Source organism: Struthio camelus, chromosome Z (assembly GCF_040807025.1).
Source record: "Struthio camelus isolate bStrCam1 chromosome Z, bStrCam1.hap1, whole genome shotgun sequence".
In the NCBI taxonomy this organism is placed as follows: domain Eukaryota; kingdom Metazoa; phylum Chordata; class Aves; order Struthioniformes; family Struthionidae; genus Struthio; species Struthio camelus.
In genome coordinates, this window is record NC_090982.1 from 3,457,552 (window position 1) to 3,601,730 (window position 144,179).

Below are 144,179 nucleotides of genomic sequence, written 5' to 3' on the forward strand. Positions count from 1 at the left end.
TTCTCTATGCAGTTTAAAAACATCAATTGGCTCATTTTTAAGCTGGAAAAATTTCATTACTAATAGTATCCTTTCAAAAAAATTTTTATATTATCCTTTAAATTTGCATCATCTGGGAGCCCTTTTACTTTTTATCTATTAATGTATACATTTAGCTCTCTCAAGTGCCTCTGTGCTAGAGAAGGAAATTGTGGCTGACTTAACTTAGCATAAATCGAAGTCTTGATTAGCATAAGTGTCTAAAGTAGATGAAGCCTGCAGGCCTTAAGGCTGAACTGTCCATGAACTTGGGAAGCATTGCTGGTAATGTAACCGAAAACAACGACTTAATGAGGGTATGGAACCAGTTAATGAGGATTCAGAACAGGATGCAGAAGACGAATGGGATGAACCTGGGTTGTGGATGACCCTTGAGAAGATAAGGTACTGTGGGAAACAAGGACATGACAACCAGCCTGGGACATGACAATCAGCCCGAAGGAGAGTGACGCCAGACCACTGACTCAGAGAAGAAGAGTGGAGGACGTCTTCACTGGCAGGTGGAGAAATAAGACTGTAAAGGGTATAATTATCCCAGAATTTCTTTGTTTGGTGTACCTCCCCAGAGGCACCCAGCTTGAGCTATTACGATGCTGCACTGTCTGTCATTTAAATAAATAATTCATTCTGCTGCTATGTGTGTGTGAGACTCTGCTCCTCGGAAACCTAGGGTCGAACTGTTCCCATAACACTCTGCCAGAACATTATCTATGCTCAGTGACACCAAAGCTCTTGTCTTTATGCTCTGCTCCAAGACACTGTTTGCCTAGATAATATATCACTTGCTTTGGCAAATCTGTGATGGATAGGACGTAATTCTCTGATAAGATAGGGGCTTTAAAGATTTACTTCAGTGATGTTCTTTTATTATCATACATATTCCAAAAAAATAAAAGAAGAAGAGTTAACATTTAATATCTGTCAAATACTTCTAGTATTGCTTATTAAACTTACTAACAATCTCTTGCTAGTGACAATGTGGCAATCTCTTCAGGGAGGAATTTAAATATGAGACATGGCTCCAAATTTGATATTTGTTTCTGTGGCTTTTTTCTTTTTGTTTTCAAATGTCTTGTTTTATTCGTTCTTCCTCCTCCTACTAGGGAACTAGGCACCCTACTAGGGTACTAGCAAAAAATCAGATGATAAGACAAAAACATTAGCATATCTTACCTTATAGGGTCTTATGTTGCTTATAGGCACTGTCTTCTCCCTATAAACCGAAGGCACAGGAACCTTCTTTCTCCTCAGAGTTTCCATAAGTTACTCCAAAACAGGCACTAAACAGCTAGGGCTTCATTTAAGTGAGTCTGATTAAGTTCTTACTGATTTTTCAGTAGAACTAAGCCTGGGACCTAGAAGTCATCAGAGCCCACCTGTGAAGCTGTACTAGGAACAGGCTTATTATTAACATTCTGTGCTCAATGTCCATGGGACTATAGGTAGCCCTCCATACCTATTTTCTATCTATCTGCTCTGCAAAAGGAGAACTTGAAGCTTTCAGCAGTGCTAAAACTTAATGAAAGTAAAGAGGGTGTGCTGCAGGGCTTTTTTCCCAACTCCATCTGATATGGCAGAGATTTTCTCTGCCTGCAAGGAACTTTTGAAAAAAGTTCCCATGGATATGTGCTTGCTCTTGCATTTTCTTGCTTCACCTGTCACAGGAGGTCTCATTGCTGCATTTTTTAATTTTCTTTCCATCAAAAATGCCAGAAAGGAATCCTGCTTTTAATCTGAGGGTTGGAGTAGGAATCACAGAGGGTCTTTAAATGAAAATGAAGTTTGACTTTAAAATGTCTTCATGCAATTCCATTAAATTCATGGCATGCAATGCCTAATAATTTTCCTTAAATTATTCTACTTCTATCTCAGTTCTGGAAGCAGTTTCTATTTGCAGTGGATAAAATATCACGCACTTTATATTGATCAGTAAGAGGCATGTACCACTTCTGCCTAAGCCCTGAAAATATAATTTAACTGGAATTTAATTTGGGATAGGGGAAGGGGACGACAACACAAAAACATTAGGATGAAGTTCATGCCTGGATAAAAAAGCTTATCTGAGGTTTCTGGGTGTACACTTTATTTATTTATTAATCATAACAGATTTTGCTATTCTTTTGATCAATAGCCATGGATGCTGGTTTGGGAAATGTATATATACAGTCTAATGAAATACAATAAAAGAATATAATTCATGCACTTACCATCATCTTCCATGACAGCTAAGGGACACAGTGCCTAACAGGTAGCTATCCACAAGCAGAAGCGTCAAATTGACCCATGACTGACATTCCACAATGTATCCAGACTATAATCAAAATACATTACTATGGTGACGTATTTATCACCTGTATATTGCAATCTTTGTTTATTCTCAGTCTGGCACATGCAAGAGGAGCAGAGAGAGTAGAGACCTCGTATATTAAACCAAAAAGAGCTGCATCTGGAAGTGCTGGCGGAAGGATGGGAATGATCCGAAACCTCTGTGGGCAGCTTAGAATCCTCACTTTATGTTTGACAGACTAGATCTGGTAATGACCTTATTGATTTTTTTTTCTAGTGTTGAATAACCAATTTGCAAAATATATGTAATGACATTTACATAAATACGAAAAAGTGATGTACCAAGCCAGAAAACAACGAAGGAATGTATATGATGCATATATAGGATGCATATATCCTCTCCCTAACTGTTTTTTTTTTTTTTTTGCTGGGGGAAGGCTCAATATTGTTATTTTTAATAGTAGATTTTTCCTACCTTGGAATTTTTGTTTCCTTAGAATATAATTTCTGCATTTCTTGTACTTTTTATTATGAATAAACTATAGGCCCTGGGGAACACACAAGAAGACACAATGTACATTTGGAGTGTTCAGTGGAAGCCAAGGAAATATGAGGGCACCAATAAGACCGAGGGCAACCCAGGATGTATCAAACATTACTATAGGGTTCTGGGGACAACATTCAGGGGCATGGGGGTCCAAATGTTTTTCTCCTTGATCCTACTGGTGAGGGGAAAGGACATGAAGAGAAGTGGACTGCTACTGCATATCAAACACTGGCTGCACAGCTGGTATTGGCTACAAGATTTTGGTTTCTATGACCATGGAACCCTGTTCAAAGACCTCAAGGATCCAACTCACTAAGTGGGGCAAAAGCATCCTTGTCAACAGGGTAGCCGACCTAGTAAGGAAGGCTGTAAACTAGGAACATGGGGGAGAGAGAGATTTAGGAGGAAAAGACAATCACCAGAACATAGCTAAGTGAAGGCACTTCAAGTACTTGCGTGCAGACAAGGAAGTTCCCACAGGACGACGCTATGGGGAACTTCTCGCATCCTTTATTGGAAATCAGCATGCTTGAGTGCCTATTTGAAGGGCCTGCACACTAATGCATGGAGTACTGGGAATAAACAGGAGGAACTGGAGATTTCTGCCTTTGCAAGGCTATGATCTAACTGAAATCACAGAAACTGGTGGAATAGCTCAGAAAGCTGGAATCTGTAATGGAAGGAAAGGCCAGGAAGGCAAGGAGGGGAAGTTGCCCATTGCGTGAGAGAGCAGCAGGAATGCATGCAGCTCTGCCTAGGGGTGGACGATGAGCTCACTGGGAGCTTATGGGTAAGTATCAGAGGGCAGACAGAGAGGACAGAGTGGGTGACACTGTTGTGGGTGTTTGCCACAGGCCACCTGATCAGAAAGAAGTAGCAGATGAGGCCTTCTACAGATAGCAGGGCACAAGCAACCCAGCAGGTTCTGGGAGACAAATTCCTGATAGAGGTGACAAAGGAGCCGATGAAGAGAGGTCCTTCATACTTACAAACAAGGGAGGGCTGGTGGAGGATGTGAAGGCTGGGGGGCAACTTTAGCTGAGGTGGTGGAGTTCAGGATTGTGAGAGGAAGGAGCAGGGCAAAAATCAGGATCGCAGCCCTGGACTGCAGGAGAACAGACTTTGGCTTCCTCGGGGACCTGCTTGAAAGAATGCCGCGGGATGGGGTTCTCAAGGGAAGAAGGGTCCAGGAGAGAGGGTTGATATTCAGGGATTGTCTCTTCCAGGCCCATGAATGGTCCATCCCAGTGAGCAAGAAGTCAAGCAAGTGGGGCAGGAGACCTGCATGGATGAACAAGGAACTCCTGGCAGTTCCTGGCAAAACTTAAACATAACAAGGAAGCATACAGAGTTGGAAGCAGAGACAGGCAGCCTGGCAGAAAGACAGAGATGTTGCCCGAGTATGCAGCGATGGGGCTAGGAAGGCCAAAGCCCATCTGGAATTTAGTCTGGTGAGAAAGGCCAAGGACAACAAGAGGGACTTCGACAAATACATCAGTAGCAAAAGAAAGACTATGGGAAATATAGGCCTGCTACTAATGGGCCAGAGGCCCTGGTGACAAAGGGCAAGGAAAAGGCAGAGTTAGTGAATGCCTTTGCCTCAGTCTTTACTGCTAAGGCTGGCCTTCAGAAACCTCAGGTCTTGGAGATCTGCAGGAGCATCTGGAGGAAGGAAGACTTTCCCTTGGTCTAGGAGGATCGGGTTAGGGATCACATACAAGACCATGAGCCCTGATGCGGTGCACCCATGAGTGCTGAGGGAGCTGGTGGATGTTATTGCTAGGCCACTCTCCATCATCTTGGAAAGGTCACAGAGCACAGAAGAGGTGCCTGAGGACTGGAAGAAAGCCAATATCACTTCCAGTCTTCCAAAAGGGCCAGAAGGAGAAGTCAGGAAACCGCAGGCATGTCAGCCTCACCTCCATGCCTGGAAAGGTGATGGAACAGCTCCTCCTGGAGGTCCTCACTAAGCATCTGGAGGACAAGAAGGTGTTCAGGAGTCATCAGCATGGATTCACCAAGGGGAAATCATACTTGACCAATCTAATAGCCTTCTCTGATGGAGTGACTGGCTGAGCAGATGAAGGGAGAGCAGTGGATGTTGTCTCCCTGGACTTCAGCAAGGCTTTTGACACTGTCTCCCATCACATCCTCATAGACCAGCTCAGGAAGTGTGGGTTAGATGAGTAGACAGTGAGAACTGGCTAGATGGCAGAGCTCCGAAGGTTGTGGTCAGTGGTGCAGAGTCTAGTTGGATGCCTGTGGCTAGTGGTGTCCTTCAAGATTTTAACTTGCTCACTTTTATATGCCTGGACTACCCTGGCCAATGGGAGTAGGGTAAGTAGGACTTAGTCCTTCCCCACTTGGCTGCGTCTGGAGGGACAGATCAAGAGAGTGCTTTACTTTCTCTTTCTGCGGTATATGTATTTGAAAGAATTAACAGGTTTACCATTCTTCACAGCTGAAGAAACGCTCTGAAAATGTAGCTCCAAGTGAAAATATACAAAGGAAGAGTGCATGCCACAATTTTAAAAGTCTAATACCTATCAAATCTGCTGTAAATTCCTCATGGGACCAACTGAGTTTTTTTAAACATGTTCTACTCATTTCTGTAGCAGCACCTATTCTCTCTCTTCCAGCTCATTTGAAAATCAATTGGAATATTGTCCATTTTTATTATGCAAAATGTCATTCTCTGCAAGAGTGAACAGGATAGAGTAGTCTAGACTGACATTGCGAAATTAAATTAAAACTTCACAAATCATTTGAGAAATTATCTTTTACTCTCTTGGAAGTTTATTTAATACTGCAAGCTTTATTCTGGAAACAACCTTGCTTTCATTCTACAGTCGTTATTCAGTACAGCTATACACAATCACATAGAGTTAATTTTAGGTGCATTTAGAAACAAACAGGCAATTAGCCTATATCCCTATAGTTCCAGGCCCCTGAATTGAATGTATATTATGTGCAATATTGAGGTGCAATATTATGTGCAATTTCTATTTTCTACCTGTTTAAATCAATGTTTATTGTACCTTGTTAGGAATATGATATTTATTACTATGTGCAAAGCGGTGAGGACCCCTTTCTGAAGACTGACCAAGTTTAACTGCTGGCTGGAGAAGCTGTATGGAAAGGAGGTGGTGACGACCGACAAGTGCAGGAATCGGGTCCTCAGCAGTATATGAGCACAGAGTGACAGCATGGATCAGTCCTAAGTATACATGTATTGTCATATATTGGAGAGAAATATTACAAAATGAGGAACATTCTTGGGTAGAAGTAGAGGTAGAGCACATAAGCAGCAAGAGGCTTTTTATTGGCACATGAAGTTTTCCTTTGGAACCGAGCAGCATGGCTGCAAGAGCAAGATCTGCTATCCTGAGACTAAATTACTGAAGAGTAGGAAAAAAACCAGCATAATTTAAAGACTAAAAGAAATATAACAGAACTGTGATTAAATGATGCTCTTAGGAAAAACTGAGAGGAGAAAAAGCACACAATTTAAATAATAGAAAACAAATTATTATTAGGTTAAATTGCCTGTTATCACAACACATTTGAACTTCCCATGCAGAATGAATTGGCTGTACTCTAGCTTCTAGCTGAGCCAACAGGAGGACAATATTTGCAGTACAAAGATCACAACATCATAGTACTAGAGGTAAACACCTTGACATTGCGATTCAAATTTCATACCACATAGAAATGATAAATTTTCCCTCTACTCTTTAAATATTTTTGGTCCTATACATTGCATGGGAAGGTGGGAGCTGTAACAGTAGCAATATTATTGCTTTTCCAATAAAGATGCACCAATATGATAACAGAAAATATTTAATTTCGGTGTTAGGTTTTTTTTAAAACGTTACACATAACTGAAGCAATCCGTGGTCTGGATGCTCTTGACATATATTCATAGCAGTAGACAAGCTTTTAAATAGAAATGGATTGCCAGTTCTACAAGTAAGACAGGCTAAAAGTAACAGTTTGAGGTGACTTAATTTAATGGGGGGGGGGGTCGTTTTCAGTAATATCATGAGTTTACTGAAGAGATTTGAGATGGGCCAGCATAGAATGTACAAAAAAAAATCCAGTTTTGATATCACCCATTCATATATCAAAACTGCAAAGATTCTTACATAAGAGGAACTGCTTTGGCTGTTACATATAGCTCCTACTTAAATCTTATAATCATAACAGAATCTAACGCAATTCATTTATTTCTACAAAATTCATGCAGGAAGTTCTCTGTCAGTTGACTAATATACTATTGCTTTTCTGTTTTAAGAGACTGTGGTGAATTTCTGCAACGCTGAACAAGCCACAGAAATATAAGCATTTTTCATACATGATCTGATTCGTCTGTTTGTGTCTTAACAAATAAGGTGTTTTTCACAAGGAACAGTGATGTTCCAGTAAATGCAAGACAAACGGGTAACATTACCTTTATTAGCTCTCTAACCGTATGTGACATCTCCAAGAGCTTTCTGAAAAACAAAAAGATTTTAAGGTGTTACAGGAGTATTTCACAAAATCAGCCGGTTTATGGTGGCAGAGAGAGTGAATACAGACCAACCACCTTTCAGCATTATGATAAGAAGGGACTACAAAAATGATCAGTTTTTATTCTTTTAATGTAAAATTTGCTATTTAAGCAAACTTTATGAAAGTTAAATAAATTTGAATCAGAAGATACTACTGTTTCAGAGATATCAATGTATTTACCAGAGAAGTGAAGAGAAATGTAATGGATTTTTTGAAAATAGGATTAAAAAAATAAAAACACTTCTATCAAATAGTTGGGTTGGTCTCCCTCCTCTCTTTTAAAGATTTACCTCCACCGTTTTAAAGGTTTTAATCTGAATTATGCAAAGAAAAGTTAACGGTATCTGCTGCTTGAAAGTTGAATGATATTTTTCTTTTATTACCAAGATCAGTAATTGTAACTGTTTTGCTCATTGAATAAGCTGGTCTGAGTTGTTTTATCAGTGGTTTCCCTAGAGTCAGACCTGCAGGGCTCATGTCCTAGTCCTGTACTGAACTGTGGATAAATGGACACCAGTGAGCCCTTCCTCCTCACCTCCACTATCAATTTAGAAAGAGGTTCATGTGCTGAACACATGGCAGAGCCAACCCATCACTTCTTAACCCAGTGTGTGATTCACCTTAGACTCACTCTGAGCACAGAGTTAAACACAATGCCTGTCCAGCTTTTACAGGCTACTTATGTGAAAGAGCTTGAATACAACTCGTAATACCCAGGCCTCTTTTTGACTTGGTAAAGGCATTGCATTCCTCCTGAATGAAGAACTTACTTAATCAAAACCTGTTGCATTCATTGCAGATCTGTACAGTAAGAAGATATTAAGAATATATATATTTTTTAAGTGTACAAAAGTAGGTATGTAAAGTCATCATGATCTTTCTGGTTTGCATTAGGAGTCTTGTAAGGAATTCTGCAAGAACCCATTTTCAAAATTCTAATCTACTACTGAGTGGTCCTAGTAAGTTATAGCCTTCTGTAGGAGAATGTTGTGGCCACAGGCCTACCAGTAGGCTTATTTACTCTTTGACTAGAGAGAGGAAGCACAAAGGTGCATTTGGTGCTGGGCTGGAATTGGCTTCCGAGGGCCAAGGGAACTAGCCTGTGAGCTCTTTTTAGGGGCCATGGGGAGCAAAGCACTTCTCCAGAAGAATGCTGTAGCTTCAAAGCTACTAGGAGCCTTACTTAAACTGTGGCTAGCAAGAGAAAGCACTGAGGTACACTTGGCGTGCAGTTGGTAGAAGCTTTGCGTGGCCAGTGAGTATATTGTGTTATGTGCATTTCCCTATACATCATTGCCACTGAAAAGTACAATACCATATATCACTATTGCTACATATTTCTGAGCAAATATAGTAGGTTTCTCCCAGTAATATTGAAACCATAGGTGGCATTCACTTCTGCTTCCAATGATATCTCTATTTTGATAGAGATGTCATCCTTTTCTATTCCCCTCTTCCCCCAACTTCTTATGCTGTTCTGCATCCTATGTTTGGTTTATATATAGCAATGACAACACAGTGAATGATCTAGTCTAGAATTTACAAGATCTGACTTTCAAGCTCTGTCAAACTCTTTGTGTGTTCTTGAGGAGGGAAGGAGGGAAGAGAGAATCCCCCCAAATAGGCCACAGTGACACTTGAACTCATACCGAAGACTGTGTGTTAGCTGTGATGAATTAGGATCTTACCCTCCGTATGCTTTCAACACTATAAACACCTTTTATCAAATGAGGATAATCTCTGCTTTTATTTTTCAGCATTTAGATTTTACAGAACTTCAGTGTCTTCCAAAATGCATTTTGGAAAGATTTTAGCAAAATGAGGTACTGACGCTTGTTGACTTTTCTATGTTCCTGTACACCAGCAAAACTTTATAGCAATATACGGTAGCCTATAGGACCCTGTAAGAAATACATGTTAGGAAGATTGAACAGGAACTGCTGGACGTCACCTAATAAGAGGAAGAAAAAAAGAAGAAAAATAAACCAAATCAATTCTGCAAGGGATGACACATGTGAAAAATGAAACTGATTCAGTTAATCATAAAGCTGATCAGATCAAGGATTAATTTAATTTAAAATGTTTCATATTACCTAGAAATATTGTCATGATGAGACCTGTAGAGAAAATCATCGAGACTTCTTAGGCCAATTTTATCCCTCCTATAATTCAGCTAATATTTGAAAAGTGAAAACAAATAAATTTGATCCTATACTTGCCAATAGATGAATATTCTTCCTCATATAAATGGGAGAGCAAGCTCTATTAAGGCATGATATGTTTTAAAAGAAAGTGATACAGCTCCTGCCACATGGTAGGTTGAACTGTACCAACCAGGTCACAGTCAAGAATCTAGGCTCTTTCAGTCTTGCCAGAAATAAATTCATGGACCAAGCCTCTCCCAGTGGAGTCAACAAACCGTCCTAACCAGAGCACTGTACAGACCTCCTGTTATGTCATAACACGCACTGCAAATCATGCTTTTCTTCTTCTTCTTCTCTCCCCTCCTCCTGCCTTTAAAAATTTTTTTTAAACTGCTATTATCACAGATTCACAGAGTGGATGAGGTCGGAAGGGACCTCTGGAGATCATCTAGTCCAACCTCCCTGCTCAAGCAGGGACCTCTAGAGCATATTGCCCAGGATCACATCCAGACGGCTTTTGAATATCTCCAGCAAAGGAGACTCCACTACCTTTCTGGGCAACCTCTTCCAGTGCTCTCTCACCCTCACAGTGAAGAAGTTTTTTCTCAGGTTCAGATGGAACTTCCTGTGGTTCAGTTTCTGCCCATTGCCTCTTGTCCTGTTGCTGGGCACCACGGAGAAGAGGCTGGCCCCATCCTCTTGACACTCCCCCTTCAGATACTTATACACGTTGATGAGATCGCCTCTCAGTCTTCCCTTCTCCAGGCTGAACAGGCCCAGCTCTTGCAGCCTTTCACTCAAGTGAGGAGCTACAAATTATAGCGTACTGTATACCTATAGTTTATGGAAGTTAAAATCAGAACCAAGCTTTTGAGCTACACTAAGGCTCTAGCTAACTGTGGAAAGGTGCTGTAGCCTAAGGCCACCTTTAAGCTGTGAGATTATTTCCTTAGGGCTACACAACATTTATGCATCAGTATGCAAACTGCTTAAAATCAGGTTTGACATTTAAATTTGCTGTGTAGTAGGATATTTGAATCCCAAAGACCATAAGGAAGAAAATAGGAATGAACAAACAAGTGGCTTTGATACTTATTTTCTGAAAAGTTGGATTCCTACATATTGAAGTCCTTGGGCATTGTACTGCAATATGTATGCAGCTGACTTTTACTGAGCTTTTGGAAAACTTGCACCCACAACTTGCCTCAGGGCAAACAAAAACTCTTGGACCTATTTGGGAAGGCTGGAAAGCTGGAAACTATTTTTAACCATTATTTATTTTCATCTGTCCTAAAAACCTGAATCTTTTATATCTTGGCCTTCTTGGAGCCTATTATTTCTTTCAGCAAATAAATGAATTCCTGCATGGCGTAGCAACATTTTCTTTAAACTAACTCTAATTATTTTTCACAGAAATGGGTGAAACCCTCACTTGTCATTGGTAAGAATCCTGCCAAAGGAAGTGTAACAGGACTGGTTAGCGCTTGGTGGGCAGCTGGCCCATAACTATCTTCCATGCCGCAAAGATCTGTCAAACTGAATCAGAGACCAGCTGATTTTATTCAAAGACCAAGGAGAAAACAGCAGTAACATCTTCATCAGTACAAAGACTGTCCTTGGGGAAAGAGTTTAGGTCATTTCTAATTCATCTTTGGGGTGTCTCAGCCAGACCAAATGCTCGTAATTAATTAATTAATTAAAATACCTGCACTGACTTAAGTAGAGTTAGGATGATTTATGCTAGCTAAAAATACAGCCCTCTTGATATCTTCATCATCAAATATTTGCCTAAGAGCTATCTTGGAAACAAGAAGCCAGTTGTTACCCATGGTAACAACTTTTACCGTGACTGACATGGCCTTCCACAAAAGTTCAGTGGTGAAAAATATAAATAACACAACAGTATCCTCACACATGTTTCCTGAGCTTTAGTGTAGTTTTGCTGGATCAAAGGTATTTTTAAAATAAGTCAAAATAAATCACATTTCAGAGTTTTCTGACTTAACATAAACAAACAAACAAACAAATTAATTAATTAATTAATAAACTACAATGCAATGCATCCTGAGGGGAGCTAACAAAAAATGAGAAGAATGATTACAGTCAAGCTAACTACCAAAATGACTGGCATATCTCCTTCATGTGTCTGTACTAGCAAAGTGAATATAACATCTAATACTTTCAACTGCAATGGATGGGCTTTGCATGTCGCTCTATAGTTAGTAGTGACAAAAATCAGCAATAGCAATCTCTCTCAGCTTCTTTACTTTCAAGGACTACTTGGACATACCAAACCTACCACTACTGTCACCTGTTAAATGAGGTAATCTTCATGTCTTGCATACGATTAAATGAAAAACGTGAGCTTCTGCAAGGATAGTGCTGTTCACCTACAGTGCAGTTCTTTGAATGCTGGATGTGCTGGTCATTCAGAATATTTGGGTAAAGGTATCTCTGGAGAAAGAGCATAGGCAGATAATAAGTTGAGCCAGGTCCTCAGTTTCTGCATGTTTTTGTATATTTATTTCCAATAGCTGGTCACCTGGAACAGTTTAAGAATTTTAAATTTTTCCTTTGTGTCAAGCATGTAAGAAATCATTTTTTTACGTTAGTGCAGAATATGACTTATGCAAAGATGGAAGACAATGTATGTTGCTTTGCATTATTTTGTTCCTTCTCATCTTTTCTCCCTCCGTTTTATTTTCTATTTTCTCTCTGTATGCAAATATAATAGAGTAATTAATAATATGATATTCCAGGTTTGACAGCTTTAGACTGCTGAATACATTTATATCATCAGGCAGAGCTTCTTTTGCCACATCCTTTGGCTTGCTAATAGTTTACCTGCTAATTCTTAGTGCCATCTACTATTCATCTCAGACACTTAGGTATGACTTTCTATCCAGGAAATCAATAAACTGAACCTCTACTAATAACACAAATTATAAGGGATATGCAAAAATGACTGTCATGTTCTCTTGTGTGAGAGCTGTCTTAACACAGAGAAAGCTGTTAGAAACCCATTAGAAGCAAATCATCGTGATAACATCATTCTACTCTTTTAATAGCACCTCAATATTTCCTTGTGCTAATAGATTTCTGGGGGACTTAAAGTTCACTGGCACCAGGAAGACACTTTCAAAGCTTAAGTTTTGGTGTGACATGAAATGAAAGCAACAGAATGACTTCATTTTGTGTACAATTCGCTAGCTTTAATATTTCACAAAGTAGAGCAGAAATGACAGTTTCAGCTGTTACTTGCTGTAAAATGGAGGAGCTGTTGAAACCAAAGACCCACAAGCCAGTTGAAGCAAAGGAGAAAACAATGCATCCAGTGCCTGTGCAATCAGCAAATACAGATGCTAGTAAAATAATAGCTGCAATAGTAGAAGTGAAGCTCAGATTCAGAAAAAAGCTTTTAATAGATATCTTCATGAGTGTGGACTTACAGGGAGCTTTGCATGCTCTTGCCCTGCAGCCAATTAGATGTTTTCTGTCTCTCTGTCATGGCATAGATGAGAAATGCTTTCCCATTGGGCTGCTGTAGCTCCTCTCCAGTTTTTGAAGCGGACGTGTTAGACATAGTCTACCGGTTTGCAAGCTAGGCATGTGTGTTTTCTCGGTCCCCAAGGCAGGAAAAAACTGGCACAAAGACAGGACAAATACGCCTCTTGCGGAAATAGGAAGTGGGAGTGGTTAATGATAATCAGACTTAATTTTGCATTCATATCTATGCTCCTCTGACTTTATAAATATTCTTCTGCCTTCCCTTGATAGCAATTAATAATGCATTCTGGGATATCACAAAAGAGCTGATGTTAACCTTGGTTGGTTTCCTCTTTGTACTTTATAAATACTAGTTTAAACAGATGCCTTTAATTTATGTATTTTATAGTTTTCACTTATGAATTTGGGGACCATCAGTCTTACTTCATAAATAAGTTAGTATTTGTTAACATTTTTAATTCATCTTTAACTGTATGGGGATTTTGGTCATCTATGCTGCTCACAGGTTTGCTTTCTATGCTTTCGAACATTTGAAAGAGCACTAATATTCCCTGTAGGCAATAGCAAGTTCCGAAATACTATGTTGTATTTTTAATGCCACCTATAATGGGTGGCAATATGTGGTAGATAGGAAGAAAGGCCTTTTATCTTTTTTTTTTTGATAATTATTGCATCTCATTAGTACTCCTTGTACAAGAAGACTTAATCGCATGACTGATATGGCAGATTAAAAACCTATACGAGCTATTTTTTTTTCTCCCGGTTAACACTGAACAATAATGTAAAAACTTTTAGAAGCTTGACCGGTTCAGAACTTGCTTGAGATTATTATTTGCATTGGCTGCTCATTAAAAAAAAAAAAAATTCCTTTTTCTGTGTACTAGAAGGTATAGTGGCGGAAAAGGAATTCTTTTTCTCAGAATGAGGATTTCCCCACAGTGCAACTGAGCACTCCAGAGCATAGTTAGGAATCGCAGCAGAAGAGCTAGTATGACGGACTCTAGGCAGAAGAAAGATGTAGCTTCAGAGTTACAGATTTACAGAATAGGAAAGCATGTCAAGGGTTAGATAACAGTATTTTCCAACAGGAAATAGATTTTGCTATTTTGCTGAGAAGGAGATCTTACTTTGCAAAGAACTCCTTTAGAGATGAATGGGATTGCTCAAAGTAAAGTATTACTTAGGTAAAGCAAGAGAATACATTTTGTTTTATGTGGCTCGGAACCTTGAAAAAAATTGTTTTGTTTGTCCCATGGTTGTTTCTGTTAGTTAAGAAATTTAGTAGGATCTCTACTCTTTAAAGCATTGCTATAGAGAATAAAACCAGGATCTACGCATTACATAAGAATATTAAGAACCTGCTGTATTCCTAGGAAGATGGTGTTTGTAACATTTATCCTGTAGTCTCTAAGTGAAAAATCAGTTTGTGCTGAATTTGAAAGCAAAATTGCTTGAAATAAGAATAAATTAAAAAGAAAGAATATTAGCATCCTCATAGAAGATATCAGTAGAAAGAAAAGGATGGACATGGGGAGTGAAAGGCAAGCTACTGCTGGACATTAATTGGTAGGATGACAAGTAGGCCGCGTTTGGAAAGTGGATTTTATTTGCTGGGATCTTGCCTGTGATGACATTATTCTTATTTTAGTTTAGTTTGGCCTTAATTAACTGCCACAAATTTGGAGGAAGAAAATGAAGGAAGAAATCCTTTAGTTGTTCTGTCTTTCAGCATGTATATCTGTCTTTCAGCATGTATATCTGTCTTTCAGCATGTTACATCTTCAACAATAAACTAATTTTGCAGTGCACCACAGTTTGCAGAGAATGGTAGCAAGTTTTGCTAGCCCAACTGAGGTAGCTGGGAAAATAAACAAGTCTTTAGGCACTCAAGTCTTTGAAGTCTTTCATAAGCAATATGTGTACAGCATGTTAGTCTGTTTAATTTTAGAATGCTTGAACACAGAAATGAGACTTACCAACTATTATTTAAAATAGAACATTTGCAACGTGTATATGCATGTTTGAAACAAACTACTCAGAGTCAATATGCAGTATTTTGCTTAAATTTATTTAAAAAAGGAAGAGAACAAAAAGTATTTAAAAGAAATACCTCAAATAATGCTACTATAAAACAGGTAGATACCCTAGAAAATGATTGTGCAGCTCTTTGCGGGAAATGCTCTCTTTTCAATTCTCCTCCTGCTGCCGTTAGTGTAAACACTATCAGTTTCGTTAAAACTCTTTTTTTTTAATTAAGAAGAAAAAGAATGTAAAGAACTATTTTTGGATGATAATGGCTATTAAGGACTCAGTGCTAGGTGATATAAAAAAGTTATGTTAACTGCTAAAAAGGTTGTATCGAAAGTTACTGTATAGGTGCAGTTCAATAAATAAGACTGAGATCTCAGGCAGCACAGCTCTGCACCTCTGTGAGGCTGACTGAACAAGAGGAACTTTCTGGTAGAATTTCCCCGACATCTACTCGCACTACTGCACAGTTCAGTAATGGAATGATTTCGCTCTTAGACAGTAAAATTACAGCTGTGGATCTTAAATATCATTAAAAGCATGGAAAGGATCATTGAATTTATGGAAAAAGTGAAGTACTTAGATAGAGACTTATCTGAGGTCAGCACAAGCACTTAAAAATCATCTATTTCCCACCAGTATTTGTAACCTCTTCATTTTCTAAATTGAGGAGATGAGTTCCTTTTCACAGAACACAGATCCTGACAATCAGCGAATCACTTTTGTTGAATTATTAATACAGAATAATAAAGTTGCTTTGTTCCACTGCACCATTGTTTTAAATGTGTTTTCCCTCCTATATAGATTTTATATTTCAAGTAATTCTTTATTTCGAGTATTAGTACGTCAAAAAAAAAATGGAACAGACGATCTAAAAAAAAAAAGTGTCAACAGATTTGATTTATTCAGACTGGCTGAAATGTAGGAGCAAGAGAGCTTGCTGAGAGCTAAAGAGGGATTTGGAGTAATTCCATTGAATCTGCCAGATTCTTTTCTGCTGCAAATTGATGTGTTATCAAGTCCAATCAAGCTTTTGGTTCTTCCTTAGAATTAGAGTCACATCCTTCACAGTTATGCATCAATGAGGCTCCACTGATGTTGATGGGGTAAGATGATTCTAATATTGCCTAAGAGTCTGGAACAGCAAATGTCATTACAGAAGTAAACTATATTTCACACCCTGAAAGGTGGCAGGATATAGCCTTATAAATAGCACGCCTAAGAAAACAGTGAAAACCTCAACATATGTACACGCTAAAATGGAAATCTGGAAGCCAAATCTAATTCAAAAATTGTGAATATTATGAATGAAGGCTGCCTGAACAACATTAATATGACCTCCTTTGCATATGCATAAAAACTGAAAAATGATATTACCCCACCTACTTGTTGACTGCTTCAGAACAAATGGTGATAAAAAGCCTGAGATCCTATGCAGCATTTTATTCTTTTCCTAATCAGTCGTGTAGTGTGGGGTCCAAGTCTTCTCTTCTGCCAATTATTCAAACACTCACTTGATGAGAGATTTATTCATTTACTGATAGCAGATGACTGCTTCAATCTATTTATTTCCGCAGTGCCTGTGGGAGGTGAGATAGTGTTACAGCCACTTTAGGAACTCCATTTGAGAGCATAAACCTTTTTTATTCCTACAGAACTTCCATATTGTTTAACCTTTTTTTACATCTAACTTCAGTTCAGAAGTGGGTGATCAGCTCACTATCAAAATAGGACCCTGCTAATTCATACTGAGTACAGTGAAAACAGGGAAACCAGAAGCAGTGATTGCTGTGAAACATTGGTTGAAATCACTTGTTCGTCTTCTTTGAAGAAATCTGAGGGAGAGGGGGAGTGAAAGCCAGTTTTACACAGCAGCATCCAGCTGGCTTCACCATGAAATAGCTGAGTTTACTTTTTACTAGCTGTGTACTGCTTTCTAAAATAAGAATAATTAATAATAATAATAATAATCATAACGTAAAAGTGCTAATTGTATCCATGGCAGAAGTTAGTATTTTATATAAGTAATATCAAATACCTGGTATGGGTAAAAACTGGCAGTTATTTTTGTCATAGGGTTGAATTATTTAAAACAAGTATACAACATAGAAAGGCACTCATTAATATCCCCATATTAGATTCTGATACCTTTTTTTTTATGAGCAGTAGCTAGACTGATTTCATTTTGCAGCAAAATATGAGCTCCACAATGTTCCGAATAACTGCACAGAGGAGAGAACTGTTAGAGTGGGATGTTCTCCCTTGCATACTGTGCCTGCAAGAGAAGGCAGCAGTACTGGCTGAAGCAGTGTTTGTCATCACCCACATGTGTTTCCAGAAACTACATCAGCAGGTGTGAGGGGAGGGTTCTGCAGATCCACACCGTTTCTGGCACTGGATATCCACACTAATGAGTGTGAATGAGCTAGCACTGCCAAAAAATCTGCCATGTCCTGGGCTCAAGATCAGGCATGATTTTCACTGTGAGGGGCAGCCATTAACATTTGGCTGAGACTTTCCACAAATCTTGGACCACGTTCCTCCCCCAGACATATATATTTCTGTTCCAGTCAAATTAACAGGCTACTATTAGAAAAGGCAGGAAAAAAAAGTGTAGTCCAGCACTTAATAAACACCTTATTATCTTAAAACAGGGGATTAAGAACCGTTTCTCTAGAGCAATATTATTCAACTTTTTTATTCCTGGAGAATCACTTCACCTTTAGAAAACATAATCCCTTGATCTTCTCTCCGGTACTGTTTGGTAGCTGGAAGGGAAGGTAGGTAATAGACTATTTAGAATTAGATACTATGACATTCTGTTTTACAGAACTGTAATTTCCTGTTATAGTTGAGAATGTTGCAGATAAAAATCCTGATGATCCAAAAAAATCAAACCAAACCAAAAAACAAACAAATCCAAAGGAAGGGATCATATATCCATCTGTAGGCAGTGATATGTATTGTCAGCTTTCCATATGTATGTTTTTTTCTGCTATTTATATTTTTCCAAGTTGATCCACGAGCTACTTTTGGGGAACTAATTGATTCATGAGACCCTTTGGGTGATCACTACAAAACTGAATAGTCTGTTTTAGAGAGCTGATCTCTGCTTATTAAATTCGTATGTGTATATGAATTCAAACATTGAATTTCTGGTCTAGTACTCTACTGGAAAGAAAAAAATGTGTGTAAATCTTGCATCCAAAATCAGCCCAGATATTTAGATTCAGGTCTTCAATTAATAAAGTGATTAAATACTTTAGTTCAGTTTAAATACTATATATGAAGTATATCTGGGCCATCAGGTTATTTTTCTTTGGAAGGCTGCTAATTATGCTTACTGCATGGGCAAAGTGTTTTGTTTTGCATCCTGTCCTTGCTTTATCCAAAATAATGAACCTATTGGATGTTGTGAGGCTTTTTCTTTGCTAGTGTTCTTAATTTCCTTCCAAGGAAAATAGTGTACATAGAGAATGATGTGTACAAGGGCGTCATCCTGTGTAATCAAGACATTGCCATAGTGTCTGTGTTGGGAATACATTTTAAGGGCGCACAAGGAAACACACCTGTCCTACAGTGTGCACCCACCAGGACATAGACTGCCAAAATAATGGAGTAGTTCTGGAAATGTCAGCTCTGACTTAATCTATTGTGGAATGTTTTGCTTTAGATATAGCTGGATAGCAATGGAAAATTATATTCTTAGATGATAATAAATTAAAATAAATTAGAATATTCTTAGTATGCTGCATGGGAGAAATATGCACAGGAGAGTTATGAGTTCATTCACTAAAAAATTCATATTGTTCTTAAGGGTGCATCCCCATGAGTAGAAAGTCCAGCAAAGCGGGCAGGAGACCTGCATGGATGAGCAAGGAACTCCTGGCAAAACTCCAACAGAAGAAGGAAGCACACAGAACGTGGGAAAGGGGACAGGCCACTTGGGAGGAATACAGGGACGTTGTCAGAGCGTGCAGGGATGCGAGGAGGAAGGCTAAGGCCCATTTGGAATTAAATCTGGCAAGGGATGTCAAGGACAACAAGAAGGGCCTCTTCAAATACATCAAGAGCAAAAGGAAGACTAGGGAAAACGTGGGCCCACTGCTGAATGGGGCGGGTGCCCTGGTGACGAAGGATACAGAGAAGGCAGAGTTATTGAATGCCGCCTTTGCTTCCGTCTTGGCTGCTAAGGCCAGTCCTGAGGAATTCCAGACCCTGGGGACAAGAGAGGAAGTCTGGAGAAAGGAAGACTCTCCCTTGGTGGAGGAGGATCAGGTTAGAGATCATTTGTGCAAACTTGACATCCATAAATCCATGGGCCCCGACAGGGTGAACCCACGAGTGCAGAGGGAGCTGGTGGATGTTATCGCTAGGTGACTCTCCACCATCTTGGAAAGGTCACGGAGGACAGGAGAGGTGCCTGAGGACTGGAAGAAAGCCAATGTCACGCCAGTCTTCCAAAAGGGCAAGAAGGAGGAGCCAGGAAACTCCAGGCCTGTCAGCCTCCCCTCCCTGCCTGGCAAGGCGATGGAACAGCTCCTGCTGGAGGTCCTCACTAAGCATGTGGAGGACAAGAAGGTGATCAGGAGTAGTCAGCGTGGATTCACCAAAGGGAAATCATGCTTGACCAACCTGATAGCCTTCTAGGATGGAATGACTGGCTGGGTAGATGAGGGGAGCGCAGTGGATGTTGTCTCCCTGGACTTGAGCAAGGCTTTGGACACTGTCTCCCATCACATCCTCCTAGGTAAGCTCAGGAAGTGCGGGCTGGATATATGGACAGTGAGGTGGATTGAGAGCTGGCTGGATGGCCGAGCTCCGAGGGTTGTGGTCAGTGGTGCAGAGCCTAGTTGGAGGCCTGTAGCTAGCGGTGTCCCGCAGGAGTCAGTCCTGGCTCTAGTCTTGTTCAATAGACTCAGTGATGACCCAGCTGAAGGCACCATGTGCACCCTCAGCAAGTGTGCTGGTGATACAAAACAGGGAGTACTGGCTGATACACCAGAAAAGCTGTGCTGCCATGGAGAGGGACCTGGACAGGCTGGAGAGCTGGGCGGAGGAGAACCTCCTGAAGTTCAACAAAGAGAAATGCACCTCGGAAGAAATAACCCCATGCGCCAGTTCAGGCTGGGGGTTGACCTGCTGGAAAGGAACTGCTCTGCAGAGGAGGACCTGGGTGTGCTGGTGGACAACAAGTCAAGCAAGAGGCAGCAATGTGCCCTTGCGGCCAGGAAGGCCAATGGCCTAGGCTAGGCCCTAGGCTGCATTAGGTAGAGTGTTGCCAGCAGGTGGAGGGAGGTGATCCTGCCCCTCTCCTCAGCCCTGGGGAGGCCTCATCTGGAGTCCTGTGTCCAGTTCTGGGCTGCCCAGTACAAGAGAGACGTGGCACTCCTGGAGAGAGTCCAGCAGAGGGCTACCAAGATGATGAGGGTATTGGAGCATCTCTCCTCTCAGCCTCTCTGAAGAAAGGCTGCGAGAGCTGGGCCTTTTTAGCCTGGAGAAGAGAAGACTGAGGGGGGGATCTGCTCTCTGTGTCCAAGTATCTGAAGAGAGGGTGTCAAGAGGATGGGGCCAGCCTCTTCTCTGTGGTGCCCAACAACAGGACAAGAGGCAATGGGCAGAAACTGAACCACAGGAAGTTCCATCTGAACCTGAGAAAAAACTTCTTGACTGTGAGGGTGACAGAGCACCGGAAGAGGTTGCCCAGAGAGGTAGTGGAGTCTCCTTCGCTGGAGATATTCAAAAGCCGCCTGGATGTGATCCTGGGCAATGTGCTCTAGAGGTCCCTGCTTGAGCAGGGAGGTTGGACTAGATGATCTTCAGAGGTCCTTTCCAACCACAGGCCATTCTATGACTCTGTGATTATGGAAAAAGGCTTCTGCCTTTCAGAATCAGTATTTTAATGGTTTAATGGTGTATTAGGAAACTAAATTTAAAACAGATTGAAATTTATATTAATTTCACCTCCTAAGAACCTGTAGTTAGAGTTAGCTGGATAGCAGAAGACTACTAGTCCAGTTATTAAAAAATAAAATAAAATATTTTATTTTGAAATTGTTTAATTTATATTATCTAATTAAAGAGAAAAAAATGACTTTGTTATTTTCTTTATGTTTTTCTCCAGTTTCTGGAAATAATTTTTATTTAGTTTTTTTTTTCATCTTTTCCTTTTTAACCTGAAAGTAGAAATCTTCTAAGCCTTATCTGGCATCATCATATCACTACTGAACAAGAAGTCAGCATGTTGCATGATCCTTTTCCCCCAAATCATGATTCAGTAACCTTTCCTTAAGGTCCAGGGCTCAGATAGCAAAGTGTATCTTTTTACATCTACATCTATCTATCTATCTATCTATATATGTGTGTGTGTATATATATATATGTGTATATATATATATATATATATATGTATGTATGCATGTGTATATACATAAATAAATATATATATATATACACACACAGTTTTTTTTTCCATGTAATGGTTGTTTAATGAAAGAAATATGAACTACCAGAGCAATAGGGACCAGAAACTAAGATTTTTCCCTTCCAAACTCCCGAGTCATACTAACGTTGGCTTTTCTCTCCTTTTCCACCTTAAAACCAATATTCTTTACTGACCCAGTGAAACTCATTCAATGGGATATAGACAGATAGATAATATAAGTTTATATATAAATATAAATATATATTTTATATATAAATATATATATAGGGATAGGATAAGCAGAGCAGTAAATCATTTCTTTTCAGGGATGAAGAGAAGGAATATTATCTAACAATGAAGAAAAGACCATGGAAAATGAAGAAAGAAGATCAATAAAACAGAGAATGTGTCATCTCCTACAAAGAATGTGCTAATCTCAGGAGGAGATATTTTGTATTTCCCTTTCTCTTACAAATCAGTGACTGGGAAGCTTACATCAACTTCTTTGCTTCTTTTGGAGAAGCAACATTCCGTTTCAGTCATTCTTCAAGGAAAAGAAGCAAGCAAACACAAAAACCTAGCTCTTAATTTAAACAATGCTTTTTCTTAATTTAAAAAGACCTATTTGTTATGTGGCAATTACCAATCTTCCTTTCTGTCAGTATGGGGGACAAAGGCTTGAGGAAGTCTGTCCTCTATAAGCAAAGCTGAAGATCAAAGCAGGCCTTTTAAAAGGCATAGATATGATTTAGAACCCCCTATTTCATGTAAAAAATAATCTTGGAAAATTTTCAAAAAAATATTTTGGCTCTCAGTATCTTGTTGATTTGTCAGACTTGAGTCTAAATATTTAACAGGATATATCTTAGTATTTAAGCTCCTACAAGTTACCTATACAAAGGCATTTTAGGTGCAGAGGGGAACCTGAGATGATTTCTAAAGTACCTTAAGCAAATATAGCTAGACGGCAGAGTTTGTTTCTGTGCATATTTTAGGGTCCCAGTTCCACCTTCAGATGCATGTCTTTAAAAAAAAAAAAAAGAAAAAAAGAAACGTGGTACAGAAATACCTAGGTATTAAAAAAACAGAAACAGAACAAACAAACAAACAAGAAGACCTTCTAAATGGTATTTTAATGGTTGATAATTGCTTAGGTATGCATTTAGCTGGTTCATGTTTTTCTGGATAGATGTTCTTTCAAATCAGGCCCTTGCTTTACTGCATATCAGGACAAATCTGCCAATGAGCTGTACGTGGCAGGTTGTAGCCTCCTTAGCTAGCACCAGTCAGTAAGCTGTGCCCTTCTGTTTGTCTCAACAGAGGTGCAGCTAAAAGTCTGCATAGTGAGTGCCTTGGTCATCCGTGCAGATGCAGACACTCCCGCTTATCACTCCTGTGTCTGTTACAGGGTGGCCCTCTGCTGGAGGGCAACCCTGCCCAGTAAACATTGACTTTACTCAGCTTAGCTTGTGGGTTGGTAACCAATATGTGAAAGGATTTTTCCTGTTGTCGTTTTCCTTAGTCATCTGCTTCTATCTTGGTAACAATTTATTTAAGATGTTTAGATTCTTCATATTCTTTTCTCGCTTTCTGTGACTGAGCAACTTGTGTAACGGTAAAAACAAAAGAAACTATCCTCTTTGGTACTGCATTGTGCAATGGTTTGTAGCACGCCTTGAGGCTAAACATGGCTTTTGTTCAGTTGCTTTAGTCAGGAAAATTTCTTTCTAATATTTCTATTCTGACTATATTTTGGATTGAGAGGAAAATGTTTATGCTGTGTGGTGGATGAGTTTGCATATATGCATGTGTCAGTATGTGTAAGTGAGAGAAAAGGGAGAGAATTCACTACTGAAAGGAATGAAACAGAAGAGTACTAAATGTAAAGAGTACATGATTTACAAGAGAAAGCACATCTGTATTTTAACCATTGTACCCAAGAGACCTTTAATTATTAGGCAACGCTTAGAATATTAAGCAACGTAATTGGTTGCCAGTTAATTACCATAATGACTGAAGGTATACTTTAATCTTGGTAAAAGAATATCAGTACATTTATTACTTTTCATGGTATTTGGGGTGGGAAAATTGGATATGAAGCATGTAAGGGTCAAGAGTCCCCAGGAAGGAAAACAGCTCACAGGTTTACTGAAGACTCCATTAAATACAATGGTGAATACAAAGGTAGATGCTCTATTAAATATGCATGAACTTTGTTATTTATTGAAGAAATCATTTCCCAAGGTTATGGCATAGAAAACTATTATCTAAATTAATCCTAGAAGCAGAATCAACTACTTATGGTGCATTTGGGTGCATTTCAGAGCTTTCAGCTGACACTTTAAGGTAAACACTTTTTAAACATACAACAGTGGTCACCATTTGATAAGCTTGGTAGTAAATGAAAAAACGACGATAAAAACCCAAACATGCCAATGCCTACTCTCTTTGTGTAATGCACCAAGGATGATGATCTTTTCAGGACTAGTATTTTAGAGAATTTGTGATTACTGATCACCTAGGTCCTGAGTCTTTACTGTTGTTTGTTTTATGAAGTTTTTTATGCTCACAGGAGGTATGGGCCATCTGTGGTCATGTTTGTCAGCGGTATATGATTTTCCAAGGCATTGCCTTGGACTATGTTGGTTGACACCACCAGCCCCTGACAGCATGGGACCAAATGCTACATTTACAACCTGTTCTCTTATATATTCCATTTCCTACTCTTTGGGAATTGAGTGAAGTGCAGGAATAAAATATATGCTTCTTGGCCATTTGAGTGGCGAAAATGTATTTTCTATTTATTTTATTGGGATAAGATATTGGCCCCTTCTACAGTTTTGGAGCTTTTAGGTATCCCCAGCTTCTTTTACAGAAACTTGTTGAAGTCTGCCAGGGTGAAAAGGTATATACATGGATGAACTGTATGTATTTATGCATATTAGTGCATGTGGCTGTTTGCCACAACACCTGTGCCATGCTGTCAATGTTATGGGGAAAGAAAAAACTGGTACAGTACTATGTGGCTGTCACAGCTCTTCGAAAGAAGAAGTGACTTAATAGGATTCTATTAATCAGGAGTTACATATTTCAGATGTTCTTAAATTTTAATCCTGACTCTGCATGCCACTTCCTCTTGTGACATTCTATAAAATTCTCTGTTTCCATATCTTCAGTTGTACAACCAAATGAAAAAGCAGTAGGAAGATGAATTACCTGGTATTTTAAAAATGTTTTGCAGAGCAATATACTCACATATGGTTTATCTTTCACAGCTGCAAAATATTCAGCATATGTCTGCATTGTTATGGCAACAGGCTTATAGGTTTCTGGTCAACAGCAGTGTAGGGTAGACATAGGTTAGCAGAGGTCTCCAAATAGAAATGAATGGCATTCCACTACATTGCGCAATAATTGAATAAAATAGCAGTAGTCAATTTTTGTGCTGACTGCCATTCTAGCTTTTAGGATACGGGCCAGATCCTTGGCTTCTCATCAGTGAAACAATTTCCCTTGTTCTGAACCTATACATTTTGGCCCTATGAAAAGCATCTTACTACTTACTGAAACTAAAGTAGAGCTAAATCTACTTTAGTAGTTTAACACAAGCATTTGTGTTTCTCACTAACAGGACATATACCAGTGCACTGAGAGATGAATATTCCCTAAATATTACCATAGTAGGAACAGGAGATTATTTTAGTATGATTCCATTCTCCTATTAAGCACAATAACTAAAAAGCACCTAGACTAACATAACAATTTTCAACACCTGTGGTCTAATCTCTATTGAGCAGTAAAACATATACTACATTACAGCTTGGCAGCATGATCAATGCTTGCAGTTCTCTATGCTTTTTAATATAAAAAGTAAATAAGTAAAAAACCATTAGAAATGGGAATGGAAATGAGTGAGTGAAATCCTGTTGGCAGATGAGTAATACAAGCCAAACTGTCAACAGAGCAGTGCTTGGGACGAATGCTACACATACGTATGTGTGTGTATTTGTGCATATGTATATGCACATGTGTATGTGCATATGTATGTATACATGTGTACACATTCATATGTATATGTATGTGTACATGCATGTATCTGTATGCAAATGTATATACTTCTAAGTATAATGATCTGTGGTATAAGCTAATACAGGTCCTTCAAAATCGGAGTAACTGTGGCATCTGAGAGATTAACAGGAGTGTTTGCTTGGGTCTCTGAAGAAATGACAAGTTTTTAGGGGGTTTAGATTCCCCCCCTTTTTTTTTTTTTTTTTTAATTTCTGTAAGAAGTATCAGAAATTGTCTTTACTAGAGCTGGATGTTACCTATGGTAGACCAAGGGTCTCTGAAATGATGGTCTGGACGGGGTGCTCGTGTACTGTATGTGTTTATGTGTTCACTAACAAAGTGATTGCCAGAGCCATCAGGAAATTTTTGGATTGGTAGAGGTTTTATTAATTTAGTTTTTTTTCCTGTTGTTTTATTTCATATTTGTTTATTTAGTTCTTTTGCAACATTAATTTCTACAATAAGAACAGATATAGAAAAAGCCTATACCTCTGTGTAAAAAAGCTTAGGAAATGACCCTAATGTTTGTTGTTGTTGTTCAATTGAATACAAAGAAGACAAATTATGTTACATTTCATATTGTATTCACAGTATTTTGTATTAGCTGAGACTGAATGGTACTTTCTTGTACCATTGACTAATTACCACATCTCATATTTTAAGTGAAACCAGGCCCCAAGCCCAGTACAGTTATTTTAAGATCTTAGTCTTGTGTCCAGTTGCCTCTGAGCTGGGCCCAAATAGCACTTTTACGATCAACGCTATTGTATCAGACTTGCAGTCACGGACATTTCTAAGTTCTAAAAAAAGGATGTTTTGAATTCAGTCTAATCACTATCTAAATTTATTTCTTTCACCCCTGTTAGCTAGATCATCCTTCTACATAATCTTGCTGTTTTATTCCATATTTAGTGAACTTTATTGCAGTCACAATTGATTCCTCATTCTGCTGTCTATTAGGAGTGCTTTTAATAAATGAAATCTCTTTCCATTTACTAAACTATCTGATTTTTTATAGATATTACACAGTTCAGCAGTTTTGGTAGGCCAATGCTTCTACTCCTTAACCATCTCCTTCTCTCTTTACGTCTTAACTTTAATGTTCAGATTTTCTATCAACATCTAAATAGACTTTCTCATTTTGTAGCACTTTCCTATGGTGAAAACAAGTATCCCACTCTAGCTCCAAATGTATAGCACATTCAAAAATTCCCTTGCTATGCAAAGGAGGTTGCGTGTTTAAATTTTCAAAGAAATTAGAAATATTATGTATAAAGTAATATCTAGAAACAACTAAGAAAATAGAGTAAAAGAAAATTAGATTCCAGAAACACTACTAATAAAGTGCTCTATTGATTCCAATGCCCCATAAAAATAAAAATTAAACCAAAGAAAAGAAAAACTAAAACATTCACCTGAGACAGTATGTGATTCTCAAGATCACTTTAATTGTTCTGTGAATTAAAAGAATTAGAACTACTTTGATTTTCACGTTATGCAGGCTGTTTTAACTTTGTCTTACATTGTTTAAAACATACTTTTCCTATGTGAGTTCCTTGATACAGCTGTGCTCAGGTGCGAGTCACCAGTAGCCTTTCAAAAGTTACCCAGGTTATAGCTTCCTACCATTAAAGCACCCCTGGATTTACTTATTTCAGATTGTGATTCTTCTGGGCTGAAATTTTATAAAAACTACATAATATTCTACAATTAATTCTGTTGTGTGGAATTCTGTGACAATTTTGAAATTAATATTGAGAAGTTGACCTGTTTTTACACTTTTGTACATGCCAAAGGTTAGTTTCTGAATGGACTTTTCAGCCCTGAGTTTAATCATGAACCTATGTATGCATCATTATTGATTAAATCATTGATTGGCTCAATTTGTTGTGTTTATCCAGCTCCAAGCATTTGCCATAACAAACAGCCTGTAAGGATAAGAATGTAAGCGCCAGCTAAACTAGAATACCTCAGAATAGGACTATTTTCAGTATTCTAATTCTTAATTCCACAGGGATGTTTCCCAGCTGGTTCTATCAAGAGCAACTTGATAGAAGATTAGTGCTGCAAAGCTACTGAATGTGCTTGTAATAGTTACCTTTTTAATCACATACCCCTCCCCCCCATACTAATTATAATAGCACCAGGTATTTTTTATTCATCTTACACTTCATGACTCAAAATACTTGTTCTAATCAGCGTAATACCTATTTAAAGGACTGAGGCAGTTGTTTCCCAACAGGAAGCGAGATCTTTGCATAATATAAGAGATATATTACAGCTGAGACTGAAGGAAAGAGATAATATGCTTTTCCCAATTTTTAGTGAACTCTTTATTCAGGATTGAAGCTTTTTCTGCTACCAAACGCCACATTTATTAAGTATTGCGAGCCATGTTAGTATAGAACAGTACTGTAGAAAGAAAGTCATTGAAGTGGTGTAACTTTAATGACCATCCTTCTTTTTCATAAGCGTTCCTTCCCTGCAGCCATGGCTTTGTTATATCTGTTTTTATCTCTTCTACCATCTCTCTTTATACTCCACTGTGGAGAAGACCTACAGGACAGATGATTGCTAAGAGCAACTCACTACAATAATATTTATAGCAGACGTAATAAATTTAACTCCTATTTCGGAGTATTTAAATGTCACTAGCATCTTGGTATGGTTGTGCAGTGTCAGGTACATTATAGTGTCAAAAAATAATGTGGGGCTTTCATTCTAACCTTTTTATTTTTCATTTAGCACCAAAAATGAAAACATCTACATTTGAAGAGATTGTCCTAATTTTGTGTTCAGTATGGCTGACATTTAGTTGTAATGTAAAATGACTTTTAACAAGCCACAAAAAAGGATACATCCTATGTGTGTTCATAAGTTTAAGTCTAATTCCCTACTTTGACAACTAAAGTATTATCATTAGCTTTTGGAATACCTTTTTTTTGGACTCTATTCCAAATTTCAAAAGTGTATGTAAGGCTCATCAGTAAGGAAAAGAATGTGTTTTCAGTAGATGGCTTCACTTTGTACAGTATACTATTTTGCTATTGTTGTTTTTTTAAATCAACTGTAAATTTGCACATAGTGTTATCATTTATCCTCCTACCAGAAAACCTTTCTCCAAAATCTAAGACCTGATAGAGAAATGAATATCTTAATATTTAGTTATAACGGTTATACAGACAATAGGAAAACAAAATGAGTAATTCATCATGATTCCAGAATTTTTCCCTTCAGGACCAGAGTGTTTTAAACAGGCATGTTATTGACAAAGCTTAAAAAAACAACAAAAAAAAGTCCCTACCCACTCACATTATTTCTTTCTTAATTGCTGCTGGTTAATAATTTGCGTAAAAAAAAAACAATCGTATTTTTGTCTTTTTTTAAGGTTTAACTAGAATAGCTGTACACATGACTGTTGCATGAGTTGGCCCAGTTTTATAGATGAAGCAAAGTGCAAAGTGGATGAATCCATTTTTCATTTCAAATTTTGTACATTTTGTTATGAAGTGGTTATTCAAACGCTCAACTGCTTGGACTATTGGCTTGTGTTCAGACTTTCTCTTTCAACAGGATTAAAATGTATATGCAAGGGTAAAGCAGGGGCAACACCTGAACTCCCAGCAGGGATGGATACACAAGCACAAGGCACAGTATGGTCAATATTGAGGTATATTACCTTTGCATCTGAATGGGGGCTCCCCAGCGATTTCCTGATCGAAGCAACAAAGGAGTGGCAGAGTCCTTGGCACTGCTGAGTGCCTGTCCACAGCAAGGAACACTGAGAGGCGGGGATGACTATGGGAGGTTCTTATGGAGTACACACAAGCGCAGGAAGCGTATTGAGCTCATCGCTAATCTCAATTAAAAGCCCAGGTGTAGCACCACACCAGCACAGGCTCAGCTGCATGACTATGGGTCAGCACGCCCTGTTGTTGCTCCTTTTCCCACAGAATGGTCTGGCTAGCTTCCATTGCCTATCTCCTTGATGTTCTTCTGCATCTTCCCATAGACTATGTATTCAGAGAAGCCTAACTTCTACCTGCCAAAACATACCATTACTTTCCTAGAACTTTGAGTAATTGACAGAGGTGTTTCTGCCTCATTCATTTAAATTGCTTAACTATCAAAAAGCATTATGCTTTGAAATAGGAAACTGTGTTATGCGGTTTCTGCACCATGTCCCAGAGAATCTTACTGCTGAATAACTGCCACTGGTGGAAAAAACAAAGGTGAAGTATTACCATTCTTATGCGAAACAGAAGCCATGTAAGTATATACACAAAAACATTGGAAGTTAAAAATTTTTTCTTTAAATAATTCATCAGAGAATGTGATGTCTTGCTGAAATCAAAATGCTACATGAGACTGGGCTGAATTTGATACATTTTTTACAAGGCAGATATATTTCTCAGATCACACAGACTTTTTCCATGTGACGTCAGGGACTGATCACAGTCTTGCCCAAAATGTAAGTGCCAGGCAGGTTTGTGGACTAGAAAAAGCAAATAAACAAACAAACAAATAAATAGGATAAATGGGACATTTATCACATAAGGCATTGATAGCATAAGAATATTTTATCATAAGTGATTTTGGCTACATTTTAAATGAGACCTCTAGGACCTCATTACCACCTGCAGTGTCATGAACTTGTGTCGTCCTGTCTTTGGAATATTGTCATAGAAGTTACTAAATTCTCCTTCATGACCACAATTCTTTCCTGGTATTAAAGGAGTAGAATGCAATAGAACTGCATCCTAGGAGAAACAAGTGCAAGACAGAGAGAAAAAAAAGTGCATCGAAAGCCCAACAAATAAGGAAGGATGAAGTCTCAGGTACCATTATGATTCTGATCCTTCCTATTTCTCTCTCACACTTTTTAAATGTCTTATCAGTTTTCAGTAGTAGCTATTAGCACTTAAGCACGTTGAACGGAAAGAGCTGAGGGAAAATTGGCAATATCTAACACCCCAGTAAGCTTTAGCCTTTGATTTGCTATGCTTATCAGGATGACAGTGTTTCTCTGTTCTAGTACAGGACATATGAAACCGCAGAAGTACAGCAGCCACAGAAAGCTTTTGAAATACCACAGCTACCATGCAGCCTGTGTATGCCATACTTCTTGCATTGTTTTAGCTTTTCTTATTGCTTTTCTGTTGTGCCCCTTAGTACTGCTGAGAGAATTAGGTTTCTGTTGTTGTTTTGTTATTGATTCCTTCATGGAAACAGGAAAGCTGCCATGATTGCACTTGTGATGGAACAGTTTTTGTGCTTGTTCTTTGTGTTTCTTTACTCCCACACTTACTCGTTAGTAAGTAATAGCTACTGAGCTGTTTTTATTTACTGCCTGCATGGTCTGGACCCAAAAAAACTGCTCTGTGAGGAAAGCCTCACATCTCTGTATGTACTATACAGATCATAATTCTAAGAATATTTCTGTGAAGGACTTGCTGCTTTATTTGGAACAACAAGCTCCCATATCAAGTAATCTTTCCATTTCAAAGTGCTTGCTTCTCTTCTACCATCTCATGCCTTTTGCTTCCATTTGCGTCTCTCACCTGAAGAGAACTTCAGTCTTTTTAAACATTCCTTTCTTATAGATCTTGTATATTATAAGCTAAAGCATTACAAACTCTCTTTTACTGACATGAAATTGTTACAGCTTACAAGGCAACCTGTAAAGTAGATCTATGATGGAACATTTTGCTGCCTTTTGCTGTCCTGCCAGGTATCTGTCACACAGTCTACAATTACAAGGTCCTTGTCCTGCACGGCTGCTGAATCGAGATCATCTCATTTTCATTTATGAAGACATAGTGCTTTTTCTATAAGCTGTGAACAGCACGGCCTCTGCACTGGTAACTTTTAATCCATGGGTACTATATTAGCATAGGGTCTATATGTGATGATTTCTAGTTAAGACCTAGAAGTCATTCACCTAGGGAGATCAGAATCACCCTTAGACTGTTAATAGTAACTTCTCAAGGAAAAGAATTTCAGAGAGATGTGAAAAGACCCAGAATAAAACAAAACAAAGGCTTTATTCTGTTCAAAATAAATGCTATCTGGAGAGAGGTTATCTTTAGAGAATGTGTGGCTATGGTTTGGAAGCACAGACCCAGCATTTCACATTCCTGAAACCCTAGAGACCGTACATTGTGAGTATCCGCTTAACTTCTGGCAACCAAAAATTTTCCTCAGTATATTCAGAAAATGGGCCTTGATTGTCTCTCTTTTTCTATGCTTTTCACCTCTTAGTATGCATTTATATCATTCAGATGTTTCAGATTCATTTTTTTCTTATGTATTTCACAGAATCAGAGAATGGCTGAGGTTGGAAGGGACCTCTGGAGATCATCTAGTCCAAACACTCTGCTCAAGCAGGCTCACCTTGAGCACATTCCCCAGGACCCTGTCCAGGCACCTCTTGACTATCTCCAAGGATGGAGACTCCACCACCTCTCTGGGCAACCTCTTCCAGTGCTCAGTTATCCTCACAGTAAAAAAGTTTTTCCTCACGTTCAGACAGCACTTCCTACGTTTCACTTTGTGCCTGCTGCCTCTTGTCCTACCACTGGCACCACTGAAAAGAGTTGGGCCACATCCTCCTTGTACTCTCCTTTCAGGTATTTAAATGCATTGATCAGATCCCTCTTGAGCCTTCCCTTCTCCAGGCTGAACAGTCCCAGCTCTCTCAGCCTTTCCTCACAGCAGAGATGCTCCAGTCCCTTCATCATCTTTGTAGCCCTTTGCTAGACTCACCCCAGGAGCTCCATGTCTCTCTTGTGCTGGGGAGCCCGGAACTGGACCCAGCACTCCAGGTGCGGCCTCCCCAAGGCTGAGTAGAGAGGGAGGATCACCTCCCTCCACCTGCCGGCAACGCTCTTCCTAATGCAGCCCATGGGATACCATTGGCCTTCTTGGCCACAAGGCCACATTGCTGCCTCATGTTCAACTTGTTGTCTACCAGGACTCTCAGATCCTTCTCCACAGAGCTGCTCTCCAGCAGGTCAACCCCTATGTCATAGTCAGCTAACACTTGAAGCTGAATTCCTCCCACATGGGGAATGCCACCTGGGTATAGATAGAGATTTTCTCTTAAAGAAAACTAATTTCAGAAACATACCTTTTTTTTTTTTAAGAATTGGTACAGTTCCTTTTTTACTTCTAGAAATCTGCATTGCTACCTCCTCTCTCCTGCTTATTTTTCTTTCTTGTTGAACTTTACTTCCTGCAAATGTAGCATCCTACATTATTATGGTGTAGTGCCTGTAGCATTTTTCACAGAATCACAGAATCACAGAATCGTTTAGGTTGGAAGGGACCTCTGGAGATCATCTAGTCCAACCTCCCTGCTCAAGCAGGGTCACCTAGAGCATATTGCCCAGGATCACATGCAGGCGGGTTTTGAATATCTCCAGCGAAGGAGACTCCACTACCTCTCTGGGCAACCTGTTCCAATGCTCTGTCACCCTCACAGTGAAGAAGTTTTTCCTCAGGTTCAGATGGAACTTCCTGTGGTTCAGTTTCTGCCCATTGCCTCTTGTCCTGTTGCTGGGCACCACGGAGAAGAGGCTGGCCTCATCCTCTTGACACTCCCCCTTCAGATACTTGTACACGTTGATGAGATCCCCTCTCAATCTTCTCTTCTCCAGGCTGAACAGGCCCAGCGCTTGCAGTCTTTCTTCATAGGAGAGATGCTCCAGCCCTCCAATCATCTTGGTAGCCCTCCGCTGGACTCTCTCCAGGAGTGCCATGTCTCTCTTGTACTGGGGAGCCCAGAACTTTTACTACAAGTTGTATGAGCTCTTATATTAGTGTAAAATTGCTTATTTAGCTGAACGCGGTACAAGCTTTCCTACCCACACATATGTGAAACAAGTTACAGCGTAACTGAGAGTTTAATACCAAGTCTGCTTGTTTTTCTTTTTTGTCCTGGAGATAAGAGACCCAGAACTCATAATCTCTACAACTTCAACAAACACTTTGTAAGTGTTTGTACGGATCAGTTTTCAAAAGCTCTAAAACTTACTCAACTACAGATAAAAGCGTGGGTGTTCACATACTTACCATTTTATATCATTAAAGAGAACAACATATTGGCCACACTGCTGAGCAGTTTCGTGGATGTCTCAGGAGGTGGGGTAGGGTTCCATTTTACTGGGTAATGGAATTCTGTACAAGCTTCTATTAAAGTTTGTAGGCTCCAAAGAAAGATAACAAACTGTGAGATATCAAAGTAAAAATATTAGCAAAGCTGTTAAATTCATGAACATAGCTTTTAGCATAAAATGTTGTGGGTTTAAATAACTGATAGGAATCATGGAAATAGGAGGTTTATTTCAGCTTTGAAATAAAGAGGTCTGCCTTGGAGCACTGATTCTGACAGTGAAAGCTACACATCATTCCATAAGTCCCAAGGACAAATAGTCACTTAATTCTTGCTGAATGTCATGGAAAGGTTTGATTTAGGGTAAAAGTTAGGGAGATGGGTTTTACTGAACCTGTCCTTTCTGTGACCCGAGTTAGCCCACAGAAACCTCCCACTGTCAGAGTTTAAAATCACTGACGGAGGGCTAACGTGTGCCCTAGAAGCCTGTACCTGTCAATCACGGAGAATAACTCAGAAGGAAGGTGAGTCTATGTGGTAGTCTGCAAACAGGTCTGTACTATAATTAGGGATCGAAAATGGACCACTAAGAGTGGGATGGGTATAAAAGGGGCGCATGTGAGCCCAGCAGTGGCTTTTACGATGGCAGCGGAGAGAAGAAAAGAGCTGAATTCACTGAAGTGGTGGGGAAGAAGATGCCTCGGTGGCCTTTTTCAAGGCTCCCCCCGCCCCACCGAGGGAAGCTCTCTGCCCCGGCAGGCTACAGGCAGCCAGCGCCGCCGTGTGCCCCGATCCGGGACGCGGGGTCAGGCAGCTGGGGATCCCCCACCGCCACCGGCACCGGCGGGCCCGTGAGTATATCTAGATACATATATACTTGCTTATGCAAGTAAAAATTCGTGGAATCAAATTTTAGGTGCAAGTTTACAACTTAGAACAAACATAGAAACTGTAAATAACCAGCATCCCCATATGTTTTATGGGGCCACAGATTCCAATTAATGAATATAAGTCCAGATGATAACAACACTCTTTCTTTGACGGTCACCAAATTCAAGGTCCTGAAATGGAATTTATGTCTGTGCATGCTGAGAGAATTGAAACAAAGCTAAAGCAAAGAACAATAGCAGGCACAAATTTTTATAGCAGTGGGCCATTTTAAGGTTATCTTAAATCTACTTCATTAAGAGATCAGAAACTGGTACTGATTACCATACTAATACACTATGTTGATACACATACAATTTGTAAATATTTAACAGCATTTGAAAGGTAGTCATTATTGCTTGGTATTATGAGGGTTCCAGTTTCTCAGCTAGAACTGTTCGGTAAAATGGACAATTTTTAAAGACGTAGCGTTCATCTGTTTTGCAGCAAATCTAATGTATTATCAGTTCAACCAATAGACACCAGGTGAAGTGTTTTCCAGCAAACCTTGGGTAGTCTGCTAAGCCACCTGTGTTCCGTTAGCTTATACAATTAACCATTAAAAATATTAGCAATAGAGCTTTGAACATACTTTGTGCTTTACATTTACAGATGCTTTGTGGAAGTTCTGTACATAATGTAACATAAAATACATTGACTAGTGCATTTAAATCCCTTGTCTGTCATGGGAAAATCAGCATTAACGTCTTTGGATAGATAGAATTCTCCTTATTACAGTTCATGGAGTTATTATTATTTAATTATTTCTCAAGAATAAAACAAAATAATTTCTCAGAGTAGTGTTATTTATGCTGTTGTACCAAAAGGACTTGTACTTGTGAGTAAGTATTTGTATTCTGTAGTTTAGATATACAATTTTTTTTTGTCAAGTTTTTCTTGGATTGAGACTGATTTGACCATATTCCTTTTCTCCTGCTGAAGCAATATTACCTTACTCTCTCTCACAAGTTGAGAAAAACATACTGCTCAGTGTAAACTCTTTCAGAGCTTGCTGGCTTCAAAATTAACTTACATGTTCTACATGGCAGTGAAGCATATACAAATATTACGGAGAAATTTAGAGAGCGTCTAAGATACTTCTAATTTAAACTATGAATTTGCAAATCTATTTCTACCATTGTCATGGTTACTGAAAGTGTGGCCAGCTGGAGCTTTGCTGTACATCTCCTTTCTCATTTTCCTCAGAGAGCCAGTTCTAGAGTCATGGCATTAAACGAATATATTAATTATGAGTATATATTTTGAAAAAAAAATCTAGATCTCATAGTATGGTAATAAAGAAAGAAAATTTTGAAAAGCAATTTCCAATGATAGGAAAAAAACAATATGGATCTTTAAAATACTATTAATTTTAAAGCAATCTTACAATAGTGAGTCTCTCGATTCAACTTTTTTGTGCTTGAAACTGACAATACTAACTATTTAGCAGCAACAATTGTAAAATTCTATTTCTGTTGTGCTGTTTTTTCACTGATCAAGCTGTCCTATGGTAGAGATTAAAAAAAAGGGGTGGGAGAGGTGAGTTTTAAATAACTGTGTCCTCATATCTGACATAAATATTCAGAAAAGCCTTGTGGAGTTAGGACTTCAATTTCTTCTATTTCTTTCATGGTGCTTTTAGATTTTTCTGGGAATATTTTTCAAAAGCTTCTGTGATAAAGTGATGTAGTAAACAACTTTTTATCCACTGTTACTCTCTGGTCATCCTCTATTATAAGTAAGCATGACAAATTCCTTCAGTATGGATTTATGAAAGTGGACCTTGGCTATTTAATGTCGTAAATTTGTTTTGTCAGCTGATCTAGTCAAATTCAAAACTGGGTGGCAAAGCCTGGGTTCTCTGTTCTGTTGCATGTAGTAAAAATGACCACATTCTATCTGGCATTGACAACCTTGAACCTAGACCTAGAAGTGATAAGGTTTAATTTTAAAAAGCAGTAGTTTTTAAACATTTCTGGCTCTTAATATTATTTAAGGGACTAGCACCTCGTGAAATAGATGGAAATATTCCCACGATGATGGATTTTAGATTTATCACTCAAATAGAGCGCAGCAGGTGTTCAGGAATGGCTAGCTGACGATATTCTGGGATGTATGAGCTGCTTTGTCTTCTTGCAGAAATAAATCAACAATCATTTAATGATTGGTCCTGACTCTACCAAGGTTAATAGAACAGTGATCTTGACTTAATATTCTTTGAACGAGAGCCTGGAGCACTAAATTAATCATACAACAACACAGAGTGGCTGTGAATCCACCTTAAATTGCAGTCCAATCTTTAGTGGCTAGAAACATTGATAACACTGTTTTGGGCAAAGCAGTAGTTTTACCTTTTAAGGTGCCAAGCATGAGGGACAACTCAGCGATAACTAGCTTTTCTTTTTAAGTGATTACAAAAAATGAATATTTCTTTAAAAAGATAATATTTTTAGTCCTAAGAAGGAGTCCTATTATGCAACAACGCCTTGCTATGTTTTTCTTTTCTTTCTCCTCATGCTATTTTCAAAAGCCTTTCTTGTAGTTGAAGGCTAAACCTGTTTACTGGACTGGTAATGATCTCACACAGTGAAAGTAAGTTTCATTTTCAGTGCAGTAAGTGAATAACATGAAGGGTATGTGTATTTTCCTCCTAAGGTGAGGGAGATCTGGCTACCCATTTAGTCAGTTTTAGCTCTCTTTTGCCCCTGGCTCTGTGGAACCTCATGGAGTAATAGAACATGAAAGGCAGGAGGTGACATACCGGAAAATGTCAAAAAACCACATTATTTCCCACGTCCTACCACCTGGCAAATGTCTATTAATATAAGTAAATATGTGCACCTCTTACCAGCCAGTATAGCGTTCCACTGGCAAAGTTTAAAATCTCTAAATCAGCATAGTCTGTGTTTCCTATCTTAAAGGTAACAAAAAATTCCCTCTAAAAACCGGATCAAAAGCTGGAAACTTAGGACCCTGCTGAGCATGCTGCAGGCTTTCAAGTTTCAGCCAGAAAATTCACTGCCAGCACTGCCATCTGGCTCCTGAGGAAGTATGAGCGTTTATACGAGCATGTACCTGACAAACATATACCATAAATAAATATATAAATAAATAAAATCTAAAATGCATACCAAAAGTTGAGTCCTGGGTTAATTAGAAGTACAAATCTCTCCACCTTTATGTGAGTTCTGTGAGGGCAGATGGACTAACTGTTTTGTGAAAGGAAATTCTCTCTGTTTACAGGTTAGAGCAAGAGGTGATGATACAAGCTTTTCTCATGTCATTTTGCCATGGCACCTCAAATAAACTCATGAAAGCCTGTTTGGAAAGAAAAGTTCATTAATATACTATACGCTCACACTGAATCTGTATCATTAAGACTGACAAACCAGCTCTTACTAAACAGAAAACTGAAACTGCTTTTGTTATGGCAGTTGTATTTATATAAACATATTTTAAAAATCATTTTTCTAGTCTTGAAGATAAGTGTCTACAAACTGAATGCTTTTTCTCTTAAAAGTCCCCTTCTGGTTTTCCCCAAAGTCATATGCTACATGAGCACTTTATACTGGCTTGAATATTTACATTTCACATTTATTCTGTACTTCTAACTCTTTCCACATTGTCGGCATGTGCTTTAAAATACATTTGCCTTCATGTCCTTCTGAAACTAGGCTGATGCATCTTAGAAACACTAACGGTTCTTAAGAAAAAGGTTAAAAAAAGAAAAACAAGAAAGCTTAAAATCAAGGCAATGTCAGTATAGCAGAGTTTTAGTCTGCACTACCTTCATGGAATTTCTTCTTGTACTACTCGTACATATCTTCCAAACTTGATGGCTCAAAATAGGATTGTTTCGCAATGTGTATGTGAGAGAAGATAGATTAGAGAGGAGTGTGTATTAGAGATGGATATGTAAAGTCTGCTTGATTCAACACAGAGAGCAACTCAATTTGTCAAAATCCAAATCTCAAAGCAGGCATACAATGGATGAAGGCAAATAGCTGTTCATTAACCACTTTATTTTTATTTACTATAATTCAAACGTTAATTAATTTAATTTTTAATTAAATGAAACTTTGGGTAGGTGGAAGGTAATCACAGAATCACACAGAATCGTTTAGGTTGGAAGGGACCTCTGGAGATCATCTAGTCCAACCTCCCTGCTCAAGCAGGGACCTCTAGAGCACATTGCCCAGGATCACATCCAGGCGGGTTTTGAATATCTCCAGCGAAGGAGACTCCACTACCTCTCTGGGCAACCTCTTCCGGTGCTCTGTCACCCTCACAGTGAAGAAGTTTTTTCTCAGGTTCAGAAGGAACTTCCTGTGGTTCAGTTTCTGCCCATTGCCTCTTGTCCTGTTGCTGGGCACCACGGAGAAGAGGCTGGCCCCATCCTCTTGACACCCTCTCTTCAGATACTTGGACACAGAGAGCAGATCCCCCCCTCAGTCTTCTCTTCTCCAGGCTAAAAAGGCCCAGCTCTCGCAGCCTTTCTTCAGAGAGGCTGAGAGGAGAGATGCTCCAATACCCTCATCATCTTGGTAGCCCTCTGCTGGACTCTCTCCAGGAGTGCCACGTCTCTCTTGTACTGGGCAGCCCAGAACTGGACACAGGACTCCAGGTGAGGCCTCCCCAGGGCTGAGGAGAGGGGCAGGATCACCTCCCTCCACCTGCTGGCAACACTCTGCCTAATGCAGCCTAGGGCCTAGCCTAGGCCATTGGCCTTCCTGGCCGCAAGGGCACATTGCTGCCTCTTGCTTGACTTGTTGTCCACCAGCACACCCAGGTCCTCCTCTGCAGAGCAGTTCCTTTCCAGCAGGTCAACCCCCAGCCTGAACTGGCGCATGGGGTTATTTCTTCCGAGGTGCATTTCTCTTTGTTGAACTTCAGGAGGTTCTTCTCCGCCCAGCTCTCCAGCCTCTCCAGGTCCCTCTCCATGGCAGCACAGCTTTTCTGGTGTATCAGCCAGTACTCCCTGTTTTGTATCACCAGCACACTTGCTGAGGGTGCACATGGTGCCTTCAGCTGGGTCATCACTGAGTCTATTGAACAAGACTAGAGCCAGGACTGACTCCTGCGGGACACCGCTAGCTACAGGCCTCCAACTAGGCTCTGCACCACTGACCACAACCCTCGGAGCTCGGCCATCCAGCCAGCTCTCAATCCACCTCACTGTCCATATATCCAGCCCGCACTTCCTGAGCTTACCTAGGAGGATGTGATGGGAGACAGTGTCCAAAGCCTTGCTCAAGTCCAGGGAGACAACATCCACTGCGCTCCCCTCATCTACCCAGCCAGTCATTCCATCCTAGAAGGCTATCAGGTTGGTCAAGCATGATTTCCCTTTGGTGAATCCACGCTGACTACTCCTGATCACCTTCTTGTCCTCCACATGCTTAGTGAGGACCTCCAGCATGAGCTGTTCCATCGCCTTGCCAGGGATGGAGGGGAGGCTGACAGGCCTGGAGTTTCCTGGCTCCTCCTTCTTGCCCTTTTGGCAAGACTGGCGTGACACTGGCTTTCTTCCAGTCCTCAGGCACCTCTCCTGTTCTCCAGGACCTTGCCAAGATGGTGGAGAGTCACCTAGCGATAACATCCACCAGCTCCCTCTGCACTCGTGGGTTCACCCTGTCGGGGCCCATGGATTTGTGGATGTCAAGTTTGCACAAATGATCTCTAACCTGATCCTCCTCAACCAAGGGAGAGTTTTCCTTTCTCCAGACTTCCTCTCTTGTCCCCAGGGTCTGGAATTCCTGAGGACTGGCCTTAGCAGCCAAGACTGAAGCAAAGGCAGTATTCAATAACTCTGCCTTCTCTGTATCCTTCGTCACCAGGGCACCCTCCCCATTCAGCAGTGGGCCCACGTTTTCCCTAGTCTTCCTTTTGCTCTTGATGTACTTGAAGAAGCCCTTCTTGTTGTCCTTGACATCCCTTGCCAGATTTAATTCCAAATGGGCCTTAGCCTTCCTCCTCGCATCCCTGCACACTCTGACAACGTCCCTGTATTCCTCCCAAGTGGCCTGTCCCCTTTCCCACATTCTGTACACTTCCTTCTTCTGTTGGAGTTTTGCCAGGAGTTCCTTGCTCATCCATGCAGGTCTCCTGCCCGCTTTGCTCGACTTCTTCCTCAGAGGGATGCACTGCTCTTGAGCCTGGAGGAGGTGATGCTTGAGTATTAACCAGCTTTCTTGGACCCCTCTTCCTTCTAGGGCCCTACCCCAGGAGATTCCCCTAAGTAGGTCCCTGAAGAGGCCAAAGTTAGCTCTCCTGAAGTCCAGGGCTGTGATCCTACTTCTTGCCCTGCTCCCTCCTCGCAGGATCCTGAACTCCACCATCTCATGGTCACTACAGACAAGGCTGACCCAACCTTCACCTCTCCAACTAGACCTTCTTTGCTCGTTAGTACAAGGTCTAGCAATGCACCTCTCCTCCTTGGCGTCTCCACCACCTGAGTCAAAAAATTAGCATCAATCCTCTGCAGGAACCTCCTGGACTGTTTGTGCTGAGCTGTGCTCTCTTCCCAGCAGATGTCAGGGTGCTTGAAGTCTCCCATGAGAACCAGGGCCTGTGAGCGTGAGGCTACTTCCAGCTGTCTGTAGAAGGCCTCATCGATGACTTCCTCCTGGTCAGGTGGCCTCTAGTAAACCCCCACAACAGTGACATCCATGTTAGCCTGCCCTTTAATCCTTACCCCTAGGCTCTCAACTTGCTCTTCATCCACCCCTCTAGGCAGAGCTCCATACATTCTAGTTGCTGCCTCACAGAAAGAGCAACTCCACCACCTCGCCTTCCTGGCCTGTCTTGCCTAAACAGCACATAGCCATCCACGACAGCATCCCAGTCATGTGAACTATCCCACCATGTCTCTGGAACCGCAACAAGATCATGGCCCTGCAACCGCACACAGAGCTCTAACTCTTCCTGTTTATTCCCCATACTGCGCACATTGGTATACAGGCATTTCAGAGAGCCAGTCAAGCACGCAAGCTTCCCAGGAGAGGTGCAAGAGGAGCCTCCATAGCCATGTCCCATGCTGTCTCCCCTGGCTGCCCTATGCAGCCGCTGGAGGCATCCTGACTTGAGTGGTGTTTTACTGACTCCCCTGCCACTATACCACTCCCCTTCCCGCATCTTGCCTAGTTTAAAGCCCTCCTTACCAGGCCGGCCAACCTGTTGGCAAATACACACGTGCCCCGCTTGGTAAGGTGGATCCCATCTCTCCCCATCAGCTGCTGATCTTCAAACAGCGTTCCATGGTCATAGACACCAAAGCCCTGTTGCCAACACCAGCGGTGCAGCCAGCTGTTAACTTGGAAAACTCGTCTACTCCTCCTCCCGTCCTTCTCCCTCACACACAGGACCGAGGAGAAAACGACCTGGGCTCCCAGACCCTTCACCACCATTCCCAGAGCTCTGAAGTCCTGTTGGATGGTTTCCAGTTTGCCTTTTGTGTCGTTAGCACCCACCTGGAAGAGCAGCAGAGGGTAGTAGTCCGATGCATGGACAAGCCTTGGCAGTCTTTCCAGGACATCTGTTCTTGGAGCCGCTGGCAGGCAGCAAACCTCTCTGGACAGGAAGTCAGGTCGGCAGACAGGTGCCTCTGTCCCCTGCAGCAGGGAGTCACCCACAACAATCACTCGCCGCTTCTTCCGGCTGTTCCTGCACGGCACACGGTCTGCCCAGCCAGTTGCCTCTCTTGGAGCCATGTCCAGCTCCTCCTCAGCCTAGAGGGTGCTACACCTGCTCCTCAAAGGCAACTCTTGAGGAGGAGCAAGAGCCTTTCTCCTTCTACGAGAGGTGACCAGTTTCCAGCCCTCTTCAACAGTGTTATGATGTACCTTTACGCACGGTGGTGAGCCCTCTGACAACTCCGCTGCAGTGGGGGCAGGAGACTCCTGGGGCCGCACTGTCTCCGAGAATACCCTGTCAGTCTCCTGCTCATCCTCTCGGATGTAACTGTGGTATCTATATTACAGTGATACTGACCTGCAGAAAATACAGGAACTGTTTACAAAATAACCTCAAAAGTTACTGAACTGAACTCTTAACATCAACAGCTGCCTGATTTCAGAATTAGAAAGGAAAAGAAGAAGAAATCTGAAAAAAAGGACCCACTGTGCTAACAAATATTAATTGATATGCAGTAAGCACCTTAAAACATTTTACATTCATCTAAGTCTAGAAGCTAACAAGCTTGCTGTATTATGACAAAAAAGGATATTTTTTACTTCAATCTGTAATAATATAACTATTTGCTGTAAATGGAAAGTCTTCTGAAGAGAGAAATGGCGGGCATACGAATCAGAGAAGGCTCTATGGAAGATCGGTAATGCTGTAGCATATACCCCATGAGTTTTATTGATTGCATTGCCCATTGAGACGAAATTTTCACCGATTTCATATTTCTTTGAAATTAAATTATATTTGTATACTTTTACAACAACATAAATGTCAGGGTATAAGCTCTCCTACTTCTAAATTTGAGATAATTCTTCATATTTGATTAAGAAATGAAAGGATTACCCTGAAAATGGACCACTGTTAACATGTCATGGTCTCATACCTTTCTTTGATAGAATATTAACTGAACTCTGGATCACATGGACTATTTATCAGACTCATTATCAAAGTCCTTTTCTTTTCTTACCCCTGTGCTTTCTTAACATTTATTACACAAAGACAATTTAGATATCCACTACGATCCACCAGACTGGTGTGCACAAATGTTTCTCTTTTTGCATGGCAGCATCTGGGAGAAGAGTATCGATGCTGGGCCTATCATTGCTGAGCCTTCCTTAGAAGGGAAAGACAGTTTTGATGAATTTTATTCATCTCGTTCATACAAGAGTCTAGAGTTTTTCAGAGTAAGATCTTACTGTACTACTTATACTTCAATGTTAAGCAAGCCCAGTGCATTCTATATAGACTGGCACTGAATTCAGCTCAGCACATGAAATGGTTATAAAGCATTCTTTGTTAAGCATCTGTGTCTATGAACTGCAAATCCAGAAAGTTACAGACCAAAAGGTGAAAGCTAGGATAGTAGCCTATCCAGGGAATTCAACAATTCACAGTTCTCTCTTAAATCTTAGCTTAAAATTCCTATGTGCAATATTGGCTGTGAAATGTGATTTTTTTCATTTAAAAATATATTTCAACTCCACAAAACTTATTATTTTCAATTAAGAAATAACCCTACAAGTCTGACATTAATTTCCTGAGTATAATGATGTATTTAAAGTCTCAGAAATGCTTTTCAGTATGGTAAAGCTATCAGGAGAGATAGAATGCATTTCCCTAATTTCTTAAAAGAGGTGGTACATCGGCCATTCACAGTTAAAAAGAAATTCTGACCTGAAATGATTTAAAATATGCTGGATTCAGAAAAATAAATTAACTACTTTTTGTGTGAAGCTTAGAATAGCAATAGATTACTGTCATTGGCAGGATTACAAACCACAATAGGAGCATGTAATGTTGAAGAGGTAGAAGTTACTCCCTTTGCAAAGCACCTCTCCTGGAAAGAGGGTCTGCTAATCAATGCAGTAGTTCCCCAGAAACACAGAGCATTGACCCAAAACACTGAGCAAGTTCAGTTACACATAAACATTGGTTTCTTATTGGCCCTGGCTGTCCGCTGGGGGTACATCTCTAAGGTCACATCCCACTCAGACCAAAATTACAGAACTACCTTAATTTTTCTGATGTAAAACAATCTTTAACTCCTTCAGTATCCTTACTATTCCTGATTTATACTACAGTATTCTCAGAACAGCTGGAAAGATCTTCATAAACACTGGCATCCTCAGTTCAGTTAAGGTGAAGACATTAGTGTATTAGCCTTTTTTTTCCTCCAAAAAACCTTTACCTGAGTAAACCTCAGGTGAACCTCACTACACTCACGTGAACCTCATTACAACAGTATCTGGGTTTCTCTATATTCTCAACAGCTGCAGTTTTCACATCATTTCTACACATTAAGGGAGATCAGGGTGCATAAAGACTCAATATAACATATCTCTTGCATGTTATCTGCTTTAGGTACAACAGGGCATATTTCCATTGACCTATTTTTTATTTCCTCCAGGGATTAATGTGAGCAGAGGGCATCACTTCTAATATCTTTGAAGACTTCATTATTTATACTGCTTTATACAAGGGGTAGTTTTGGAGATCACCTGGCACCATTTTGCTTGTGCTTTTTAGACTTGAAAGCCAGCAACTACTGTGCTATTCCTCCCATCCTTCTCTTCCACTTAAGGTAAACAGTTGTATGATTGGACTGTGAGTTCCCCAAAAATATATGGGGTCATTGCTTATACCTTCTCTCTATAGTAAAAACTCAAAGATACTGAGATCTGAATCTCAGAGTGCAGCCAACAGAGGCAGCGAACAGACGCAGCAGTTTGCACAGCAGTGTCTGGGCTCTGCTTCGGCCTTTTGTGGGCCTTGTTGGAAGTCGTGGAGGCTTTCTGGGGACCCCCGAGGAACTAGACGGCACTTGCTGCTAGCAGGAAGGGAGAGCGAGGCAAGGACTACTGCAGGAGGCCTTGACTTAACTTCTCCTGGGAAGTTCTAGCCAGGTGTGGCTGGGCTAACGAGCTCTCTGGGCTGCCCTGGTCAGGAGGAGTTGGGGGCTTTGGAGTCAGGTGGCTCCTGATTGGGTGGGTCGAGCGACCTGTGACTCACTGCTAGGCAGAGGCCTATATAAGAGCCAGGGCTAGAGCACGGCTCCCAGAGTGCAGCGAACAGATGCAGTTTGCAGCAGTTTGCACAGAAGAGCGCCAGGAGGCACCTCTATTTTCCACAGTGGTGTCTCCTTCCCCAGGCATGGTCATGACACGCCGCAGAGCACGTGCCCCAGTGGCTGTTGGAGGTGCTGCATCGGCTGTGTCTGAGGCTTCAACCCAGACGGACCCTCTGGCAGCAGCTGCAGCTCTACAGGTGTCAGGCTGCAGGGAGTGCCTGGGGCCTCTCCGTGGGGCCTGGCTGGAGCGCTCTCCTGCCGAAGGTGTGCTGGGCTTGATCAGATGTATCGCCAGGTAAAGGAGCTAGGCGAGGAAGTCGGGAGGCTGCGTAGCATCTGAGAAGATGAGCAGGAGATTGACAGGGTATTCCCGGAGACTGCGCAGCTCCGGGAGTCCCCACCGCCCCACTGCAGCGGAGTTGTCAGAGGGCTGGAAGCTGGTGACCTCTCGTAGAAGGAGAAAGGCTCTTGCTCCTCCTCAAGAGTTGCCTTTGAGGAGCAGGTGTAGCACCCTCTAGGCTGAGGAGGAGCTGGACATGGCTCCAAGAGAGGCAACTGGCTGGGCAGACCGTGTGCCGTGCAGGAACAGCCGGAAGAAGCGGCGAGTGATTGTTGTGGGTGACGGCCTGCGGCAGGGGACAAAGGCACCTGTCTGCCGACCTGACTTCCTGTCCAGAGAGGTTTGCTGCCTGCCAGCGGCTCCAAGAACAGATGTCCTGGAAAGACTGCCAAGGCTTGTCCATGCATCGGACTACTACCCTCTGCTGCTCTTCCAGGTGGGTGCTAACGACACAAAAGGCAAACTGGAAACCATCCAACAGGACTTCAGAGCTCTGGGAATGGTGGTCAAGGGTCTGGGAGCCCAGGTCGTTTTCTCCTCGGTCCTGCGTGTGAGGGAGAAGGACGGGAGGAGGAGTAGACGAGTTTTCCAAGTTAACAGCTGGCTGCACCACTGGTGTTGGCAACAGGGCTTTGGTGTCTATGACCATGGAACGCTGTTTGAAGATCAGCAGCTGATGGGGAGAGATGGGATCCACCTTACCAAGCGGGGCACGTGTGTATTTGCCAACAGGTTGGCCGGCCTGGTAAGGAGGGCTTTAAACTAGGCAAGATGCGGGAAGGGGAGTGGTATAGTGGCAGGGGAGTCAGTAAAACACCACTCAAGTCAGGATGCCTCCAGCGGCTGCATAGGGCAGCCAGGGGAGACAGCATGGGACATGGCTATGGAGGCTCCTCTTGCACCTCTCCTGGGAAGCTTGCATGCTTGACTGGCTCTCTGAAATGCCTGTATACCAATGCATGCAGCATGGGGAATAAACAGGAAGAGTTAGAGCTCTGTGTGCGGTTGCAGGGCCATGATCTCGTTGCGGTTCCAGAGACATGGTGGGATAGTTCACATGACTGGGATGCTGTCGTGGATGGCTATGTGCTGTTTAGGCAAGACAGGCCAGGAAGGCGAGGTGGTGGAGTTGCTCTTTCTATGAGGCAGCAACTAGAATGTATGGAGCTCTGCCTAGAGGGGTGGATGAAGAGCAAGTTGAGAGCCTAGGGGTAAGGATTAAAGGGCAGGCTAACATGGATGTCACTGTTGTGGGGGTTTACTAGAGGCCACCTGACCAGGAGGAAGTCATCGATGAGGCCTTCTACAGACAGCTGGAAGTAGCCTCACGCTCACAGGCCCTGGTTCTCATGGGAGACTTCAAGCACCCTGACATCTGCTGGGAAGAGAGCACAGCTCAGCACAAACAGTCCAGGAGGTTCCTGCAGAGGATTGATGCTAATTTTTTGACCCAGGTGGTGGAGACGCCAAGGAGGAGAGGTGCATTGCTAGACCTTGTACTAACGAGCAAAGAAGGTCTAGTTGGAGAGGTGAAGGTTGGGTCAGCCTTGTCTGTAGTGACCATGAGATGGTGGAGTTCAGGATCCTGCGAGGAGGGAGCAGGGCAAGAAGTAGGATCACAGCCCTGGACTTCAGGAGAGCTAACTTTGGCCTCTTCAGGGACCTACTTAGGGGAATCTCCTGGGGTAGGGCCCTAGAAGGAAGAGGGGTCCAAGAAAGCTGGTTAATACTCAAGCATCACCTCCTCCAGGCTCAAGAGCAGTGCATCCCTCTGAGGAAGAAGTCGAGCAAAGCGGGCAGGAGACCTGCATGGATGAGCAAGGAACTCCTGGCAAAACTCCAACAGAAGAAGGAAGTGTACAGAATGTGGGAAAGGGGACAGGCCACTTGGGAGGAATACAGGGACGTTGTCAGAGTGTGCAGGGATGCGAGGAGGAAGGCTAAGGCCCATTTGGAATTAAATCTGGCAAGGGATGTCAAGGACAACAAGAAGGGCTTCTTCAAGTACATCAAGAGCAAAAGGAAGACTAGGGAAAACGTGGGCCCACTGCTGAATGGGGAGGGTGCCCTGGTGACGAAGGATACAGAGAAGGCAGAGTTATTGAATGCTGCCTTTGCTTCAGTCTTGGCTGCTAAGGCCAGTCCTCAGGAATTCCAGACCCTGGGGACAAGAGAGGAAGTCTGGAGAAAGGAAGACTCTCCCTTGGTGGAGGAGGATCAGGTTAGAGATCATTTGTGCAAACTTGACATCCACAAATCCACGGGCCCTGACGGGATACACCCACGAGTGCTGAGGGAGCTGGTGGACGTTATCACTAGGTGACTCTCCGTCCTCTTGGAAAGGTCCTGGAGATCAGGAGAGGTGCCTGAGGACTGGAAGAAAGCCAGTGTCACGCCAGTCTTCCAAAAGGGCAAGAAGGAGGAGCCAGGAAACTCCAGGCCTGTCAGCCTCCCCTCCCTGCCTGGCAAGGCGATGGAACAGCTCCTGCTGGAGGTCCTCACTAAGCATGTGGAGGACAAGAAGGTGATCAGGAGTAGTCAGCGTGGATTCACCAAAGGGAAATCATGCTTGACCAACCTGATAGCCTTCTAGGATGGAATGACTGGCTGGGTAGATGAGGGGAGCGCAGTGGATGTTGTCTCCCTGGACTTGAGCAAGGCTTTGGACACTGTCTCCCATCACATCCTCCTAGGTAAGCTCAGGAAGTGTGGGCTAGATGAGTGGACGGAGAGGTGGATTGAGAGCTGGCTGGATGGCCGAGCTCCGAGGGTTGTGGTCAGTGGTGCAGAGCCTAGTTGGAGGCCTGTAGCTAGCGGTGTCCCGCAGGGGTCAATCCTGGCTCCAGTCTTGTTCAATATATTCATCCATGACCTGGAGGAAGGCACAGAGTGCACCCTCAGCAGGTTTGCTGGTGATACTAAACTGGGGGGAGAGGCTAACACAGCAGAAGACTGTGCTGCCATGGAGAGGGACCTGGACAGGCTGGAGAGGTGGGCGGAGAGGAACCTCCTCAAGTTCAACAAAGGCAAGTGCAGGGTCCTGCACCTAGGCAGGAATAATCCCATGCAGCAGGACAGGCTGGGGACTGACCTGCTGGAAAGTAGCTCTGCCGAGAAGGACCTGGGAGTGCTGGTGGACAATAAGTTAAGCAAGAGGCAGCAGTGTGGCCGTGTGGCCAAGAAGGCCAATGGGATGCCCTAGGCTGCATTAGGCAGAGTGTTGCCATCAGGTGGAGGGAGGTGATCCTGCCCCTCTCCTCAGCCCTGGGGAGGCCTCACCTGGAGTCCTGTGTCCAGTTCTGGGCTGCCCAGTACAAGAGAGACATGGCACTCCTGGAGAGAGTCCAGCGGAGGGCTACCAAGATGATTGGAGGGCTGGAGCATCTCTCCTATGAAGAAAGACTGCAAGCGCTGGGCCTGTTCAGCCTGGAGAAGAGAAGATTGAGAAGGGATCTCATAAACGTGTACAAGTATCTGAAGGGGGAGTGTCAAGAGGATGAGGCCAGCCTCTTCTCCGTGGTGCCCAGCAACAGGACAAGAGGCAATGGGCAGAAACTGAACCACAGGAAGTTCCATCTGAACCTGAGGAAAAACTTCTTCACTGTGAGGGTGACAGAGCATTGGAACAGGTTGCCCAGAGAGGTGGTGGAGTCTCCTTCGCTGGAGATATTCAAAACCCGTCTGGATGTGATCCTGGGCAATGTGCTCTAGGTGACCCTGCTTGAGCAGGGAGGTTGGACTAGATGATCTCCAGAGGTCCCTTCCAACCTAAACGATTCTGTGATTCTGTGATTTGAAGCAAGCAGATTTTCCCTTCCTAAATAAGCTGACATTGAAATAAGGTTTATCGGTTCTTTACATCTACAGATAGAGTAAAAGACATTTGAGTGACACATTCTGAAAGAGAAATAACTTATTCTGCATGTTAGTCGTTATGTTGACAATGCTAGCTGAGTGGAGAAGGTTGATGATGCATGCAAGTGCTTTTGTACACACACACCCTATCTGTATAGTGCACTTATACGCACACATTGCGAGAGTCCTAAATGAAAGACTTCATACTTAGGACACTAGAATAAAATTTCAGGAAAATAGCTGAAATTTATCAGTTCGGCTATTCGTTCTATCAAAACAACCCTGTGCGAAAGATTGCTTGATTTGGGATTTTTAGTCTAGCCTGAAGACACAAATCTCCAAACTCTCTGCAACATGATTTTTGTTGCTAGAATTCTTCAATTTGCTTTTAAATCTCTCAGATTTCACCTCACTTGTTTTTCTGTTGCTCTCTGCCACTTTTGGCCTCCATTTTCTCACTAGTTACAGCCCAATAGGCAATACACATCTCAAATATAATAAATCTGTGATCTTGACGGGTTAGTCTGTGTGCTACAGAGATGTAAGTGTACTTTGTCTTTTATTTGCTTTTTCAAACGATGTATAACTCTGAACACACCACAGCTACTGAAAATGAGGTCAGCACTTTAAAAATAAGTCACCTTCACGTGGCATGGTTTCCTTTAATCTTATTTGGAACAGGTTGTATAACTCACTGTTTTTGTGTAATGTACACCTTAGAGAACACCTGTCAATAAATGTATAGACAGCACCTTCCATGCAGTGTTCTGAGTGGAATGAAGGCATGATGGTCCTGGTGACTGTTCATGGTGATTATCATTCTGCATGTGTGACATGTGTCATTCTGTATTGTCAAGGATTTTGGGAGTAATCAATTGATTTTCAGTTTTCTACCTGAAAGGTTTAATAATTGAAAAAAATAAACAAACAAACAAAAAAGGAAAACCCTTTCCATTCCTTCATCTCTTTTCAGTGGTCTGAAAAGTGGCATTTCCAGCAGAGCTCTTGTGGTTGCCATAAAAGCCTTATTCGATTTATGATAAATGTTAATTGCTTTCATATAGCTGCCAGGCTATGCAAGTAAGTGCTCTAGAGTAGTAAATTCTATGCTCATTCAAGCACACTGTTTTCAGAATATTATCTATTAAAGCAACTGTGGATTAAATGAAGCAGATAATATGTGATGAAATGTTTATTCTTTTCTTTTGGCTCACTAGAAAAGTATACGTTATTGCATTTCTAGATGTCTTACCTGAAGGAAGAGAGAGTTCCTTTTCAATTGTGTGGGTCCATGGCCCTACTATGTTTCTTTAAACTGTATGTATGTTACTTTTTTGCTGGTAGAAGAGGAAGACATACTTAGCTCAAGAAGAAGCACATTTTCTCAGGGGCAAAGATTTATTGCAACTTCAGATAAAAGAAAATGGGAAAGCATTACATTCAAATAAAGAATGCACTCTTAAAAGCAACAGCAGTCCCTCTAAAACAGAGAAAGGGGTAGCGTATTATCAGTATTGTTTGACTGAGTGCAGAGGAATGAGAATCTTTTACTGCACTTAACTATGTGCACCTAACATTCTTTTAGAGGTAGGAAATTCATAATGTACTCTTTCCATGCCTTTTTTTTTTTTTTAATTCTGCCTCAAGAGCCTTGGCTTCAAGTAAATCCATCATAGAAAAGTGTCAGCAGTGACATATCAGCTGCTGCACTACATGATGAAAGATTACACACTACGGTCATTGCAGCTTCCTCACAGTGTCATTTCTAACTCCACCAGCCTCAGGAAAACTTGGAGAAACCCTTAATCTTATGATTCCCAATAAGATTTTCTTATAAGATTTTCATTGTCATCATTATGAGGCAGGGAGAGAAGTCTGTATCTGTATCTTTGCCTCTATTTCACTCATCTCCCTACATTTATATTTAATACGTATATCTGTGCATATAGTCTTTCATGTTATTTTTCTGTCCTGGACCATGTTCACTGGTTAAGTAAAGTGGCAAAAACTGCTTTGACTTCAGTGAGACACTGAAGAACTGATTGTATTAGTATTTGAAGTGATTATATCAAGACAACTATTATAATTCAAATTTGCCCCTGATCTTTTCTTTTAGTGTATGTTCTACTTTGTGTAGGTAAAAGTGTTTCTCAATTTACATGTTGTGGGAATTTTTACAAGAAAAATGAAGGTTTAGCTTTTTCAATAGGTGTTTTGCCGTAAGTTAACCTTTCTCCTGTGTGAAGTGAACACTGCAGTCAGTCTGTGATTAGAGGTGCAAAATATGATGGGAAGGGTTATAATGATAGGTCTAAGCCTTTGCTGTAGTCATTACAAGATGTGCTTGAGTAACTTGTCTACGTATTTAGTAGCAGTTGTCTGACAAGCAAATAAGAATTTATTGCAAACCTCCTCTTTGATCTATGAAGATTTCTAAAATCAAAGATGTAGTAAATCAGTTTAGAAAATACAGTATTGTTCTTGAGCTGTGGACCCTGTTCTTCCTACACCTAATTATCACAGAACCACAGAATCACAGAATTATGTAGCAAATACTCTTCCTATACATTAAGCTTTCTCTTTGTGTCTCCAGCACACACATGTTTAGCTTTTGCTAAAACATGCTAGTTATTGTGTAGGACTAAAAGTCTTGTCCCAGGACCTTTTGTGTATATTTGCAGTGTTTACACAGTAAGGTGCAGTTAAATTACGGTCTTGGCTCTCTATCTTCTAATCAGGTTCTATCAAAAACTTACTTTCTTATTAAACTCAACTGTAGTCGTACTGTGCCAGACATGCTTGGAGATGACCTCACATTTGGTGTTTGAATGCTTTCTAGCAGGTAGAATGTAGAATAAAAGGCAGAACATTTTTTTCCATTTTGAATATTAACTTGAAAGGTTTATATATGATCTGGTTGCATGAACTTACTGCTTCGTTGTCGCTTTGGTTCATGTACTTAACAGGAGGAACTTGTACGTAGGTGTTTTACAATATTTCATTTTGAAGGTTGTAGGAATTTTACTGTTTTAATTTTTTTGTGTGTTGGAATAGATTCTACATATATTTTTTATTTCTTATGGGAAGACGATGAAGGAATGTGACCTCTGCCCCTGTTAACAGCTTGATTTACTGTGCTTATTACGTAATTGCTGCGTTGATCCAGATTTGAGTTTTTAGCTTAAATCAGACGGTATGAGAATTCACAAACCCTTCTAGTCTCTTTACCAGCTAGGAAATCTTTTTGTACTAATTTTAATGGAATTCACGTTTAGTCTTGTGGAAAAAGACTTAATTTTAAGAATGAAGGGGAAAAAAAAGATGTTGTGAAAAGTTCCCAGTAACTGTAACAGTGTACTGGTTCTTAGAGCAAATGATTTTGATTGCTTTATGTACTTGGGTTTAGGAATAAATTTAATAAATGATTTTGATTACTTTATGCACTTGGGTTTAAGAATAAATTTAATACTTTTAAATAGTAACAGCTAAACAGAAGCATGGTCTAGAATTTAGGTGGCTGTTGTAGGAGGTTTTAAAAGTGGACTGAATACATTCTGGAACATTTTGCTACAGATTTATGTTGAATTTTATACAACTGAATTAACTTCTTTCTGAGTTTTAATTCAACAGGTGTAATATTTATAAGATTATCTTACTCTTCGTATATATAGTGTGGGATCAAAGCTACACATGACTGTGAGGTCTTTGCATTGTATGGGAAGGAATAAGAGATCTGTGGTACAAAGCATTACTACGTAGAACAAAGAAATGGAAGAAATTTCTTATCTATCATGAGCTCTGGAATGTAGAGGAACTCTATAAAAGAACATCTTAAAGTTTTTCCCTCCATCTCACAGCCAAATTTATCTAAAATAATCTCTCTTCCTTCAGTGTATCCACACAAAGCCCAGAGGGCACCTGTGACCAGAAATCAGTGAGAAGAAATTGTCATGTGTTCATTACAGCTAGAGAGCTTTTCTTTCCTAGAGAGCTATTGTTTCAGTTCCAGTGGAAGGTGACCAGTATTGAGCATGTGGAGGGATCTAACCAGCTAGCTGCTGTTCATGAATAAGCAGTTTGGATGTCTAGCTTTTAGACAGGTGGCAGCTAGACTTATTTATGCAAAAAGGATAAGTTCAAGAAGGAGGTCCATTGATCTCAGGCACTTAGGGACTTTGCTGGATCTGGGTTTTACTGAACTTGGTTTTTACAATACAATTTACAATGTGTTAATTTCACAATTTTAATGTTAATATCATTCTTACACTATACTGTAAAACTCCTGAGAATGAAATCATGAAATCTTATGTTTCCAGAATTTTCTCCTTCCTAGTTAGATTGTGCAATGGCATAACACCATAAGACGCAAAATATCATAACATAATTAGGAAGCATTTACATCTATTTTATAGGCACTGTGAGTGTAAATGTCCATTTATGTCCATGGTTACACCTGTTAGGATGTGCTTGTTTTCTTATACATGTTTAGGTATATCCTAGTTGTATGTGACTGGGGTTTGCCAAATGCATTAGGTACGTACTTACAATTAAAAGATACAATCTGAGAGATTATTTTGAGAACTGAAATTCAGTTACTGAAATTGTATGTGTATTTCATGAGTTCTTTTTCTTTAAGTTTCTAAGTTATCTAAAGTGAATCAGAGATAAAATTCTATGAAATTTAATGAATGGAAAGGTAACTTAAAATTGGATGGTAAATTAGAAATATTTTAAGTCTTCAGTTTTAATAATCTATATTTTCTATAAATTACTTTTCAGCAGTTAAAAAATGTCTTATTTTTATTACCACGCTACTATAGCCACAAGTTTGAATGATTAATCAGATCATCACATTTTATCCAGTGGCAATGGATACTAAGTGATAGCTCTCCATTTCCTATGCTGTACTATGCTGAGAGTTTCGTTATTAAAAGGCTTCAAAAAACAGGTACTACAGTCCATAAAAACAAACAGAAATTCTGATTTTTGGCAAATATTTTATTCCTAAATTTGTGAGAAAGGAAGGAGGTGGAAGAGAACAAAATCCATCCCAAAAGGGCTACCTGTGCAGTGGCTAGAAAGTCTGCTCTGACTGTTTGGAAACAGCCTAATTGCAAAGCTATAGTCAATTTTCTTTTTTGAAATTCTGTCAAATTTATCTAAATAGTTGTTAAATGAGAGAGAATGAATCAAGGCAGGAAATGAAAGTCTTTCACATATCAGGTGAGGTAACCCAACATATCATCAGCAAAATTAATATGTTGCCAAGAAAAGTTTCTGTTATAGCAAATTTGCATTTATTTATATTCCTTCTCCAATATATTTTCTTAAAACTTTTTACTTTTCCAATTACTGTTATGTCAAACATACATATGAGTGATTACTTCCACAAGCCAGAGACTTTTTGTTACTCAAACAAATAAATATTTAAAACCAAATGATCTCTTAAATTCCTGGATGTAACCACAGCTGGAAAGATTTAACACTTGAAGTGCTATTTGGTAGCGCTAGATAGAGGTAGCTGTATAGTGCTTGAGGCTGTGTGGCGTATTTGCACTGTACTATGCATCTATGAATTTTTTCCCTGCTGTTTACTTGGTATTTTCACTGACTGTTATCTTTAAAAGCATTCAGCGAGCTAATTTTTCTTTTTTTTGCTGGAACAAATATTTTTGCTCTATGCTATTTTTAGATGCAAAGTGATTTATTGTGGCAAAGGATGTTTTAAGCCTGACATTAGGCAAAAAAAGAAGCAACAGGAGACTGACAGTTTCTTTTTCAAAGGTCGTGGTAAACAAGGTGGGAAGTAATACTGCTTTTGCAAAGTAACATAAATACATCTTAGAGAACGATGAAGTCACAAAATGGCAAGCTGTGAGAGTCTGGTACTCTCTGACCAGGTTCTTTTAGAAATTTTGTGCATGAAATTTGTAATGTTTAATATAAAAACTTATTTTGAAGGTATTTGATGTTACATGGGATTTTTGATTTAGTAGAGTGATATAGCAATATCCTGAAATCACAATTACAAGCTTAAGTTACACTTAGCACAATACAGCAATTACAATATACAGTTCGATTACAATACCAGTGTGATTCCCATTACCGGTCTCTATAATATGCTTACCATCATGACACTTGGTGTCCCCCGTCGCTGGGAAGGAATACATGGGTTGAAGCCAGCTCAAGTCCATTGCTCTCTTCAAAATTATTTTGTTAATTCTTTAGGTTTTATACTACTGTTGCTGAGCTGAGCCAAATATACGCTTCCCCTTCCATGTTGGTCTGGCTATTTCAGGGAGTAACATTTGCACCAGTTGATCCACTTAATGGATATAGCTGCTTGTCTAAAACAAAGATCACCTTCTGGTCCCCTTTGTGTTGCAATAGTCAGCTTTCCGAGCAACAGCTGTGGTTAATGTGTCACATCCTACATTATCCCTTAGCTTCATGGGCACCTCACCCTTGCCTATCTCCTCAGAGCCTTCTTCCATTGTAGGGGTTTAGTGGTTGGTCACAAAAAGTCCTATTATTCTTTTTTGGGGGTGGAGAGAGTGGAAGTCGTTAAACAGCTTTTTTTTTTTAATGTATCATAGGTCTGTGCAGATGCTCTGCAATTTTTTAAGAGAACATCTTAAAACACAAGGTTTCCTTGTGAAGCACAATTTCTTGTTTTTTGCCTTTTAGAGAGTGGGAGAAGTGAGAAGGGAGTAGAAATGTGGAGCAAGAAAGGAGCCAGCATAGCAACAGAAATCAATGAAATAAAATTTGATTTGGTAGTTTACGTATTTAGCTAAATGTCAGCTTGCTAAAAATTTAGCACAATTTTTTAGGGCATCACCAGTGAATGAAAAGCGTATTTACAAAAGAATGAAACCAGCTCTGTAGATAATATTTTTTGTCACTGCATGAACATCAAAGCATCCTGCCCCAGCACTTCTGTTTTTATATATAATCATGAGAGTTCTATTACTCTACAAAAACATATTCCTGTGATAATGCATGCATCTGTAGTCTCAAAGGTTAAAACTAAGATTCTTTTTAACTACTCCCCCTAAAATTATTTATTAATCAATAGCAACATGGTCACTCAGACTGTACTTTAGATTTTTGATTATGAATTTAGGAGCCCAGTTCTGATCAACTTTAACTTTGGTTGACATTTTTTCTTAATGCTTAGTTAAGTTAGAAGAACACAATTCTTAGCAGTATAAGAGACTGAACAAAACCAAGTCAAATAAAAATGCCATAGAGAATGTATAGATAACATAAGATACATATGCAGTCTGCAGACTGCATATGCTGCAGTCACAGCATAAAGCTTCACCGTTATCTTCACAAGACATAAATACCTACTGTTGCTATGAATACAAGATTTTGGAGTGATAAATTTATAGCAGTTTTCTGCAGCCTCATGTAGTTAACCACTATTCATCAGAATAAACTTTTCCCAGTACTACCATATTTGTAAGAGAAAAAGCTGCCTAGCATGGACAATTAGCACAATGCAGCTTTCTCAAATATGTTCTTTCAAAATCTGCTGACCAAAGTGTTCATAGAGTGAGAGATCTTGTGTAGGATCCTAAATACATTATCAGATTTTTGTATATGTGCTCCACAAATAAGAGCAACTTTAATCATGGAAGTACTCAAGTCCAGAAAAGCCATATTTTATCAAATTCTACTGAAGACAAAAGCACCATCCTTTAAAGTAAATGTTTTTGTAGCTGTACTTTTTCCTGAATTCATACAGAACTCCAAATACAGAAAACTGATTAGCTTGGAAGGCTCATTTCAGTGGCATTGTGTGTGGAATGTTCCTGACAGAAAATAAATACATCAAAAATAACAAGACGTGCTAAGGTTGCACCCTGCACAGTTTTTAAGAGATCTTGAAGTGCTAAAGGGCCGTAAGAAGCATTTCAGGAACATGCGTGAAGTTTAGCTTTCAGTTCTAGCATTAAGCCATCTGTTTTATGTGTTTGCGTATCTATAACCCTTTTCACTTCATACTGACTTTCATTACTTTGAGACTTAAAGCTCTTTCCTGTCCCTGCAATCCAAACCAAATTGTAATTGAAAGCTTTCACCTCAGTCTTCACCAGTAAGGTCTCCAAGGCATTTTACCTAGAGATATGGTTCAAGAACAAGAAGATTGGCGCAGGTGGAAGAAGATTGAATTGGGGCATCCTGACACTGTATTCTGGGTTGCTTCTGTGCTGTTTTTAACATTCTTATAGGCACCAGTGCAGAACAGATAGGCTTCCTCAAATGTGATTTGAGCACTCTTTTGGTCCCATCAAATTTCCTGTACACGTCCTATTCTATTTCTTTCCTTCTCAGCAGCTCTTTTTTTTCTCCCAGCTGAACAGGTTTCAGTTGTGAAGAAGAGTTACTGATACCTAAAACAGATGGGCTGTATCTGCCTCGCCTGGTGCATAACATTTTATGGAAAAGGTATTTTCTGTAAATGTCCTTAGCAGTGGTCTCAGGAGAGATAAAGTAAAGAATGGAACTTTAGTGTGTAAAGACTATTTTTTCCCCCTAAATTTAGAACTTTTTGGATTTTAGTTTCTTATTGTAAGGAGGACAAAATATGAGTTCCAAAAAAAAACTGTAATAAAAAATATCACAATTTTAAATGATATCTCATGTGAAAGGTACCCTCTTTTATATCTTTGGGTGATCTGGGGGAAAAAAAAGAACATGGCAATCAACAGTGGCAACAATTGTAGTGTTTGGCATCTTTTTGTCTCCGTCATAAAGGTGATGTGAAGCTGTTTGAAGGACTGGTTCAGATTTTTTTGTTTCTATTAGATTTTGAACACATCTACCTGTACTGGCATTTCTGGTACAGTTTCCTGTGAAAGGAATATAAAAAACCAAATCCACCTTGTGAACCAAACCAGTGTGGGTTAAGTGGGGACAACTGGCAAATTGTTTTCAAAACCACATCTTTGCAAACACATCCACTGTGTAAACCAAATCATTATGTAGACACAGCCAAAAAAGGAGGCGCAAATTCATGTACATCAGCCACTTTGTATTCCGTTTCAGCAGTGGTAACAGCAGCTAGATTATTCATCAGCCTGAATGGAAGCTGTTCCATAGCTTTATTCACTCTTTTTTTTTTTTTTTTTGTTTATTTCTGGTGTGTTTGTAGTTCTTTTATGTCCTTTCTAAAGGAGAAGCCAGTGGGAAAAAGATTTAAGGGTTGCACCTGCTATTCCAACAGTTAATGTTGCAAGTATTTAAACAGAAGCATGATGAGGTTTTGAGGTTTGTTTTCATTCCTTCCTAATAGTTCTTGATATTTGATTTTTCTCTTTGGCTGCTGCTTAGCACTGAGGTGGTGTTTCCATTGAACTATCCAAAAGGACGCCAAGATCTTTTCCTAGAGCAGTGACAGCTTAGCATTGTATATACACAGCTGACTTGTTTTTTATCTTCCCTCTGTGCATTACTTTGCATGTGAAAGCATTGAAATTTCATCTCTTTTTCTTTTTTGGCCAGTCTGTCATGCAACGGGAGTCTTCAGCAATGGTTCACAGTTAGTTCTCTTTTTTTCCTGTCTTGAATATGTTGGTATCACCTTACCACATTACACTTTGTCTCTCCTCTTCAAGACTTTTACAGTATGCTAGCATTGCAAGGGGGAGGGGACAAAAAACCCACCCTCTTTATTGCAGTAAGTAACTATCTATTACTGCACAGTAATAGTAATAGTAGTTTTATTATAATGTAACTTAACCTACTGTGGTTACTCTAGCTGAGATTAATCCCATACCAGCTTTTTCTTCATACTCTTTTCAAGATCTCTCCTTACCAAAGCTTTTTAAAAATTCAGGTATATTCTGTCATGCAGATCCCTGCGATCTATAAGCTTTCTAACTCCTGCAAAGTACTCTAATAGATTTGTAAATTATGACTTCCTTCTCAAAATAAAAATCATGTTGACTTTTTCCCCATATAATATATTCGTGCATGTACTGCAACTTTAAAGTAATGGCTGCAATAATTTTCTAATTGAAGCAAATGTTTTTTTCCCCTTACTGTTTCACTCTAACAAATGTCTGAATCTTTTCTCATGCCATGTTAATGGCGGTAACTGACACTTGGAATATGCAGAAGTAGAAGACACCGCTCTGCAGTTAAAGTAATTAGATGTTTAGTATCTTGAAATCCCTGAACTGCAAGGAGAACCCCAAGAACCTCATGGGAAGTGATCAGGCTGTCCCAGGCACCATAGAGCCTCAGCCCATGGCGAGATTAGGGGAGGATGTGGGTTTAAAGTGAATTAATAGGCTACAGTACGGATACTGCACATGCACTACAGATAACAGAGGAAGAATAGTTCCTTAGGAGTACAGAAGTCCATATGGAAACTTATGCGGTGCAAGCCGAAGGGTTGTAGCCTGCTGTTCCTCATGGATTCTGCACACCATGTGCTCCTATCTCCTGGCTGATTATCTGTTGTTTACTCACTACAGGCTAAAATTCCCAGACCTGGCAAAATGATGAAATTCATTTGTTTAAAAACTACCATTTTAAAATGTGTGAAAGTTTAAAAGTGATTGGAAGCAGGATAGGAGAATAAAGATACCAATAAACATTGCCAGTGATCGTCTCAGGGACACAGACGGAGAAAAGAGTCTTACTCCAAAGAGAAAGCAAATCTGTTTCTAACAGGTTTGCTGAATTGTCCTAAAGAATTTCAGGACTGGAGGTACAGAAAACTGAAGTTTTGAGGAAATTCAGTTTTGAGTTTTAGCTGTTTCCACTGTGCATTGATTATGGCTCAAATGCAGAATTGTGACACAGAAAACACAAGTTCTGTATATGCCAAGGAACCATGAAACATCTCTGCAGGTGCTAAAATTTTGCCCTTCCTTACTTTTCCATTACCCTGCAGTATTTGATATTCATGCAGACAATTTGAGTGGATTATGTCTCTTTGAACAGAAGGTACAAGACTTGGTCAACAGTAAATATTTAATGTGATATTACCAAACATCTTCTAATGGATAGAAATATTTAGGGCTGCATACTTTGTTTTCCTTTTTATTTTTTTACAGAATGCAAAATGAAAAAAAAAAGACTGAATAGACTTTTTGACTGTGTTGTTTTGTAGTTTGCCTCCTTGTGGAGGGTAATTTTTTAAAGATTGGAAGACTATTTTACCTTTTTTCTTAATTAGTGGAGATAGATTTAATCCGCCTTTTCATGCTCAGTTTATTGTTCTTGTGTCCAACAACATATAAATTCAAAAAAAGAGTCTTCCAAAGGTTCTACATAAGTATTTATATATGTTATATATTTATAAAATGGTGTGTATAATACAGTGTCTCCTTCTTTTCCTAGATAAATCCAATTGAAGTAGCCAATAGAAACCACTGATAGATGTGTCAGATTATGCAGTTTAAACAGGAAGATGTCTGCCTTTAAAACAAATCTGACTGATTGGTCTAGGAAGCCATTCTAGCCAAAGGACAGCTACTTGAGAAGCCCCTTTTATTGCAGATTTCATATTATAGTGTTTTTAATTTTCCCCAATGACTGTTTCTTACTCAAAGATTCATAGATGCAATGGCTTCCTCTGCCTAAGTGCTGACATGGACATATATCTTTGACAAATGCAAAACCCAGTCCCCATTTTCTCTCTGGGTAAGTCCATCATGGTTGTTTGTTGTTAGCTTATACTGGTATTAAGTTACCTTGCAGCTACAGCTATAGCTCTACATAGCTCTACAGCTCATCTCAGCAGGCTTCCCAGGCTTCTTCAGTGGAAGATGAATAGCAAGTGATTGTTGCTCATCTTGTTCCCAGGAATCAGTAAACAGGTACAAAATGCTCATAAAATCTTGAAGATCTGATTTCATAACATATATAACCATCTGTAAAAAGCACCTTTCTTTAAAGTGAGGTCGTCCATGTTTCTAGAAATAGTTTTGTTGTTACTACTGGATCACTATGAGTAGTTAATCTAGTAGAATCAGTCTGAAGACAAACCATTTCGTTTAAACAATTTTTGAGCGCTACATTTTATTCATTTGTGACGGAGAAAATTGGTGACGTCAGGTACATGTGCATGTCTACCTGGCTGTATGCTTGCATATGACTGAAGCGTAGTCATTCACATGCTCACAAAGGGAATAAGGAAGAGAAGTTGTAGAAATATGAGCTTGTGGATACACTTCATAATTTACTTTTTTCTAAGCAAATAGGAGAAGTGTATGCAAATAAACTGCATGTGTTACAGAAGTGAAGTCTAGCTGGTGCAGGCATTGTATTTTATTTTACTAGGATAAAAAACTTTTCAGAGCTGTTTGTGAGGCCCTAAAGAGCAACAATACTTTTTTCTCTTTAATGAACTAAGTTGAAGAATAAGAACATTACATGAACTTTCCTGGATCATCAAACACAATCCTCCACTGTCACAGTTAACTTACTTTAGAATGCCTCTTATAACTTGACTGAGCGCTGTATCAATTTGCTCACTCTGAGTCTGAGTTGCTTTTAATTTCGTTATTCTAACTAGAAAGCTTTTACGTAACTCCATTCTTCTTACATGTGGGAAAATTATTTTAATTTTTTAAATGTCTTAAACATGATTTGTTGTTAATTTTGTTCACCAGATGAATATATGTTAAGGTAAAACTTAAATATATGCGTGGACAGATATTTTGTTTTAGTTTTCCTTTCCTTATGTCCAAATTAAAATTTACAGGCACACAGTCCATTACACTGATCAGACTGTTCATGTTAGTCCTTTTAGGTTGATATGAGAACGTTTAAAGAAATATGGATTTTTTGACACAAATAGCAGAAGGTTTTGTGGTCCAAAGGGTGATCTAGTTGGCAATTAAGATTCTGAGTCTGCAAGCTGTGCCTCTTTACAAGAGCTGAGTTATCAATATATTTTGTGCTGTTGCTTATTCTTGTTAAAATGTTATCCTCATATGTGGGTGTTGCCTGCTGTCTAACAGTTTCATTTAAAATGAAATTTCAAAAATGAGACTATATCACTTGGTTGACTGCATCATTCAGTAGGCTTCATACTCAGCTAGTGAAAATCAGTGTAGTCTTGGCTGAAGTCAAGATTAAGGATATCTCTCTTGCATTCAGGGAAACTTAACAGATATACTGATGTAGTGTCTGTAAAAACGTGTATCAGAATCCTCAGATGTGTATAGATGTATTTAGATGTGAGAGAGCTGTATAGAAAAATATCTATATCTACCTATATATTTGAGACCTTACAGAACAATCAGAATGAGATCTTTCAGTCTCATGAAAAATGATAAGCATGCATGATAAGTCATTAGTAGTTCAAGGGCCAAATGACATACAACTTTCCCAGGGTCCTGCACAGCAAAGGCCAAGTAACACACACTACACATATCAATGCACTTCATAAGGGCACAGCTGCCATCCCATTCTAAGTAGTACTAGGAGTATCCTAATCTGCATTGCGCATATCCAAAAATGTAATTTGATTATTATAGCTCAAAAATCTAATAGAATATCAAAGGTTCCTTATTTATCTGTAATACTAGTGTAGGTCTGTTTCACATAGGCTGCCTTTCCAAAAGTGCACGAGTTCAGAAGGACAGCAGCACTGGGAAAGAAGCTCTAATCCAGAAACAGCCTAAGGTTTAGCTTGCCACTCATTGTAGCAAAGATGTTTTTGCCTCATAAATATGTCAGCAAAACTTGTGATATAAGTCCTTTCTTTTTCTATCATAAAGTACCAATCAGGGATTAAATGCATTGTAGAAAATCATTTACTTTTGCAGAGAATTGGTTCCTGAAGTACAGGTGTTTGTAGGTGTGAATATTTTCTCCTTGCATTTGTTAGAAAATTTTAGTTCTATTGCTATAGCAACAGAAGAGTTAAGTGTACAAACTCGATTAGCACAAACATTTTGTAACAATAAGGGATAAATCAGTTCTGTATCTAGAAAGTTCAATATGGACAGTTCCCCCAAGGACTCCTTAGAAGTTTTATAACTGTGTAACTGTTGTTCCAATAGACTACTTTCTCTTAATCCTGAAACTCCCAAGAGTAGAGGCTGACCATTACAAGTTGAATTTTGACATATACTGAGGGAGATGGTGTCAAAAACTGCCAGTTAAAGCTCCTCTAGAGACTATGAAATTCTGGTGATAATTTCAGCAGGCCTAGGAGTCAATCTGTTCATTTTCTTTCACTTCATATCAGTCAGTTGTGCATCAGCTTTACCTATACCAAAGTCAATTACAGACACTTTATCACAAAGTCAAAATTAATTATGTAGCTCTTGCTTTTAAGCAGTGGTGTTAATTTTGCTTACCTATGCCAGGAAAAAGTTATGCTTTGCAGTTGGTGATCAGCAAAATGTGTTGCTACATCAGTGCAAACCATCAGACATAACTAAGCATACTGCTGGTTGAAAATAGAGAGAGGCCAAATTTCAGCTTTCATCTTCTCAGTTAGTGATTTTTGTAAATAATAATGCTTTAGATTTTGTTCCAGTCGTTGACATTAGTGTTGGTTGTTGTTAATATTGTTATTACTACTGTTGTCATTATTATTGATATACCTAAATTACTTGGCTAAATTTTAGAACTTCACTTGTATCAAATTCTGGTTCTAAGTTGTCTGGGACTGGGAAATGTAGGTAGGATTTTGTCACTTTTCTCAGACTTATCTTAAAATGAGTCCTGTAGATTTTAATCTGCAATACTCAGTACTGTAAAATCAACTAATTTCTTTGTGTTCTCTCCACATTTTATTTTTCTGCGTATTCCTTCCCTTATGTGAGTTTTATTTTCTCATGGAAAGTTAATTGCAGCAACCATTATGGGGAGATGTTTGAAGTACATACGTGACCTAAATAAACGCAAAAAGACTCCAACTGAGGAAGTAATATGTTAAGGGGAAGCCTCAGCTTCTCAGTCCTTGAGGTCCTTGGCCTGTTACAAGGCAAATCAAAGAACTAGTATTAGTAAGATTGCATCTGCTAACTGAAACAGGCATTGGAAAAGGTTTAAATAAAGCAAAAGCCCAACTAGAGTTTTAGATGTTTGTTACCAAAGAAGTAAGAAAAGAATGACAGTCCCTTAACCATAGATAGTTTATGTGGGTAACATAACTCAGGAGTGGAAGACCTGCATTCAATTATTTTAGATTGTAGTGTTCCTGTAGCAGCACATTGTGGTAGCAAAACTAACTCAAATAATATCTGTCAGTATTTTCTTACTTACAGTGGTCTAAGAAGAACTTCTTCCAGCTTTTATTGGTGAAACTCAGAATTCCTCCATCCGTGTAATCCCACCTTCTCATGTTCGTTCCCTTGTACTTTGCCTGTATGCGTAAAACATAGTTAACATGCTTCTACACCTTTGTACAAAAAACCAATACCTTACCGAAAATTACCTTTCAAATGACATCTGGCAAGGATGTAAATTCCCAACAACCTAGGAAGAGATAATGTTGAATGGTTCATTCATTTCAAATATCTAAATTCTTTTTAAAATTATAATTAGGAATATGAATAGAGTCAATTATTCCACTCCTATACGATTGCATTCATTTTTCTGAGAACTAGTGAAGGAAAAAGCTGGCAGTACTAATCAAAAATTCTTTCCATCAGCATTTTCTATTATTGTATTCTAATATTATTTAATTTAATCTCTTATTTAATGTAAAATTAAACTAAATACTAATTATGAGAAACAACTTACAGACTATATCTGTTAATATATGTCTTCACTGGGAGAAGGTTTTTTTTTATTAGATTTAACTCAAAGATATTTGGAACTAAATCAATACTCCTTATCTACCAAAACCAATCATGAAACTTTGAGAGGTCAATACTGACCTGATTTACGCAAAAAGCAAGATCATTTCATGGCACACATAATAAAAGTTTTTCCTTTAATCTAATTATAGCCCTCAGGTCTATTAAATCTTCACTATTAAAGATATGGTCTGTGACAGTGGTTTTTGGTTTTAAGAAGCATCAAGGATAGACTGAATCCTTTATCAGCTGAAGCGTTGGTCTTACATACTAAAAAAGCGTCCAGCCCAGACCATACAAACCTGCCAGGGATATTAGGTACTATCAGTCAATAGGACTAACCTGATGAGAAATTATCTGCACAGAAACGAAATGTGGCTGCAGTCCAGTCTCTTCAATATGTCCATTTTCTCTAAGAAAAGCTAGTTAGAGACTGAATATTCAGAATTGTCATCTACTTGATTCAGAATTATTTCCATCTACTCAAAATGGAATTCTTTATTTTTTGCCTCCATTTTTGTTTGTATACAAGCGTTTCTGTCTAAAGATTGAAATAAATGTGGAGTATGCACACACTGCTGGTTTAAATTATTCCTGCTGACATCTTCATCTGAGTTAAAATATTGATTTCTTGTTGTCCTTTGCAGTTTTGTTGAGATTCATTGCTTTCATACAAACTGAATATCTCATTAAGTGTGCAATATTGCATTCCTAAAAAGAAGAAAATGTTGGAAAAAGTAAACTATTCTCAAAATCAGAACTGAAAATAAGAAGCAACTAAGGGGAAGAAAAGAAAGATGAATTTGCTCTTTGCCGGAGAGTATATAATGTATGCTGTGACTGACTTTATTAGTGTGCTGAAAATCAAAATGCTGTGCAATATTAAAGGCTAAAGAAATTTTGCATGCTTTACTATTAAGAACACACAGTGGCACATAAATATAAACATGGTTGCATTATAATAAAAGAATCTGAAGTTTGATTTAAACACTTATGGGAATGGAAAGCCATCACTGAATTATCATTTTGCCTTTTGTTTTTTTGATTTTGGTTTCATTTTGTTTTTTATTTTGCTTTCAATGACTGCATGGAATTCAGTTTCTTCAACAAACTACATTTTAGGGTCTGCTCTGAAGCAGATGGATTCAGTTAGATAGTGGCAACCTTAAAGAAATCTGGGGTTACTGTCATTTCAGGAAACATTTTTCCTTACATGAAAAATGCATGATAGTAAACATTACCTTTCTTTTGCAACTTGAGGAGGTACGCACCATGATGTCAAATGACCATGAAGGTAAAATCGTTATAAAATCCATTTGGCTCTTTAGGAAAACTAAATAATAATATATTTTCTATCCAACAGGAGCTGAATATTGCATTCCTACTTTTTTTTTTTTTTCATGATAGTGCTTCTATACAGAGTGGATTTTCTTCTCAAAATAAGCTCCTGTGTACCACTTTTTTTTAAGTGTTGTTCTATTAAACTATTCATAAATAAATAGACAAGATAATTGACAATCCCTGGTCAGTAATAAGTCAAAGTTTTCTCCTCTGTTATTTTGTTTTCTTAATATATTTCTTTTAAAAATTTGATGGTTCTTTTCAAATAATTCACTCTTCTTCCAGGGAAATAATAAATGACTAGGAAATCTGTTTCTTAGAAGGAACAGATGGTTATGAAATTTTAAAGTTGGAGGAGACAAGATTTCTGATTACTTAAATACTTACCTTCAGACGATCAGGTAAAAATAAATGTTAATACACAGACTCATTAAATATTGCTTTCTTCTGTAAGTATTTTGACTTTTTAGAAGATTTTGACTTTTTAGAAGTGAAAAGAGCCATTTACAAGGGGAGAGCTATAGATTTAAAAAAATAAAACAAATCAAAAAACTGTCCCCAGATTTGCTGTATTTATTTTTTATTTATTTTTAGAGAGGTGATTAGGACACCTACCCAATGAAACAGGCTTCGTATCATATAATTATAAATAAATAGAATGTCACTAGATCATTTTCTGCTGCAATGTGGAATCCTCTTAGTGGAATGGAAAAGCATCTGGCAATGTTTTCACCGGGCAATGGGTCCAGCAAATGATTATTTACACATGTGGGAGAAGAAGCATAGTAAGACCAGGCTCCACTGAAGTGTGTACATAACATGATGAAAAATTTAAGAAGAACCAAGGTTCGGTCATTCTATTCCAAAATATGACTTCTGCTTCTACAGAGGTTCTCACTTACATGTGTATTCTGAATATATTTTCTTTCTTTATGACAGAAATAATGTTTAATTTTTAGTTTTGTGTAACTCTTTAGCATTAGCACTGTCCTGAGCAAGATAAATAGATTCATTAACAATTTCATTAACTTGATTAAGGATACACTGTCTTCCTAATCTACTTACTTGTGGTTGGTCTGCCTTGTCTTTAAATATTTAATTACCTGAGCAATTCCCAAGGGAGTATTTCTTCTCTTTTACCCCTAAATAATTTAGTGATAATACTAAACTTAATGAGGGAAGAACACATTCTTATTTTTGCATTCCTACTTGACGTGACATATCTGACTTTCTTATCTTCCTGACTTAATCTACTTCCTAGATGAGAAAATTTTATTTTTAAAAATTAGATGTAGAGAGCATAGGCACTTCATAATGTCATTTTTTGCATAGTCAAGTTGTCCAAAGGGAGGTGTATCTTAAAATTGCAGGCTTAATAATTTTTTTTAATGGCAGGTGTCTGTTTTTCACAAGGAGAATTAGATATTTCAACATTCTCTCAAGGAAAAAAAAAAGTTAATGGATATTATTTTCAAGATAAGAAAACTATTAGTTTTGTTGATGGAACAGGTGTGCAGAAAACAACAGACAAATACTGGATTGCGTTGTCGCATTTAAACACTTTCATAAGATCATCAAAGGTTTGTCTTACTCTGCTTAGTCTAGGGACTAAGGGACTATATGTCTACAAGGCAGCTCTTAGCATTAAGCATTCTTTGTGACATATTTGGGCTACTTGTCCAATAGCAGATGCACAGAAATTAAGGTTAGGAGAATGGGGTACCAATCCTAGCTCTCCCATCTCTCTGCTGGTTTTATGACCTTCATGACCTATTTTTCTCTTCTGTAAAGCAAAAATAGAATAGTTGTTTACTTTCAGTTACCTCTGTGATTCTTGAAACCTTCAGAGTCTTGATCAAATCCCAGAAAGGAACAACAGTATCACTGCATTACTAAGTGTTCTTCCAACCATTTTTCCCTAGAAAATCTGACATCTCTAGCTTTCTGAAAATAACCTGGATATATTTTTACTCGATCTAGCATTGTCTGCTGTATCAAAGCTTTCAGGTAAACTATTCAGTGAACTGGTATTTTTTACTGAAGATATTTTTTGGACCGCTTCCCAGCTGGTCTACCCATGTAACTTTCCAGGTCTTTTTTCTGTTAATAACAACAGACAAAAGACTTAATGGCCAGGTTGCTCGTACAATTTAAAAGTTATCCAGATCTGACCCTTTATAACTCTCATGAGGGTGAGGACTGGGATATGTATGCATGTAAGTATTGCTTAGCATGAAAGTGAGAAAGACAAAGGGGCCTTAAGGTAAAAACTCTCCTGCTGCCTCAGTTCTGTTTCAGAAAATAGGAAGATGAATTTGTCAGTTTTAAAATGTGCTGTTTTGCACTTGATATTTTAAAAAAATGAAATCTTGTTGCATTATTAGTTGATATATTAATTGTATTGCCCCTTTTTTTTAAGTTGTAAAAGTAGAGAGAATATCAGGTCTCTGGTACTAGATGTTATCCAAGACATCATACTTTAGTTTCCTCTGACCTAGCAGCTTGTCTGATTATATTGCTGTGCAAGGAATGGTAACTCTTTTATACATAGTAGAACTATGATTTGAAGAGAACTGTACCCTTTAAATAGTGGATTGACAGGAGTTTATTCGATAAAGAGAGTGATTCAAAACACTTTTCAGCTATAATCTTATTTTTCATTCCTCCTTGTATTGGATACAGCTCCTTTCTATAGTACTTGACATGATATAACCTTTGTCACTAATTTTGTCAAAACAGTGAGCTCAGTTTTCTGTCAGCTTTCAGAATTCTGACCCTAATGCAGTGCAATTAAAGTCTAAATTAAGATACTTTATTTAAAAGACTGATGGGAGTGGGGCTAAGTTGTGAGAAAGAGCTGTGGGAGAGCCTGCAGAAAGATACGAAAGGTACAACTGCAAACAGAGTTAGGGCTGTTGAAATGGGATTGAGAGCAGCCCAAAGGCTCAAGAGGAGGAACAGCAGCACTGAAAGGTTTTAAATCCTACATCAAAAGAAATGGGAGGCCAGTCAGGAGCCACGAGGTCATGGACTGAAGTGGAGGTGTCAGAGCCATTGGCAGATGGCAACCCCGCGACGTGGAAGACCTGTCTGAGGAAGCCCTGGAGGGTGGCCTGTCCCACCAGCTGCTTCTGCCTGGCCAGCCCCTGCTGTTGGGGTGCCATCCTGGTGAATGATGGCACCAAGACTTAGACAAATCTTGTAAAAACCTAGCTGCTCTCCATTTGCTTTATACTTTTAACTTTTGTATAACCAACTTGCAGAGTCTCTTACGTATGGCTAAAGACATCCAAATGAACACAGATTCTGCTCTTAGAAACTTTCTATTTTTCAAATTGTATCTCTTTTTTACATTTCTGCATAAAAATGGACCAGCATTATATGATCCAGTGCAAACTGCTACAGAACCAGCCTGTTGCCAGTTACATACAGTAAACACTCAAATCACATACCAGAATTATCATATCACCAAAATCATTTAGTGGTGAATGGCTGCTGTTTGTCTACTGTTTTTCTCAGTCTCAGGCTATTGTTACAATATAATTTACTAATACATCTCTCGACATTCATCTGTGCTGCTGAAAACCTCAATATATTTTCTTGAATCAGGCATTTTTAAATTACTGTATTTGTCCTGAGTCTGCTAGGCTTGTTGGCAATGTTGTTAGTACTTCTTCATCTCTGCTAGACCACAGCTTGAGAATGACAGTGCAGTACACAATTTTTGCAAGGGGTATTTCTTACAAAAAGCAGTATTTGTGACTGCAATCATATTTCCTGTGTTGTGACTACCTTAACGATTTCTCACTTAGTTGCAGTCTATTTAAAATCATAAAACCCTACTCTACTGCATTATTTTTCATGGAATTACTGTTCCTCTCATTTAACATTTTTGTAGTGAACACATTTTGGATTAATTCTTTAGTGATAAAATTTTAGAGATATGGAGCTCCTACCTAGGTCTTGGCCAGAGGGATGATTTTTGAAACGTAACAACTCTCAGCCAATGTCAGCTAATCTCATGACACTGCAGATTCCTTGTCCTAGATTAAACAGTTGGGTGAAAGTAATTTAACAAGAGAGCTGATGGAGACAAGCAAAGTGCCACATACAAGACTATTGTAAGATTTTACACACAAACCAACATTGTTCATTTATGTCCAGAAACGATGGGCAATGGTAACATGTTTTAAGCTTTATTTTGGCACAGTCCTTCCCTTTTCTGTTGATATTCTGCATCCTTATCCCCAAACATCTCCCCTGTGGAGACAAGAGAAGGAAAAGGAAAAGCATGTTCTTTCCTACAGGGGTACCGCTCTCCTATACTGCCAGTAAAAAAATCTTTCAGCTCACACAGTGAATGTCCACATACTCCCCAAAAGCAGAATGTCAACAAATAAAAACCCCTTTTGCTGAACACAGCACTTTTCATTAAAGATGTTCTGATCTAAGGGGAAAATGAATATACCAGCTAGAACTTCTCTTAAATTTAGATTTGATTCTTGTGTGCAGATAGCTTAATTATAGGTGGTATGATAAAAAGAAATTAAGATTATATAAAAAGGAAAGTCAAGCAACACAAGTCTTTAGTCTGGAATTTACTCTTCGTACTGGATGTCCTCCTGCATACCAGTATGTTGGACTTTCGCTTTTTCATCAAACTATGATGACCAGGTAACCTTTGCTAAACAGACATGCATTTGCTTTAATTTACCCAAGACTAAAATGAAATCAGAAGGCCAATATTAATGTGCCAATTAAATACACACAGTGTTCATCCATAAACTATTTCTTTTGAAGAATTTTTTTTTTGCTTTTTTTGAGGGGGGGGGGATCGGTTAAGCAGATGCAGGCCTTTCTAGTTGTATTTCTGTGTAGCAAGGTCGATGTTTGGCAGCCAATTAATCGGAACTGACTGTTCCTATATTCCTTCTTATCATGTACTAGCTACCTTTCCTCTTCAAAGGAAGTGATCTGAATCATAACTGGGTATTGTATCTGCTGCCATAAGTATCTTCAAGCTGCACCATAACAGTTTTTAGTTTAGAATAACCTTCCAGTTATTCTGAAATTATTCAGTAATGTTGGGTTAAATTTACTGATGTATGTTTTCATCTGAAAGATAAAATTCTAAGCTGGATGTATGATCTGAGGAAGTACACAAGGAAGTTTTCCAGTAAGTTACGTGTTAGTCCTTTCTTCACACGTTTTGGGAGCTCAGATTCTGTTCATTTCCTTGGATGGGGAAGGGTTGTGAATTCCCCGGAAAGATGTTGCTTAGTAGGTTAATGAGCATCTTCTGATAGGTAATGTACTATGCTTTCTAATATTAATGTTTCCACCAAAGAAAATCAATTTAAGCAGTAAAGGAAAGCATCAAACTGTGTGACTGTGGAAGTCATCTTTTTCAGTACGCTCCCTCATCTAGTAACTGAGGTTAGTTACTAGAGATATGAAAATATGCAGGAATGGTTTCCCATACCATCTGAGAGAAGTTGAGTGAAGGTCTTCACCAATCATGGAGGATGTATTCCCCAGCACTGAGCATTTTGTAAATCAAACCCTTCCTTTTTTTGTTCCTTTAAAAAACTATCTAAAGCAAAAAAAAAAAAAAGAAAAAAGAGGGAGTAGATTTAGTTTCATGATAATCCTCTCTTCTCAGCTAAACACTTTAGATACATATTTGTTTCCTTTGGGATTATTTTGATGGTGATATCAACTGACTTTCATGCTAGCCTGATAACACATTTTAGAAGTTTTGAGCAGCTCTTGTTTTCAACCTGTATACACTTTAAAGTTCAGATAGTGTTGAACTTCTTTTTTCTAATATGCATGAAGTATGTCTCTTTCAAGATTTTTTTAGCTTTTTGTTTGTTTTTGTTTTTCAGTAAGATAGACTGACCTACACCAGAAGGCTTCTGTTCAGTCAGAATCACTTTTTTTTTTTCTTTTTCCATTCTTCCTGGTTTAGCACCTAAGCTGGAACACTGATTATTTCCTTGGCCTTATTCACACATTCACACATGCCTTTAACTTTAAAATCCTAGCATGGCAGAAACAATCACATAATTGAATCTAGAGTTATGGTTGTAATTGATTCTCATGAGAAGCATGTGACATATATGTATGTAACAGATATATATGCGGAAAATCTTTTTGAAGCTGGAGAATTTGCTCCATCCATCAGTTACACCAAGCCATTTTGTTACAGTGGAACATCCTGCTCGTTCTGTTTAGGTGAGGTACGGGATTACATTTTACATTAGAACAACAAACTCTGCTTTGTTATTATAATTGAAGTCCCAGAGTTGGAAATTATTATTCTTTCACTCACTCCAAGCATGAATTGTACTTTCTTGTTTATATCTGGTAGAATGTTTAAAGTCACTCACTTCTATTGTATGCATTAACTTGTTTATCTAGAAACAGCAAGCCATTCTACCTAAAAATGAATTGCCGTTACTCTGAAACACAAAAAATACAAATAAAAAACTAACACAGTTCCAAGTTATTGAGGCTTCAAAGTGTTAAGTTAAGACGAAATTCCTAGGAAGGTTGCCCGGTTCTTTCTTTTCTCTGCTCATTCCCAGTATGGTTCTTCTGCACAGAGTAGATGAGAATTCCTCTGGGTGAACTTGATACATAGCCAATGGTTGATTCTCCTGTCTCAGATGTATGCTTTGTACTTGCAAATGGGATATACTATCTCTTTGATTTGTGAAAGCTTGAAAGACCAGCATATAAAAGACCCGTGGGCTTTTTACTCTTCCCATCGCCAAGGTCCAAGGAACTTTGAAAAAGTGGAAGAAGCAAGAGGCACCTGTCACTGAAAATTCGTCCCAGTGGGTTGTGAATCACCTGCTTTCAGACACTACCACACCAGAGGAGAATGAATGACCTCACTGTTAATGCTCTGCATTTGTGTTTCGGAAGTCTGGATACAATTCCATTCTCTGCATCTTATTTCTCCTCCCTCAGCCTAATTATTTAATTTCTTTCTGTCTCATCAACCAGTTTATAAAATAGCAATAATATTGCTGTATATAGTTAGACTGAGGGGAAATTTATAGTTGTGTGGGGCTCAGATGTTGTAGTGATTGGACAGGAAATGTTACATAACCTGATACAAAGATAGCTCAAGAAGGTTTCAGGTGAAGAGAAATGCAGTGTGAAGCATATGCCTCAGGACAGCATAAGGACATATGCCTCAGGACAATACAAAAGTTACCTTTCCCTTGGAGGAGTTCACATGTATATATATTTCACATTTTTCCATCTTCATTTCACTTATTTCCACCTTTATTGCTTTTATTCTCCAACTCACCTTTGTGGGGTTTTTTTATGTATTTTTCCATTTCACTGCTTACATTCTCTGCTCAGTTCTCTTGTCTTATAATCAGCTGTCATCTCTACATTTGCCTCCTTCCTTCTGTATATGTTCTTTTTCTTTTTTTATACCACTCTAAACTTCCTGCTTGGCTCCATGCCCATATTCATTTATCCTGCTATTGTCTGTACCTTGGAAAAGCCACCCTGAGCAAGTTGCATGCTATGTGCCCATTGGCCTCCTTTGTGATTTAGAAAGAACAATAAGATCCCTGCTAATATGTGTACTTTTCTTAATTAAATTTTTACGTTTTGTAGCACTCTATAACCAAGGGAAAAATGAGACTTTTTTTCTCTCTTTTTTTAAACTTCAGAGGCTGCAAACAGAAATGTGTTTTCAAAGCACCAGTGGCTTTGGAGTTCATTTATGCAACACAATTTTTACAAGCCAGCAAAACTGGAGAAATACAGTAATCTGAGAATTTGGACTTTTGATTCTCACAATAAGTGTAAAAGAACCTACCCAAAATGTTTTTGTTCAGCTACAGTCTTCTCCATTCCTGCTTTCCTCAAACAGAGCATGGCTATCCCATGCTATCTATGTGGTCCCCATGTGAAACCAAATGGTCAGATATGGTTTGTGAGCTCTACCTGGAGTGAGCTGTTTGAATGTAGCTTTGTCAGAGGAGGCCTGGCTGACTTGGTCTAGTGTGAAAGAAATTTTATGTGGGAAAGAAACAATTTTCACATGATAGTTCCAGTAGTGCATTGCTGTGAGTTAAGTTTTGTCAGAAAGGCTTGTGCAGTTTGGCCATTCTGGTTTGGGGGCAATAGTAGCCAAGTTAATTCCTCTCAGCAAAGGCAGTTCACCTTTTCTTTCTGTTTTATAGCTCTCCTCGTCTGTGAACAAAGCCAAACAAAATTATCTTTATTTTATGGACTCTGTGCTCTTTCCATAGTGCATCCCCCCTGCAACAAAAAAAGTAAAAAAAAAAAAAAACACTGGCTCTTGAAAGTGAAAAGAAAAATATTTAGGAACCGATGTTCCTTACATGTTAAACTTTCATGCACTGCAATTACATTTTTTGCTGAATTCTAATTCACTGCATGTTCCACCTATGTAACCAATGTTCTGATGTTGAATTGACCTACTTGTTTTAGTATATTTGAAGCTGGAACTAACAGATGGAAAATGGGATGAATGGCCGAGCTCCGAGGGCTGTGATCAGCGGCACAGTGTAGTCGGAGGCCTGTAGCTAGTAGTGTCCGCCAGGGGTCAGTCCTGGGTCCAGACTTATTCAATGTATTCATCAATGACCTGGATGAAGGCACAGAGTGCGCTCTCAGCAAGTTTGCTGATGATAAATAACTGGGGGGAGTGGCTGACACACTAGAAGACTGTGCTGCTGCCTTTTAGAGGGACCTGGACAGGCTGGAGAGGTGGGCGGAGAAGAACCTCCTGAAGTTCCACAAAGGCAAGTGCAGGGAGGAATAACCCCATGCACCAGTACAGGCTGGGGGTTGACCTGCTGGCAAGCAGCTCTGCAGAGAAGGAGACCTGGGAGGCGTGGTGGACAGCAAGTCAAGCAAGAGGCAGCAATGTGCCCTTGTGGCCAAGAAGGCCAATGGGATCCTAGGGTGCATTAGGCAGAGTGTTGCCAGCAGGTGGAGGGAGGTGATCCTGCCCCTCTCCTCAGCCCTGGGGAGGCCTCACCTGGAGTATTGTGTCCAATCCTGGGCTGCCCAGTACAAGAGAGACGTGGCACTCCTGGAGAGAGTCCAGCAGAGGGCTACAAAGATGATGAGGAGCACCTCTCCTCTGAAGAAAGGCTGCGAGAGCTGGGCCTTTTTAGCCTGGAGAAGAGAAGGCTGAGGGGGGGATCTGATCAATGTGTAAAAGTATCTGAAGGGAGGGTGTTGAGAGGACTTTTCTCCGTGGTGCCCAGCAACAGGACAAGAGGCAATGGGCAGAAACTGAACCACAGGAAGTTCCACCTAAACCTGAGGAAAAACTTCTTCGCTGTGAGAGTGACAGAGCACTGGAAGAGGTTGCCCAGAGAGGTAGTGGAGTCTCCTTCGCTGGAGATATTCAAAACCTGCCTGGACATAGTCCTGTGCAATATTCTCTAGAGGACCCTGCTTGAGCAGGGAGGTTTGACTAGATGTTCTCCAGAGGTCCCTTCCAACCTAAACCATTCTGTGATTCTATGATAAGTTCCTCTTGCTAATCTGTGTAAAATCTCACGTTTCTTGCAAGATATTCCTTTCAACAAACTCTTTGTAATTTGGCACTTTAGAGTTAACTGTGTCAGGAAAAACACCCTATTCCCAGCTGTCTAACACCTGCTCTGTTGTACATTTTTCCAGTGAAAAGGACAGCTTAAGTAATTTGGGGTTTCTTTTTCCCCCGACTGTTCGTTTTCCATAAGCCTGAACAAGGGGATTTTTGGTTATGGAGAGCATCAGATATGGCATGATCTAACTGAAAAATAATTATAATAAATAACAATAAGAAACCTGTTCAGTAGCATGCCCCACTTTCTCTGAGAAAGCTGCTTGGTTTGGGTCTGAGGAGAAAAATGGAAATGAAGGGTACATACATAAATATAAGTAAAAGTCATATATGATGGTGGGATCAGGCAACTGAAGAGCAGTAGGAAGAAAGTTAAAAGGATAATGTGGAAACACCCATGAACAGCAATGAAAATGTTGCAGATAGAGTGCTAATAGTAGGTATAATTAACGTGTTTAAAGGGCTGTGATTACAAGACTTTTAAGTACATACTGAGGTCCCATTTCTAACAAACACCGCTGACAAGCATGCTACTTTGCTGTTGCGCTAAATGTTATACTAATACAGGAATATTGTTAAGAAAAGGACCCCAGGTCTTGCTCAGAGCATAACCTGGAGAGTGTAAAAAACTTTTAAAAGATCTTGAAGGGCAAAGCTTTATATTAACTAGCTCCAAGCAAGGCTGGCTCTTCTCTCTTACCACTTTTGGTAAAAATTTGGTAAAGCCATATCCAGCTAATTGGGGATTTTGATCTACAAAAAGATCTTTTCAGAAGTATCCTTGAAGCTATATAAAAAAGCCAAATCCATAGAAAGAAAGAAACTTTTGTTAATGCTGAATTACTGTCTAATTACATGGTTTTAAACATTACTTTGAAGCTTGAAAAAAACAACTGAAGGTCTTTAAATAGCTTTCTCTTTGTAAGTGACAGTTTTTCAGAGGCCCAGCCTATGAACCATAGTTCCTCTCTCCTTTTTTGTTGTACTGAATACTGAGAAAATTGCTTCCCAATAGCATCAGGTTCCCAGGTCGGGTTGTTAACCTCTAAGTTTTTATTTACCACCCACCACCTGTGTGCAGCTACAAGGCATTTACTTTTTCATGAGCCTGTATTTTACTAACCCTATATATTTTTTTCTGCAGAAAATACTTTTTTTTTGTTTACATTAAATTGACTACATATTATAGAAAAATGTTACAATTTTTACACAGTGTTCCCACATGGATCTATTGAATGAGAAGGCTTGCTACATTCACTACAGACAAGAGTAACAAAAGCAAGTACAACATAGTAGATTATACTTTTTCAGGCTGCATCATGGAGCTTTAGTGTTCTTGCTTCTCATCCCAAACTCTGTTTTCTAATATCATTCACCATAAGAAGAAACAACTTGTCCTTAGGAGCAGGAATGACAGCTAATAAGCTATAAATCAGTTCTAATCATTAGCAAACATTTAGAGTACTCTCATTTTATGGAGAATAATCATGATGAAGCAACTACTCTTCTCATAGAATTTAATTTCACTTACAGAAGCTAGTATGGATGATATGCTGGATAAGACCATGAGAGTCAACCACATCAAATGCTAGAAAATTTTTACTCCTTTTAAGAGTTTAAGGTCTGATTGCCTGAGATGCCTATCTAGAGATAATTCAGGATTTGTGATTTTTCAGAAAGAGCTTATTTCTGAAAGGTCAGTGTATCTCACACCATATGTTCAGATTGCAGACATACCATAAGAAGTCAGTTCTAAATACTTTGTTTTGATTGACTCTATTTAACATTCTGAATAAGAATTCATGAAGGTTTGTAGAGTTCTTGTAAAATAGATCTGGGTACTTCCTATAAAAATGGATTCCATCTGCTTCCTTGACCCAGAACAGAAAATTCTATTGGATTTCCAAGATTTTACTGATCATTTTTAACAGTGCTTCCAAGCTCTATCTCTAAGGAAATAATCAAAGAAATCTGCTTTTAACTTTAATTAAATATACTTTTAATAACTAAAGCAGTTATTTTAGAACTTTTGGTACCCTTCTAATAGTTTATATTTTTACTTTAGAGCTTTATTATTTATATATCTAAAAAGTATACAGAATTTCAAATTACAAGCATTCATCTTTTCCAGAATTGAACTAGAACAGTAGTTTTTAATACTCAGCATTGTGGAAAATCAAGACATTTTAGTTAAATATGTGACAGAGGCACATGCTTGAAAGTACTGGTTTTTATATGTATCACTGTTAAGCAGCCAGAATTTTTCAGTGTTAACTTAGAGTCATGTGAATGTATCTGTTTATAAATGGTGCATTATAGTTTTATACAAAGACTGCCATTTAACAGACCGTATCTGGAATACAATGTCCAATTTGGAGGTCGGCAGTACAGAAAAGGTATTGTCATAACAGAGGAAGTCATCTGAGGACCACCAACATTGTTGAGCGCTGGAGCACTGAACGTACAAGTAGAGGCAGAGAGAGTGGGGCTTCTTTAATTCTCTTGGAGAAGAGAAGATGAAAGGGAGATTTTATTGTTTTATAAAACCACCTAACAGGAGGATATAGGAAGAATCGAGCCAGACTGTTCTTGGAGAAACACAGTAAGAGGACAAGAGGCAACAAACAAAATCACAAGAACAGAAATTCAAATTGTACAGTGGATTCCCCACCACCACCAATGAACATAATCCAACACCAGAACAGGCTGCCACCAAGTTGGTGGAATCTCCTTGGAGACATTCCAGCCTCAACTGGACACGATGTTTAGGAATAGGATCTCACTGGACTTGCACTGTGCAAGAGGCTGGAGTAGATGACATCTAGATGTCCCCTTGAACATTAATTATATTGTAATTCTATGATTCTTCTTAATGAAGGTTGCTGCAGGGTTTTACATGCATTTGTAAACCTTTCTAGTGTATAAGTGGGATAATAAGATGAAATTAAGAATGTAAAAACAAAAAATGAAGAACAGAGTTCCTTATTATGGAACACTTTTTTTCTGAGAGGATAACTTTATACATGTCCCAACTCTAAAACAGAGGTTACCTAGGCAGTACGAGAGTCAGAGCTCTTTGGGATTTCCGTGCTCTCTTTGAGTAAACTGATTTCTGCATCTTCATCTCTTCCATTCCTCCTCTGCTTCGTAGGCGTAGTGATAAAGGACAGCAGAATCTGAACAGTACAGACTTTAATGTCGTACAGGTCATATACTTACATATCTGTACATCTGCCTTTCTTCGAATATTCCTTGACTGGAAAACGGACATGACCAAGCAGGTCACTTCCCCTTCTACCTTTTCTGATTTTTATTACAGTCAAACATCTTGATCTTATTTCACACTTTACAAGATGTAGTCTTTTGATTTATTTCTTCGTCTAGCACGGAAGAAGCTGTCGTGTTGATAAAGGAGAGGGAAAGTATGACTGAGGAATAGAAAAAAATTCTCCTATTAAGTAGAAGCATTTTGAAAATGTTATACTTTGAATGCAATTTTTTCAAGTTCTCCTTTGTGGCTTGGATCCTCCTTCCAATGAAGGCAAAGATATTTCTTCTGTTCCTTTCCTACAATAACTACTTTTGCTACTTTAAAATCTTTTTATTCATGAGCGTCACCGTGATTCAAATTAGTCTTTCCAGACATAGGAATAAAATGAAATTTATTTTATTTTATTTTAGTTTGTTTTAGTTTAGTTGTAAGAAAGAGCTTGCCTATCATTTGGCATTTCCTCATTCAAAGTTTCTTTCGGTACAGTCTCTGTGACCATTCTTGCTGTCTATCGTATCTTATCAAATAAAAGAACTGCAGCTTCCGTCCTGAGGTCTTTGGATTTCAGCAGACCAGATGCTACAGCCTGATTAGTTACAAAGACATCTTAATCACCAGCCTATGCTTTTCGGTACCTTGCCATAAATCATCCTGCATATGTTCTTTCCTCTCCCCGGTGCTTACAGAGCAGACGTTTAAATAGTAATTGTTGTGTGACGTAGATACATCGTTGGTATTATATGTGCAAAAGTGTAGTGTAACATGCACTTTGCAACATCCACCCAGGTCTGCCCATCCAACACACCCTTCTTTTGCTGACAGGAATTTAAAAATAAAGCCAGTGTCTGGTAACTCCTTTTTCTTGGCCTTGAGGACTGAAGGGAATGTGCTTCCCTGCCAGGCACTGAAGACGTTTATCTGAACTAGTTGTTTTAGTGATGTTACAACTGGAAGGGAAGCAGAGAGTCCCCTGTTAGAAAATACATGTGTTTCTGTAGTAGGTCATGCTCAGTCACATAGGAACATTTTCTGTGGATTTCCCATGCTGAGGTGAAAGACGAAACTTACCCAGCTCATCGCTTATCCTTCCAAATGCAAAAACTCTCAAAAGGAAAATCTATAAAATGACTTTTTTGAATTATAACTGGTAGCCACTAATCAGATGAGCTTAAGCTGATCTGTTAAATGAAGGATGAGCTGCTGATTCTTGAAAAGAAATCTTGCAGGCTAGACCGGGCATGTTTTTGACATTTATGGCCCACAGAGTTGGAAAAGAAGCCATGCAGCTGACTTCATGGTCCTTGGAGTTAGGGAATGACAGTGAGTCTGTTATCTTCCAACAGAACACAAATTTCAATTTCACTAGAGATGTTCATGCATTAGTGTGACAGCGTAGAGGTTTTTGTGCCTTGTCACTTCAAAAGTAGCATCTAATTCACAGAGAACAAGGGATTGTTTACTCAGTTAACAATAGACTGATTATAGGAGCTGAAGTATAGGCAATAACTTGGAACACAAGACGTAAGAGGAAAGGTCCAGCTAACCAATCTCTCTATCAGAATAAACTATTAGTGGCGATGTGAAAAGATGACTTGAAAAAGCAGACCAAAAACATACTTTCGGGATGAGGAATAATAGCAACAACTTTTCTCCAGAAGATATATCACACTGGCAGAGTCTAATCATTTCAGAACATGGGGTCAAGGTTTTGCTGAATAAAATACTTTATTAATGTATAAATTATTAGACTGACTATAATATTCATTTATACTGAAGGCCGATTTAGATATTTTTAATGCTTTTATCTACACCACACTTCCAAGTTAGTGAAAATGAGAATTAGACCTAGGATGTTTGTCTACATAAATCTTAGGCTTTGGGACACACACTTGTCTCTAAGTGCTATATGTAGTAGTGAATTCATAACGTAAGACAAACACAAGAAAGTTTTGTACAGAATCACAGACCGAATCGTTTAGGTTGGAAGGGACCTCTGGAGATCATCTAGTCCAACCTCCCTGCTCAAGCAGGGACCTCTAGAGCATATTGCCCAGGATCACATCCAGATGGGTTTTGAATATCTCCAGCGAAGGAGACTCCACCACCTCTCTGGGCAACCTGTTCCAACGCTCTGTCACCCTCACAGTGAATACCAGTATCGTATTCTTTTTTTTCCACTGGAGAAAAAGGCTGCTTCTGACCCCAAAGTACAGACTCTGGAGGAAGTGATCGCTTTACTCCATCTTAATCCACAACTTATATATTAAATATAAGAACTGGTAATGCTATTACAGCTTTCAGATAGCTTTATACATTGTTATTATATACATTAATGTCAACAGGAATATGTTATCCTGGAGTTTTCTAGCAGAAATATCCCCTTACTGTTTTAGTAAAATGGAATTACTTCAAACCAAATCTATCACAGTTCTTTTTTTCTATTTAGAAGAAACAAGAAGGTTGGGTGTATTCCAGATGGTTTCTTTTGGTGGAGGAGGTAGGATGTTTTGGAGTTTTGCCCTTTCTCTGGAAATATATAATTTCCTTAGAAGGACATTTTCATCTGTAAGCTCAGGCAGCTTGTTTTTTCATGCAACTCAGTATCCATTTAAATTCTGATAGACTGGTATCATTATACAGGAAAAAAAGCCTACCCCTCTTGCATTCCAGAGGATATGCTGCAGCAAGCTCTGCTTTAATGAAATATGGGAGAAGTGTAGAATTATTATTTGCCTTCCAAGCTGTAAATACCTGAACTACGTAAAAAGATGATAGAAAGCAACATGTCATCCGTTCTCGCTTAATAATGTTCTTCCTGCTATATACCTATACACTGTTGAGGATCAGCAGACAGAGCTGAACTGCATAAAAAGATGATAGAAAGCAACATATCATCCGTTCTCGCTTAATAATGTTCTTCCTGCTATGTACCTATACACTGTTGAGGATCAGCAGACAGAGGTTAAATATAATAAACTATTCATAACTATTCAAAAATTGATCTTTTTTCATGGTAAAAATGTAAAACTGAACAAAACTGAAAGCGCACAACTCTTGAAGGAAGTAAAGCAGGGAAGATGCCATTCATACCACCAGTCATTGAGCTACAGAAGACTGTCATCAGAAAGGAAGCAGCAAAAAACTTATTCACCTAGAATATCAATGACTTTTGAGAGCACTTTTGTGTCTCCTTTTGCAAGCAGTGACAGCCCCTTCTGAGCCCGTGTAGATGAACTATAGGTTTTAGGAAAAAGTTCTGTGCATAAAGAAAATAGAGGCTAGTCTTCTGTTAGTGTATAGACTGTAAAAATTGATTGACCCTGGAATGCCAGGGAAAGAGTGTCAAATGAGAACTGTGCACAAAATATTTTTTTCCCAGACCTGTACCTTTTTTGGCATTCATGTTATACTTTAAATTAAGATGTGTATCTGTATTCTCCTAGAGTGAATTTCCGCAGAGCCAGTCAGCCTAAACTCGGACTAGACAAAACTAAACTAATGCCTGAAACATCAAGTAAAAAATGGTCTACTTAGTTTTCATTAGCTACTGATGTTCTCTTATTGCTGCTAAGGAATCAATCTGAAAATATGCTGTAGTATTCTCCAGGATTGACTCCACATGTGTCACACGTTTGCTGAAAGTAATATCAATCAATAAGTGATATTCAAATACAATGAGAAAAAAATTCAAGGCACTTTTTTTTTAATTTTAATTCAATATGGCAGGTGTATTGTAGATTTCAGTCTTTGCGGAAGAGTTCAATGCTGGCGGATTGCTGCCAATGCAGCATGTGTCTTGGTGGACTATTCTCAGGTACAAATGGACATACATGCTTTGACTAACGAGTAAGGGTTGCACTGCAACCACTGAGAGAGAGAAAGAGGAAGAAAGGAACAAATAGAAAGAAAGGGAAAAAGAAAGAAACAGAAAGCAAGTAAAAAAGAAAAGGAAGGAAGAAAACAAAGGAAGAAAAGAAAAAAGAGACAGAAAGAATAAACAAATGAAAGAAAACCACAAACAGTGTACAGCTTCTTTATTTCATGCTACTAGATATTTTAAACACTAAACTTTGACTGATGGTTTCCAGTAGCAAAAAGGATAGAAAACAGCTGTCACTGATACAGAAGTGATTTTTTTTTTGTTTTTGTTTTTCTTTTTAAGCAAGAGATAGAAAAGTTGTCTAGAATATATTTCTGAAGGTAGTAGGTTGATCATTTATCCTCAAGATGGAGTTATGTCACATGTTCCTCTTTCTGTAATGGTGAGCATTTGTGAGATATGAGGAAGAAAAATTAAGAGAGAGCTGCCCATTACAGCCTTCAAATAGTGTTGCTAAGACCTCAGAGGATGTTTAAAAGTATCTGCAAAGTGCTATGTCCACGTTTTTAGCTGTCACCCCCCACTTTTTTTTCTGGATATTCCACTACCATTAGTCCCAAATTGTGAAAGTTATGTGTCTATTATTCCAGCTTTATCATAATGCATTTTCTCAGGCACCATTCTTATTTATTTCTATTTTTCCACCTTATGAGGGAAAAATAGGACAACTGGATTAAAGTCAGAAAGGATAGATGTTCCAAAGAGATAATACACCAGTACTATTATTATTATTACTACTCTAGTATATTCAAAATCTATGTTAGGACCATGAGCCAAAATGAACCATAAGGACTGAAATGAAAATAATATGTAGATAAAAGAATCATACAGATCTTTTCTGTTCTGTTCACAAATTTAGATAGTGTCGTGTGATGCTACTCACATTAAATATTAAATGTTAAATGTTTTCTAGAGCCAAAAAAATTGGGAGTAGGACTAACACAAACATTTTGTAAATTATTTGCAAGTGTCACAATAAATTCAGGTACTACCCCAAAATACAAATATATGACAGCAATATTAAAAACAAAGTTATTTAGTTTTGTTCTTAGTTATTTATTAAGTATCTTCTTGACAGATAACCCGTGAAGGAAAAGGTATTATTGTATACATTATTTACATGTTTGATTATATTTCAGTACTTTCTTGCTAATAGGGACTATAAGGATGTTTACATGCTTAACAATGCAGTTACCTACTGGGATTTTGAAAAAGGAACTGGTCAACTACCTGTTTTAGATTACATGTACTTGTTTTGATATTTGAATACCCTAAAAATCTGATCCTCACTTCAAGGTTTTTTGTAAGCCTGGTTGTGTAAACACATTTTACCCAATCATCAAAGAGAAACATATTTCTCTAACTAGTGATTCTGAATGAATTTGAACATGAATCTGAAAGCTAAACACTACATTCCCTTTCTGTCTACTGGCTTTACCCAGATCATTTTTGACAGATTTTTAATGTTCTTTTTCTTTCAGTCTTTGCAGAACATAGTAGCAGAAAAAAATAGTGCAGCAGGTGCACAAAAATGCAAGTAAAAGCTGCAGTGTTGCAAAAGTGAAATATTGACATGTTGTTTACCACTAAATTCTGTAGCTCATTTTTGCCAGTGGAATTACGACAGCAGTAATGTATGAACTGCACTTAGGTTATAAAGCAGTTACATCATGCTCTGAACTTTACTTAAATGTATCTGTTAGTAACTTTATCTGAAAATTACAGTACTAAAAACCAACCTAGAGAATAAAAAAACTTAACAAAATATGCTGCAACAATAACGATAGAATAGAGTATCACTAGTAAAACATGATGTGTTCCGAAAGTAGCAACTTAAGGAAATGGTTTACCCCTGGGATGTGGTAAATAGAGACCTCTGTGAGCAAACACAGTGAATGAGAAAACCTCTATGAGAAAACACAATGAATTTTTATTTCTACACTTTGAGTACTATTTTATTTAGAAATGCTCTTGCAACTCCCCAGAAACCAGTGGATAGCACAAAAAATCAACAAGTCAAAAAGAAAAACATAAGTCATCTAACGAGCTGAAGTGATTTCAGCAAGGGATGATTTGACTTAAAATCTTTATCAGGCCAGAATTTCAACCTAAGTAATTAGATGGCCGCAGTAATCATTTGTCATGTTTTATCTATGTTCTGCTATTAACAGTGAACACATATCTTGAGAATCTAATAACTAATTCAGTTAAATTTATGATGTTGATTTGAAATCAAAATGTGCTGAGGAGCATATGCTCAAAATAAGTTGTTAGAAAAGGGATTTAATTTAGCTTTTGCCCAGCTTGCCCAGCTTTGGTGCCTAAAGTAGATGAAGCCTGCAGGCCGCAGGACTGAACTGTAAATGAGCTCGAGGGACATTGCTGAGGATGTGACTGCAAACCCAGCTAGAACCAGCCCTCAAAGATACACCACACAATGGACAGAGGTAACGGTTAACCTTCAGATAAGATGAGGCACTTTGAAGCGAGAACGTAGCAATCGTCCCTGGATGTAGACATGAACCAATCAAAAAGAAAGAGACCACCAGCTCAGTAAAGAAGATTGGAAGAGACTGTCACTAGCAGGCGGGGAAATTTGACTGTAAGGAGAAAATTACTCCAAAATTTCTTTATTCAGGGTCCCTCCCTGGAGGCACCCAGCTCAAGCTGTTACTTTGCTGTACCGTCATTTAAATGAATAAATTCACTGCTAGATGTACGTGAGAATCTGCTTCTCAGAAACCTAGGGTCGAACTATTTCCATAACACAAGTACTGAGAAAAATTACTGGCAGCAACATAACTATGTTCCCAGTTTTTAAAAAAGATTAACTTAAAAATATAATTCTTACAAAGGGCTAAAAATGTAAATTAAAGAAGTGTAAGAAAAGAAGGACTTCTAACAGTTATTTGAAAAAGGAAAAAAAAATCAGGAAAACGAAAAGTACTTTTGCTTAGTTACTCAGGTGACTAATTCTCTTGTATAGACTGAGTTCCTATACTGTGTTAGAGATCTTCAAAGGAAGAAACTGTAAAAGTGTATCTTATAATGTTGTGAGAGGATTTAGTTCAACCAAAAAGATTTGGCTTATGATGAATATTGAAACCAGGAAGACGTATCATAAGGTATAACAACACATTTCTAAATAGAGTATTTGGAGGTTTAGTGATGCAACTGTTGATCAAGAAATTACATTCTTGCATAAAACAGTTGATTTTCATGTATGAAGAAATGAAATTGTACCGTTAGCCAACTTACATAGCATCAAAGACAGTCTTTTCAAAGGAGTGGTGGAAAAATTCCACTTCAGGAAAAAATAAAGTTTCCCTCTGGGGTTTTCAGCTTTTCAAAGATTTGAGGCACTTACTTACATTTTCATTTGTGAAACACCTCCTGATTCCCTCAGAACTAAAATACTTCCTGAAACACCTATGTACTTGTAACTCTTATGAAGATACTTGTCAATACCAGTTCTTGCCTTAATATTTCAAAAGTTATTCAAAACAATTAAGCTTTATGTACCACCCTGTTGCACACCAGGAGAAGAAATCCCCTCACAGAGGGGATTAACTGCACAACTTAAATGCCATTATTGTCGATATACTTACGTATATATCAGGTATAGTGCCTATATATATATATTCACTCCCTTGAAGGGTTCCTACAGCTGGCATTTCATAGGTGGTAGGTGGGATCATAGCTAACTAGAAAGGATTCACATATCCTGTTAAATTTAAATGGTTTAATAACAACTAAACAGCATAACAACAATGCAAATACTATTATATCTTATTATCCAATATAACAACAACGCATTTTCTTATCCTGTCATATACAACACATTATATTATACTGTAAGGAAAGGAAAAAATATTCCACAATAACAAAGTAGTCACAGAAATACACAGCAAGCTATGATAGTACCCCGCTGTTATAATGTGTATGCAAACAATTCCAGTAAAAGTTATTACTCTCTGCCTGGAAGGGAGGTGACCCACGTGCTTTGAAAGGGAGGAGGGAAACAGCAGGGGTGAGACACTGCCTACTGCCACAAGGCAGAGGTCAGCGCCTCCAGGATAGCTACCTCATGCTTCCTGAGGGAGAGAAGAAGAGCTGCCGGGCCCAGCTGCAAAACGGCTGTCAGGGCAAGGTAAAGCTAGGTGATCAGGAGTAGTCAGCATGGATTCACCAAAGGGAAATCATACTTGACCAATCTGATAGCCTTCTAGGATGGAATGACTGGCTGGGTAGAAGAGGGCAGAGCAGTGGATGTTGTCTCCCTGGACTTGAGCAAGGCTTTGGACACTGTCTCCCATCACATCCTCCTAGGTAAGCTCAGGAAGTGCGGGCTGGATATATGGACAGTGAGGTGGATTGAGAGCTGGCTGGATGGCCGAGCTCCGAGGGTTGTGGTGAATGGCGCAGAGTCAAGTTGGAGGCCTGTAGCTAGTAGTGTCCGCCAGGGGTCAGTCCTGTCTCTAGTCTTGTTTAATATATTCATCCATGACCTGGAGGAAGGCACAGAGTGCACCCTCAGCAAGTTTGCTGATGATACTAAACTGGGGGGAGAGGCTGACACACCAGAAGACTGTGCTGCCATGGAGAGGGACCTGGAGAGGCTGGAGAGCTGGGCGGAGAGGAACCTCCTCAAGTTCAACAAAGGCAAGTGCAGGACCTCAGGAGAAATAATCCCATGCAGCAGGAGAGGCTGGGGGTTGACCTGCAGGAAAGTAGCTCTGCCGAGGAGGACCTGGGTGTGCTGGTGGACAGCAAGTCAAGCAAGAGGCAGCAGTGTGGCCAAGAAGGCCAAGAAGGCCAATGGGATGCCCTGGGGTGCATTAGGCAGAGTGTTGCCAGCAGGTGGAGGGAGGTGATCCTGCCCCTCTCCTCAGCCCTGGGGAGGCCTCACCTGGAGTCCTGTGTCCAGTTCTGGGCTGCCCAGTACAAGAGAGACATGGCACTCCTGGAGAGAGTCCAGCGGAGGGCTACAAAGATGATGAAGGGACTGGAGCATTTCTGCTGTGAGGAAAGGCTGCGAGAGCTGGGCCTGTTCAGCCTGGAGAAGAGAAGACTGAGAGGTGATTTGATCAATGTGTACAAGTATCTGAAGGGGGAGTGTCGAGAGGATGGGGCCAGCCTCTTCTCCGTGGTGCCCAGCAACAGGACAAGAGGCAATGGGCAAAAACTGAACCACAGGAAGTTCCATCTGAACCTGAGGAAAAACTTCTTGACTGTGAGGGTGACAGAGCACCGGAAGAGGTTGCCCAGAGAGGTAGTGGAGTCTCCTTCGCTGGAGATATTCAAAAGCCGTCTGGATGTGATCCTGGGCAATATGCTCTAGAGGTCCCTGCTTGAGCAGGGAGGTTGGACTAGATGATCTCCAGAGGTCCCTTCCAACCTAAACCATCCTGTGATTCTGTGATTATGTAATTATTTTCTGATTGCCTCCGAATGGAATTATAATCTATTTTTTTAATTAAATCAACAGTTCATGATAAATATAACTTCTTAAGCATGATTTCCCTTTGGTGAATCCATGCTGACCACTCCTGATCACCTTCTTGTCCTCCACATGCTTAGTGAGGACCTCCAGCAGGACCTGTTCTCTCACCTTTCCAGGGATGGAGGGGAGGCCGACAGGCCTGGAGTTTCCTGGCTCCTCCTTCTTGCCCTTTTGGAAGGCTGGAAGTGACACTGGCTTTCTTCCAGTCCTCAGGCACCTCTCCTGATCTCCAGGACCTTTCCAAGATGGTGGAGAGTCACCTAGCGATAACATCCACCAGCTCCCTCTGCACTCGTGGGTTCACCCTGTCGGGGCCCATGGATTTATGGATGTCAAGTTTGCACAAATGATCTCTAACCTGATCCTCCTCCACCAAGGGAGAGTCTTCCTTTCTCCAGACTTCCTCTCTTGTCCCCAGGGTCTGGAATTCCTCAGGACTGGCCTTAGCAGCCAAGACTGAAGCAAAGGCGGCATTCAATAACTCTGCCTTCTCTGTATCCTTCGTCACCAGGACACCCTCCCCATTCAGCAGCGGGCCCACGTTTTCCCTAGTCTTCCTTTTGCTCTTGATGTACTTGAAGAAGCCCTTCTTGTTGTCCTTGACATCCCTTGCCAGATTTCATTCCAAATGGGCCTTAGCCTTCCTCCTCGCATCCCTGCACACTCTGACAACGTCCCTGTATTCCTCCCAAGTGGCCTGTCCCCTTTCCCACATTCTGTACACTTCCTTCTTCTGTTGGAGTTTTGCCAGGAGTTCCTTGCTCATCCATGCAGGTCTCCCGCCAGCTTTGCTCGACTTCTTCCTCAGAGGGATGCACTGCTCTTGAGCCTGGAGGAGGTGACGCTTGAATATTAACCAGCTTTCTTGGACCCCTCTTCCTTCTAGGGCCCTGTCCCATGAGATTTCTCCAAGTAGGTCCCTGAAGAGGCCAAAGTTAGCTCTCCTGAAGTCCAGGGCTGTGATCCTACTTCTTGCCCTGCTCCCTCCTCGCAGGATCCTGAACTCCACCATCTCATGGTCACTGCAGCCAAGGCTGACCCCAGCCTTCACAATAATTACACATCTAGAGCATAAAGCGTAGTAAAACGGAAATCATAGAGAAAATTCCCATCAGTGTAAGTAACATTCAGGTTTTCAAGCTTTTCACCCTAATCTACACGTTTTACTTTTAAAATCAGTAGAGGTACTCAACTAGATTAAAGGAATCACTCGGCTCTGAGTAATATTTTGAGCTTTGGGCCAATCTTTTGAAATAAAAATGCAGGAACAATTCTTACTGGTACAAAAAATACACAATTTTATCCTCCCAAGTCAATTTAATTTTTTGAAAATACAAAAGTGGAATAGTTGTTTCTGGCACGAATACAGCCTTCAAATGTATGCACTTTCAGTTAAATAGTTTTTTTTTGGAAAAGAAACAAACAAACCTTGCAAGCATAGAAAAAAGGTTAATATAGATACTGGTATGTGTGGTGAACTCTTAACTTCTTAAAGACAAGTAAGTTATTAATAAAATAAATTTTAAGATATCTAACGGTGAGACTTCCAAAAATATGCAACACAAGCTATAGCTAGATTTTAACAATACTGAAAAATCAAAATGGGTGTTTTCTATTGTACTTGCATATTCTGGTATTTTGAACTGCCTGTGATGCAAGCTGCGCATATGTTCAGCCTAGATGGCCAGAAGAGGAAAACAAAAGCAAAACCCCAAAACCTTACAGATGCTTTGAACTGTTAAGGACTACAATTTGCCAGAACACACTGTATAATATAACTTTCAGTGGCTAAATAAGGAAAGATATCACTTTTATATTGAAATAACATATAGAATTCCTCAGACTCCTCGTGCTGTGAATACAAATTCTGATTGAATTGCCATATTCAGATAATTTAGTCTAAAATGTAAGGATAAAAATATGCAAGAACAGGAGAAAATAATATAAATACTGGTGACATTTGTATCTGAAAACTAAAATCTGACTTACAACCTCAAGGAAGAGAACAGTGGTGTCAGTGAGAAATGTAAAGGTTCTGGTTGGTAAAAGGTTTACTGTATAAATTGGAATTAACATTAATCTATAACTTTAGATATTAGACATTATGTTAATGACACAAATGTACTTTGGATTAACTTCCTTGATTTGTGCTGACAGAACACAGATGCAAAGAACTGTCCTTACAGGAGTTATTTTTATTTTCTCAGCCCGAACTTGGAGTGGTGTAGGCTGCACAGGAAGGGGAGAAGTTAACCAGAATGAAAGGTTCCTTAAAAATGGAAATTGTTCCTAAATTTTTTTAATGGCTTACTCATTCATCTATATTCAGAAAGATTTCCAGAATTTCCCTTTCCTCTCCTCTGAGTAATACAGTTTTATTCAAGGGTTCTGATCATGAACACCCTCTCTAGAACACCTGTTTTTCTGTGATGCTTTTGGATTATAACTGTGTATTTTATCCCTATTTCTAGGTAAAACGTAAATCTTTGTACCTGACTTCCACAAGTTGTTATCATCTCTCTGGACTCTGGTATCTTCTGCTGTTTGTTTGGCAAATACACAACTCTCCACCTATGCTGTACTTACCATGGTGATAAATTGTCATTTGCTAGCCAAAGGGACAAGATAAATGCATGTGGATCCCTGTCAATCTACCTTTGCACTTTTCCCTGTTTCTACAGAAGGCTAGAGAAATGTGGACACTCTTTATTTCATCTGTAGAGGTTTTGGTTTATCTGGAGAGGATTTCTTTATCTTTTCTATTGGCTTCATTAGAATTGTTATTTTGACACCACTCTAAAAAGAACAGTCCCACCCACAGCTGAAAGCTGCCCTGATTAACCTCTCAGTCATTGCAGAACATCCTGGGTCCAAATAACAGCTGAGTTGTATTAAAAAACACTTTCAGATATGCTAAAGCAGTACACTTTACAGTTTTCCTTTTTTATTGTTTTATTTTTTGCTGGTACAGCTAATCTTAAGTGAGTAGATTTTGGAATGGTTCTTGTTTTGTTTTGTTTTGTTTTGTTTTGTTTTGTTTTGTTTTCTCATTTGCAAGTTTCTGGGACCTCTGTTGTGACTTCAAAGTTTTAAGAATGTTGTAACTGCTGCTGCTTAGCACCAAATTCAATTAAACAGCTGTTCATCAATTCATGTTCTCTATTTTGAAAGTTCTCAGTTGTCAAACTAGCCTACAGATAAGTTTAAGTTGTCTTTAATGAAAACTGTTAAAAAGTACAGTTCAGTTTATGTATACAAGTGTCTACAGGGCAGAACAAGGAATTTAAGATAAGCTCTTGAAAGTGTTTTTGGCAAACTGTCATGTATCAAAGAAATAAAACATTTTTCTTCTTTCCACCTTTCGCCTAGACAGAGTTTTAGGGAGATTCAAATAGTATCTAGGCCCATAATGGTGGATCCTTGACAAGGAGAGTGAGGACATTCATGTACCTCAGTAGTTTGCACCACCTTTTGATCGAGCAGAGCAGTCCTGCCAGTACGTGCAACTAAGAACTTCCAGAGAACTGGAATTAACTTAGCAGAAATATAACTATATTCACCAACTGCCTTATTAAATGATGTAAAATACCTTTGTTTTTTGGATTTGGTATATTTTGATGGTATTATGATGATCCTGAAGCATTCAGAGCCACTTTTTAAGGCATTCTCAAATGTTACAACAACTTTCAAAGGAGCACATACATAGCAGGATGAAAATAAAATCTTAATATCTTATTTGCCAAATAGTTGTGCTAGTATTTCTGCCTTAAATAGGTGAAAAAGGGGGATATGTATGTTTAAACTAAAAAGTAAAAGTAACATAGTGTTACCAGATTTTTAGTTTAGACCTGATGCTATACTGAGAGAGCTATTCAATGAATTTCAAATGAATTGGCTTTATCAGCGTTCTCTAAGGGTGAATTTATATCCTTGCAGCATAGAGTGATGCTCGTCTTTGAATTTCAGCTGGTAAAACAATAAATTTATAGAGACTGATTTTTCAGTTAAAAGATAGCTTTTTTCATTTTTAGAAGAAGAAATAGCATGAATCAATTCACTGATGTGTGAATGTAACTCATACATAACACAGATTCAACCTCAGATTGTGATAAGGTGAAGTGGCCAGCCCAACCAGAAAACTCTGCTACGCCACTCTTTTCTGTTAAAATCCTCCCTGATCCAGAAGTCAATACTTTCTGTGGAAAGATAGTGGTGCACACAGTGTTCTTGATATTACATCTGAATCTTTATTTCTTTAACTTAAATTATATTTCCTTTTAAAATTGATTTTTTTCTGCATGAAAATCCTCTAATAGAAGGCAAAGCCTACACAGAGATGTAGACCTAGCCAGAAAGGAAGAAAAGATCTCAAGACCAGTTCAGTCCTCACAGAATGAAATACTGCCATTGCAGATCATTACTGAAGAGCCACAGTCATTAGCTCCGAACTTATTCATGTAGAAGAATAGTCCCATAATTTCAGTATGATTGCCTTTAGATAAAGTCACTTAATACCTAAAAATATCCTTAAGATATTATTCTACTGAGCAATGGTATTTCTCCAAAATCTATTTTAAGTCCTATCAGATTGTCCATTTCTAGGTGTACTCAGCTATTCACCAGTTACCAGTAGCCCTTTGTTCATTCCACTAACAATTAAAATTGTAAGCAACTTATTGAAAACACTTCTAACAGATTTCAGGGAGGAGGAGGAGGTGGGAAAGGTAGTTTGAAAGCTATCTTGATTTGTTTTTTTGTTACGTACTTCAGGATTTCACTTTTTTCTAAAATATTTTCAGTTCCGTTTATATATGTAGATGTGGGGCCATTACTTTCACTTGAATTAGTTCACTGTATTAGTCTCATGTGCATATTTAGTGGCTTTGTTGTCCATCTTTTCTTTTTTCGTTTGTATGGAATGACATCTCCAGAAAGACTGAGTTCTTTTTAATCGTTGTTTGGAAGATGAAATCATATTAGATACTCATAAAGAACTTCTTTCATCTAAGAAATCCCAGCTATAGGTTTTTCAAAAAAACAAGCACAGTTTTTTCAGTTGCTTTTGGCCTAATCTGAATTAAGTGAATTATGGTTGGCCTGCACTAGATGTTTTTAGGAAATTTAGAATACTAATCTTGGAGAATGAAATAGGGTAGTTATTCAAGCACATCCTCCATTAATGTTGAGATAGGAATATTAAATGCTGTGGTATTATTTACTTTCTCCAGTATTTCTATAGCTTTTTACTTCTGAAATAATTTACAACAACAAAAGTGATGGTGATACAATTTTTTAAGAAAGTGGGTAACATTCATATAAGGAAAATATATTTAAGGTTCTAAAGTTGTTCTTATATTTTAATCAATTTTATGTACATGAACAGCGTTGTTCACTTGGAATTACTCATATAACTGGATGAAAGAGCACAGTTTGCAATTGCAAAGATAATCCTGCTTTACTTGAAAATAAAATCACACCATTACTATTAATGCAATTTTAAATTTTTTAGTTGGTTTGCAACTTTTTTTAAAAGAGAGGGCAAACCACTATTGGAAGTTCCTGCTAACTCCTTTTTTTAATATATCTCTGAAGAGACAAGCGAGAATAAACTAAGCTTTCAGATAACAGCTAGGTCTGCTTTGCTGATAGTTTAAGGTGGAAAGAAAAGACTTTGTGAGGAAAGTCAAAATTATAGAATAATAAAAAATGGAAAATTAAGGTTTATCTTTTTTTTTAATGCAGGACCACTGTTGAGATCATAACTGCCCTGTAAAACATATAACTGATGCACAACTCAGGGAAGGTGTTGTTCACTGTTTGTGGATAGTCTCTAACAAAAAACCCTTCCACTTTCAGTGGTCAGTGCAATTATCCAATAAAATTATTATTGTGGAATATGTTAGGAAGGGTTCCTTTCAATTTGAGGTACATAATATTGACCTGGTAGTAATAACTATGTGTGACCTGCTGGAAAAGAGAGATGGATGAAATCTATAGCAACAGAAAATGCAGAAATCGTGAGAGTTGATGGTGATAATCTCTCCGTCCTAAGGAATTTAATTAATATTGACTGTTAGTGCAATTAAAAAGGAAAAAGAAAAAAGAAGGAAAAAAAAATTTTGATATGCTTCTCATTTTATCTTTTTGTCCTATGCATATTCCCAGAATTTAAATAACCCTCTCTTTCTCTTTCTCTTTCTTTTGCAATTAGGGGAAGATACACTTGCACATATGCAGCTGAATATCTTAAATTTGTAGACCTGGGGGAATGCTTCATCAGCAGCACTCCTGGAAGATAAAAGTGTAGTTTTTCAGTGACTACAATAATTTTCTTGAAATTGGAAATGTGACTGTCATAGATGAAAAGTCCTAAAATTTCCATGGGATATTAATTCTTCATTTGTGGCAGTAGAGATAGAACGGAAGAAATGGGTGTTTCATATGCATATCTATAAAAAGCATCTACTTTTAATTCCATTGAAGCCTTCATTCATGAAGATACTTAATCACATAGTTTTCAAAAAAAGTGAAATTTTACCATATCTAGAATATTAAGTACATTCTTAAATCTTTTACTTTGTCATATTTTGGAATAATTTGCAGAACTATTGACCTCCCAGGTCCTTGATCCGCTTCCTGTAAGTCCTGGGGACTGCTGTGAGGTGCTCAGAAGCCATCTCTATTTCAGACTGAACCACACTGAGCCTGCAACCTCCCCTCGCAGAGGCAACTCTAACATCTGGGTGGACACCTCTGCTCTAGTTGATGTCTTTCCTGTCCTGAGGGCCCAAACTAGAGGCAGTATGCAGATGAGGTGTGATGCGTGCTGGGAAGAGATGATCATCTCTGTCTTTGCTCTCAAGGCTACGTCCCTGCTCACACTGTGCAGGATGCTGTTGACCATTGTTGCTAGCTGGGCACATGGTTGGCAAGTGCTCAGCTTGCTACCTGCCTGGGCTCCATGACTTCTCTGCAGAGCTGCTCCTTGCTCTGCTGGTCCAGATGGTATCATGGCTGGGGCCTTGCCTTCCACAAGTATGGTGGATATTGGTCCGTACTGAATGCCATGGGGTTCCAGTCTCTGAGCACAGAGGCCTGGGAGACCTTAGTGAAAACCAAGGCAAAGAAGTCATTATGTACCTTAGATTTAGCTATGTCTTGTGTCACTAAATCACCTGCTCCATTCAACAGTGATCCCGTGATTTCCTTCTTCAGGTTTTCACTTTTAATGCAGCTGTTAAAGCTCTTATTGTTACCATTGATGTCCTCTTCCAGTCCCAATTCTAGCTGGGCTTTGGCTTTCTTAACACCACCCTTGCAACCCAAGGCAGTATTTCTAAATTTCTGCTTTATAGCCTGTCCCTGCTTTCACCTGCTATATACTTCATTTTTGTATTGAACCACTGTGATGAAATCTCATGCAAGCCAGTCACCTGACACATCTGCTTGTCTACCTGCGAGTCAAGATGGGCCATTCTTTTACTCAGAGAATGCTACCTCTAAGGCCCTGCTAGCTCCCCTGAGCTCCTCGTCCCTTCAGAGCTGCCTCCGGTGGTATCCCACCTACCTGCTCCCTGAATAAACTGAAGTCTACTTGCCTAATATCCCGTGTCTGTGCTTTGCTACTCACCTTCCTCACTCCTCACAGGATCTTGAACTCCTCTATTTCAAGATCACTAAGATCAAGGCTATTAGTGATTATCGTCTCCCTAGCCAGTTCCTCCTCCTTAGTGAGTAGCAGATCTAGCTGTGTGTCACCCCAGGTTAGTCCATCCAACACCTGTCTACCAATAAATTAACCCCAGCAGCCTCCAGAAACCTTGACTGCTCACCACATTGCCCTCCCAGATGTCAGGGAGGTTAAATCTCCCATGAGAGTGAGGGTCAGTGACCCAGAGACTTTCTTAAGTAGTTTTAAAGGACTCACTTCCTCACCCTTACTGGGAGTTAGTAACACACTTCCACTGTGTTATCACCTATACCAAGGCCCCTTCTCTGGCCTTGATCCACCTGCTTTCATCCCATCTGTTGCCTGTTCCATAAATAAGCCCCACACATCTGAGCTGCTTCTTCACACAGAGGCCATCTCCTCCTTATCTTCCTTGCATCTCCTCCAAAGGGCTTGTTCTCATGCATCGGTCACTCCAGTAATGGGAGCTGTCCCACCACATGTCATTGCAACAGTTCTTCAATACCAGTCCTTATTCGTACTTAAACTGAAAGTCAAGACATGTACCTTTCCATTTGCTTTGAAAAGAAAAGAGAGAATCCAGCTTGGATGCAAAAAAAAAAAAAAAAGAAAAAAAGAAAAAAGAAAAAAGAAAAAAGAAAGAAGTTGTCCTTTGTTGTAAGAGCAAGATGTTATTTCCTCTCCAGGTTAAAGAAGCAACTGTTTTTGTCATATTTGATTTACCTGGGTTATGTGACTGTATTCCCAGGGCCTTCAGAGGACATGAAGACAGTTTTAATGCTCTTAGAATTGCAAATGCTGTGAGAATGTTCCCCAGTGCCTCCTGCTCAAAGAAAGAACAGAGCTAATGTTTTTCACGGCTAAGTACACAGGTTAAAAACTTTAAGCGCATATCATTTTTAAGAAGATTATGTTGTTTCTTATAGAAGATATTGAAGATTTTAAGCAAGCAGAAGCATCCAGATGATAAATAATACAGCATGGAAGGTATCCAGAACATTTCATGAGCATCATCTTTTTCTGTCTCTGAGAGTACTTCTTTTACATATAATTTTCTGCATTGTCACTTTCAAATGACAGTAGTTGCGGGAAGTAACATTAAAGTACTGAAAACAGTTACAATGAAAGTCATATGCTGCTGAATGGCTGTTTTGTGCACATTTTTCATGATCTGAGGATGTCACTTACAACTGATAAATATCCATCCTATCTCTCTTCCCACGACCATAATTTTTTACCTCAGTGTTTTTGGATCTTAAAAGCCACTAATTAGCATCATTTATGCTTCTGGGGCCAATGGGTTGATATGCAGAGTTTTGTAAATGAGAGTCAGGATGCCTGGGATTTATTACTTTACCACTTACCTGGTATTTCATTTTGATCAGGTCATTGAAACTCTGACTATCTCTCTGCGCCTACCTATCAGTTCAAGGAAGGAAGTAATTTTTTTGAAGTTAAGTGACTTAAGTCACTTAAGTTTTAAGTTAAGTTAAGTTAAGCTTTTCAGAAACATGGTAGGCTCCCACAGCCTAGCTGTCACTGAAAGTGACAGGGGATTGCTCTTCTGAGTTGTCTAATGCTTATGATAACCTCTTATGTATATATTTGGATTTTGCTGCAATCAGTAAGCCCAAGGAAGCAGTAGCTTTTGCCACTGCTGTCAACTTCTGAAAAGAATTAAATTAGTGTGTGTCCTTTCAAAAGTGCTCTCATTTCTAAGAGGGTTAATGGAATTTGCAGGGAAAAACTGTCAACATGCAGAAGAGGCTGCACCAGTTCAAAATGTGGTTTACCTAGCTCAGTATCTAAAAACAACTAGCATTAGATGCTTTATAAAAAACAAATAATTGAAAATCTTGGGAATTAGCTACCTAGCTTATTTAGAGTTTTGTTTTGTTTCGTTTTGTCTTGATAAGTTCCACCTACATCTTCCAGGCATGAAAATGTTTGACAATTCTGTCTTATTTTGTATAAAACAAGGCCAACATTCAGGATTTGGGGAGAGTAAATATTCTCCAGATAGGACTGTATGTCTGTATGTTTGTACACCTCAGTAATCTGGAAAAGGGCTGTAATTATCCAAATGACCTCAGTAATTAAAGAACTTTAGTAATGACAGTCTACTCGTGCTCCAGGCAGTTATATTGTCAAACAATCTGGATAGTGATTATGGGCCGGTTATTGTCATTGCATTCTGTGTAGTGTTTGCAAATACATTAGGGTTGCCCAAGAAGTACAGGAACTTTCACGTTTAGGCATTGACTAGACTTGAGACATACCTGGGTATCTTACATATATTTCTGTGTGAAAGTAATCTTTGTGTGACCATACAAAGATTGGTCTATGGTGTGTGTTAATATTTGACCTGAGTGAGTTACAAGTTCAGCTTCCCTTAGGCATTTCTGAGTTGCTACTTCAATCAAAGAAATATCACTACATAACTAAACATTCAGGTATACATTTTCTCATCCGTTTGGGCACATAAAATAAATAGGTAGAAGTTGATTTGTTTAACCAATCCTGCACTTAAATTAGAGAGATGGGCTAAATGTCAGAATATTTGTATTTCTGTTGGAAAAAGAAATTTGTCAGAGTACATCTCTTGACATGTGCCACAAACACACGTTATATGTTTTAGATGCCTCAGATTCAAAATACATGTCATAAATTAACTGTTGAAACTAGGAAAAGAAACAGATAGTCCTTTTGAGGGTCTTAGCTGAATTTCAAAACAAAGAAGAAAGTTAGCACTGATTTCTTGGACAGATTTCAGGCTTTTGCTTCTACAGTTTTTAGGTCCAATCCACCAGTAGAATATTAAATAACTTGGCAATATTATGACTTGGAAGAACATGGGCATGCTGTACTCAGTAGCAATGTGTGGACTGTGCCCACCTAACTGAAGGTTCTTTCCTATGAATATTTGCTGCAGGCTTGTGATCTCTTCCTCCCTTCCATTCCTGCTCCCACCTGCCAAAGGAACATCCTTATGAGCAAATAAAGAGATACGATTTTTTAGTTCTTCCAGAAAATTTCCATGGAGACCAGCAGGTTATAAAATACAATACAAAAAATATGTGTATAGCCCAAAGAAGATGAACATAAGCTTTTAAGCTACAAAAACAAAACAAAACCAAAAACAAACAAGCAAGCCAGCAAAAAAGAAAACACCCTACAGAAACTGCAGAAGTATTTTAAAGTTAATGAAATTAGAAAATATCATTTACTAGAAAAGAATGTTTCTGCTTTGCATGGGGCAACTTATGGAAGGGGAAAAAAAATCCTGGTATCTGAGAAGCTATCGTCTAGCTTCTTAATGGAATCCAAAATGAAGTGCAATCTACACCAGAAATCTCAGTCTAGAAAAGGTAACAGATGCGGGGAATAGTAAGGAAGTATTAACTCTCTCACATCTATCAAGCAAAATCATAACCATTATAATGTTGTGCAATAATTTCTGTGTTTTTCCATTTTCTGTCTAACTTCTTCAATTTCATTTCTAACTAATGTCGTAACCTACATGAAACATGAAGGGGTGATTGTAGTTTACAGGAAGGAAGAAGTTTGCAAGTACCCCAGCTCTCACTTGGGTACATGTTGCTCTTGAACCTCTTGCATGAGTAGTTCATTTGCTAAAGATTACATTTCTGGTTTATACCCTTCTGTACCCCCACAGAAATGGAATACCAAAGTCAACCTGGAAGTTGGAAGGTGAAAAGGAACTTTGGATACTGATCTACACAGAGTTTATGAATGGTCCCTCTGATACATGTGCACGTTCATGCTCACCAGATATCCATGTACTCGACTGGGCTCCGTTTTTGATTAAATCCAAGAGAGTAAAAGTTAAACCCTTACAAATGCAGAAGGCAGTTGAGATGCTTCCAAAGAAGGATGTGATATTCAGAATGAGAACTCAAGGTTGTTATGTCAATTTGAGCATGGTTTTTCTTTGCATTTGCCTATGCACATTTCTCTGAGAGACCAGTTCAAGCAGTGGTTTGCTCCATCTCTGTAAGATTTCCTTAGCTTACCTTCAAGTTTCAGCTGTCTAGGCATCACTGCCTAAAACAGACAGTATATACAGAAGCCAAGAAAAAAGATTTTGAGTCAACAATGGACACTCCTTATGCTGGTGCTTTTATTACAATTCTTTTGCTCAAAGGGAGAAATGAAAATGAATGATTCAGATCCTTCAGGCACCAAAGAAGCCTGAACTTTACGTGAAGCTGAATACACATATGTGTACATATTTCCATCATTCGTGTGAGAATAAAAGCATAGCCACCCTGGTTCAGGTCAATTGTCTGTCTAGAGAGTGGCCATCTTCAACAATGGTCATATGCGTTTAGGAAAAATAAGATCAACGCATGCATATCTCTCCAAAACATTTTGCTAGCTCTGCCCGTTTTCAGTTTAGAGATTTTCTGAATTAGATCTGGTTTCTGTAGTGCTCAGTAGGTTTCTCTTCTACTTTCCTCGTTTCCCATTGAAAGCATGTAATTTTTTTCACATATATGGCATCTTCTGGCAAAGAATTCCATAGCTGTTACTATTCCTGTTGGTGGTTCCTGATTCATGTACTGGAAGAATCCATGAACAGTTGCTTAGCTACCATCTCCATACAACTTTTGGTTTTGTAGACATCAGATTGTGAAAGAACAAGCTGGCTACACTTCCCTCCCTGCCCCCAATCATTTCTTCGGTTTAAGTGATTCTAGAATTCCACAGGATGGACAGGTGTACACAGACACACACATGCCCTGCCTCAGTTGTTGTTGAATAAAGTATCCAAGACTGTTTTAGTTCCTTTAGTGCTTTAACTGAGCAGAAGATTACCACAAGGAAATAATCTTTCACAGAATCACAGAATCACAGAATGGTTGAGGTTGGAAGGGACCTCTGGAGATCAGTCTAGCCCAAACACCCTGCTCAAGCAGGGACCTCTAGAGCGCATTGCCCAGGATTGTGTCCAGATGGGTTTTAAATATTTCCAGGGAAGGAGACTTCACCACCTCTCTAGGTAACCTGTTCCAGTGCTCTGTCACCCCTCACTGTAAACAAGCTTTTTCTCAGGTTCAGAGGGACCTTCCTGTGTTCCAGTTTCTGCCCGTTGCCGCTTGTCCTGTTGCTGGGCACCACGGAGAACAGTCTGGCCTCATCCTCTTGATGCCCCCACCTTCAGATACTTGTACACGTTGATGAGATCACCTCTCAGTCTTCTCTTCTCTAGGCTGAACAGGCCCAGCTCTCGCAGCCTTTCTTTCAGAGGAGAGATCCTCCAGTCCTCTCATCATCTTTGTAGCCCTCCACTGGACTCTCCCCAGGAGTGTCCAGTTCTCCAGTGTCATGTCTCTCTTGTATTGGGGAGACCAGAATTGGACACAACACTCCAGAAGTGGCCTCAGCAGGACTTGAGTAGAGGGCATCCCTCGGCGTGCTGGCAATGCTCCTCCTAATGCAGCCCAGGGCATCCCATTGGCCACAAGGGCACGTTGCTGCCTCCTGCTTAACTTGTTGTCCACCAGCACACCCAGGTCCTTCTCTGCAGAGATGCTAACATTATTTTCTAGAGTAGGACATTTAAAGTCATGTGGGAGCCCCTGGAGTTAAATTAGCTACCTTGTTAATCTTACAGTTCAAAGAAAATGTTGCGATTGGGGATATAGAGTAAAAGTGGTCAACAGGCAGATCAAGCAAATCTATAGTTGTTTACCTAGTTAACATCACATGAAGTTTCCCTTACTAATATCTGAATCAATAACATATATAAAGAAAGATTAGCATCACAGTTTGTGTATCAGACAGAAATTAGTTCTACATGAGCAAATACTAACGGTACTGGACTTAATAAGTACATTTCTCAGTTTGATTAACTGACGACAGAAACAGGGTTTTGCAGTCAGTTTTTTTAGCCTTAGATTCTGCAGGCTTTCTGTTGAATAAGCGATAGTTTTGTACTGTTTTCCTTTTGCTGACTTGTTCTTTTGTGTCCTGATTTTTGTCAAAATGTATAAGGGTTTATAAACCAAGAATCATTCACCATTATTGCAATTGACTTTGTTCCAGCTATGCCAAAATCTCCAGATTCTGTCTAGTTCTGGAAAGACATACCGTACTAGAAAATGTATTTAAAAGCTTCACCCCTGGTATATTAGTTGATGACTATTGTTGCGGGTTGTGTGATGGTTACCAGACCCAGCTGTAGGACTGGGATCAAAAATATTATTCTGGTTGTTCTCTGACCTTAGCTACAATGTTTCTTTGCTAACATAATGTTTGTGGATTTATATGATTAGCTGGACCTCTGTCCTCCTGTACAGTAGCAATTTACTTTCTAAGAGCTTCAGCAATCTCACCTTGTAAATAAAGTCTGCTAGCAGGGTTAAAAGTTCACAGAGAATTTCTTAGAGTCTTATCCCATTAATATCATTTGGCAAATTAGTAAATGGTTTTTTGAAGATATCAACATTTGGTATCTTCAAATCTGATTTGGGGGTAGTATGGGAAAGTCATTATTAGAATGGGGCAATTAATTTATAAGACTTCACTTACGATCACACAGGAGACCCACCTGCAACATCAATGCAGAATTTGAAAACACTTTGTATTAAATTGTGTTTCTCTAACAAATATTGACTTACATTTTCAGTTTTCAGAAAGCAGTAAAATATTAGATATCATCCACCACTTGATCGTGGTTTGTGGCTCGGAGGTTTTTAAATGGACATTCATAAATAGTCTACTTTCCCTTCCTATTTTCTTGCTCTTTACTATAGGACTATTACAGTCAACCAATACAGTCAGCTCACTAAAAGTCAATTGATAATTTATCTTATCAGTCTTTTCCTTGATATCTCAGATCATTCTTATTGCCACCACAATTATACCACTTTTCTTAAAAACATAGTAAAATCAAATGTATACCGTCTCAGACTAAGACTTTATACAGCATCAGTCCTTCATGATGGTCTGACTGACTGACACATTCTAAATACAATTTTTTTTGCTAAATAGAGCATACTCTAGCTTACACAATTTATTCCACTAAAGACGGAATCTAGTGGTTCCCACCTTTGTTACTTTTTTTGGTTAGAAGTTCTTCTTAGTTTTTCTCTGGGTGTCTGAGTGGACATCAGCGCTGGCAGCCACAAGCAGGCAGGCTCAGGCTTTGCTGTCTTTGCTTTAGGCTAGATGGACAAATGCCCTTGCAGTACTCATTCTAGATTGGGTGTACAAAAACTGTGACTGCACATTTGCAGTGTGTGCTTGAGCTGCTGTGCCTAGCTAAGAGGCTTATACAATTCTACTGAAAGCATCACCGGAGAAAATTGGACAGTATGCATCTATCTAAAGATATAACATTAACATACCTTCTTGCTAACTTTTTCAGGTTGAGATGAAGAAGAGAAAATGAAGTATGAAGCAGGTACCCTAGGCACATGCTTTGTCTATGCACACTACTTAAAATGCCTTTGGATTTTTAAAATGTGAATCTAATATTTTTCTGCCGTATGATGGAAGTAATACAAAACTTTAGAATTTGCTATATTCATCCAAAAAGTGTCTTTTGTAAAGGATAGGAAGGAAAGGAATAAAAATGAATCAGTAATGTTGTTATGACAGGCTAGTATTTAACAATGTGGGAAATACTGTAAAATAGTTAAGGAAGTGTAGACCTGAAAGACTGTTCTACTAGATTGCGATTTGGTTAAAAACTGAAAAGATTTTTTTTTTTTTGTTAGCAGGAGTGCTGTCAATTTTCAATGATGTGTTGCAGTTCTCTCAGTTACCTTCTGAGTCTAATAATTCTCTATTTAATAGACTTAATAGCTAGAATTGAAGGACTATAAAAACATCAATTTTCCTTTCTTACCTTTTTTTCTAGTAGAGTTACAGTATAAACCTTGTAAACATGAATCTTAAAGAATGAAAAAGTGTAAAGTAAATTAAAAAATGATACCACATCTGATTACTTTCTAAGGAAAAAAGTGTGATTTGGGAAGGATCTGAGGAATTATTCATTTTATCTTTCTGATGACCCTCGCTGGATGACTTGCCAGACTTTTTTCTTTGTCAGTGACATAGACCTGTCAGTGTCCTAAGAGTTAATATCTCAGACTGGAAGAAAAGAAGATTAGCTTATTCACTGAAAACACAGGAGAGTTTTGAAAAAAAGAGAGGCTTGTGTTAAATTGCATTGATGGCATTACCTTTAATCTTGTGAAAGGCACTACAGGATTCTCCCAACGATATTTTGATCATGATAACTGGTCCAACCATCTTGGGCTATAGTATTTTATAGCACAGAAAATTTACCATCTACTGGAAAATCCACATATACACAAACCTCCGAGTGTGTTTCTCTTACGGTTCTAGAAATTAGCAAAGATTCAAAGCAATTAATAAATTATTTTTTATGGACAATTGAAAAACAAAATTAGGGTGATTAGCATGCTTCCTCTTTAAAATACCAGATAGTGTCTTAGGTTGAAAGGAGAATCTAACTATACAGAAGTTTTTTCTCATGCAGGATGTATAGATGAGAGCAGGAGCTACAAGTGGGGTGGGAGGCAAAATTTTCTTCTGCAATCATCCTTTCAATGGAAAAAATTAAAATGTATAGATTTTTAAATGTTGTCATGATTTATATTTCCTGACCCTGTTTAATCTGATTCCAAAGGCAGAGTATTTCTACCACAATACACTGGTGTGCAAACTCAATAAAGTAGCACTTCCTTTCACATAACCCCCCCACCCCCCTCACCAAAACAATATTAGCCATGAGAAATGGGACAGTTCCGTTCCAGCAGGAAACCCAGCCTGCAGCTCTCACAGATGGTTTGACTGATGTTTCCAAATCACAATATTTTTCCCTTTGAATTTCTGTCAAATACATCAGGAAGTGAAATAAGGAAAATGAGTATTTTTAATGAGTTTCAGAAGGAAGGGACAGTTCTAGTGATCAAAGCTGGAAAAGCAAAAGAAGCAGAACTACTAACAAATATGATCCTCGTGCAAGCAGTGACCCTTGAGTGAGTGAGTGCATAATCTGTTCTTCACTTCCTAAAGCTCAATCATGGAGAACAACAAGCAATTTAACTCCACTTTCCTGAAGACTCAGTAAAGTACATCTGTCTGTACTTAGGGCGGTCCAGCCTTTATGTGCTGCTAATCTCATCTGTGATTACAATGCATCAGAGACATCTACCAACTTTTGCCACTGGAGTAACTGAAGAAGCACAACAGAGGGGAAGAACCTGGGTGTTCTGAAGAAGAAATCTTTCTTCTGTTGGCGTGAAATCACTAGCCTAAGAAAACTCAAACTAGAGTGTGCTTGCTTTATTTTATTTTCTAATGTAAATGGAAATTAAAGTTCAGTTTTCATCTTCTTTCTTCTTCTTTCCCTGTTTTTACATATCAAAGTAAAGTACTTAAAGTCCATCCATATTCTGTACTCCCATGCAGAATAGGAGAAAGATTACATGACTTATTAAAACACTGTGCAAACCATATTTGGAGGTTACATTTCCAGTTAACTTGAAACTTTCTCTGAAGGGAATCACAAAATTAGTTTGAATAGTGTAGATAATTTTTATTTTATCTTGCCTGTACTTCCATGCACTTTTTATTTGTTTTAGTTAGTTAAGAGAGAAGGTGAACACAATTGCTTCCTGAGTAGTTCATCAGTTCTATCCTCACTCAATGATTATCCAGGAATTACTTTCTAGTTTTATTTTCATTGCTACCTATGATTCTTAAAGATTTCAGTGGTAGGAGAAGAGGCTCCTGGTAAAAAGTAACCTTCTTGCTGTAGCTGTTATGAAAGACAACAAGCATCTCAAAAAGTAAGGAAAATTTCACAGCATTTGATGTACTACCTTAGGGAAGGCTTTTCTATGTGAATCTTTTTGGACAACAGAAAAGAACGCTGCTTGGCTCTTTCCATAAAACTATAGCTTTGCACCTGCTGAAGAAGCTAATGGCCACTACTGAGCAAGGGCTAACAGCATGACCAGTTCCTTTGCTCAGGGACACAAAGGGAGAGTACTAGACATACAGAAAAGAGAGATCATAGTAACAGAGCATGCCATTAGGAGTAGGCCATCAAAAAGGTGAATCAGCACTGTGATCTGGAGCACCATTTTTTAGATTTCTTTCTGTTCAAAGACGTGGGTGAGCTCCTCAGCCCTACCCTAATGGAATGACCTCAAGGATATTCTTCACCTAACTTGCAGTGATTTTAGTGGGGTTTCGTTGCAGTGGTCTTTTTCTAAAGAAAGCAACATGGTATAGGAATCTGAAAGGATGACTTGTTTAATCAAATGGAAATAAAATAAGCAAATCCACTGTAGTCTAACAAAGGCTCTACTGACAGCTTCCAAATCTTGAGGAAAGGGAAACATGCTAGATAGATATTACCTTTTCTAGTTGCTGCCACAATGCAAACCATAACAGAAATTCATCAATCTGAAATGAATAAATAAATAGATAAAACAGCCAAACACTTATTTTCAAACAAAACCACAGCAGGGTTCTCCTACCACTGAAATCTTTAAGAATCACATTAAATAATAACTGTGGGTTCTAAGCAATGATATATAGGATTGATCGTGCTATTTCCTGTTCAACTGATACAGATTGCAAGCAACGATGACTCAGAGCCAAAGAAGTGTATAATTAACAGTGCAGGGAAGATTATATACTCTCATAAACTGACTATTAGAATAGAGTGCAATCACATATTACAGAAGCTCTTACTGTTCTTCCATTTAAGGATAGCAATACGGTAGCCTTGAATGTCTTAATGCATCCAATGCATTCACAATCACCTTCTTTTTCTGCAAGGTTAGATGTAAACCCAGCTCTACGTCATGATAACATGAGATTAGAGATTAAGAAGTAGCATTCCTAGAAAAGAAAGAGGATGTTCCTATCACAAAAGAAAACACGTCTTTAAACTACAGGTATACGCTTTGAAGATAGTATCTAATAGTACAGAAAAGTTGTTAAAACTCTGAAACCTCAGTCTAATTCAATTATAAAGTCTGCATTGCTTAGGAGCCGATAATGAGTTGCAGAATACTCTTGACAGCAATCTCAAATCTATATGACATTGGTAACAGTTAAAAGATTTTTATCTACTGCCATCTACTTGATGCAATTGTTCATTCTGTATTAGCTAATTTGTTAGTGTTTCCAGTCTACTAATCATTATTATTGATACTAGTAAATAGTTTCGTCTAACATATATGTATATATATATAAATGGACATGGAAAGAGATGAGATGCTTATTCTTACTGGGGTAAGAAGTATGGTATTCATTCGTATTCAATCTGCAGTGGAGCGTTGCATAATCAAAAGTTCAGAATCCAGGAAGATATTCAGCATAGACATGCCTCAGAGCATCTCAGTGCAAAAGCAACAGCAAAGCTATCTGGTTGAAAAATATCCCCATGTCTGCATAAACATTAGTTACTGTAGTGGCTTCGTGTAGGTAAATCTATTTTCATTACATTTAAAGAAATACCTCTGCCATTTAAACAAACATTTCCCCCCAAAAGCTTAAGTGTGTGTTCTCTGTTAAGATCTACATCCATAACTTTGGGCAATTTGTAACTCCCACTGCTTAATTCTTATGGATTGATATTATTATTGGTCTTTTTATTATTTCACCTCACTTTTGTGAGGTTTCTCCTTGTTGTGTTTCATATAGGCAAAATATATAAATTTTTCCATCCTTTGGGATTTGACGATCTATTGAAATTAATGCAAAAGATATTCTCTAGTCCAAACATTTAAGTACAAATTATCACAGCTTGTTTGTACATAGTAATTCTTTTTCTTTTTTTTAATTTCATAAATACTAATTCTGGAAAAATGTTAAACATGTTTGTGTGTTACTCAAATTTCTGTGGCATGTGAGTCATCACAATTTTGGCTATCATTGTTCGGTACACAGACATTTTTTACAATCTGTATTTGAAATTACTTGTTCTGTAAAGTATAGTAATAGTAAAGCAATAATTTTCTAGTATATATTGAAAAACTTTAAATATTGAACAATTCAAATATCAGATATGACAGTTTCTGTACAAGTATATAAGAAGTTTAAAGTAGCTTTACAATTCTGTCATAAAGATACATCAACTGAAATCAGATCCCCTTTGGTAAGTTCCTTGTCCTATTCCCGCATACCCTTACCAATTTCACACTCACCATTTGTACTTTCACCAATATTGTTAAATCAACATTCTTTACTGTGATATGTTCAAATGCAAACCATGATAGAGGCAGCAAATTCCATAAAAACATGCTGGAACACAATCTTTTGGATCCAAATAAGAAACTTTCAATTTTGTTACCCTATTGAGATTTTAAAGTTTTGCTAGGGGAGGGTGGTAGGACCTGAGAGTATGGACTGACATCACTGGGATGAACTGCTAATGTGTTACAGCACTCAGAAGAATTATTTTCCTTCCCAAATTCTAAGCCACCTACATTTAGCAGTAGATAAAAAGGTTGCAACCACCACGACAGCGTCCATAAGCTATGAGCTATGGTCTAGAGTTTTCCTGCTCATCCTTTACAGCATCTATGGGATTGTTATTCTGTACACAGCTAAAAGTGGGACTTCATATACCTTTGCCATCAAGTGTCAAGAGATACATGACTAGTGATCAGGTATTTGATCAGAATCACAGGATGACAGTACCCTGCCAAGCAGGCATAAACTCCTCTTAGCTGGTTGTTTTATACCCTCAGAGTTACACAGTCTCCCTGGAAAAGCCAATGAGTTTAGTTTCAGCTCTAGAAATGTTTTTCAGAAAAGCTGCTTGCTTTCTGAGTTAGAAGTAAGGTTACATAGTTTAATATAACAAATCAATAATTTAGTAAGTGATTTTACTCTTCTTTGAAGATCTGTCTGTACAGTAGTCCCTCATTTCCTCTGTACCTGGGTGGTATAAAGTAGTTTTTTCCTCTTACCAGGATTTTGCAAGCCTCATTTAACATTAGATCTTCAGATAAATTCTTCTGAGTCCCCACCAATATATTTTTGCCTTTGGTTCAGATGCTTAGTCAATATAAATAGGTGCAGTTCAATCCCAGCTAATAAAGCTGTGTTGATTCACATCAGTTAAAGGCCTATCACTTAGATTCAACAAGTAATATATCATGAAATATTCCACAATCCCAAAATACGATCACAATCACCTGAATATTCCTTCAAAAGTTCCTGCCTGGCCACTAGGAGGCAATAGTAGATTACACATTCACTTACTGTCTCCTCATATTGTGAAATAAAATATGTTAGTTTGAAAAAAGCTCAATCTGTTCTTTGCGCTTGTGATGCCTGTCTACTGGATAGTTTCTTTTTAAATAAATTCTCTCTGTTTTGAGTAGTAATTTATTTAAAGTGAAACTTTCCAGGAGATGCTATTCTTGGACTTTTATTTGTCAATTTGTTCTTGATAATGACTCTAACTGTGTTCAGTGTTACAGGATTTTGAAGCAGTTTCTTTCTGAAGGTGAATAATTCCAGATCTTGTGTATTCCATTACTATCTTAACTGTTCTGACAGAGTGAATGATTTTCCAAAGCAAACAGATTACTATACATCTACCTTAATTAGGAATCCTGCAAAATAACTGAGTAGTAAACTATATGAAGACCTCTAAGCACACTCTCCGCTTTGCATTTGGAAGACAATTGGCAGTTTTCTGGCACTACATATAGACATGCTCAAATTTACATTTCTTTAGCTGACATGGAAATCAGAAGCTGTGAGTTTGTAGCAACATGCTCTCTGTGAGATACATGCAAGTTCACCAGCAGTTCTGGCTGTATATTCTATATCTGAAGCCCCTAACATTCAGCCTCATTTCTCCTGGCATTTGAAGTCCTTTAGTTACCAGTCTTTCAACTCTGTCAATATGTGCTATATTCATAGTTCTAATTTCAAAGTAAACTTTGATTCAGCTGAATATGTATTTATCCACTAAAGAATCAGAGAGCATTAACAACATACTTAGTGATCATGACCAGTTCTTTCATGTTACTAACCATTATCACTACATATGTGAAACTATTAGTCTTTAACAATCGTATTGTAGGTTAGTGGTAAGAAGGCAGTATCATAGAGTTAATGTCATGTAGTTAGGGTTGATGACTGGGATCCTTTGCTGGTCTCAGTCATGGAGCTGAGGCAGTCAGGCTTGAAAGCTCTTCAACAAGAGAAGTCTGGACAGAATTGGGCTTGTTCGCTTTCTTCTCTGCCTTCTTTTCTCTTCCTGCCTGATGCTTTTACGCTACTAGCAGCACTGTCCGGAACAGGGGATCTAGTTTATTTCAGACCTGCTTACCGCATTTTCAGTTTTGCCAGTCATTCTTCTTTTGTGTTAAGCAGGATGTCTGGATTATTTGCAGTTCCTTTTATTTATCTTACTCTTTCTTTTCATCTTGTAAAGTCTGTTACTATGGTTGCTTTTTAACTTCACTTAAGTGCAACTATGAAAGACTTCACTTATCCCTTTGGTGGCCACAATGCTGTCATAAGTAAAATGCTTGTACATTGTGTTTGACTGTGCCATAACAGAATTACAAAATACTTTTGTGCCGTTGTTGGTAACATTATTTTAGTATACTTGGGTTCAAGACAAGCTAATATTGGTTCTATCCCATTAAAAGTGCTTATAATGTATTTATAACAGGCCTCTGTTTTGGGTACAACACATAATATCCCAATTTTTTTTTTTAATGATTGCCTAAAAGGATAACATTTGGATGTATGGATGCATTAGTCATTATTTTCACTTTTTGGTGCTGAACAATAAAAGGACTGTGTTATAAAGATGTTTTAGCTACAGAATCCAGAGTCTAGCTAATAGTTTCTATCATTCTCCCTCAATTCTTTCTTATTACCCTATGTTTTATGGTCTCAGTAGAGATGCAGAAATAAGGTCTAGCAGCTATATTTTTTCCCTCCGCTATTTTCCTTTTGTTCAGATTATCCTACATATTAACCTCTTTTGCCACTGAATAACCACTTGGCATAGTTACAGAGATTTTAAAAACTTCAGTTTCAAAAACTTCAGTCATTCCTCCAGAGTACTGTAAAAGGTTGCTATTGTTGACTGCAGAAATAGTTTGGAATGAAAATTTGTTCTTAATAAATTCCATTCAGCTGAGCGTGAATTCTCATGGTCAGAATCAGCAATGAATGTTGTCATCATAGTCAGTGTTTGGTTCCCAAGTAATCACCTCTTAGCTGACGCTGGAGAAACATAACATGTCCCCTTAGACCACTGCTTTCTTTTGGTTTCTTTTTGAATTTGTGACTGATGAACCTAACTCTGCCAAGAATTCCTTCTCTGTTCTCTTTGTCTTTGTAGGCTGATTTTGGATACCTTGAATGGAAGCTATTATATAAAAGTAAATTGAGCTTCATATTCATCTTTGGACTAAGTCTTGTGGTGTTTGGTCCAGCATATTTTAAAATACGATTGCTCTGCTCCACATGGTTACAAACACCAGCAGTGCGAACAGTCACAGGACCTGATAATTTTAATGTGGTCCATCATTTTAGGAAGAAGGCTGTTCCTCTAATTCTTTTGAATGAATGCAGTGAAACCAAATATCTTATGGGAAGTTAGAGTAGTGAAACTGGTTGTCACAGGATGATCACAGTATGGGTTTCATGTGACATGAGGGAAGGGAGCAGGGGAGGAGGGGGAGAAGGAGATTTACTGCATGGCTCCACAACTTGTTCCAGAGATCAAAATTTACTCCACAATTTACATCGGTACCAAGCAACAATTTTTATTAACAGAAACTTAGCTCAACTAAAATACTTATCTTCTAGTTATGTTAAAAATTATGCTAACAGCAACTACTCAGTAAACAGATAAAGCTAGCTAATTTGTACTAGTTGCAATTACCCAGATGAATGAACTAGGCAAGCCCATTCTGGTGGATCTTACCCACAGTTGCCTCAGTGGCCATGTACACTCAATCCCAAGGAAGTAAGTGCAGGAGGGTGTCCCCATCCCAAGGGGTTCCACAAGTTGGCAGACCCACTATCACCTGCAAAGAGCCAAAGACGACCTCTGGGGCCAACCTATTTATACCTTTCAGGGGAAGGAGGTGGAGTCGCCAGGCCAGTTGCAGTGCTCTTAACGCAGTTGCAGTCCTTAGCTTTTGGTTGCTGCAGGGTTCAACTCTTCTCTTTCTGTCACTGTTGTGACAACTGCACCTGCACTCATGGGGTGCGGGCCAAACACCCCCAACAGCAGGCTAGCTAGCTTCAGCACTGAATAAAGAATTTAAATGACTGTGAATGACTGCTTTACTCTTGCAGTGGTGAAGAAGAAATTAATTTTAGTGCGTGAAGGTTAATGCTGCCCCAGCAGTGAAAGCAGGTGTTGCCTCACCAGGTCCTGAGGAGGAGAATTAGATAATTCCAGACCACGGTAACTAACACTGCCCCAGCAGTAAGAGCTTTGTTTCTTAAGGTCCTGACACCCAAGCAGCCCTTATCTCAAAGTGTTGACACCCTCCCCTTCGGAGTGTGAGGCACAGGAATACAGACTTCTTGTAACTGGCATCAGATGGCTGGGGGGGTTGGGGGGGAAGCATCCCCCCACACTGATGCTGATACCTGCTATTTTCATTTGGATAAATGACCCAGGCAGGGCCTTTTCTGCATCATCTACTGTGGCTGGATGTCAACCTTCCTCTCAAATGTCACTTATTTTTGTTTTATTAATAGTTAGTCAAACAAGACTTCTGCTACCTTGTGCTGCAGGACTACTGTAAGGACCTGACCCGTAAGACTTATTCTGAAGATAAGATATAAATAATAAATATGTGGAAGACAATATTATGAAAGAAATATATATCAAGAAGGTGCTACTTAAGATTTTCTTGTTTTGACAAAATATTTCATTTACCAAAGAAAGGACTGTGATAGCAGAACTAGGAAAAGACTTGAGAGTTCAATTCTCTATTGCATTAAACAACGTGTGGAGCCTTGGGTGAACTAGAATTTTTTGAGGGAGGCAAAAGCAGTGCATTCAGGTGGTTGAAGAGAAATCTTCGGTACTCTTAAAAACCTTGAAAAAGTACAATTTAAGTTCAAACAAGAGGTCAGAAAAAGTTGATCAGAAACATTATTTCACAGAGAAAACAGAGGACAAAATGTAGAGGAGAGCAGATTTCTGCAATGCAAGGCAAGTAAGACTTAGCTCTTTATATCCAGATCCAGAGAATCACAGGAGCAGCAGCTGTGTAATCATAGAGAGGGCAACAACTGGAAGAATGAATGGCAGAGTCACTTTACTGATTAGAGGCTTTGGTTCAAGTTTACGGGTTCACCATGGGGTTTAACTATGGAGATAACTTTGATGACAGTAATTAAACGTGGCTTCAGTCCTTTTTACTGTTTGCTCATTAGCTTTGCCTCCTACCATTTCTTTCTGTGAATAAATAAGAGAACGATATTGGTACTTTTGGAAATACAGTCCATAACAGCTTTTTCTGCTAGTCTAAGTACAGCCTAATTCCTACTTAGAGATTAAAAGAAGAATATGACAATGGGAAATGTTAGAATGCAATTTTGCGTGAAGCATCTTTACATTCTAAGATGTGAAATGGGTCTGGTATCACTGTCAGTATCAGCATAATCAATAAACAACACTAAATAGTGGCACAAAACCTTTTGTACAGAAATAAGAATTATGAGCATTGGGCTGTAGAACCATGCCAGAATTATTTTTCACGTCTGTTGGCTGCTCAGAGAGCCAAACATTAGCACAGGCAGGTGCTAATTTCTCCTCAAGAAGCAAGCTAAGATAATATCCGAAAAACTAGATATTGTCTCTGTCTTTCTTTCTCTTGCTCACTCAGAAGGATGGAGGTGGATTTAATCCAAACTAAATGATCGTGGAAACAGTACCAAACACACACAAATGCACACGCGCGCACACGCACACACACACACACACACTCTCTCTCTCTCTCTCTCTCTGTGTCACACATACAAATGGTGATATTTGTAGGAAATAGCTTTGATATTTTCAACTTGTTAAAAAACAGTGAAACGAGGAAATACACTGCCAGACTGGAGACAAAAAGTTCCTTTGAAGTAGTAAACTTTTAAAATTAACGTAAAGTCTATATATTTTTCTGTAATGATATATTAGAAAGATAAAGCAATCTCCTTTGAGCTCTCTGAAACAAGATTGTTGTTATAAGAGACTTACTGAGTTAAAGAAATACCTATAGCTCTTCCAGAAGCATATCAGAGACTTTCAGCTTAACTCAGTTACCCTTAACACTGACTCTATCATGTCTTTTGAACCAACTGTACTTCCCGTAGAAGTACCACCTTAATCTGAAGTTATCAGAAATGGAAAATTCAACCTTTCTTTTAGCAGTTAGTTTCCATGGTTAATAGCCTTTATATTAAAAGACATATTTCCATTTGAAAAAAAGAAAATATTTTTTCACTGTGTGGGTGGTTGAGCATTGGAACGGGTCGCCCAGAGAGCTGTAGAGTCTCCATCCGGGACAACATACTCCAGCTGACAATGCTTGAGCAGAGGATTTGGATAAGATGACCTCCAGAGATCCCTTCCAACCTCCACTATTCTGTGATTTTGTGATTCTGTGATGCTGTGATTCCTCAGTTACGATCTGAACATGTTGAACGCTACTCGTAACCCATTGCTCTTCTGTCTGATTAAAGGAACCTTGCAAGAGCCGTATTTTCTCCCAACGACAATATTTATTCCTTGTTATCAAGTTACCAACAAATTTCATTTTAATATCCTTATCCTATGAATATCTCTTAATATTTTCAGTTCTGGAATTAGTTTTGTGGGCTTTAGCACACCATGACTTTGTAAGTTTCTCTTAACATGCAGCTACCCAAACAGTATGTCATTAGACAGAATGCCTTAATTAGAAGCAAAGTCCATTCCTTAATCCTAGTCAGTATTCTTTTGCTCCTTGCTGCTTTTTATCAAGTTGACTCTTGCACTGTTTTCAGAATCACTGTTTTCTGTGTATCATCTCTACTTTTATACCTATGACATACTTCTTACTCACCCGATACAGATTTTGCATCTGTTTATGTGAATATCTTTTCTTCACCAAACTGCTTAGTGAACAAGCTGTCAGCTTGTCTTTGAATTTCATATTAGCCTCTTTTAAAATTCTGAAAAATCTTTGTGCCATCCTGTTTTTTATCTTATAAATAATAGATGGAAAAAAGGTATGGAAAATACAACTATAGTAACCAACAGTCTTGGTTTAAGGCAGGAAAAAGTTTAAGAAATATCTAAAAGAGTGGTAGCAGCAGCTTTCTGAAAAATAAAACCCTAGAAGCAAAGATAATGAAAATCTTCCAAAAATAGGGAGAAAAAAAGAAAAAAAAGAAAAAAAATCTAATGGAGAAATATTACATCCTTTCTAAAGATTTCCTGCTATAGAGTATTTATTATAGGTAGCAAGCATTCTGTCAGTTCTGTAGGGCAATTAATTCTTCCACTAATGGTTCAAATCTAGACGGAAAATGTATTTGTACTTTGCAGCTTGAGTGTATTTTCAATCAGATGTAGAGCGTGTAAAGGCTGAAATCTGATCCTACCTCCCTCTCATATGAAGTTAACTGAAATTTCAAATATAAGAATTGTTTTGTTGAATATTCATATCTTTTATGCATTTTTCAAACTCTCCTAGCAAATTTGGCGATTATTCCTCAATCGTTCCCATTCTCCTCATTCTCCAAATAATTGCCTGTTGGAACTAGATTTGGATCTTATATAGAATTTGAAGGATTAAATATACAACCTCACTCCCTCAACACTAATCTTTGTGTTAGAATCCCTGCTGTTATAACCATGGAGAACTTTTGAGCTAACTCATGATGCTGTTCTTTTCAGGTGTCATGTGGTGGTGTTATCAATCACAGAATTCCTTACTGTAGTAATAGATACTATATACACAAAGGAATGTTTTCCAAGCACCACAAGAAAGTTATTTAGAACTACCTCTCCTCTTCTGTAAGAAGTTTGCCTTCCCCTTATCACTTTGCAGAGTTTGGCTGCAGGTGTTCTTTTGCAGCTACTGAACAATTTTCTCATCAGCCTTTCTGTTACTATGACCAGAATCACTATTAGCTTTGTCTTTCATAATCTGTGTAATCTGTGCACGTAAGCTCTTTCAAAAGAAAAAAGAAAATCTTAAAAACTAATCAGACAAGGGAATTACGGGTATCTTTATTAAGCGTAAAGATTTGGTAACCTGATGTCTTATGTTTAAAAGTAGCCAAATAGAGAATGCTGTATTGAATTTACCTGACTGACTTCTCTGAGAGCTGAGCTCCCTGGATTTGCTCTGAAATATGAAAGGAGAACTAGTGTAGTGACAGACCTGACTTGCAGAACAGGATGTGTGTCTAAGGCATTCCAGCAGGAAGTAATGTCTCAAGAGGTCACTTTTGAATCATTGAACATGAAATTATCTTCTTGAAGGCATGGTTTTAAGGAGGCTGAATTTCCTGTCCTATATGGCTCATTCTCCTTTTATGCAGCAACCTTCTTCCTGAGCCTGAAGTTCCTAAGGATCATGACTGTGATCTGGTGTCTGAATTAGACCCTGATAGCTGCTTAAAGGGCACCACTAAATTGGTGTAGCAAGGGTTTGTAGCGGAGCTGAATTTTAAGGACAGAAATTGAGAAGGATTAAATAACGACCTTGTAAGCAAATTCTCACACATTAATGGCAGTGTAAAGTAACCACAGGTACAAAATTAGGCTACCAGAATTAGACCTAGGGTTAGTGTGGTACTGCTGTCGGTCAGGAATTTTTGGGAGGAGGATTTGTTTGGCGGGAGGATTTCTACACTTTTTATTTTAAGGGAGCTGTAGCTAGTTCTCCTGAAAAGGAGTAAATTTAGGAAAGCAGTAAATCAAAGATTGCAAATAAAACTTCACCTTCCTTGATCTTCTTCCCTGACTGTGACCACATTGCTCTTTCCATAGTATATTTGAAAATGTGAAGTAATATTAGCTTAAGAAGATCTCTTCTATAGTGGAAAAAAGTCTTTCTATTATAGATTTTTATTACTATAGTTTTGTATAGTTATTATTATATATAATGCTAAAGTCATTATTATTATAATATAATATATTATACTATAGATTTTCATTATAGACATAGAATTTTCTTCCAGAAATCAATATATATGGTCCTTCTGAAGAGCAATTAGGTCACCAGTCAAGAATATATAATATTTGCTGTGTGGGCATCCTTACCTACCCTTTGATTTCAGTCCCTTGGTACTGAAAGGGAGTCACTGGGTCCAAATTTAGATAAAACTAGAACAAAGTAATCAGTCCTCTGGTGTAGATGTACCTGTTTCTTTTAGTTCTTTTGCATAAAATGAAGATGTGCATACACTTTAGAAAGGATTGGAATGACAAATATTTGGAGATGGCCTTTAAACAGTCTGGAATTGAGGGAGGCTATAGATACATACTGTCAAAAAAAAGAAGAAAGAAATTTGAGGACCTGCTTTCATTACTGTACTAGCTAATGCAACTGGAACTTTTCTAGAAAGTGTTCAGGAATGTGCAAGCAGTGGGGAACAATAGGAAGAAGAGAATACTAAAAGTAATATTTTTAATTTCTTATTTATCACCTTTTTTTCTTACTTGTGTGAAATATAAGAGATGACACCCACACTCGTGTTAAATTCCAGGTGCAGCACTCTGTGAGTACTGACATCTGATCATTTACCGATTGTTTTAAGGGGAGAGATGTGCCATGTGTGGATGCCCCTGAATATGCTTGTGCCAAACACCTCTGAAGAGATACAGTTAAGTTACAAAGACCCATTTAACGTAATAATTTATTGTCACCACTGTAATTCTTAAGCTTATGGCCAAGACCTTTACCACAACACATTATATTTTAAAATATGGAATAAAAATGACTTGTGTCGATTGCCTGAAAGTTTGCATTTACATAGAAAAATCAGGTATGCCATGTTATTTTTAATCATCTCATTTAGTGAATCTAAAATCATATTAAAAATAATCTATTTGTCACAAGAAGTTTTTAACATTTATTTTGTGCAAAGATCAACAGAAAATGTCTTTTTCGTATGGAAAATATGTTATTTTCCTGAAAATACCAAATGCTATCTGCTTTCATTTTAGAGTACTGTGTGGTGAATTTAAAGAGGACAAGCTGATTCAAACCATGAAAATTCTGTTTTGATGAGTGGAATTGGATCAGTTTAAAGCAGATAAGATTTTTGACTTTCTTTTTAATTCCATCAAAGAGACATTCTGATATGCTTTCTTTCAATACATTATACAGTTTTTCCTTTTTCATATGCCTTATCTGCACTTCAGCCGGCTATTGCATATTCAATGATTGTTTCAGACAAAGCATTTCAAGGAGATATCCATGTGCAGAATAGGTATGAAGCATCTGATATTACTTCATATTTATTTAGAATAGTCCTAGGTGTTCATCTCAAAGTACTTTGTGGATATCAGTAAATTAAAATAACACTCACAATACCTTAATATGTCTCTATTTTATACAAAATTAAGATGATTTAGATTAATGATTCCGCAACTGGTCTTTGTCGCCTGCCAAAACAGAACATAGAATACAATTGTCCTTGTTTTGGCTCCAAGGGGCTCGTTCTTTTCTTATGCTTGTTTTAATTCTTCATGCCTTTGTCTTTGCTCTGTTCCATAAATACAAGTAGCTTAGAAAGGTGAGTGCGTGAGGCAGGGGAGCGAAAGGCAAGAAGGAGGGAAATCTGAAAGAAGCTGTAGTTCATAGTCTGGAAAAGCTGCTCTTAAAGCTAACAGCAGTGTACAGTCATTTCTGTGTACAAGACAGGTGGAGCGGTCTCTCGTGAAATAGGAGTTGTTTCTTGGTTTTTGTATTACTGGATTCATTTTTATTACTTGGTCAATCTTGTTAACTATTTGGCCAACGTAAGAAGTAAACTTCTCATTTTGCCTTTGTCTCTTGCTTGTTTCAACCAGCTGTACCCAGGCCTGGAAGCAGCCTAAATAGTGACTGAAATAATTTGAGCTGTGACATTATTGTGTAACCTCTGTCCTGTACTAAACCCTAGATATGAACATGCTGCTCTACAAACAGCAGCGATAGAGCTGAAATCCCGTTTGAAGAGAAAAACCAATATTTCAATTCAGTATTTATAAAGAAAAGCGAGTCTAAACCTTGTTTCATAAAACATGATCTGCATTTATTACGATGAACAAATGAGATATATTCAGAGAGTATACTTTGTAGGTTCTCATGACTGAGGAAACAAATTCAAAGCGTTCTGTCTAGGATACATTAATTAAAGATTAAGCATAGCTATGTTAAAACATCTTGGCCCAAGACGTAGTAAACTGCGTAATGGTGAGTAGATCCTTTAACATAAATAAATATATAACATATAATAAAACATATAATATATTTTACAAATATAATAAACATATAACATATAACAAATAAACATGTAATGCAAATAAATGCTTCCCATCTCAAGTTTGTCAGTTATCTTAACTGTGGGGTATTTTGTTGGTTTTTTTTTAAGCTATAATACTGAATTCAAAACTCTTAAAGACATGATGTGGTGGCAAAATAACAGTAGCATTCGAGGAGGTGCTCTCAGAAGAACTGCATCTGTCATAAGCTGGTTCCATGAGGAACTAATTAGGCACCCAACTTGCAATGTATTTAGTATTTTCATGACTTGACAAAATCCAATTACCAAGTTCCACTCTTCACTTTATAGATCTGCACCTTCAAGTCCTCATTCTGAATACAATGAAATCAAAATATCCACGACTATGAACAGCACAGCCAATAGATTTAGGATCTGCCTCCAGCTTATGATAAATAAAAGTTAGGTTCAAGGTCAGAAAAAAGGCACAGCAGTCCCCACTGAGTGAAATGCTACAGATATTCTGAAGATGTAAAGACAACAGCTAAAGCAGAGGCAAAAATGTGTCTGTCTGATCCTGTAGCCCAAAACGTCCAACTCGTGTGAAGAGGTGATAACGTCAGAATGGTTTTAGAGTTCTTTCACGGGCTTTCCTGTCACACAGACTGAACTACGCTTAGCATATACAGGAAATTTAGCAATTGTTGTCCTTTAACAGGACATTCAAACACCTGTTGAAGCATTGTGTGAATGCATATATGTGTGGTGGCACCCATAGAATTCAATGGGTGTACTTCACGTCTCTGACCTACGGCTGACCCCTCCTGGGTATACCTGTTGGTTGACACTTTTCTGCCTAGCAACTGGACAGTGGTTGGAGGAAACAGCTAGCCATCAAATCCCACGTGAGCAAAGCAAGTGGCACCTGTCCATCACAGAACATTCAAGAACATGCTGGAATCATCCTGAACCTGCTAGAGCCACCAGGTAATAGTATGACCACACCCCAAGTCAATCACGGCTATAAATAGCGACGGGCTTCTGAACCTTGAAATCGCCTCATCGGGTGTAGCCAGTCTGCTAAAATGACAGAGCTCCCCTCGGACCGGGTCAGTGCCCAAGGAATTCCCACCGGGATTTAAATCTCTCTCCGCATGGTTGCGTGAATGTTGCTGCACCTATTGGACTGTTATTGTCCAGTCTATGGAAGTAAAGTTTCTTTGTTAAAGTTTCTTTGTTGTTTCTTTGTGATTATCCAAATCACAAAAGTGATAGCTTCCTTGCTCTTTACTGCTTTTCCCTTTTGAGAGTAACTACTTAGGCTTCCTTTGTCTGTTATTTTGTTTCTGTTCCTTTCCTTGTGCCATAATATATGAATATATGTAAATAGTTAATATATGTAAATAGTTTGACAAATATGCTTACTAGTTAATTACTTTATCTGTTATCAAATCCATTCGTTAGTGGTAGGAACGCCTAAACTGTCTCTGAATCTGTTATCTGTTACGGTTCACTAAACCGTTTAAGATGCCTTTGAACTGGTTTGGCACTCAGTCCTGCCGTGACAGTACGTAATGTGTATGGGGCAGAAAGAAGCCGTAAGAGGACAGTGTCTTTCAACAGCAGAAGCTATTACATGCAATATGCATTCTAAGCTTTATTCTGAGCCAGGGTAGTAATTCATCCCCACAGTTAGTGGTAGACCTACCTTTTCTCTGTCAGTTACTCTTCAGAAATGTGAGACTGAAGCAGTAAAGGAAAATGTCTCAAATAGGTCTGAAAATAAACCCATTTTAAAAGCCAAATGGTTAAAGAAAAAGTTTTATTGTTAACTACTTCTTGTTGGCCAGAGCAGTTCACTGGGAGACAGAACAGGAGTCTGTCATTTCATACAGGATCTAACAGGTTGCAGTGTTGTAGAATCATCCAGAAAAACAAACTGAGTTCCCAGATGGAGAAAATGTGCTGCTTTTACCTGTTGAAAGATCTGCACACACAAGTCTAACGTCCTTGCTGCAAGAAAACAGCTTCATGTTTCTCACTCAGAATAAAAATACTTCAGAGTCCTTCGGTGAAGGCATTCAGTTCATCTCACTTTGGGAAGATGTTAATCAAAAGATACGGGAGGAAGACAGGGGACATTTCATTTCCCCTGACATTTCTTTAATGGTATTATAACTTGTTGGGCAGTTAGGTGGGCAGTAGAAGTAAGGGTAGCTGTCTCCTCAATCCACATAGGAAACTGACTAACTGGAAGTCTGGTATTTACCCATGGCTTCCTGATATGTCTCTTAATGTGAAAGGATGTGAAGTGGATGAATTGAAGCTGAACACTCTGCTAGCTGGATGAAACATAGATTTGAAATAACTTTTTTCTTAGGTGACTCACTGTGAATTACCTGACTTTGTATCCAGTGCAATGGGACTCAGAATAAAGCAAAGAACATCTATGATTAGTTTTAATTCATGATTCCCAGTTGTAGATATCTGGAGATAGGAAGAGTATCAGCTTCTCAAAGATGGAGTTACCTCATCTTTGCAAAAGCTTTCAGCTAGTAGAGCCTACAAACTTGTTCTGGGTGTGACATCAGAAAACTTGCAACTCCAGAGGAGTGCCAAGGATCATGTGACTTTTTGCAGGGACTCCTGACATGATATTCAGTGAAATTTTGGACCACCAGTTTTGGGAAACCAATAGAAGCTGTAGCAATCTGCCCAGGTCAGATTAGAGCACTGTCAAATTTTCTGTGGCTGTGGCTGTCAAATTTGATCCAGACACTTTGCATCCTACCCCAGTCCTAAATTAAACTCTAGACTAGGATTTGAGAGGGATCTATGGAAAGCAAACTCTCTTCTCGGATAGACTGAGGATATTTTCAGCTACATCAGTGTTCAACCATTTAACACAGTCATTTCCGCTTTGTCCTCTTTAACCTACCCCTTCTTTTAGAAATACCAACTTCTGCTCTGCTTTATTTTGCTTTGGAATCGACATTACGTCTTCGGGGATCAACAGCAGCAGTGTTGAGATACTTTGAAAATCTTTTTAAAACACTATACACTCTGCTGCTTCTGAAGTAAAGTCAGAAACACTACAGAATCACCGAATCACAGAATTACAGAAGGATTGAAGTTTGAAGGCACCCTTAAAGATCATCTAGTTCAACCTCACTACTCAAGCAGGGTCACCTCGAGCACATTACCCAGCCGCCTGTTCAGATGGCTTTTGAATATCTCTACAGCCTCTCTGGGTAACCTGTTCCCGTGCTCAATCACCCTCACAGTAAAGCAGTTTTTCCTTACACTCAGGCAGAACTTCGTGTCTCTCAGTTTGTGCCCATTGCCTCTCATGCTGTCACTGGGCACCACTGAAAAGAGTCTGCCTCCTTTTTTTTCATACCCTCTCATCAGACATTTATACACATTGATAAGGTCCTCCCCAAGTCTTGTCTTCTTCAGGTTGAGCAGCCTCAGCTCCATCAGCCTTTCCTCATATGAAAGAAGCTCCAGTTCCTTAATATTAGTAGCTTTCCCTGGACTCCAGTTGCTCCATATCTTTCTTATTCCTTGTCTCTCTTACTGACCCAAGGGTAGGGAGATGTGTCCATACGCATCCAAATGAGTAGCATATGAGCTTTCCGTTGTCAGATAGGGCACTGTTTATATCCTTAGTGTTCTGCATGCTGCAGAGAAGCACTCGGACTGAAAAAAGTTACCTATTACCTCATCCAAACTTTAAGTTTTAAGAGACAGTAAAACTGCCTAGGAGTTCTGATAGACACTCTTTTGGTGATCTTGCATTGCCTTTTGTATGATTCTCATTCAGGAATTTTATCATTTTGCTCAGCCTGTTAAGCACTGTATTAACTCTTCTAGATTTGCAGAACCACTACTGGAATTTTTATGGCCTTTTTTATAAAGCATACTTGACAGAAACGCTTTTGTGTCTGTCTGCTCACAGCCCCTTCCACTTGGTAAGATATTGTGAGAAACATTCTTAAGCTGAAATGCATCATACCTTCTGAATATTTAAAAAAATCTATTCCATAATGACTAATTACAAACTCATCATTTTTTAATATAGTGCACCTAAGCAACATTCTTGCAGAAGGACTCATTTGCATTTGTCTTGCAAATGAGACATTGTGGCATAGCAACAAAGATTTCCCTTTCTTCCTCTTCCCTCACCCCTCTCCCCTTGCTCTTCCCCTGCCCCATCCCCTTTCCCTTTCTATCTCTCTCTCCTTTTCACTCTCCCTTTCCCTTTCCCTCCCCTTTCCTTTCCACTTTTCCCTTTCTTTTCCGTTTTTATCACAGATCCCTTTTTGTGGGAATAATGCATGGGGAAGAAAGTGCCACAAAGACTGGTAACAATAACCCAATAGCATGTATGCCTCCACTGCAGTAAAGGCTTTGGAGTTTACTGCCAGATTAGTGAATCACTGAGCTTTGCGGCTGCACAGAAGGCTTACGTGCTGGATCATGTTTCTGGCAGCTTCAGTCACTCCTGACCTATTTCACAAGTAGCGTGACTACACTGAGGCTAAGCAAACATAATTTTCTCCCCCAGGAGTGAATGACTCTCTGTAAGAAAGAATAAACCTGTGAGTGTCCCTATGCTTGCTGGCAGGACTAGAAAGGCTGGAGGACAAACAGAAAGAGTTTTGCAGACTCCTGATTTTCCAGTTTCTCCAGTCACTGCGCCTTTCCTTTTGAGGATCTCAAAGATGTAATACACCCAGAGCAGTGAGCCATTTTCAGGTAGAAAGAGGGAAAATTGCAGGTACATCTGGTATGTAACCCTGCACATCTCTATATAGCCCTGTGCAACATAGCTTGGGAATAAGATAGACGACCTGCTATGCCTGTTAATTAAGACTTAGACACTTGAAGAGATATTTGTTCTTTGATTACAATATATATATACATTTCCGCTCATGTATATCTCCTTTACTGAGATATACTCCTTTATTTACTGAGAATTTATTCAGTAGAAATACACAGTACCTGTGAACGTGTGACTGATATATGTCAGGTAAAGGAGCTGGGAGTCCACAGCTTATTTTTCTCCCATAACTACACTGATTTAATAATAATGAATGGCTTTCTGCACTTGTATCACCCTTTTTCAGTTACAGAATCCAAAATTGAACTGCAAATGTTAATTAAGGGTGTCTGCACAACAGAAATCGAGAGTGACTAATATTTTAATTGTGTAGTTGTAGATATGATGTATGCCAACTAAAAGGATAGCAAAAAGAGTCTGCTTCATTTCACTCATTCTAATTTTTAAGATGAATGTTGAAATTTAGCTGTGAAGTGACACTTGGATAATATGTGATTTAGGGATGTGATAGTTTCCTTCCAAGGACTATAGACTTAATGCTAGCTACCATATCTGAACTGGGAACCCCAGTCTTTATTACAAAATTATGTGATTGTCCATTAAACAGCTGCCTTCTCTGTATCTTTAGCTTATGCTGTCTCTGTACGTTTTTCTTCTAACTCAGAACAGAGCAACTGCAAATGACTATCCACAAATTATGAAGCATGGAGAGATCATCCTGGAGGACATCAAAAAGCAAATCTTAGGATGAAAGAGAAGCAAAAGCCCAGGACAGAGCCCTTCAGGAAGAGGAGAATGGGAACTTATTGACATAATTGTAAAGCTATTGAGAGAAAAGATTTGGGAACAAAACATAATGAGAGAGGCGAGTGGGAGAAGAATACAGATTATGAAAACAGATGTATATGATTTCATCTCTAAGTACTCTGGGAAATGCTTGGAAGTTATTTCATTATTTAGCATTACTTGTACAGAAAGCTTTCTAGCTACCAATGTCTCATCTGTTAGTACTAACAATGGAATTGGTCATTTTCTTTTTTTGATGCATTAAAGGCATTGAAAACTGCTTGTCTTTAAACTTGTTAACATTTGTTTTGCTTTGGTTTATTTTGGTTTGTTTTTTTTACTTCTTTATCTCTCAAGTCTGAGTAATGCTTTGATTTCTTAAGGAAATACTTGCAAGAAAAACTCTATTGCCTAGGGTTTTGACTAGTTTTCTTGACTTTCTCTGATCTAATCTCAAGGTGCCAAGAGAACAAATCGCAGAGGCACAAGATGCTCTTCTAAACATATGAAAAGTACTCATCCATCACTTTGAGTATTTGTGCTGCATTCATTTTCTCTCATTTCCTTCTTTCATGACTAATATCTTAACAAAATGCCATCTCTTCCAAATCAAACCTATTTTGACTAACGTAAGTGAAATAAAAGCCTCTTTTATGGCTATTTTTAAAATACTTGTGTAATATCAAAAATTGCTAACTTTTTTCCTTTCTTTTAACAACATGACTGATGAAAGCTTTGTTTTTAAAAGATATTTGTAACAGACACGCTTTAATGGGACAGCCTTAATGAGAATAACCCAACAAAAAGTAAAAAACTACATGAAAAAGCACAAGATAATACTCTTACCATGAAACCTAGGGTCATAAGTATGTGGAACAAAGTAGAATCTATTTTAACAGTAGCTGAGATTCAATTTATAAAGTACAGAGAAGAAAAAGTTGTCATAATAGCTTGGAATAGTAGTGGAACATGAATATTACAGACATGTTTTATATGTGCCTTGTTGATGGGTTTTAGTTGTAATTTTTAAAGAAAATTCACCGTTTGGTTTATAAATTTGCTTCAAGTAATCGTATTATTTGGAGCCGTGTGGCCACAGAATAGTTTTTAGTTAGGACCCAGGTGGCTCAGGACTATCACTGTAGGACAGTCAGTCTTAAATTATGTAATCTCCATGTCTCAATACCTATGTCTGTTGTGATGACTTCAAACCTTATTGTTTACAACAAGGAGGAGGGAGAAGAAAGGCCGGATGAATAGCTTTGTACTTTGTGTTTTACTTATCACTTAATACTTTTTTACGCTATATATTCATTTTATAATTTACAGACTGTATTATATACACAGATAATAGTCACACTTACAGGTGTAAATTACCAAAATCCACAGTGATAAGTAGTGGAAGTGGAAACAGAACACAAAACTTACGTTTGCTGAAAAAAGGCTCAAATTAATCAGGACGTGTTGAAGTCTTCTCATAAAGGTCGAGAAGAGCAACGTGAATATTCAAGAGACATATTTTACTAATCCCTTCATATGAAGGCTATGAAATTACACACATATTGGTTTAAATGTACATAAAACCACTGAAATATCTTTGGAACTCATAACAACACCTGGAGTGCAAGGACTGTTGCTAGTCAGTCTTTTTAATGTAACTTTAAGAAAACTTATGAATGGGGAAGGGAATCTACAGGCTCTCTGAATGCCAATAAGTTCTTGGCGTTTACAGCCATGTGGAAATGTATCTGACAATTTATTACAGTGATGGAGCAGCATTTGAGTTAGCTGGAAAATCTCTGCCTTGCTGTTACGCTGTTGTGGTTGAAAGCAGTCTTAAAACATGCACAGAGAAAGGAAGCTAAAGTCACCTTTCGTAAAAATCCTAGTATAAAGAAGTGCAGCTTATCTGTTTTGCAGTTATGAGGAGAAAAATCATCGCAGATATTTATTTTCTTGTGTCTATACACTCAAGCCAATGACATTATAACGACAGCAGTATATTTCCAGGATATTAATGCCATCACAGAACTGGAAACTCAGAAAATTTTTCACTTGACTTGACCTAAAGTAAGCAAATCTTTTAAGCAAGTATAAGATCCATCCAAAACCCTTGTGAGGGCAAGTATTTATTTTGTTCTGGGGTCCTTTTTCCTTTGATATTTAAACCATGAAACATATGTTTCAGTGTTAACATGACTGTGATTTGGAATCAAATGGGTCTTGAATGCTTTAACTATTTCACTCTGAATTTATTTCAGGAAAATTTCAGGATGTAAAACTGTGGCCCTTTCTCTCTGTAATGCCTTGTATAAGCACCCCTTCCTCACCCTCCCACTCCCCCGGTTTCCCCCGTCCATGTAACTTTAGCAGCTGGTGTACCAAGGATCCAGAGCCCAGCTTTGTTATGGCACAAAGAGTGGGTGAAACAGATACATAAGAAGTATTATTGCATTAAAAAAAAGAAGAAAAAAACCCAGATCCCCAGAAGACATACCGTGAAAGGAAACAGAGGTATGTTCAGAATGTAAAATCCAGATGTGTGGGCTCTGATTCTACCATATCATACAGTATCAATTTTGCAGCTATGAAGTTGTGATGACTTCTGATTTATGCTTTGTATAAAAATAAATAGATGCAAAACTATACATGCAGCAGCAATTTCCTATATACAAAAAAATTAAAACAAAAAGCAAAACTGAAAATGTTTTATCTACATTGCAGTTCTGAAATTGTATAGCAAATGGAGATGATAAATCGATTCATTTTTAAGAAATTCTTGTTTTATTAATTCTTTATGTATCATCTGAGTAGTTCAGGATAGCAGCAACAAGAATAATTCCCCGTGTGAAGTACATCAGGACTGATGGATTTTCGTTATTTGAGATGACACGTTACTCCCCTCAAGCACTGTGACTGGGACTCTTTGGTTGTTGGACTGGTAAAGAGCAAGCAGTCAAGAAAAGACTATTTAATAATAATACCTATTAATAATACCTAATTAAGAGATACACATCATAGATGTATATATAGGTATACACCAAAAGAAACACTAGACTAGACTCCAGATACCCAAAGAACTTTTATCCTTGCACATACTACTGTAAAAGGAAGCCTATCACTTACCCACAAACTAAGTGTTGTAGATTCAGGCATAGACAGTGAAAATTCTGTTATCTCTAAACGGGCTGATTCCAAGGATTTGGCTGAACTGGCCCTAAGCTCTCTATTGGAGGCTTTTGTAAGATTAACCAAGAAAGCTTGCTTTATTTATTACTGTGCCAATGAGGTAAAAGAAAAAATAATGGGTCTCAAGTCACTTCTAATAATAAACCAAACAACTAGCTGGTATGGCAGTGTATCTACCTACTGACATGCTCTAACCCAGCTTCAGGAATACTTCATTTTAACTCCTGAGTCTCACTCTCCATCCAAAGTCTGCGTTACACTAAAGAACAAATTTATTTAACAAATGCAATTAGTATCTACTCTTGCTTTTAAGATGTCTCTGGGCAAAGGCCTTGTCCCTTTGTAGCTGGTGGGGATTTTGCTATTGACTTCAATGAGTCATAGGTTTAGATGCAATCTAGCCAAACAGAAATTTATTACATACATTTCTCTAGAGGCATTGCTAACATTTTCAGACCTCAGTATGCTGACATAATACGTATGTATGTATAGTATATATCTCTGTATATATGTCTATATAATATATATTTTTATGCTGATATAATATGTATTTATAGTAATTTTTACAGAAAAAAACCTGCTTTCCTTCTACATACAGACTTCTGATGTACTGAAATTTCAAGTAGGCTACTAATCCAGTGTATTGCACTTGATATTAGCAGGACTTTGAACTATAAAAGCCTTGATACTGACAGTTGACTCCATGCTGAGATGGAGCACTCTGTAAGATAAAACACTCTGTAAGAAAAAAAAATATATTTTTCAATTTCATTGCAAAGTTTATTTTACTGTAGGATTTCTCACTAGAACTTACATTGTTTCCCCATCTCTGGCTTTTAGATACATAAGTAAAGGGAGAAAGTATACACTTGCATCTGATGATTGATAAAAATAAGCAAATTCTCTTCAGAATATTACAATCAGAAAAGTTTCCAGAAGACCTCAGGGAAGCAGACAGTCTACACAAGATCTTATATGAAAAGCATTTATCTACAACTTTCTCCACACTCAATTTCCACAGTTTAGAATATCTTTAACTGTGAATGCCCACTTTTCCTCTAGAAACTCATCTTAGAATTACAAAATAACACCAAATATTGATGTCTACATGAGTAGGTAGCTTGAACAAGGAATAATTCCATGCTCATCTCAGTAAAATATTAATTCCGATCTTCAGTCACAATTTGACTACTTCCCTACTGATCACATATAAGCAGGGACTGGAAGACCATATGCAAGATGTTCTAAAGAAACGGAACGTGTTATTACATTTTGATGTTACCAGTTTCTGTTACTGTTTTCTTACAACTACCACACACAAACTTACTAATTTCCTGTTTATCTTACATCCCTTCTTTTTATAGCTTTGATTCATGGGAGAGAGGGAATATGGAGAAGAACTTTCTGCTCCTTGTGGTGTCCACTAAGAAGCTTTTTTTAAAATTCATTTTATTTAGTGTTTGCTTGGGCAAACAGGACAGTTTCATTTTCTCCAAACCAACATACACAGTGCCAAGCTTTCAAAAAACCAGTAACACTCAAAATCTTTTTTCTGGTCAAAAAGGGAACATGCCTTGTGGATAAAGGCAAGAATTTGGTTTTAGTATAATTTAAATTTTAACAGTCTAGTCCAATATCCATTATTAGTCCAAATTTAATTAGCATAGGAGAAAAAACCTAAAACCTTCTACACATAACCTGTCTTCTACTGCTTTTTCTGCTATGCTTACTTTTCCTCTGCTCACCTGGGCCCTAAGGTCAGTGGTGTCAATCTGGTGGGGGAGCAGGTATAGTGAGGCAAGTCCGCTGGGATGATTAGGCAGTTGATGTTGCTGGTTTCATCTTCCACACTCTTGGATGGGCCATTTCTGTATCACTGCTACCAGGCTTTTACACCTTAACGCTTTCTTCACTGGTCTGAAACTCTATATTACATTCAAATTTACTACATATGGTGCATTCTCCGTACTCCGGACACTATTTATTTGTTCTCTTTTTTACCACTAAAATAGGATTTGTCCAGTTCCAGGTTTGCATTTCTGTAACTGATCTCTGGTGAGCTATTTCTAGTGCTAGGGTCTCCAGGGCCAGCCTGTGGCTCATCTCTCATCGTCTCAGGCCTCACTGCATCTTCACTGAACCTTCTGCACCCACCTCTCAGGCCTTTGCTGTTCTACAAGGTCTAAACCCGTCTGGATGTGATCCTGGGCAATATGCTCTAGAGGTCCCTCCCTGCTTCAGCAGGGAGATGATCTCCAGAGGTCCCTTCCAACCTAAACAATTCTGTGATTCTGTAAACTGCTCTATACAGTATAGTTATAGATATACTGTAAATATATATAGCCTTTATATATAGCCTTTCTAAATATATAGCCTTTATAGGCTATATATATATATGTTAGCCTAATATATAGGCTAACAACTTGGTTTTATTATTTGTACAAAAACTGTTATCATACAAAGATAAGCAAAAATAAGATAAATTAGCATAGTCACCTAGTCAGAGTAAAAATTACTGTAATAAGAAAAAAAAGTAAAAACAAATCTCCCACAGGCCAAGACAAATTTAGATAAATCAAACCCAATAAACCTCAGCACTGCAAATTCAATATAAAATCTGTGGCCTGCTGCTAGCAGTACAATACTATACTATTGGGCTGCAGGGCTGCAGCACATTCAACCTTCCTTCTGGTAAAGACCTTAACTGTACTTAAAGGGTCTAAGATTCTTATACGGTAACAGTAATCTTTCATTAAACCCCCTGGAGTCTGTTCAGTGGGCTTACACAGGAAAATAAGGTAAGTCAGCATGGGGGTCCTTGCTCCATGATCTTTTCAGCAAAAATTAAAAGCTCTCCACTCTCTGCCACCTCATCCCTCAATGTTTCTTTTGACTCCTCTGAACAGTTTACACCAACAGGAGAATAAAATTACACAGCCAATAGCTGTATCAGAGAGTGATCTGGAGGGGGGGGGTACAGAATCCTGATGCAGGAGTTTTACAAGACTAGTCGGGGAAAAATAAAGTTGTAAAGGGTCCAATGTCTTCTCCAAGAGGAGAAACTAGAGATCAACAGGTGAAATCATCAGAAAGATTACTCTAGAGGAAAAATAAAACAAAGCCTTCTTCCTTTGCAACTAGAGTAAGAGATCCATGGGGACTTCACAGAAATGGATAGAAAAGCAGCACAAAGTCTAACATAAATGAATACCTCTTTTTATTATTATTTGAGTCATTTTATGAAGCATGTATAATTCTGATAACATTTTTTTCAGTTATCCCGTATTGCAATGGTTGCCACCTTACTAGTTAGTTGGCCATCAATTTACAGAGCCCCAGTGTCTCATTCCAGCCCAAGGCATGCCATCTGAAATGGGATTGCAATGTGTTCATATAAAACACTCGTTATAGCATTGTTTATCAAACATGCCAACAATGCTGTCAGAAGCTGAAAGAAACTGATTAGCAGCTTATAGGACATGGAATAAAATATTGCCCACCATATTACTCTTAGAAAACTGCAGAACAGAACAAGTAGGAATCATGTATTGCAGAAAATGATCCTGGAACTGAAAGTCTTCTTTGGCAAAGTTCCCTTATTCAGTTTCTGTCTAGCTCGCCCAGCAGAGGGAGGGAAATGTAGGCACAGCAGAAAAAAAGAAAAAAAAAAGAAAAAGAATTACTTTTGTTTGCATGGAAATTAACTAAGAAATTAACTAAACCTGTAGTTTAGAAATTGATCATGTGAAATAGGAGTTCATGAAAAACTCAGAGGACTTCTTTTTATACCAGATGATTTTAAATACATGTAGGGTGCTAAAAACTCCAGGAGTGTAACAGTTATTACTCAAGAAACTAACACAGCCTATTTAATTACCTGATTTGGTCGAAAGAACCAAAAAAATTAAAAAAAAAACTAAATTAAAAAACTTTTGCCAAAGTAAGTTAACTAAATTGCTCATTCTTTGCATTAAACTTAATTTACATTTTTAATGAATTTATTGAATATACATGGTGAATAATACAGTTCTTTACTCATCCATGTAACAGTTTAAAAGCAAGTAAAAAAGTAAACAAGCAAATAAAGAGAAGTGTTTCTGTGAACTCACAACACTGTAAATGTATGTGGAATGGGATTTTAAAACAGTATTGAAGTACATGACCTAAGAGCTACCTTCCTTCCAGAGATTAATGAACAGTAACCTTTTATCTCTGGAGCCCCGAATTAAAATCTCATAATAAGTCAGTAATCCTGGTTTCTTGATTCCCCATTTGCCAGCATTTGTGTCATTAAACAACGTAAAAAATTTGGCATAATTACCTGCTGTGACTGACAGAAAGCAGAGGGCTAACAACAGCTTGGGACCAGAAGTATGACAGGCCAAAACTGAAGTATGCCGGCAGGGCTGTGTGGGCACACTCATAGTGCAGCTGTCTGTCATGTGTTGAGCTCTAATTGATGCTGTTAGTTTCTCATTTTCAGGAGTCAGACATTCTCACACAGAGGTATAAATATAATAAAATCCACAGCCTGCCAATAGCAAAGCATCTGTGTGAGGACAGAAAAGAAGCTGTATACTGCTTCTGCTCAGGGTTCTCCAGAGTCTGGCAGAGAAGATGGCTGGGAAGTCCTACCACTGCACTGAAACATAGCAGCTGTAGTTTTGGATTACTGCAACTGCTTGCCCTAGATGACACTGCTGTGCTGCAACCTCAAAGAAAGAAAGACACCAAACTTCTGGTGATTCCAGTGTAAGTATAGCCTTGGATAGTCTTATCCCACCTTTAGATCCTGTCGGTCAATGGGTTGGGGACGGTAGTAAAGGGAAGACAGTATGTGCAACTTGTTGAATTTTCATAGCAATGAAAACAAAATATTTTAAATTTCTCTTGGCCAAGGTCATTTTTTTTTCAGTCCTGGTACTGCAACTCCTGACAAAAAAAAATTTATAATAATTGTTAAAGATCCTGTATCTTGTCATAGAATTTCCCTGAAGCAGCTTTCCTACTGGAAACTATTTTGGCTTTTACATTCTAGTATTAAATATGAAATCCAAAGTGAAGAAAAGTATTTGTTGTCTTTTCACCCTATGAGAGACTTGACTTAATGGAAATGCCCACTCTGTTCAATGGTGAGCTTGCATCTGCACAAACAATTTCTTGCCGTCAACCAAAGAGTGGATTTCTGAGTAACCCTATTGTTGTTGTATATTGTTGGTTCAAGAAAGCTGTTATCTTTCCAGAGAAGGATGTAACACGCAACTATGCTGAATGCTCCCTCCCTTCTTTGTGAGTCAGGTCTAGATCTGGTTTAATAAGTTGATGCTGGTGGAGAAAAAGAGGTCCCTTCCAGACTAAACCATTCTGTGATTCTATGACAAAATAATTCAGTTTATTTTTAATGTTTTAAGTTAGCTAGCATAACCCACTGTATGAGTCAGCCATTTTTGGAAAAGATTCTTGAGACTTTTCTAAAAGCAAATCTGCCTCCAAAGACTGTAACTTCTACTGAAAACTGTCAAGTTGCAGGCATCAAGCTCATATTTTGTTTACTTTGTTTCAGTAACAAAGTGGGTTGGTGTGAGTTAAAGAAAGTAGCCAGCTGACTTGCTTCTATGACTCTACTCTCACTATAACAACAAAAAAACCACCTGTAGTTGACAGTGTAAATAACTTCAGTTAATCATCTGACCTAAGATCTCTAACAGGTTACCAATATAAACCACATTTCATGCTGCACGGAATAGGTTAGATTCTCCCAACCACACACCTGTGTAAGAATATTTAGTAACACCCTCATTAAAAATACACAGTTAAAAAGAAAGGGAAGAGAGTATCACAAAAGGGATTTAAATCTCTTCTCTGGCTGCACTGATGTTATGATTTTCCTAAAGTTCTTGTGTTTTGCTTCCAAGTGCCTCAGTTAAAGTTAGTCAAAACTGAAAATAAATGTGTGTATATAAATAGATAGATAGATAGATAGATAGATAGATAATGTTAATTTCTGAAATAAATTGTTAGTAAACTGTGCAAGTTTTCCAGTTCTGGAAAAAAATATTTAGGAGGAAAATTTGAAAATGAACTTGACTGACATGTTCATAGGGTAGCTCTTTTTTTTTCATGAGAATATGCATTTTAATTATAGCATTCAAAGTAAGCTAGTATGTCAACATAAATTTTCACCAAAAAAAAAATTGATAAATACGTTTTCTGTGAAAAAGGTGTTGTACATCTCCTTAAAAGGTACGAAAGTTCTGTATTTTCCCCCCCATATGAAAGGAAAATAAATTTAGGGGCTTTTACTCATGAATTAGAAAATTGGTTCTATTAATGTACTTGCAGACAAATACGCCAAAATTTACATTCTCTGCAGATCATAGAGGAACTGATTAATTCCGTAAGACTTCTCAAGTGCAGCAAAGTCAGCTGGAACTATAGCAAACACTGTTGCTTCACTGTATACTGTACCCCAGGTACCTTGCTGAAACAAGTTGAACTGTCTTCTGCTAGAACGTCTGAAGCAAGCAGTTTGACTTACAGCGGTTTCAAACAACCCTGTTTAGAAGAATGAAATTTACAGTAAGAATAAGAACAATACCTTCTGGTGGTTTTCTGCACCAGTTTACTAAACATTTTGTAAGTTATTTTGCAGAGATGAATAAGTACTTCCTTTATACAGAAAATGTCTAGTTTTAAGGTTGTCTAGATCTTGAGACTTTCAGGAAGAAAGACTTCATATGATTTTAGGATAGCTATTTAGCTTCACAGAATCACAGAATCATTTAGGTTGGAAGGGACCTCTGGAGAACATCTAGTCCAACCTCCCTGCTCAAGCAGGGACCTCTAGAGCATATTGCCCAGGATCACATCCAGACAGCTTTTGAATATCTCAAATATTTTGAATATTTGAAGGAGACTCCACTACCTACCTCTCCGGGCAACCTCTTCCAGTACTCTGTCACCCTCACTGTAAACAAGTTTTTCCTCAGGTTTAGGTGGAACTTCCTGTGGTTCAGTTTCTGCCCATTGCCTCTTTTCCTGTCGCTGAGCACCACGGAGAAGAGATTGGCCCCATCCTCTCAACACCCTCCCTTCAGATACTTGTACACATTGATCAAATCACCTCTCAGTCTTCTCTTCTCCAGGCTGAACAGGCCCAGCTCTCGCAGCCTTTCCTCACAGCAGAAATGCTCCAGTCCCTTCATCATCTTTGTAGCCCTCTGCTGGACTCTCTCCAGGAGTGCCATGTCTCTCTTGTACTGGGCAGCCCAGGATTGGACACAGGACTCCCCAGGTGAGGCCTCCCCAGGGCTGAGGAGAGGGGCAGGATCACCTCCCTCCACCTGCTGGCAACACTCTGCCTAATGCACCCCAGGGCATCCCATTGGCCTTCTTGGCCACACGGCCACACTGCTGCCTCATGCTTAACTTGTTGTCCACCAGCACACCCAGGTCCTTCTCGGCAGAGCTACTTTCCTGCAGGTCAGTCCCCAGCCTGTCCTGCTGCATGGGATTATTCCTCCCGAGGTGCAGGACCCTGCACTTGCCTTTGTTGAACTTGAGGAGGTTCCTCTCCGCCCAGCTCTCCAGCCTCTCCAGGTCCCTCTCCATGGCAGCACAGTCTTCTGGTGCGTCAGCCACTCCCCCCAGTTTAGTATCGTCAGCAAACTTGCTGAGGGGGCACTCTGTCCCTTCCTCCAGGTCATGGATGAGTACGTTGAACAAGACTGGAGCCAGGATTGACCCCTGGGGGACACCACTAGCTACAGGCCTCCAACTTGACTCTGCGCCATTCACCACAACCCTCTGAGCTCAGTCATCCAGCCAGCTCTCAATCCACCTCACTGTCCATATATCCAGCCCACACTTCCTGAGCTTACCTAGGAGGATGTGATGGGAGACAGTGTCCAAAGCCTTGCTCAAGTCCAGGGAGACAACATCCACTGCTCTGCCCTCATCTACCCAGCCAGTCATTCCGTCATAGAAGGCTATCAGGCTGCTCAAGCATGATTTCCCTTGGGTGAATCCATGCTGACCACTCCTGATCACCTTCTTGTCCTCCACATGCTTAGTGAGGACCTCCAGCAGGACCTGTTCCCTCACCTTTCCAGGGATGGAGGGGAGGCTGACAGGCCTGGAGTTTCCTGGCTCCTCCTTCTTGCCCTTTTGGAAGGCTGGAAGAGACATTGGCTTTCTTCCAGTCCTCAGGCACCTCTCCTGTCCTCCGTGACCTTTCCAAGATGATGGAGAGTCACCTAGTGATAACATCCACCAGCTCCCTCTGCACTCGTGGGTGCATCCCATCGGGGCCCATGGATTTATGGATGTCAAGTTTGCACAAAAGATCTCTAACCCAGTCCTCCTCCACCAAGGGAGAGTCTTCCTTTCCCCCGACCTCCTCTCTTGTCCCCAGGGTCTGGAATTCCGCAGGACTGGCCTTAGCAGCCAAGACTGAAGCAAAGGCAGCATTCAATAACTCTGCCTTCTCTGTATCCTTCGTCACCAGGGCACCCACCCCATTCAGCAGTGGGCCCCCGTTTTCCCTAGTCTTCCTTTTGCTCTTGATGTACTTGAAGAAGCCCTTCTTGTTGTCCTTGACATCCCTTGCCAGATTTAATTCCAAATGGGCCTTAGCCTTCCTCCTCGCATCCCTGCACGCTCTGACAACGTCCCTGTATTCCTCCCAAGTGGCCTGTCCCCTTTCCCACGTTCTGTGTGCTTCCTTCTTCTGTTGGAGTTTGGCCAGGAGTTCCTTGCTCATCCATGCAGGTCTCCTGCCCGCTTTGCTCGACTTCTTCCTCAGAGGGATGCACCCATCTTGAGCCTGGAGGAGGTGATGCTTGAATATTAACCAGCTTTCTTGGACCCCTCTTCCTTCTAGGGCCCTACCCCACGAGATTCCCCTAAGTAGGTCCCTGAAGAGGCCAAAGTCAGCTCTCCTGAAGTCCAGCGTTGCAATCCTAGTCATTGCCCTGCTCCCCCCTCACAGGATCCTGAACTCCACCATCTCATGGTCACTACAGACAAGGCTGCCCCCAACCTTCACATCTCCAACTAGACCTTCTTTGCTCGTTAGTACAAGGTCTAGCAATGCACCTCTCCTCCTTGGCGTCTCCACCACCTGGGTCAAAAAATTAGCATCAATCCTCTGCAGGAACCTCCTGGACTGTTTGTGCCGAGCTGTGCTCTCTTCCCAGCAGATGTCAGGGTGCTTGAAGTCTCCCATGAGAACCAGGGCCTGTGAGCGTGAGGCTACTTCCAGCTGTCTGTAGAAGGCCTCATCAATGACTTCCTCCTGGTCAGGTGGCCTCTAGTAAACCCCCACAACAGTGTCACCCATGTTAGCCTGCCCTTTAATCCTTACCCCTAGGCTCTCAACTTGCTCTTCATCCACCCCTCTAGGCAGAGCTCCATACATTCTAGTTGCTGCCTCACAGAAAGAGCAACTCCACCACCTCGCCTTCCTGGCCTGTCTTGCCTAAACAGCACATAGCCATCCACGACAGCATCCCAGTCATGTGAACTATCCCACCATGTCTCTGGAACCGCAACAAGATCATGGCCCTGCAACCGCACACAGAGCTCTAACTCTTCCTGTTTATTCCTCGTGCTGCGTGCATTGGTATACAGGCATTTCAGAGAGCCAGTCAAGCACGCAGGCTTCCCAGAAGAGGTGCAAGAGGATCTTCCATAGCCATGTCCCATGCTGTCTCCCCTGGTTGTATGCAGCCGCTGGAGGCATCCTGACTTGAGCGGTGTTTTACTGACTCCCCTGCCACTATACCACTCCCCTTCCCGCATCTTGCCTAGTTTAAAGCCCTGCTTACCAGGCTGGCCAACCTGTTGGCAAATACACACGTGCCCCGCTTGGTAAGGTGGATCCCATCTCTCCCCATCAGCTGTTGATCTTCAGACAGGGTTCCATGGTCATAGACACCAAAGCCCTGTTGCCAACACCAGCGGTGCAGCCAGCTGTTAACTTGGAAAACTCGTCTACTCCTCCTCCTGTCCTTTCCCCTCACAGGCAAGATTGAGGAGAAAACAACCTGGGCTCCCAGACCCTTCACCACCATTCCCAGGGCTCTGAAGTCCTGTTGGATGGCTTCCAATTTGCCTTTCGTGTCGTTAGCGCCCACCTGGAAGAGCAGCAGAGGGTAGTAGTCCGATGCATGGACAAGCCTTGGCAGTCTTTCCAGGACATCTCTTATTTGAGCCCCTGGCAGGCAGCAAACCTCTCTGGACAAGAGGTCAGGTCGGCAGACAGGTGCCTCTGTCCCCTGCAGCAGGGAGTCACCCACAACAATCACTTGCCGCTTCTTCCGGCGGTTCCTGCATGGCACAGGGTCTGCCCGGCCAGTTGCCTCCCTGGGAGCCATGTCCAGCTCCTCCTCAGCCTAGAGGGTGCTACACCTGCTCCTCAAAGGCAACTCTTGAGGAGAAGCAAGAGCCTTTCTCCTTCTACGAGAGGTCACCAGCTTCCAGCCCTCTTCAACAGTGTTATGATGTACCTTTACACATGGTGCTGAGCCCTCTGACAACTCCTGCAGTGGGGGCAGGAGACTCCTGGAGCTGCACAGTGTCCGAGAACTCCCTGTCAATCTCCCGCTCATCCTCTCGGATGCTACGCAGCCTACTAATTTCCTCCCGTAACTCCTTTATCTGGTGACGCAACTGGTCAACCCCAGCACACCTCGCACAGGAGAGCTGACTGTCAGCCCAGGCCCCATGGAGAGGCCCCAGGCACTCCCTGCAGCCTGACACCTGCAGAGCTGCATCTGCTGTCGGAGGGTCTGTCTGGGTTGAAGCCTCAGACACAGCCGATGCAGCACCTCCTGCAGCCACTGGGGCACGTGCTCTGCGGCGTGTCATGACCATGCCCCGGGGAAGGACACACCATTGTGCAAAATGGAGAGGTGCCTTCTTTGCCTTCTGGCACTCTTCTGCGCGAACTGCTGCGCAAACTGCTGCGTCTGTTCACTACCTCTGTTGGCTGTGCTCTCACGCCTTTAACTTTTAAAAACCACCCAAAAGTGAGTAATTACTGAAAATCCCATTCTTCACCTATTTTTTAATAGGCTAAGGAAGAGGCTGGTAGAAACTGATTCATGGATGTGGTTCAAAAATCCATAATGCTAATAAAATTTTACTTTATATTCCTGCTTACTTTTACTGGTACAGTGATATTACTATACTATCACACAGCAAACCGTACAAAGAATGCAACTAATTGGATCAAAGCAATTCAAATCATTATTATTCACATACTCAGTTTGCCACCAGGTTGTTTTTAACTTATTGAATTTACATGGAACAAAGGAAGGAATAACTCCAGAAGTTGTAGTGATCCGTGGGAACTATAATAGTATTAAGGACAACTGCTCAGCCCACACTATCTGTCTGCTGCACAAACGACAGAAGAGGTAGCAGTAGTACACTAGCTAACTGTGAGGACTTTGCCCATTAAGGAATTCAGTGAGCTCTGCAATGATTTATGCTTTCACTGACGGCAAGCACTTTCAGCACAGTTTGCATTTATGTCAAAGTAACAACGTAGTTTTAGATTTCTAATATGCAGTCATGCATTTTGATTGACATTTAAGCCAAAAGACAGATTCATCCAGGCAGGGGCAATATGAAGAAAGCAAGTAGCGTGACAGTGACTTATAAATATATATACAGATGCTGTTTTCTTACTGGTTATTTCTCCAGGATCTTATCTAATATAAGGATACTGTATATCTGCATATCTGGTTTACATTTTAAAACATTGTTTAATGTACATCTGCAGCTATGTTGTGATTGCAACACACTGTAGACATGCTCTAGGTAGTGACACTACTAAGCTTGCTTCCATAACATTTACAATTCTTCTCAGGAGGGTTTTGTGGCTCATGTTAAATTTTATATTGTCGTGGTGAAACTGATCCTAAGTTAAATACTGGTGTGGCATGTCTGTATTATGCCGCAATCACATTCAAAAGAACATTAGTTTTCAAAATCTGAATACTACAAGCTACTCTGAAACGTGTAGTTTCAATATTTCCCTTGTTCTATTACATACTTAGCCGAAAGAGATAATTGGAAGAAATAATAATAGGATTCCATTATTTATGATATTATAAGTATGTGAGCCCACTGACCTGACCCATTACCTGTTATTCAGGATTGTTTTCTTCTGAATCAGTCATGCGTGTGAACAGCTGCGTCCAAAAGCAAACCACCATCTCGGTTTGCCTGAAAAATCTGGTCGCTCTTCTGCTGGAGTTCCACTAGGTTGAAGAGTGTCTTCTTAGCAGACACTAGTACCTGGAAGTGTTATTTTTTATTAGGTGGACTGCTTCAAGCTGCTGCAGCTTCATTTTGCTGGTTCACAGAGCCACAAAATAGGTCTTCTTTTGCGGCCAGTTTGGAATCTTAGCATGCTTTCAGCCTGAATCTCTCTACTATCTGTATATCTAGTGAGGGCTGGCACTTTAAACCAAAGGCAATTTACATGACAACAGACCAGACTCTAGATTAACTTGATCTGCAAGCTTCCTTTTGTGAAGATTGACATAAAAATTATTTAAGATTTGCTAAGAATTCTGGAAAGATGATGGAAGATTTGGAGAAGACAGGAAATGGCTCAAAGTTCCTTTTGTACACAAGAGTATGGAAATATTTTCAAACAAAGAAATATGGAGGGAAGTGTTTGCTCTCATAATACTTCTATATGCTGCTAAACTATATCATACTTGAGTTTTCCCTATTCTGGAAAAAACATCTCATTTAAGAATAGGAAACACAGCACTTATTTCACAGTACTCATTCCACTGGCAATATTTAAACACTTGCTAAAACTGAGAGATGGAGCTAAGGAGGTTATTAAGGCATTTGTTAACTGGTGACTGCAGTGAGCAGGCTAATAATTACTGCTCATGTATTCAGGTTAAGCAAAATTCTTTAGCAAATTTTGCTAAGAATGTGAGAAATCCCAGAAGTTTTTCAGACTCTTCCAGTTAAACACGTTTATGCCCTTTGATGGGGCTGGCTCTTACTGACAATTCTGGAAATAGACTCTGTCTTCCTTTAAACATTATTATGAAATGAAGTGTGAATGAACCTTGGTCAAAAGCAATTGCAGAGATTGTGATGGAAGTTTGTATTCAAAGTATATGCTTAGACTCTATAATGCTCATGTACAGCATTGTAAAACCTCTTTCCAAGCTTTGTTTACTTTCCACTAAAAGCACATAAGGGTGCTTGTTGAAAATCCACAACGGAGTCTGCATGCATCCAGCCAACGTACGTCAAAGTAAGTTGCTAAACCGCTAAGCAGCTACCCTTGCTGCACTCACATGGAGATACTGTCAAGGAAGACGAATATATCCAAACTCTATAGAAAAATAACAGGAATTTGAAAATACTTTATTGTTTTCATTAATTCCTTATTTTCACCAGAGGCACACAGCTTATCCTATGCTACAGATCAGTCAGAATATTTGTGGTTTTTATTCCATTTAAGTTCACAGGAACTGGGTTTGTTGAGGGCAAGAAAAATATTCTAGTGTACTGATGATCAACACCCGGTCTTTTGTATGTGTCAAAAATTTATACACCTCCCCTTCCTTCATCAGAGGCAATGAATGTTTGTTTTCCGTTAACTAGGATGTAACATTTTCTATCTGTCTCAAATATATGTCGCAAATGCTTTTACAGTGCATAGTCCACTTCATTAACAACTGTAAAACCACAGCATTTGTGAATTCAACCCTCCATTTCAAAGGCTGTGGTTAAAACAGTAATTTATTTTCTTTCCTTAATGTTTTCTTTAGAAAACATTTTGACAGGGTAATTGTCAAAATTACATTTGTCTCTGTTTTCAGTCTGTGAGGTAATCAGTCAAAGTTCTTTTGGGCTAAGCAATGATGCGTTTTTATTTGGAACGCAGGTAGTAGCAAGCTACAACAGTGCAGAAACGAGGGACACTTGAGCCATGTGTTCTTAGAGGGAAGATTTCCCTTCTGTGTTGCAATACATGTAACTCACTAATTTGCATGGTTTAGAATCATTGTTGGGCCAGTGTTTGAATCTTCACTTGACAGTTTGAAGAGAGTACTATGGAGTTGAAAAACAAACTAATAATATTTAACTTCTGGTACGCATAATATCATCTTTAAAGCATTCTCATTAAAGATTATACTAGCTACTATTACTTAATACTTAGTGTTTATATACAAATATTTATATACAAATACTTATGTATGAATATTATATACAAGTATTTATATACAAATAATACCATTACTTAATATTAGCTACTATTACTTATAAACTGTAGGTGCTCAAAACATATTTATTGACTATCATTTTTTGTCTAATAGAAGCTGTATGTTATCTTAGATTGGTAGGATTTTGGACAAGAAAAAAACCTGTAATTATACAATCCTTTGAGGGTTTAGAGACTCACTTAAGCTTTAAAATGTTTTTATGATTTATGTATTAGTGCATCTTTTAAAGGTTAAAACCAAGATAGACCCATATATAGTACCAAGTCTGATAAAGTCTAATAAAGTCATGGACAGTCCCACTACGCAGCTTTTTACCTCTTTTCTATTGATCACACAGGTTACCAGAATTTAATTATTTATTTCAAATACCCTGATCATTTTCATTAACATAAGAAATTTAGAAGTCAATATCTGGATTTCTTTTTGCTGCTTTTTGCATTTATAACAAGCCAAAGAAGTTATTCAAAGCTACTAAAAGCCATGGACTCATATGAGGAACCTAAGCAAAAAGTCACTGCTCAAAATTCAAGTTTATGCTTAATATACTTAAAAACAAAGTAAGAAAGGGCTACACCATTAATAAAATATGTAACATTCTTCTATGTATCTATGATAGTGTAGGGGACCAATGTACCTGTCATAGTACCTATGATTATATACCTCTGCTGTTAAATTCAAAAGATGATGAAATTGTATACCCCAGGGCTTTCTAGCAAAGGCATATCAGATCTTTGCGAACATTCTCTACCATCCTATTGTAAAGCCAAATATTTGATCGAAATCAATAGACTTATTCTGAGATTACACTTGCACACCTCTGTGTCTAGTTAACCAACTTCTGTCAATCCATCTTTCCATACGTTCAGATCCTCCCATGCTCCTCTGTCCTTTACAATGACAACCACAAACTTCATTGCCATTCATTTTTTGACTCAA